We start from the raw sequence: 129,659 nt of genomic DNA, 5'->3' as shown, positions 1-129,659 counted from the left end.
TGACTTAAGACATAGAACTGAACAGTTACCAGTATTTCCCCAGAACCCTCTTCTTTCTGACCATTTTTTAAATAACATTTCAATTTACAACAATGGATTGTACAGCAGTTGAGAAAAAACATCACTACAGTAGATGTCTGTCTGACAATGCTGTAACTAAATTTAAGAAAGTGATACCATCACTATTTACCGGGCTTTGCAAAAGTTCTGTTACACGGTTTCATGATCTTTAGAGACGTTTACATGTCGGAGTGAAAAATTCCATTAAATAAACTGAAAGTTCTACCTTATAGGCAGGTGTCCATAATACAAATTTGTTCTCAGGTGAAGTTGTATCAAGATGGAAGTCAAAAGAGTTGAGATATCTGCTCTCCTTCATGCTGGCCACAACAAGTCTGACAGAGCTAAGCAGCTGAACATCAGCCGGATGACCGTCCACAGAGTCGCAGAGAGGCTCAAGAATGGTGAAGATCTTTCAGTGATCTTTCAAGAATGGTGAAGACCTGAAAGATCTTCACCATTCTTTAGCCTCTCCGCGACTCTGTGGACGGTCATCCGGCTGATGTTCAGCACAAAGGAGAGCAGATATCTCAACTCTTTTGACTTCCATCTTGATACAACTTCACCGGAGAAAAACATTTGTATTAAGGACACCTGCCTATAAGGTGGAACTTTCAGTTTATTTAATGGAATTTTTCACTCAGACATGTAAACGTCTCTAAAGATCACGAAACCAAGTGTAACAGAACTTTTGCAAAGCCCGGTAGTTCAGCGCCATTTACGGAAAAAAATAGAGGGCAGATATAATTTTACCCTCACAGAAGTAAATTATTTTGTTAATAATGCTGCAGCATCATTGCGTACAACACTTGGTAGTGTTGCACCTTCGAAAACAAAAGTTTTGTCTCAGAGAGGACCTATTCCTTGGTATAATTTCCAGCTGCGGACTTTGAAGCAGGCATCGCAAAAGCTGGGAAGGAAGTGACGTTCCAGAGGAAGTTTACGTAGCTTGGAAAAATAATCTAGTTATTTATTTTTTAGTGACTGAATACATCATTAATAGAGGAGAACAAGAACAACCCCAGGTTTCAGAGCGCTGTTAAGCCTTGTATTCCTTTAGCTCTGAGCAGTAATGACTTCAAAAGCTTCTTTACAAATAAAATTGTTACGTTCAGAGAAAAGATTAATCTCACCCTTCCTACAACTGTTACAAATGTATTGTGGAGGTTGAAGAAAAGGAGACAAAAATTGCAGGAGTCTCAGCTATTTTTATTTAGCTCCACTTTTTACAACATGTCAACTCACAGCACCACATAACACTTCCTGCCGCCCAAAACCTCAGAGGCAAAAACAGCTGTTTCTGTCCCCTCGAAATAAAACTGTCCTTTGTGAGTGAGACTTAAATATAATTTGCACCACACAGCTGCCGCCCCAAACACACAACAGAAAAGTCAAAAACAGAACATGCAAGCAGCAAATCTTCAAAAATACTGTGTAGGCAAATGGACTACTCTTCCCTTGCGGGTGCGTGTAACGACACCATGCAGCAGGATGGCATCTGGTAAAGGGCCACTGTCCTGGGCGGGATTAGGTGGATGGCCATGGTGAGCAGGATGAGCCAGCTCCACATTGTCCTCCTAGAGCACATGGGCAGGTTTCAGACGATCCACGGGAACACGGTCCTGTCCCGTCCCCATCTCTTCTGTCCCGCTTCTAATACGCGAAAGGGACCCTCATAAGGGGCCTGCAGGAGAGAGCGGTCTGCATCATGCTGGATAAAAACTGCAGCACCCCTTTGGCCACCAAACTTCCCAACAACCCCAGGGCCCAAACCTCGAACATTAGTCAGAAACTCTCCCGGGACTCTCAGAGACTGACCCAGAACCAACTGAGCAGAGGAAGCATGCAGGTCCTCTTTGGGGGCGGAACACAGACCCAGCAATTTAGTACATTTAGTAAATAATAAAGGAATTACGTTAGAATGCTGTATTGAGTCTAACTTGTCCTAATACCAAAATAACATGAATCTGCTAGGACGAACGAGTAAAGTTTCAATATGTCATTACACTCGTGTATCCCTCTCGATGACGTTGTTTATCAAACTTAGTGCATTTACGCGTGTATACACACGTGGACAAAATTGTTGGTACCCCTCAGTTAAAGAAGGAAAAACCCACAATTCTCACTGAAATCACTTGGAACTCACAAAAGTAACAATAAATAAAAATTTATTGAAAATTAAATCATCAAAATCAGCCATCACTTTTGAATTGTTGATTAACATAATTATTTAAAAAAACAAACTAATGAAATAGGGCTGGACAAAAATGATGGTACCCATAACTTAATATTTTGTTGCACAACCTTTTGAGACAATCACTGCAATTAAACGATTTCTGTATTTGTCAATGAGCGTTCTGCAGCTGTCAACAGGTATTTTGGCCCACTCCTCATGAGCAAACAGCTCCAGTTGTTTCAGGTTTGATGGGTGTCTTCTCCAAATGGCATGTTTCAGCTCCTTCCACATATGTTCAATGGGATTCAGATCTGGGCTCATAGAAGGCCACTTTAGAATAGTCCAACGCTTTTCTCTCAGCCATTCTTGGGTGTTTTTGGCTGTGTGTTTTGGATCGTTGTCCTGTTGGAAGACCCATGACCTGCGACTGAGACCAAGCTTTCTGACACTAGGCAGCACATTTCTCTCCAGAATGCCTTGATAGTCTTCAGATTTCATCGTACCTTGCACACTTTCAAGACACCCTGTGCCAGATGCAGCAAAGCAGCCCCAAAACATTACGGAGCCTCCTCCATGTTTCACCGTAGGGACAGTGTTCTTTTCTTCGTATGCTTGGTTTTTGAGTCTATGAACATAGAGTTGATGTGCCTTACCAAAAAGCTCCAGTTTGGTCTCATCTGTCCAAAGGACATTCTCCCAGAAGCTTTGTGGCTTGTCAACATGCATTTTTGCAAATTCCAGTCTCGCTTTTTTATGAGTTTTTTTCAGCAGTGGTGTCCTCCTTGGTCGTCTCCCATGAAGTCCACTTTGGCTCAAACAACGACGAATGGTGCGATCTGACACTGATGTACCTTGGCCTTGGAGTTCACCTTTAATTTCTTTGGAGGTTGCTCTGGGCTCTTTGGATACAATTCCAACGATCCGTCTCTTCAATTTGTCATCAATTTTCCTCTTGCGGCCACGTCCAGGGAGGTTGGCTACTGTCCCGTGGGTCTTGAACTTCTGAATAATATGAGCCACTGTTGTCACAGGAACTTCAAGCTGTTTAGAGATGGTCTTATAGCCTTTACCTTTAAGATGTTTGTCTATAATTTTTTTTCAGATGTCCTGGGACAATTCTCTCCTTCGCTTTCTGTTGTCCATGTTCAGTGTGGTACACACCTTTTCACCAAACAGCAGGGTGACTACTTGTCTCCCTTTAAATAGGCAGACTGACTGATTATGAGTTTGGAAACACCTGTGATGTCAATTAAATGACACACCTGAGTTAATCATGTCACTCTGGTCAAATAGTTTTCAATCTTTTATAGAGGTACCATCATTTTTGTCCAGGCCTGTTTCATTAGTTTGTTTTTTTAAATAATTATGTTAATCAACAATTCAAAAGTAATGGCTGTTTTTGATTATTTAATTTTCAATAAAATTTTATTTATTGTTACTTTTGTGAGTTTCAAGTGATTTCAGTGAGAATTGTGGGTTTTTCCTTCTTTAACTGAGGGGTACCAACAATTTTGTCCACGTGTGTATGTGTTACATTGTTTATTTATTTCTATCTAGAGTTCAGAATTGCATGACTCCTCTGACGAAGAGTATGTCCCAGACGCTCCAACATCTTCCTCCAGAGGTCGGGCATCTAAATGAAGCCGTCAGGCGGGCTATGGAGGCCGTGGTCGGGGAGCGACGCGAGCACCCCGAGCCAAAAAACGTCCTGCAGTCTCTTGGCCTGACAAGCCATGGGATTGGTAACTTTTCTGGAAGTTGCTGAGCCCTGATGCTCTCTCCTCCACAAGCAAAACAAATGTGCTCGCGGTTGCGTAGTGCGTAGCTCGCACACCTCTGCATGGGCTTGCTTGCTGTGCGCGTAACCGTTGATTGACAGCATGACAAAGCTGAAGCTCGAACTTGATTGGTCGGCAGCAACCGGCGCTTTTTGGAATAACATGGGGGTCTATGAGAGGAAGGTGGAGCTCAAGAAATAAATTTTCATATCGCGTTATACTAACATTATATTATAGTATCGAACTAGACTAACACATTTGAGCTTTGTTAAAAAATGATACATAAATTGAAAACAAACGGAAACTCCGGACAGCAGCTTTAATGGGACACATCGGAGGTCAGGTCAATGGGTGCGGCTGCGTCGGGGTGGGCCAACAGGGCAGCATTGGCAAGCACCGCTTTAGCTTCATCAAAAGCCAGTAATCTCTCTGGGGTCCACTCAATGTCCTGGTTACCCTTTTTCCCCTTTAATGCGTCGTATAAGGGGTGCATAACGTGGGCAGCTCGAAGGATGAAACGGTTGTAAAATTAACCATGCCTAAAATCTCCAGAAGGGGCTCCACAGAGCCAGGACGTGAAAACGCTGAAACTGCTTCGACTTTAGCAGGGAGTGGCATAGCGGCCGTGGCAACACGCAGCGTCCCAGGAACTCAGTCTCTGAAAGTCCAAACTGACACTTGGCAGGGTTCACAATTAATCTGTGTTCACTGAGATGCTCAAAAAGCTTGCGAAGGTGTAACATGTGTTCCTCCATGGAAGCACTTCCCACCAGTATGTCGTCCAGATACACAAACAGGAAAGGCATATCTCGCAACACAGAGTCCATAAACCACTGAAATGTCTGAGCTGCACCCTTCAGGCCAAAAAGCATCCTCAGAAACTCAAACAGTCCAAAAAGAGTAATGACAGCAGTTTTGGGGACGTCCTCCAAACGGGCAGGCACTTGGTAATAACCTCTCACCAAGTCAACTTTGGAGAAGAAGACTGCTCATGCCAGGTGCACAGAAAAGTCTTGAATATGGGGGACTGGGTACCTGTCATCGGTGTTAGCATTGTTGACACGCCGGAAATCGCCACAAGGCCGCCAGCCTCCATCGGACTTTGGAACCATGTGCAGGGGTGAAGCCCATGGGCTGTCAGAACGGCGCACAATGCCCAGTCGCTCCATGTTGGCAAATTAAAGGCCCTGCGAACCCAAGAGTACACGGGTAAGAGTCAAAAGATACAGCATTAATCAAACATCTGTTAGCTACATCTACTAACAGTCTGCATGCACACAGAAAATCTGCACCCAGGATAGGGACCGAAACCGAAGCTACCACAAACTCCCAGCTAAACTCACGGCCATTAAAAAACACAGTCATACATATGTGTCATAGGTGCGGATAGGTGTGCCATTAGCTGCGTCCAACGGAGGCCCTTGTCCATGTCCCAAAGTGTCAGCCGAGGAGAGGGACATGATGCTCCGCTGCGCCCCCGAATCCACGAGAAAACAAAGTCCAGAAGCGCTGTTCTCAATGAAGAGCAGCTTGTTGTTGTCGCCGGTACATGTACCTGCCTGCCTTTCCTGGCCGCTGAAAGGAACACGGTTGGACACATCGTCGAACCTTCACCCCAAAGCGGTTGTGAAAGAAACACAGGCCGCTTTCCTTTCTCCAGTGCACTGTGACAGCAGCCACCTCCACACCTCGTCACCATCAAGCCTGCTTGGCAACAGGGCATGCACTGAAAACTGATGAAAGTCTGTTGGCTGCGTCAGCCAAACCGCTATAATCTCTAGTGCAGATGAGGGGAGAGGTGGCCAGGGCAGTGCATACCTGAGGCAGAAGCTGGCGGAGGAACAAGTGAGTGAAAAGAAATTGAGTGTCACCAGAGCCCAGCAGTGTAAGCATATTCCCCATCAGCTCAGGTTTGCTGTCTCCTAACCTACTCAGGGAAAACAGACAATCGGCCCTCTCCATATCTGAGAGGTGGTATATCTGTAATAATTGAGTCTTTAGCACTGCATACTTATCGGCACTAGGCGGGTCCCAGAGCAGTACCATTAACCTTTCGAGTAGTGGCTGAATCCAAAGCCGCCACGACGTGTAAATATTTTGTGTCATCCATGGTGATGCCACGCAGGTGAAACTGGGCTTCAACATGCTGGAACCACAGTTCTGGGTCGTGCATCCAGAAATCTGGCAGTTTTATAGTGGTCACGAAAATAGTTGGTGAAACCACAGCAGCAGCACGAGGTCGCTTCAGTTGACATTGTTCCTATTTGTCTGGCGAAGTTCAAACGTCGGGGTCACCAATGTTTGGGACGCAGTGGATATTAGGATCGGTTCATATCGTAATGTCTGACGGGAGGGAGCTGACGAGACGTATGCCAGTCGCGCGACATCGTCCAACAGGGGTGAGAACAAATATTCGGATACCACCGTCATGACCGAATAATCGGGTCCAGCCTTAATACACACACACACACACACACACACACACACACACACACACACACACATATATATATATATATATATACACCCCCTGTCAAAAGTTTTGAGATGGATTGTAATATATTTGAATGAGAAGGTGTCTCAAAACTTTTGACAGGGGGTGTATATACACTGCTCAAAAAAATTAAAGGAACACTTTGAAAATACATCATATTTCAATACGGGGAAAAAAACAAACTGGATATTAGCATTGATATGGACTGGATAATGTGTTAGGAATGAAAAGTGCCACATTGTTTGATGGGAATGAAAATTATCAATCCCCCAGGAGGGCTAAATTCAAGACACCCCAAAATCAAAGTGAAAAAATAGTCCATCTTGCTGAAATTCCTTGGCAGCAATTCAAAATGGTATTCAGTAGTTTGTATGGCCTCCATGTGCTTGTATGCATGACTGACGATGCCGGGACAAGCTCTGAATGAGACGATAGATGGTGTCCTGGGGTATCTCCTCCCAGAACTGGACCAGGGCATCGTTGAGCTCCTGGACAGTCTGAGGAGCAACCTGATGGTGTCGGATGGAACAAAACATAATGTTCCAAAGGTGTTCTATTGGACTCAGGTCAGGTGAGTGTGGCGTGATAGGGAGCTATTGGAGGGGAAGGGGAATGAATGGCTAGGATTTAGATAGATGTTGCGACAACGCCACCCAGGGGAATTTCACCCCTGGGACATTCTACTCACATGATCAACCAAGGACCATTTAAACACTCAAGGCACACAGGTTCGAAATCACTCGGGCAAGAGAAGTGTTTCCAAAAATATAACAATTTCTTTATTTACTTATAATATCAATTTTTAAATATGAGTCAAGGCCACAGTTTAAAATAAGAAATCAGGAGCACTCAACTTAAACAATTAGGAGTGGGCTGGCTTACCATGGCGACAGGCAAAAATAAATAATCAGAAAATCAAAAGAGAAAAAGGGGTCCAAATAATCACACCTGTGACACAACACACCAACGAAAAAGGGGATCTGTGAACCACCACCGGGGATTAAACTGCCGCCGAGGCTCACCAAACCTGCACAAAAGAAACAGATAATTAGCACTCCTAATTTAACAACCTGGTGACCAGACCAATATACACTATTAAAAATACGCACATACGCACTCACTCACTCCACAAAACAGTATTTAAAACATGTACAATATGAGGCCACAATAATCTTTGTAGCCTAGGGCTTTAAAGCCGAAAGCGCAGTACAATAAATCCGATACACTGAGGCCATAAGCCGTAGAAAGTACACGCCGACACAACGAGCCCACAGGAAAGGCAGTACAAGCCATAGAGGAAACAAAAGAGCTGAAAAACACAGAGCCGAAACAGCAGCCAGTCCAGGGAAGCGGTGGCGTCCAACAGACCACACGCTTAGCTGCAGCCTAGTAAAGGTAAACAATTAAGCATAATTATCATTAAATGACATCACTTGTGCTTCATTGATCACTTCCCCATTAGAGCGATACATTCCAGATTAGCCGTGGTGCAGCGTAACAGCGAGCAATACAAGGAGGAGATCCACCAACCACCGCGGCAGGGACCAGTTAACACACAGCAGACAACATTAGCTTACCCTGCCGACAAAGACGCACCCACGGCCCAGGAGTAGGGGAAGGGGAGGAGGGAGAGGAGTTTGGAGCGGATTGTTCGATTTGTTGCAGGAAGAGAAATTATTTTGGTTACCGGCGAGTTTTGATCTTGGTTGGTTGAACGTTGGAGGAGATGGCGGCGTCATCAGCTGGGATTGGAAGGAGTAAAAGTAATCGGCAGAGTGTGGGAAATCCCAGTCGAATTGAAGACAGTTTCCTGGCGGTTGAGCACAACTGTTCCGTGAATGGATCAGAAGTGGGCAGTTGGGCAGATATGGATGAGGAGGGAGGGGGAGACTATGATTTTGAAAGGGGTAGTATTGGAAGGAATAAAAGGAAGAAGAACGGCAATGATGACAGTTGTAACAGTGAGGAGGAAGGAGATGAGCATACTGGAAAGGAAACACCTGAGAACTGGTTTGTTATCATAAGGTTCAATGAGAAGTCTCAGGAAAGCATGAAGAAGCTTAACCCTTTTGTGCTGACAACAATTCTGGCAAATAAAATAGGCGATATACAGTTTGCAAAGGTCTTGAGTGATGGCAATTTATTGGTGAAGTGTACTAATAATGAGCAAGTTGATGAGGCACTTAAACTGAAAGAGTTGGGGAAAAACAAGGTGGTGAGCACAGGGAGGGTGGGAGCAGGAAAGGGTAGTGGTGGTGGTAAAGGAGTAATCACAGGGATATCACTCACTGTAAGTATGGAGGAGCTTAAGAAGAATATTAAAGGGGGGAAAATAATGAATGTGCAAAGAATGAAAACTACAAAAGGAGGAGTGAGAGTGGATAGCGAGACAGTATTGATTGAGTTTGAAGGAGAAAGTGTACCTAAAAAAGTTTTTCTGGGTTTTATGAGCTACCCAGTGAGAACGTATGTTCCAAAACCTTTGAGATGCTTTAATTGTCAAAGATTTGGACACATAGCCAAAAACTGCAAGGGCAAGAGGAGGTGTGCTAGGTGTGGGGAAGATCATGAGTATGGAGAGTGTGGGACAGGGGTGCAGCCAAAATGCTGTAATTGTGGAGGTGCACATAACGTGGCATATGGAGGATGTGAGGCTATGAAATGGGAAAATAATATTCAAAGAGTGAGAGTGGAGAAGAAGATTTCGTATGCTGAAGCTGTGAAAGTGGCTAGGGGGCAGAGTAGCCAAACTATCGTTCAAGGAGATTTAGGGAGTCACGTAGGGTGGCAAAGAATGAGTGACAGAATGTATGTGGACAAAAGAGACCTGGTAACATTTATTGCAGGGGTGGTCAACAGCACAGCAGAGGTAAAGTCAAAAAGTGAAAAAATTCAACTGATTGTTAAAGCGGCAGTGCATCACTTGGGTTTAGTGGGACTGACATGGGAAGAAGTGAGGGACAATCTCACTAATCAGTCAAGTCAGGAAACACCATGGGTTGGCTAATTCTAGTTATGGTATTAATCCTTCAATGGAATGCTAGGAGTTTGCTGGGTAATGGTCAAGAATTCAAACATTTCATTAAAGAGATGAATAGAAAACCAGATGTAATGTGTGTGCAGGAAACATGGTTAAAACCAAATTTGGACTTCGTGGTACATGGGTACACAGCAATAAGAAGTGACAGAAGTCAAGGGGGAGGTGGGGGTTGTGCAACATTTATTAAGCAAGACATTCCTTATAGGTTACTGGAAAAGGGAGTGGATCAGGAGTTTGTTGTGATGGAAATATGGGAAAGGGGGGAGAAAGTAGTCATAATTAATTACTACAACCCATGTAAGAGGCTTAGTTTGGAAAAGCTATTAGGGATTAAAGGGCAAGACAGTAACAAGGTCATATGGTGTGCAGACTTCAATGCTCACAATACATTGTGGGGAGGGGCGCAGACAGATGTGAATGGTCAGGTAATTGAAGATTTGATGGATGAAAGGGATTTGGTGTGTGTAAATGATGGAAGAGGGACAAGAGTAAACATAACAGCAGGTACTGAATCAGCATTGGATATAACTTTAGTATCTAACACAATGGCAGGGGTCAGTAACTGGGGGATGTGGACAGCTTCAACAATAGGAAGTGATCATTACCCAATCCTGTGCTCCGTAGGGGAGAGATTAGAAGTGAGAGCAAAGGTGGGAATCAGAAAGTGGGTGTTTCAAAAAGCAGACTGGGACCGGTTTCAAAGGTTGTGTGAGGAATCAATGAGCAAGACAGAAATATTTGGAGACATTGATGAAATAAATAAACGGGTGACATCAGCGATTGTAAGGGCAGCAGAGGGCGCTATACCCAAAAGTAAGGGCAAAAGGAGTAGGAAGTTGGTATTATGGTGGACAGAAGAGTGTCATCTGGCTGTAAGAAACAGGAATAAAGCATTCAGACAAGTTAAAAGGACTCATAACTTACAGGACTTAGTTCGGTACAAAAAGGCTCAGGCAGTGGTGAGAAAAACAATACGGCAAGCTAAGAGGGCATCATGGAGAAACTTTTGTGATAGAATAGGGAGAACAACACCAGTGGGGGAAGTGTGGGGAATGATTAAGAAGATGGGAGGTGAAAGAAGGGAATGGGATTATCCTGTCATAACGTCTGGAGAGGAGTCAGCAGTGTCCAACAGAGAAAAGGCAGAAGTCATGGCTAAGGCATTTGTAAAGGTACATAGCTCAGATAATTTGTCAGAGGAGGGGAGACAGGGGAGGGAGAGAACTATGGCTCAGTATCCAGGGTTATTAAACAAGAGGGCAAGGACAGACGATATGATCGATGAGCCATTTACATTGGCTGAAATGGTGAGGGCCATCAGAAAGTCACGACCAACTTCTCCAGGGAAGGATCAGGTGTGTTACAGCATGTTAAAACATTTGGGGCAAGGAGGATTAGTGAAGTTGCTGCAGCTGTATAACAGAGTGTGGGAGGAGGGGAGGTTACCAGAAGCCTGGAAAGAAGCAGTAGTGGTTCCAATAAGAAAACCTGGCAAGGATCCATCCAGACCTACTAGTTACAGACCAGTATCACTGACATCAACTGTTTGCAAGGTAATGGAAAGGATGATAATGGAAAGGTTGTCATATCAACTTGAAAAGAGGGAACATTTGGCAGGGTGTCAGAGTGATTTCAGGAAAGGCAGGAGCACTATGGACGCAGTGGTTAGATTAGAGTCGGAAATAAGGATGGCCCAGGTAAATAAAGAATCAGTAATAGCAGTGTTTTTTGACATTGAGAAAGCTTATGACATGATGTGGAAGGAGGGGTTGCTGATAAAAATACACAACATGGGGATTGGTGGGAGAGTTTTCAATTGGGTGAAGGATTTTCTGTTTGGACGAAAAATACAGGTACGCATAGGGTCAGATCTGTCAAACCAGTACGCAGTGGGAAACGGTACACCACAAGGGAGTGTGATAAGTCCACTGCTCTTTATTATCATGATAAATGATGTATTTTTAAAAGTTCCAGTAGATATAGGGAGATCGCTCTTTGCAGATGATGGGGCATTATGGAAAAGAGGAAAGAACATGGAGCATGCAATAAAGAAAGTCCAAGGTGCAATTGACAAAGTGGTAGAGTGGGGGAATGAATGGGGGTGCAGGTTCTCAGTAGAGAAAACACAGACACTATTTTTCACTAGGAAAAGGACTGAGGAAGGGATGAAGTTGAGGATGTATGGGCACATGTTAGAAAGGGTTAAATCATTTAAATTTCTGGGTGTTTTGTTTGATGCACGGCTGACATGGGCAGAGCACATCGGGAGAATTGAAGGAAAGTGTAAGCAAGTAATTAATGTAATGAGGTGTTTGACTGGTAGAGAATGGGGAGCAAGCTGCTCAGCATTGAAGCGGTTATATGTAGCGCTGATAAGACCAGTGATTGATTATGGCACTGTGGCATATGGTTCTGCATCCAAGTCCTTATTATGTAAACTGGATGTGATTCAAGCGCAGGCTCTGAGGGTTTGTAGTGGGGCAGTCAAAACATCACCGGTTCCTGCTCTACAGGTGGAAGTGGGAGAGATGCCTCTAGAAATTAGGAGAAGGCAGATAATAGCTAACTACTGGGCTAACTTGCAAGGACACAATCAGTCTCATCTGACAAAGGGAGTTTTGCAGGGGTTCTGGGAGGGTGGAAGGAGCCGGAGGCAAAACTTTGCAAAAGAAGCAAATAACATTGCAAAAGAATTTGGAATACTTAACCTCAAAGTTAGTCCTACGGTAGTCTATCCAGGTGTGGCCCCATGGATGCTAGTGTGGCCTGAGGTTGATTGGGGTTTATTAGAGGCTAAGAGGAGGGGGAAAGGCATGGTTGATTTGGTTGGTGAGTTTAAGTGTCACATATTAACAAAGTACAGCAATTTTACTTGCATATACACAGATGGGGCAAAGCAACCTGAGACAGGGGTGACAGGATTCGGGGTAACAGTACCGGAAAGAGGAATTGGGATCAACAGAAGAACATCTAATAATCTTTCAGTATACACAGTGGAAATGGTGGCGGTTTTGGTTGCACTACAGTGGGTGGAGAAGACTGGTCTAGGAAAGGCATTAGTGTGTTCAGACTCATCATCAGTGCTAGCAAGCCTCAGGTCTTTTCATTCAAACAGCCGTCAGGACATCCTATATTCAGCCCTTGAGTCACTAACAAGAATTGTTCACCAGGGGGGTCAGGTAAAGTTTCTGTGGGTACCAGCACATGTAGGGGTGAGGGGGAATGAGAGGGCTGATGATCTGGCCAAGAGAGCTTTACTGAAAAGGAAAATAGAAATGCATCTGAGGATCAGCAAGAAAGAAATCAAAAGTATTATCTGGGAAAAAAGCAACTCAGTGTGGCAAGAAAGGTGGGATGGAGAGAAGAAAGGGAGGCACCTGTATCAGGTACAAAAGAGTGTCAGAGATGGGAGGGTGAGTAGTGGACACAGGAGGGAGGAGAGTGTGATGACCAGGTTAAGGTTGGGGCATAGTGCACTAAATAAAACACTGAAACTGATTGGGAAGCACCAGACTGGTTTATGTGAGGGTTGTCAGGAGGAGGAAGAGTCAGTGGAACATGTAGTTCTGAGGTGTAGAAGATATGAGGTGCAGAGAGGGGAGCTGATGGATAGGATAAAGGAGTTAGGGGTGCAGGAATTTACACTGAAAGAGATGCTAAGTATGGAAGAGAGGGCACAGGTTAGGGCACTGATGGATTTTTTAAAGGGGACCGGGGTTTATAATAGAATATGATGGTTAGGTAGGGATAATGATAGGAATAAGGGGTGGTAGTTGGCTTGGGTGTGGAGAGTGCAAGTTAGAGTTGTTTTTTTTGTTTGTTTGTTTGTTTGGGTTTTTTGTTTGGTCTCTGTCGTGTGTGTTTGTAGATTTGATAGTTTGAACTAGGTCGGGTAAAGTCTGTAAGTCTACTGTCTGGTCCACACTCCGGAACAGAAGGTGGCGGTAATGCACCAAGAAGCTGGATGCCAACCGCCGTAAAACAAGAAGAAGAAGAAGAAGAAGAAGAAGAAGATTTGATTTGATTTTTACAACAAACTTTAATTAATCAATAATCAAACTCCAAAAAGGAACATCCACACAACACATAACCAAGTGACGATAAAACACAGGCCCACAAAAACCACACATGTACTTCAAACCAAAAGAAAAAACAAAGAGTAAAACCCATTAAAAACAAACAAAGTAAGCACACGTGTAGCTGCATCACACAAACATCTGACAATATACAACATTCAGTCCCTAAGCACGTCACTTAAGGCGAGGTCCCCACCACTGACAGTACACAGTATACTTTTATAACACCAAATGTCTGTGAAACTGGCCAGGTCTCCCATCATCGCATAAAATGCATATTCCAGCCTCAGCCGGCTGCGGACATTGCAACGCCACACTGAGGCTGCATCTGTTCCAGACTGCGCTTCCAGTTTGTTTCTTCGGGAGATGTAAATTGCCATCTTCGCTTCCCCAACAATAAAATTCAGCAGCTGCCACATGTTCTTGCTTTCCTTCTTATAACCCGCCCCATAAATAAAAGCAGTAATTGTAAAAACCTGGTTAAAAAGTTTAAAAACATGAGTCAACAGAGCAAAGAAACCCACCAACCTTCCACATTCACTAAAAATGTGGAAGGTGGTCTCCCTGCCGCTGCAGAAGGGGCACTGGCTGGACACAGCAGGATCAATCACTGACATAAAAGCATTTGATGCAATGGCCCCATGGAGGATTCGCCATTGCAAATCCCCAGTCCTCTTTTCCTCTTATACAGCACCCTCCAGTTAGGCTGTGTCTCTCCCAGCCTCTCGGTCCATACACACGGGGCCCTGCCCTCCAACGTCTTTCCGTTTAGCACTCTCACGCTGGTCTTGTAAAGGTCTTTCCTGTGGGCCGAGTGCAGTCTGAAAGCAGTCCCTCTCTCCACAGGGGGCCTGAGCTCTATCCCAGGGGCAGGGTCAGTCGGGTCCGGCTCTCTCCCCCTGCTAAACTCCCCGAGGAGCCTCTGTTCTGTCGGGGTCAACCTCTTCCTCCACAGCAGCAGCAGCTTGGTTGCTGTCCTTTGGGACTGGAGGCCCAGCAGACGTCCCACAGCTTCAGAGTCCGTCAGCGCTGGTCCTGCAGCCTGGACCAGGTGCTGCAGGACAACAGTTCCGGTGCGCAGCAGAGCCGCCGTCAGCCCAGGCGTGGCTGCACAGGAAATGTCCAGTCTGGCCCCATGGACCAGAGGCTCTTTCAACAGCCAAAACAGAGAGGAAGAGACAACTTTTTCCCGGTTACTTGTAAACAACGCCCACACTTTTAAAACGCTCTGATAAAAAGGAGGAACCCCAGTTAACTTTAAAAATTTAAAATCAGTAAAAAACAGAGCAACATCCAGTCCCAAATTACTCACCTCTCTGAGGATACAGCTGGCCACGCCTCTCCACACCAGGTCTGCTGGACCAGCTAAGTATCTTTGGAGGAACAACAGCCTGAAAGCTGCTGTCCTGCTGGCCAGGTGGATGAGGCCCTGACCCCCCTCCTCTCGCGGTAAAAACAACAGCCCCTGTGGCACCCAGTGTCGACCCCCCCAGAAGAAATTCACTATTTTTTTCTGAAGTTTCATTAGGAGCTGACTGGGGGGGTCCAAACACGCCAACCGATGCCACAGGAGCGACACACACAAGTTATTTAAAACCAGGACCCTGCCTCTATAGGACATTTGGGGCAGCAGCCACCTCCACTTCTCTATTTTTCCTGTGACCTTCTCCTCCACCCCCTCCCAGTTTTTCTGTTCAGTTGCCTTGCTTCCAATATGCACCCCCAGATATTTTAACCCTCCTCTCTTCCATGCAAGGTTCTGAGGGAGGGTTGGGAGGCCGCCCGCCCACCTCCCTACGGCGACTGCCTCACTTTTCCCCCAGTTCACTTTGGCAGCAGACAGGGCCCTGTATCTTTCAGTTAAAACCGTTAAAATACTGACTTCATTTTGATTCTTTACAATAACAACAACGTCGTCAGCATAAGCAGATAAAACAATCTTGCTGCTAAAACCAGGTAAAACCAAGCCATTAATACTATTTCGTATCTTTAAGAGGAGGGGTTCCAGGGAGAGTGCATAGAGCATCCCAGACAACGAGCAGCCCTGCCGGACGCCCCTATGCACCCTGAATGGAGCACACAGACTGCCGTTTATCTTAAGTAGACTCTCAATGTCTCTGTACAGCACACGGATCATGGCGATGAAACCAGAGCTGAACCCAAACCTCTCCATCACCCTCCAGAGGAAGTTGTGTTCAACTCGGTCAAACGCCTTTTCCTGGTCTAACGAAATGAGTCCAGTATCTAACTCCAATGAGCTAGAGAGCTCCAAAACATCCCGAATTAGGTAGATATTATCTACCATAGACCTGCCGGGCACACAGTAGGTCTGGTCCCGGTGGATGACCTGCTCCATGGCCGACCTCAGTCTGGAGGCCAAAGCTTTGGACAGGATCTTATAATCCACACACAACAACGACACAGGGCGCCAGTTTTTAATCTCCTGCAAATTTCCCTTTTTTGGCAAAAGGGTCACCACTGCCCTGCGGCAGGAGAGAGGAAGGGAACCACAGGCCAGACTCTCGTTCAGCACTTGGAGAAGGTCACACCCCAGGATGTCCCAGTACTCTTTGTAAAACTCTGGTGTCAACCCATCCACCCCAGGAGCTCTGCCTCTCTGCATGCCCCGCAGGGCAGCTGCCAGCTCTTCCAGCCGCAGTGCTTGGCCCAGCTGGGCATTAGTCTCCTCTGACACCTGGGGCAGCTGAGCACAAAAATCCCTCTCCAGCTCCTGGTCCTCCTCATACTCGGATGAGTAGAGAGACGAGTAAAAGCTAACTGCTCTGTTCCTGATCTGGCCTGGGTCCGTCAGTTCCTGCCCTGTGTCAGAAAGAAGTGTGTGGATTATTTTCCCCCGTCCCCGCTTCTTCTCCAGACCGAAGAAGAAGCCAGAGGGAGCATCCATCTCCGTGATGTTCTGGACCCGGGACCGAACCAACGCACCCTGTACTTTGGACTCCAGCAGGTTGGCCAACGCCATCTTTTTGGTGTTGAGGACCTCAATATGGCCTCGATTTCCTGTGGAATAGCTAAGTGCTTCCAATTCCACTATCTCACTCTCCAGGTCTTTGGCTGATCTACTCATGTGCTGAGTGACATTGAGAGTGTACTGCTGACACAGAAGCTTTATTTGCACTTTACCGTAATCCCACCACTGCCTAAGACTACTAAAATCACCTTTTGTTTCTTTAAAACCAGACCAAAAAAACCTTAAAACCTCCTTAAAACCTTTATCTAAAACCAAAGCTGAATTGAAATGCCAGTAGGCGCTCTTCGGACACACATCTTTAAAAAAAACATCACATAAAGCCAAAGCATGATCTGTGTAACCCACTGGCACAATTCTACAGTCTTTAACCATATTAAAAAGATGTTTAAAACAATAAAACCTATCGAGCCTAGCTAAAGTGATGCCGCCATCTCTAAGGTGGGACCAGGTGTACTGACGGCAGTCTGTGTGCATCCTCCTCCACACATCCACCAGGCCGTGGGAGTGGACCAGCCGCCTCAGAGTGTGCTGGGAAACTGGATGCGGCTCTGCATGATTGCGATCTAAAAGCTCATTATCAGTACAATTAAAATCTCCTCCCAGAATTAAAAACTCCTCCCCGCTGCAGCTATTGAGCGTCGAGCTCACCTGAGTGAAGAAGCTCTTCCTCTCTGTTCCACCGTTAGGGGCATAAATATTAATAAAAACCAGGGTAAAACGATCAAATTTTGCTCGGACCAGTAGGCACCTCCCTCTCACCACCTCCTCCACCTCCACAGAGGAGGGAGTGAAGCCCCTAGAGAAGAGGAGCCCCACCCCCCCACTCAGTGTGGTGTTGTGGCTTAAAAACACCTGACCCTCCCATTCCCTTTCCCAGTCCCCCTTGTTCCCCTGGTCGCTGTGAACCTCCTGTAAAAACATCACATCAATGCGTTTGGATCGTGCTGTGTCCATCACCAGTGCTCTCTTTCTTGCCTCCCTTGCTCCGTTAACATTCAGTGTTCCCACTTTAAAACTGCCCATGTTGGATAATGTGGGATAAAAACAAAACCAAAGGATAAAAAAATACTGGATAAAAAGTGAGTCATCATGTTCATATGTGGAGTTGTTTGCGGACTTTTAACATATGTTTCTTCAATCTGAAGATCTCACGATCTGTCAACTCAGATGACTCACGGTGTTTAACCAGATGCTTCGCTGACAGTAAAAAGGTCATAAGGTCAGGAAAGTGGTTTTCAATTTTTAGATTCTTAAATCCTTTTGTCTTCTGGAGGAAAGCCCTCACCATTTGACCCGAGTACAACTGATGCCGTGGTGTCTGGCCCTGTGAGAGAGAGAGCTCGCTGCTATCAGACAGATGGGACTCACAGTCACTACTGTCTGCCTCAGCAGCCGCATCTCCCTCCTCTAGCCGCACCGCCTTTGCCATTCCCTCCCCCGAGCTAAGCTTTTACGTTTTATAGTCCTCAGGAGGGCCCCAGACGACCAACCTGAGGGTCCAGCACACACACCGTCAGCTTGCACATTAATACTAGCAGGCTGCACACACACACCCTCAGCCTGCACTCTCTCACCCTCAGCCTGCACACTCTCACCCTCAGCCGGCACACTCTCACCCTCAGCCGGCACACTCTCACCCTCAGCCGGCACACTCTCACCCTCAGCCGGCACACTCTCACCCTCAGCCGGCACACTCTCACCCTCAGCCGGCACACTCTCACCCTCAGCCTGCACTCTCTCACCCTCAGCCTGCACACTCTCACCCTCAGCCTGCACTCTCTCACCCTCAGCCTGCACACTCTCACCCTCAGCCTGCACTCTCTCACCCTCAGCCGGCGCACTCTCACCCTCAGCCGGCGCACTCTCACCCTCAGCCGGCGCACTCTCACCCTCAGCCGGCGCACTCTCACCCTCAGCCGGTGCACTCTCACCCTCATCCTGCACACACATACCACCAGGCTGCATGCGCACAGGCTCACACACACAGGTAGTCCCATCACCAGTCCTCTCACACAGCTCACCCAGTGCTTCACCTTCACCCCCTGCCTCCAGCTGCTCTACCCCCTCTTCATCCCCTACCAACTCAGCTACCTCCTTCTCACCAACTGTATCCACAACCTCACCTGTGTCTCTCAACTCACCTTCCTCCATCTCCTCACCTCTACCCACCTCTGCATCTCCTCTCTGCCCCTGTTGCCCAACTACCGCCCTCCCACTCACCTCCCCGTCCGAGCCGGCGGAGCGCCCCGCACCACCGACACTCCATCGGCGCGGAGCGGGGACAGGCCTTTCTCCCCCTGCGGCTGCTCCCGCTTTCGGGCCTGAGGCCGCGTCCGCCGGCGGCGGCGGCTCGGCTCGGTTCGGACAGGCCCGAATCAGATGGCCTTCCTCCCCGCAACCGAAACATTTGGCCTGGGAAGATGTTGCAAACAACATATAGTCAAAATCGTCTATCCTCACGGTGAATCTGATATCAAAATCCTCACCGCGGTTGTTGAGCACCATATAGAGCTGCCTCCGGTGCGACACCACGTGCCGCAGCAGCGGGGATTTACAGCCGGAGAGCAGCTTTTTTATCGGGGACACAACCTTCCCATGACGTGACAGCTCGCGGACCAAAAACTCATCGCTGATGAAGGGAGGCACGTTGGACAGAGTGATCCGGGCGGCAGGCTGCGTCAGCGGCATCACCTGCTCAAACAGCCCGTTCACCGTCAGCCCCTTCTCCACCAGCTCATTCACCTGTTCCACCTTCTCCAAAAAAAGCACCACAGACCGACTCACCCGTGCAGCAGATTTTACCGACGCGTGGCCGATCCGTTCTCCCACAGCCAAGGCGACGTCCTCCACACTACACGGGGAGCCGGCTGCCAGCTTTATCCCGTGCTTTCTTGATAGAGAGGAGAGCCCTGTGGCTGCCATAATGGCTTCACCTGGCGTCTCCTCCCCTCGACCAGACCAAGTCTGGCCGCAAAACCAAAAAAAAAAAGAACACCCCCCCCCCAACCAACTACCTACAAACTAAACCTATAATCTAACAAAAACCCAAAAAAGTGAAATCACCACTGTGAAAAGGATAATTAAGAAAAGTTAAACAGACAAACTTTCCCACTCTCTCCGCTCTCCCTCCACTCACACCGGAAGAAGAAGAAGAAGAAGAAGAAGAAGAAGAAGAAGAAGAAGAAGAAGAAGAAGAAGAAGAAAGACGCACCCACGACATGCTGAACGGAGCAACCCGTCTCCCAGCGTCACTACACAGAGCAAAACAAGCTGTCACTGAGTGCGCCTGCACATTACATTAAGACAAATGGGAAAAGCCCATTACCTGTATCAGTGTTATTATGTGCGTCTCGATCTGCCACGCCAGATCCAGCACGCCCGGCTGCAGTCACCGCCACGAGGAGAGCGCAGAAGAAAGCATGAGACTGAGGTAAAGCCACCTACCTATATATATATATATATATATATATACATATATATATATATATATATATATACACACAGCGGCGCCGGATGCCGCCCCGCTGTCACAGCGGCGATTGAACTGGCACAGTGCCCCACAGTGGCCAGGAGGGAGAAACCATCCTGCCACATGAGCATGGGGGGGCAGCTAATGGTATCAGTTCCTTCATCCTCCAGGAACTGCATGAGTTCTCTTACCACATAAGACTGGGCATTGTCGTGCACCAGAAGGAATCCAGGACCACTGCACCAATGTAGGGTCTGACAATGGGTCAAAGGATTTCATCCTGATACCTAATGGCAGTCAGAATGCCATTGTCCAGCCTGTAGAGGTCTGTGCGTCCCTCCATGGATATGCCTTCCCACACCATCACTGACCCACCACCAAACCGGTCATGCTGAACAATGTTACAGGCAGCAGAACGTTCTCCACAGCTTCTCCAGACCCTTTCATGTCTGTCACGTGCTCAGGGTGAACTGCTCTCATCTGTGAAAAGCACAGGGCACCAGTGGTGGACTTGGAAATTCCTGTGTTGCCAGGGGAGCTCCATGGTGCCAGTCAGCGAGCACAGCAGGCACTAGTGGACGCTGGGCCCTCAGACCACTCTCAATTAAATCTCTTTCTGATTGTTTGATCGGAGACATTCACACCAGTGGTCTGCTGGAGGTCATTTTGTAGAGATATTGCAGTGCTCATTCTGTTCCTCCTTGCACAAACGAGCAGATAACTGTCCTGCTGATCGGTTGAGGACATTCGACAGTCCTGTCAAGCTCTCCCAGACTAACTGCCTGTCTCCTGGAATCTCCTCCATGTGCTTGAGAATGTGCTGGGAGACACAGCAAACCTTCTGGCAATGGCACGCATTGATGCGCCATCCTGGAGGAGTTGGACTGTCTGTGGAACCTCTGTAGGGTCCAGGTATCGCCTCATGCTACCAGAAGTGACACTTACCCTAGCCAAATGCAAAACTAGTGAAAAACAGTCAGAGAATATTAGGAAGGAAAAAAAATGTCAGTGGCCTTCACCTGTAAACTCATTCCTGTTTTGGGGGTTGTCTCATTGTTACCCCTCTAGTGCATCTGTTGTTAATTTTATGAACACCAAAGCAGCTGAAACTGACTAAAAAGCCCCTCAGTTACTTACTTGACCAGATCAGTATCCCACATGTTTCACTGATTTGATGCAATACTTAGATTAAAAAGTGTTCCTTTAATTTTTTTTGAGCAGTGTATATATATATATGTCAGGGTAGAGACTGCGATTTGGTAGAATTGGAGTTTCTATCAGTAGAGTTTGCGATTGTAATCTCTACCAGTAGAGATGGAACTTTAAATCTGACTCCTGCCCTGACCCCTGACCCTAACCTTAACTGACCCTTTAATCTAACCCCCGCCCTGACCCCTGACCCTAACCTTAAAAGTCTAACCTTAGCCCTGACAAATCTCTACTGGTAGGATTGGAGTTTCTACTGGCTGGCCTCCAGGGGAAGGCCCCGGTCTCCCTAAAACGGGCGAGGTAGCGGCTTCACCATTTTCTATTCTCATCAGGGTTTTCTGAATCGCTCTTAGTCTGGTCGCTCACCCACGACCAGTTTGCCTTGGGAGACCCTACCAGGAGCTTATGCCCCGGACAACATAGCTCCCAGGATCACTGAGACACTCAAACCCCTCCACCGCGATAAGGTGGCAATTCGACGGGGGTCTAGGTGTCAATGAAGGTGTGAATGTGTTTTCCTACCTGTGTGAGTCTCTGATGGAAGATGCAGACATCAGCAGCATCTCTCTCCTCTCTGCATACATCCAGCAGCTGGTTGAAGCTCTCCTCCTCCTGCTCTGATGGTGTATCTCCCTCCAGGCGGAACGTGGAAGTCCAGCCTCTAGTTTCTGTGTCAGGGTGTTAATTAGGTTCAGCTACAACTCAATGTTCAGCAAAAGAGTGTTTATGAGCCGGCTGGTCTGACTGACGGATTTGATCGTCACTTAGCTCAGAGCGAAGTTTAACTGAGCCGCTGATTGAGGACAGAGCGCCACCTGGTGGCTCAGCTGATGACTGACATTTTTCTTTGGAACTTTACATAATAATAAGGAAAGACGGAGTTATGTGATGATCGGCGTACGTTTGTCTGTGAATCTGTCTGCCTGTCTGTCTGCGTGAAACATGACTTAAAAACGGTCCAACAGATTTGAATGAAATTTTCCGGGAAGGTCAGAAATGACACAAGGACTAACTGATTAGATTTTGGCAGCGATGCAGTTAGTAGACTGGATCCAAGGCTTTGTTAAAGATTTCCCATTGCAAGATATAGCTGCCGGCACAGCGTCACTGTAACCATGACGTGAACACTGTGTCAGTTACATGCTGAGGATCACATGATTGTGCTCCTTCTACAAATTGACTGTGATATATCAGTTGTAAATCAAACAAGGAACAAATGATTAAACTGTGGGGTGTTTCTCAGTCCCTTCAATTCCTGCTGCCCACTACATATTTAGGTGACACAATGTAGCAAACCCCAACCAGACAAAGGTGAAGCTCCTGACGTTTCACAAAGCTATTATTTACATTTAGCCGTCTGCCTTATTTTGAACACAAATTCACCTTTCTGCCCTTCACTCCTTTCTTCAGGAAACATCCTTTGCTAGACAGCAACAGCAAAACCGTTTTCTTTCATCTTTACGTGAATTATGGGACTTTTTGGCAGCGCCTTCGTCATGTCAAGAACCCGCTTCTTAGATAAACACTTCATGTGCCGCTGGAATGGTGACATTTTACGTCCCACTCATCAAATTTCAAATAATCCATGTACAAAATACTGAAACATGCAGTTGTTGTGGAAATAGACTTGTCCTGAGACAACATCTTTAAAAACCTAGGAGAAAAGAATGTTTGAAAATATTTTTTAAAATACCAAATAAGTCTGGAGTTGACCCATAAAATGATTTGTAATTATTAACCACAATATAGTGCAGGCAGCTGTGGCATTTGTGAGGTCATTTGGGTCCCTTTGCTCCTAAACAACCTCAATTTACTCAGTTTGATGTTAAAATAATTGACTTATTGAAAAATTGCACAAATAAAAACATGTGCAGGTGTTTCTAATTAAGTGTATTGATGTGTTTATTATATTTGACATCACAGAACACCAGTCTATAGTTTTTGTATAGCTCAGTCTGTTCTGCCTCCTCCAGTGTGGAGTCGATTCACTGCAGAGCAATAAAACAAACCAGAACCTGATTATTCTCAGCAGCATGTTTCACTTTCAGTTTAATATTCTTCATTAAAAATGTGTAAGTGAGGAGACCAACAGGAGAAAGAATAGTGTCTCTCCTGTTGGTCTCTGCACTTACACATTTCTGCTATTGCTGCTAGGCTGTAACTAGGATTCATCAGCAAATAACTTTTTTCATTATCCACTGTGAATTGCCGGCGTATCTCAGCTCACTCCAAGTATTTGGCCTTGTTTCCACTCTTGAGAAGTGTTTATTAGAGATGCTGCTTGTCATCAGAGACACTACAAGTAGATTTATTTTGACAGGATTTCTATTGATGGGAGTCTTTACTAAGAAAATTCTGCGTCATTGCAGAGGTTGCTTTTCTATCTCTCAGTTAACAAAACTTGATGTATTAATCTTCTGATAAAATACTCGCTTTGTGCTTTGGATGCAACTGATCCAGTTTCACAAAGTGTTTTAGACCTGCATGCACTGCCGCATTAGAAACCCTCAGTCCTACCATGATTTAACATTAAGAAAGCTCTCTGCTTAGACTAACAGTCTTACCTGTGACACTTTCACTCAGTTCAGATGTCATGCTTTCCACTATCATGGTGCTAGTTAGTCAGGAATGTTCTACTGGAAACTGAAGCCACAGTCAGATTTGTAACAGGCAAACAACAGCTGCTGCAGGCTGATTTAGTTGCAGGAACTGCTGATGAGTCAATTTTTGAACATTTATTCAATGGAAATCTGAACTTTTGCACAAAGGTGATCACAGCTGAAGTGGAAATAGAGCAAAAAATCTCAAATGTTTCTTCATTTTACCTGTCAGAAACCTTACTGTGTTTTTAAATGTTTCTAAATCCTCGTAATTATTTCCAGGTATATAGGAAAATACAGATTTTGATTGTGATTTCAGGCTTTTCAACCCCAACTTAACTTGTAGGAATATTCCTATTTCTTCTAACTTTCAAGTTTCATGTAAATGTTCAACAATGTATTGTAAATGAGAACCTTTTAAATGTCCTATACAGTCTATGCCTAAAATTCAGTTGCTATACTGTTGTTTTTAAATGTTTTGACCAAAGATGGCAGCGTTAACTAACAAACTACAGAAGGTGATTTACTCTCTATTACATAAGCTGAAATATGTGACAGAGAATCATTTCATAATCAGTTTGAGTCACATTTCATACCAAAAACACACGCTTATTCCAAGTTCTGAAAACTTAAAATGTACCACTTTTCTTTACCTGATATCATATTAAACTGAATACTGAAAACTGAAGATGTCCTTTTCTGACATTTTATACTGAGAAAAGTTGAGAAAATTCAAGGGAAATGTGTTACTAAATACCAAAAAACAAATATACAAACAGATTTGTTTTATTTAGATATAAAAACAGATGCATTTTTACAGTCTATACACTGTTCAATGACAATAATGAGAAATCTTTGGATTGCTACAAAATCAGTGTAAACATTTCTGGGTTAGTCTTCGAAGTCTCAGCGTCGAGACAGAAAAGAGTGCAGAGAAGTTCTTGTAAACGACGTCCCTCCCACTGAACACAACACTGATAGAAACTGTACAACAAACGCATAAAGGCAGCGAGAGAGAAGGTTACAGAGAAGACTATACTGCTGTTTTGATCGGTAAGAGTAACATATTTTAGTGCAGTTTTTGTGTTTTGTTTTGTCAGTTTCATCCACACTGACCGATCTGGAGAACTGTTGGTATTTAAGGAACATTTCTGTCATTCGGACACTTGAGGGCAGCTCTGCTTCAAGTTTCTGCTACAGCCGGACGTTTCTCAATGACACTTTAGTGCACTTAAGTTACAAGGTAATTTGGCTGCTGCTAAACACACACTGAGTGTGTTTTGACAGCTAAATGCTTTATAGCATAGTAGTTCTCGACCTTTTTGGATTGAGAAACTTTAAAATGAAGCCACATGCCTTGTCTGTGACAATATATGTATGTCTGAGAGTCATTTTCCTCTAATTTTCACAGATTTTCTCATTTGAATTGAACCAGAGCAAAAATATGCAACATTACACGCAAAGAACACACTCGTGAAGTGAAATGTGTATAATTTCCGATAGTGCTGTTCTTCTTTTGCATATTTATTCATCAACCTCAAGCCGAGCAGCTGTGGAGGCAGAACTATCCTCATTGGCTGAGAAAAAATAAAGTGTGCAGCTCAACCTATCCAGATCATGATTGCTGTGGTCATCTCTGAATACAAAAGTCATTGCTATTTACATCTGTTATTCCACCCGATTTTATATTTTGATCATTTAGTTTTGTCCCCAGTTTCTCAGACTGGAGTTCTTTTTGCTTTACTGTTTGTACCATTAACACTGACATTCTTTCATATCTTCCAAGCGGAAGAACGATGTTGATACATTCAGCTCGTTGTTGGTGTGACTGTTTGTCGGCCGTCACACATCATTTATGCTGCGGTTCGTCCTGTTTTTTTTTGTTTTTTTTAAGTGATTTTATCTTTGGTTCTGGGTTGCCATCATGAGTCCAGGTAGATGGAGTAGATCTGGTTGAGGCAGCGGTCGACGCCTCCAGCCTGGAAGAGGAAGTTGTCATCTGTGAACATGGTGTATCCACCGCCCGCCTGGCCCTGCAGGTCCTGCAGCAGGTCAAACCCTGAGGAAAAAAAAATCTTCTTAAAGCAGGTGTATTCTTTTCAGGTAAAGCAGAGATTATTACGTCTGTACCACCTGTTAGCACCACAGTCCTATAATCACACTTGAACTTGTTTTATGGCTCTTAATCAGATTGTTTTCTACTGACTAAATCCTTGCTTGTGTTGTATCTACTCTCAGATGTACATTGCTTTGGATAAAAGTGTCTGCTAAATGAAATTGTAGAACTGTAGAATTTTCAACAGCTGTTTCAGTGAACAAGCTCTAAAAACCCTCAGTGCACAGTTTTCACAGCATCAAGCAGCAAATGTTCCAAAGTTAGCAACTAGCTGGTGAACATCATGGAGCATTTAGCAGCTAAAGAGCAGAGAGAGAATATGGACATACGGTTACCAAGTGGCATGGAAAACAACTCAAAATGAATGTCAGCGTTCTAACAAACTGTTTCCTGACAAGCTCACTATATCTACTTAAAGCATGGAAATATTACAGAGAGTTGTTAAGGCTTGTTTCTGTTGCCCCCAAATGACTAGAATACCCAGTGATTTCAGGTTTAACCATTGTACTTTCCCTCTAAATCAGACAATTTGTTCAGTTGCATTACATTACATGCATTACAAGGGACACATTGTTAAACAGGATAGTCAAAATTTTTTGTTCTAGATATGCTCAGAACTAGTTTATAGAAAATGCAATGTGCCTGTATTGTGATAGCTAGTCTAGCTGACTGTCATAGAAAGGAAGAAATTAGTCATTTCTGCATAACAGTTTCAGACGGTTTCATTGGAAGATGTTCAGAGAGTTAAATTCGGTTATTCACGTTAAAAGTAGTGATGTCTGATATTGGCGCTTTTTTTGCCAATAACTGATATGCCGATGTCCAATTCTCAATTTCCAATTCCGATATCAACTGATGCCAATAAACGTGGGCTATTTAACTAATTTTAGATAACATCACATATCTCCTGTCATGGAATAAACACATCATGCCTAATTTTATTGTGATGTCCCATTGGATGTATTCTCAAATGCAACAAGGCTTTCCAAATGTAGACATTGTCTGTGCAAAATAAGAAAACTACTTAAACTTAAGTTATTGAAAAAATTCCATAATTATGCCATATTTATTTATGGATACTGCTGGATACTGGATACTGCTGATAAATGCCAGCAGTATCCAGGCATTATTTTGTCGGTTTTCATGACAGGCCAAAAAAACGATAACAATACTGTTCAAAAATACATTTTTCTATGCCAATATAGGGCCAATATTATCTGACATCCCCAATCAAAGTAGGCCAAACTTTTGTGGTTATTTCTCACCCCTGCTCAGTTTGTCTAGCATAGTCAGAGCATTCTCTAACCCTGACACAGCATTGTGTAGAATGATCTGACCTCACCTCATTGTCATTATACTATAGGGGTCAAAACACTGTTTTATTGGTTTCATTAAACCAATCACAATCACAACAGTGATAAGCCCAGGTGCTGCTCTAAAATAGTGTCGGGGGACTCGTTTTAGTGAAACATTTGCACTACTGGAGGCGAGCACTATTATTAAATGGTAAATTTAAAGAAAGAACCAAGAAGACCGGCTTTATTGCACAATAAAATCATCAAAAATTGACATTTCCAATGTTGTTGCTCGGAGTTTGTTGTTTTCCACAGTTAATTGTATTTTGAAAACACTAACATGCATATAGCTGTAGACTGTTGCATCAAAAAGATGTGCAGTGATGTGGTGTGGTGCAGTTGCTATTCGACCATCCAACCACTACTTTAATCAACCACCAAATCACAGCTTGTCTTAACTTTACCTGTTGAATGACAGGTAGACGGATTTGTAAAGTAACTAGCAGGTTCAAAATCTCCATCGCTGACTGGTTGGATCACCTTTTCTTCTCCGTACAGACAGCCTTGACAGAGGAAATGATGACATTACAAACAGGCGGCACATGTTTTGTTGACATTCACTCAGTAAATGCTGTTGGTACCTTGCTGCTGTGAGAACACTTGCTGCTGGTGGCTGTAGGTTTTCTGGTAGCCCTGCAGTCGGACGTCAATTCTCTCTGAGGAGGAGTTTACTGGGCTGATGTCAGCAGACACGAACAAGGATGGCAGTCTGTTCCTGGTGATACATGAGGTTTACAGTGTCCCGACGTAAACATTTATGCAGCTTGCTTAAGAAAAAGTACTCAGGTACAAGTAACAGCTCTGCAGTAAAAATGCTACTTAGCATAACGTATGTAATTATAATCTGAGAACATACTTCAAAAGTGTCAAAAGTAAAAGACTCTTACTTAGTTTACGAAAAATTACATTATTATTACTCATGCACGACTGTAAAAATAGTAGTTGCAATAGCTAATTACTCCACCAAGGGATGCAGAGGAGTTATGTGATGATCGGCTTACGTTTGTCCGTTCTCAACATTAACAGAGAAACAGATTTGGATTAAATCTTCAGGGAAGGTCAGAAATGAAAGACCAAGTGATTAGATTTTGGCAGTGATACAGCTTATAGTCTGGATCCACAGATTTGTTAAAGATTTCTGTATCATTGCGAGATAGTGGCACGGTATCACTGTAGCTATGATAAGGGAACACTATGTCAGCTGCCTGCTATGATCCTACTACAAACTGACTGTGGACTTATCGGGACTTATCAGTTGGAATGATACAACAACTGAGCAGCCTTGACTGAGTACTGCGCTCTCTGAGTGCTTTTCTTGTTTTATTGAGGATTAGTATACTTTGTGGGACCAATAAACCAACTTCATAGTTATTACAAATAAACTAAGATACTTAAAACTGTTAAAAGGGAAAAGTACATATTTGAGGAGCTGCTGTTGTTTGTTTGTTTTTTTAAATAAAAATTATAGTTTTGAATTAATTTGCTAATAATCATCTAATTATTTCAGTTAGATTTTCTTGCTGTTTAGTAACTTAATCAATATTAGAAAAGCACTCAGAGAGCGCAGTACTCCAACAAGCCTGCTCAGTTCACGTATTATTTCCAACGGATGAAATGTTTAATAAAAAATGACCTTGTGCTGAGCACAGGCATGTGTTATTATGTGCATGTTATATATGAATACCAAACTGCGTGTAAATTACACTTATAAAGGTGTGTTGATCAGTTCATCACTTTTGGCAAGCCTTTGTTTTGCTCGTGTTAAAATAACAGTTCCCTCCATGTTTTTATTTTGACAGCAGATTTTTAATGTTTCCTGCTTTTATTTTGTCACCATTCCAGCGGCACAGGAAGTGTTGTCTACGAAGCGGTTACTTGACATGACGAAGACGCTGCCAAAAAATCAAATAAAGATTACAGAAAATGGTTCCACGCTGTTGCTGTCTAGCAAAGGATGTGTTTAAACTTGTAAGCACCTAACGGGGACAAGGTGTTACGGTGAAGAAATGGGGGAAGGACAGAAAGGTAGGTGTAGGTAGGCTGGTGACTGTGACTGGGGTTTACATACGTGAACCAAATATGTAGCGGTCGGCAGGAATTGATGAGAAACACCCTACAGTTAAATCGTTTGTTCATTGCATGATTTCCAACTGATAAATCATGGTCAATTTGTAGGAGGATCACAATCGTGATCGTCAGCAGGTAGCAGTCAGTGTTGGCTGCTGTATCTGGCAATGGGAAATCTTTAACAAAGCCTTGAATCCACATTATAAGCCGCATTAATGCCAAAATTTAATCACTTGGTCCTTGTGTCCTTTCTGATTTTCCCTGAAAATTTCATCCAAATTGGCTGGTCCGTTTTTCCATAATGTTTCACACAGATAGATTCACAGATTCAGGTACGCCGACCATCACATAACTCCGCCATTTCCTTGGCAGAGTAAAAAACTTAATTTGTTTCTGAACACCTTATTAGTAAAGTAATAAAACTGTCAATAAATGAACTTTGGATGTGCTGATAGGCAGAGTTTGTTTGAATAGAAGCTGTTTTCTCCTGCTGATATCTTTAATGCTGTGCTAAGCTAAGCTAACCTCCTACTGGCTGTAGCCTCACATTTATTGTTTTTATTTACAAATATGTGCAAATAAAAACACAGTAATCATGACAGATTTAGTAGTTAAACTTTCAAAGGAACACTTTTTAAAAGTGGAAGAAAGGACATAAAAAACTGTATGCCTCAGACACAGACCAGTCATGTTTTTAGAATAATGCTTTTTTAGCTGGAGCTTTCAGTGCTGTCACACTGTTGAAGGTTTTTGTCACACACAGATGTACATCAGTGTTTCTTGAGCGTCGCTAACTTAACTGCAAGATTTTCAGGCCAGAAAATATTATTATGCCAAAGCGATGTTGATGTCATAACTCTCAGGCTCTTGGAGTTGAGGTAATTTCTTTAATAGTTGTTTTTTATAGTTAGAGAAATAGAAATAAATTTTGTATCTTTTAGGTCATTTGTGTAGCAGCTTGCAGTGTGGCGCCAGCTGTTCTAATGCACAAACATGCAAATTCCTCTACAAACAGTACAGTTTATATAAGGAAGCGTTTCCATCTTGGGGTTGGGGGAAGGGGGGTATTGTAGGCAGGTTTTCTGTATCTGTCGCTACGCTGCAAGAATGTGCTGACTGTGCACAAGCACTCTGACTCAACATGGAAACAAATGAGTCAGTGGAGCCAAGAAAGAAAGAAAGAAAGGCAGCCGAATCTCTCTCCGAGGAGATATGCAGCTGCAAACCCCCAATGCGGTATTTGAGCGGCCCCCTGTTTTCTTCTTCAAAGCGTTTGCTCTCAGCGTTTCATGTGGCCTGAGAGCTCTCCTGGATGATGTATGTACTGTACCATATTGGTCCCTAGAGAATCAAGTGGCCTTGGGTTTTTCTGTTGGAAGGCATTTAATGAGCTTCACAAACAAGCCAGGCCTTGTCAGAGATACCCAATGGCTGCAGGCCCGCGAGCCGTCTATATTCGCATCTGACCTGCTATAAAAAAAGGAATTGTTTGGAGATTCCTTTACATATCTATCATTTGTCATCCACTGGTCTCTTTATTACCCATTTCCCATGTCAAATGCTATTACATTTAATTTAACAGTCTCTGCTTTCAGTGGAGAAACACAATAAAAGCCAAAATTAATCAGAAGAACTTTTTGAAACCCCAACTGATATAACTTACAGATGGCCGTGGCTTCCGAGGTAATAAAGACCAGGCTTTGCATAGGATTATGTAAACAACGTGTGCTTTGATATAGTGCTACGAATGTGCCGCGATGACTGCGAGCCCCAAGACTCCAACACGTCTCTGAGTTCCCCCCTCAGTGGCCCCTTTAACCATCAGTGCTGACCTTGACTATAAACAACGGCGGCTGCTCCACAGCTTACATTCTTGTAGCGCTGCAACAACATAGCTGGGATGTCTGATCCGTGCTGGGCCTATATTTCGTTTTGCAGCCCCTCAGATGCTCGAGCTTCGCATGGCACCCACGCCTGAGGGATACGGCTGTCAGCACGACCTCAGGAAACCATTTCTCTGACCATATTCTAGTTTGTTTCATGCTAACTAACAACAGCCAGCTGCCCTGCTTACTGTTTATCTGGAATGAGAGGAATCCAGATCGTATATGCACTTTGCGCCAACTTGTGCTCGCAGAACTGATCTGTTTTCAATTTTGCTGGAGGAAAAGATGCCAAAGTATTTCTGTGATATGGATTTACTGGATCACAGGGGGATTATGATAAATGTGTGTATTACAGATGGAGATTTAATGTAATCTAAGTGCTACCGATGAGGTACTTAGAGAAACCAGCTCATTTCATGTCGGAGCTGCAGTAAATAGAAAAATGTGCAGACATATCAAACATTTCAGTTAAACCGGCTATTTGGGTTCGATGTCACTCGGAGCCTCTATAAAGTAAACTTCATTACTTCTCCATCCTTCAAATTGTATAATGGTATTTCTGTGTGAGAGCCCATCCTGGTTAGTGGGTCTGTATCTGATGGACAAGCTGCTCCAAAGAGCCAATCCAGCCCGGCCCAGCCTCACCCTGCCGACCACAAAATATACAAACACTGCACATCACAAATACTCGCTGATGGACGAGCCTCACTGCGGAGCCTCTGAATCCCTCAAGTATTAAAAGAAGTTGAAATGGCTCGTCCCAGCCAGAGTAAACAATCGCTTGCCTATGAGGTCAGAGCGTGATGCCGGCTGTGCTGTGAAGCAAAGATAATTTACTTTCACGTGTTTAATGTCTCGCTAAGTCATTTGGGGGAAAAACAAGTGCTTGTCTGGTATTGGCTTTGGCAGGTCGTCGTGTACTGCGGGCTCCAGCGCGATTCAATGACATCCTCCGCCGCTATAAAGAGACGTCAATGGACAGATTGTGCATTACTTCATGGAAGTCCTGGCTGAGAGATGCTGCTTTCAATGCGAGCACAGTTACAAATCCAGAAAATGCACACAGACACCCAAACATAAGATTTACTAAAATGCTGCTTTGTTTGGTGTACTTTACAACGATTTTACACCTAAACGTGAAGAAATCCAAATGAAATATTGCTACAGGTGGTGGAAGCTGGGTATTTATTGCACATTAATTTTCATGGATGACCATTATATGCACAGACCTGAAGTTCAAGGTCTGCACACATTTTTGATCTACAGTAGAGAGCAGTTTTATTACTAGTACTGCAAAAAGGTCTTACTCTGGAGAGGTAAAACTCATCTCAACAGCGCTTCTTTGGATATTTGATGCATGAACAAAAAATCTGGTTCTTCAGACAGTATATAAAGATGAACACCAAGTTACTGCTTCCTCCCACAGTGCAAAAGTGAAGTCAACATATCACCAAAAAAATGAGCAATGCCATCTTGTGCTGGTGACATCTGTTGCAAACAAGAAGCAACAACAATGGCCTTAAATGTAAATTAAAGTAGCTTAGATGCTGCCTCAAAAATCTCAATCAAAATGTGATCACTTCTCCCATAAGATGCATTTCTTTGCACAAGACATAATAATATCAGTAACATTTCAAATACTGAACTAATTATTAGACTGAAAAAAGCGGCATGTCTGGCTGTTATTTTATAGACTTTCCCTATTTCTGTTAAATTCCAAAGAAGAACTACAAAATCAAAGAAAAAAGTATTCATTTACATGTTAATTATAAAAAAAAAACAACCACACAAACAAAAAAGCAGCCCAACGCCACTTGAAAAACATCTGCAGTTTTACAAATATGAATTCTTTTACAACATTTTTATTGTATTAAAATCAACAAAAAGTATTGCTATGTTGTAGATATTTGCTGTTATTTGAAAGAAAATGATGCATAGTAAGAATTTTGGTTTTGATCAAATATCAAGTAAAATCACGGAGAAAGTATTAATTTACATGTTGCCTGTAAAGGAAACAAAAAATAGGCCCAAACTATAATGTCCATATCAAAAATCTGACTTTTCTTTACTATGAATGACTGTAAAATTACACTAACTTTACAGCAATTAAATCAGCAAAAATATTCCTATTATTGAAGATATCTGCCATTGTTTTTACAGTTTTTACTGCTTCTGCGTGTTATAGTTTATTGTTTTTAACATATTTTTTTATGGTACCTTTGCTGCCAGATTTTCACAGTTTTTTTATATGATCAAAGTATCCAGTATCCTGTTGTGTACATTTGCTGTACAGTTCTTATTTTAACATCAGGATTAAGATTTCACGTGACACCTCAGTGTCACCTCGTCACCTTTGCAGACTCTGGTTGCAAATGACATCACCAGCACAAGATGGCAGTGCCCATTTCTGAGATATTTCCAGGGTGAATAATAAACATTCAAGTTTGAATTTGTGCTCAGGAAAGAAAAATCCAACCACCTCAGCCAAGACCGAAAGCCCATTTGAAAAGAACTCGTGGCAACACTGGATAATTTCACGTGAAACAATGTGCAATATACTGTATGTGAAGATTTTATGTCATTTATTAAACCACAAAAATGTTATTTTGGCCCTTATCAACACTCTGTTATTGCACAGACGGCCTTTGTTGTTGCTGTTGCGCCAATAAAAGTTAGTTTATGGGCAAACTTTCAATGACCAATAATTTGAGACGATATTGTCTAGAAAATTCAGCCCTGGAGGCTTTGAGCTGTATCTTTTCAGTCTGACTTTTACTTTTATACAGGGCTAGACAAAATTTGTCTCAGTTTACAGTACACATAAGTTCTGTGGCCTCCAACTACCCAATTAGTGCAACCACAAAGCCACAACTCCATCTCTGGTGATAATTTTTCTGGTTTATTCAAGAATGCATAAGCTTATATCACACTGCCCGTTTCTGGGCATGTGTTTTCCAGACATGAGAGAAAGTAAAGCAAAGTGACTTTAAATTTTTTACAGTCACATCAAAAAAGGGCTTTTCATGGTGTCCGTATTTGAGGTTGAAAAATGATTTCAGTGTTTGACATATCACAGGACGGGACTACCCAGAAGTGTTGAGCAACCTAAAATACTTGAAAACATGCCAAAATTGTTTAATAATATAAGTTTCAGACATTCAGAAGTTTTGGGAAGAATCCTGGAAAACGAACTGCTTTGTAAGAACAGATACTGTGAAACTCTGGTCAGTTAGTTTTCGCCATTTTTCTTTTTTGTAGAAAATAGCTTTTGATAGAAACTGCCAAATGAAATCCCATTCAGCTCCATTGCATTGGGTTGGCAGCAGAAATCCCAGCAGCAAATAATTCCAAACCTTGCCAGACACCACTTGGGGTAAGTGGGGAGAAAATGTTTTTTCTTTATTTTTTTGATTTGGATGAACTGACCATTTTAAGTTTACCTCTGGGCACATCATTAAAGATCATTTAAGCGCACTGCTTCCCAAAGGATAAAAACAACCTCATGTTGAAATGCGTGACATGGAAGAAATGAGAAAAATATTTAATGACATTTTTTGTTTTCATGAAAAGAACATATTCATTATGGTGCAACATGGCAAAACCCTTGGACAGAAATTTGAGATGAGAACGACTAGCATAAAACCTCCCTGTAGTTTAACTGCTGTTGCTGTTGTTGCCTGTGAGCAAGGCAGTTAATATTTATTAGCCAGTTGTGAAATCTGGTCAGTGTCCAGGGGGTGATTATTTCCTGTTAATTTTCCCTGCATGAATTAATAAATACGTGTTTTTTGGGACGCAACATATTTAACTTCAACTTGTTCTGCTCTTACACTCACCCATCCATCATGCTCTCTGGGCTTGTTAACGAAGATATTGGACTGTTGGCATCAAAGTTTCCCTCCAGGCCTGGATACCTGGAGCAGCTGTCTGCTGATGGAGGCAGAAACTCTGAATTCCCCCTGTTGTGGGTGGCGCTGCTGTTTGAGTACACACCTGAAAGGCAGCCACATGTGGTGTTAGTGATTTACCATATGTAGGCTTGCAGGTAGTCCCTAAAAAATGTGTGACTGTGGAATTAGGTGCTGCAAAAGTTGACTTAGCTTAGCAACGGTTACAATGGAGCAAAAGCTTAAAAAGTATTCATATCCACAAAAACTTTGGAAAATGCTACTGTGACATATTTCACTTCCATGCCAACTACACACTGTTGCTAGCAAAGTTAGCTACAATTAGCTATAGTTAAAATTGAAAAATATCAATCCAGCTGAGAAAAACTATAAATTTTTCAACAGAAACCATAGGATGTGTTACTGGAACATATTTCACTCCTCACTGACTGTCCTCCTTCACTCTTTCAACTTCAGAAACTGCTACTGCAACACACTTGCTAACTGTCCTCATCCTCATTTTCTTCCAAACACTAATGTTTTTAACAGAAATGACAAAATATGGTTAAAGTACACTGCTAAATTTTGTAGCTAGTACAGTCAGTTTAGAATAGCTACAATTTCAATGGGGCAAGCTTTGACAAAGGCATTGGATTTTCCACAGAAGCCTCTGAAACTGGTCCTGTAACATACACTATATTGCCAAAAGTATTATAAGAAAGTGGAAGTGTGTGGGAATGACAGCAATTCTGCCACCAAGTGGTTGGCCTCGTAAACTGACGGAGTGGGATCAGCGGATGCTGAGGCGCGTAGTGCCGAGAGGTCGCCAACTTTCTGCAGAGTCAATCGCTACAGACCTTCAAACTTAATGAGGCTTTCAGATTAGCTCAAGAACAGTGCACAGAGAGCTTCATGGAATGGGTTTCCATGACCGAGCAGCTGCATGCAAGCCATACATACATACATCACCAAGTGCAATGCAAAGCGTCAGATGCAGTGGTGTAAAGCACGCCGCCACTGGACACTAGAGCAGTGGAAACGCGTTCTCTGGAGTGACCAATTGCACTTCTCCATCTGGCAATCTGATGGACGAGTCTGGGTTTGGCGGTTGCCAGGAGAACGATAGTGCATTGTGACAAGTGTAAAGTTTGGTGGAGGGGTGAATTATGGTGTGGGCTTGTTTTTCAGGAGCTGGGCTTGGCCCCTTAGTTCCAGTGAAAGGAACTCTGAATGCTTCAGCATACCAAGACATTTTGGACAATTCCATGCTCCCAACTTTGTGGGAACAGTTTGGAGCTGGCCCCTTCCTCTTCCAACATGACTGTGCATCAGTGCACAAAGCAAGGTCCAAAAAAACATGGATGACAGAGTCTGGTGTGGATGAACCTGAGTGGCCTGCACAGAGTCCTGACGTCAACCCAATAGAACACCTTTGGGATGAATTAGAGCGGAGACTGAGAGCCAGGCCTTCTCGTCCAACATCAGTGTGTGACCTCACAAATGCGCTTCTGGAAGAATGGTCAAAGATTCCCATAAAAACACAGCCTTATTGATATTGATACCGAACCCTATGGATTGGGAATGGGATGTCACGTACGTTCATAAGCGAGTCAAGGCAGGTGAGCGAATACTTTTGGCAATATAGTGTATTTGACTTGTACACTGATTGTCTACTGACTTAGTTTATCCCAAACACCAATTTTTTCACCAAAATAAGGATAAATACAAGGCTACATTTTGTTGCTAGCACAGTTAGCGTACATTAACAATCGTGAAAATGGAGCAACAGCTTGGAGAAACTGTCCAATAGTACATTAAAACTTCAGAAACTGCTGCTGCAAGATATTCCACTAATACACTGACTGTCTTTAGGTTTAATTTTTCCCAAATACTATTTTTTTCCACCAAGGTATGATTAAAGACAAAGCCACAATTTGCTGTTAGCATATTTTGCTTAAATTAGCAAGAGTTAAAATGACTAAACAATAATTCCTTTAAAAATATATAAAACTGTCAAAAGACATTTTGTAAACCCTACTGGAATATATTTAACTTCTTAACTTATTGTAATTACTCACATTTGTTTCAAGTTCCAAGGTTTTCAAGAAAAAAGGCTAAACATAAGCCACACTTTGTTGCTTGCACAGTTAGCATTGATTAGTAACAGTTACAATGAGGTTACAGCAACCAAGGTCTGAAAAAATATCAATTTGTCTTAAAAAATCTCCAGAAAAACTACTGCAGCATATTCCACTTCTACACTAGCTATCCTTATGTTCTTTTTGCTACAGTCTCTTAAGGCTTTTAACAAAACATGGCTAAATACAATGCTATGCTTTGTTGTTAGCACAATCAGCGTAACAGTGATTGATTGCATACATGCTTGCAATCAACATTAGCAAGCTAGAGATCAATAGTAGAGATAAATTATTTTCATGATAATTTTATCTAGAAAACACCTTCTCAAGTAAATAATTTATTTTTTTACTATAAAATATAATAATACAGTTACAACTGTCTTTTTCTGAACAACAATTACAAAAGATATTTATCCCCTTTGGAAAATTCAAAAATCAATGTACATTTTTAAAAAAACAGCAAATCATTAAAAAAAAAGAAATTGAGCTTTTTATTGAGAAAGAAAATATTGCAGATTATTACAATAAAATTTTCTGTTGAGCAACTAATTGTTCTAGCGCAAATGGAAATCAAGTATTGAGACTTTTGACAAAACTACCGTTAAAGAGGCTAACTGCACTAGCAAAAAACAGAAGATATAGTTAGTAGTATTTTAACACATTTTGTAGGAAATTTGAGTATTTTAGATACAGTGAACATACAATTGAACTGAGGAGAAGTAGGAAATAATGTAATAAAGATGTGAGGAATTAATACTTTTATTTCTGAAACTGTTCTGTGTCCCCAAGTGATCATTCAAACTCAACTGCTTTGTTCCTGTATAAAATCATATGGCTCGACCTTATGTTTAGATTGGCCTGAGATAAAAAACTAAATCTTTTTTCTTTATTTAGTTATGTAAATTTCTAATATTTAATTTTCATCTTTACAGGAAAGCACTTTTGGTCATCTGTTGTGCTGTGTAAATAAAGGTGTCTCCACTGAAAAAGCAGCAAGCGTCAAACTTTTCATAGTTTCTTTTGAAGTCTGCAGAGTGTTTAATACAAAAACAGTGTTTCTGTGCTGTTCATTTAAAGCTGCAACCCATGTACAAACATGCCATCAGTTTGGCTTTCAGCACTCTGAGCCAAGCACAGTTGATGGTAATAGCATATGTCACCAGATATCCAGAATACATATCATAATGCAGCTATATAACAGAAAGTAATTAAGGCTCTACCATTTCTGATAAAGAAAAAGTCCTCTTGGGATATTTTCAAAATTAAACACTGAGATGCTTGTTTCACCCTGAATAAATATAGCTCTTAGTGTGCCGTTTGAGGCTTTTCCCTTAAAGTCTTCTGGGTAAAACTGCAAGTAGTCTGAAGTAATAGACATAGACAGTTCTCCTGGACACTCTCTGCTCTCCGTTGCCAACAGAGCCTCAGTGTACCTGACAGCTTTTTGATCCCGGTTCAGCCATTGAAAGGGAAAGAAAAAGAACTTGGCTGGAAAACTGGTTTGGAGAAGCCGAAGGACGGGCGGGGTGAGGGCCAACTTGCCCACAGTCAGTACCCGGTAATTGGACAAGGTAAACATTGGCATGATGAGCTATCATCGCAGGAATGAGTGAGGAGGGAGAGGAAAAAGGAGCAAATGAGGCCATAGGAGAAAATGAAAGAGACAGCTTAATGGCCCAGGTGCTCGGGCAATTACCCTTTTCTTTGTTTTTAGCCGTTTCCAGAAAGGTGTCGGTGGTAAACTTTCTGCTACCGTTTCATTGTACATACCTGTGAAATTATCTAAGGCCGGCAAAGGTGAGCTGTTTTCTTGGTGTGAGGAGGCCGAGCTGTGGAGATGCTGCCTCGCCAGACAATCACTCAAAATGTCAGATTCCAGCAGCGTAGGGGCCTGAACCTGCCAATAAGACGAAATGCAGATGTTCATATGGATACAGCTGATAAATGGTATAGCTAATGTTCATGAAGGGATGAGAGTAATTATGTCAAAGCTGCAGCTTAGTTGTCTTGACTGTTCTATGGTGTTGGGCAACGCTACTCCCATGGAGCCTAATTTTAAAAGGATTGACTTCTCTTTTGATTACATACTGTAGATCAATTGAAAACACAGTGAGTTTTTCTGCAGGCCATTTTTCTGCTGTTCATTTCTGAAAGATCCAGATGCCTGGATCTCATTTGCAATCCAACTTCTTTAGGTACAAAATCCAGAAATCCTGTTTGGCAATCTCATTCCAAAAAAAGGTTCTAACAAAGTTAAGTCAAAACAATTTACTTTATTATCCAGCATTAACAGACCATCCCCCAGGACTTTCCACAACAATTCATGCACAGCTCCAGGACTCCAGAAGAAGCTTGTGAAGGACACCCAGAAACCACAAAAAGAGCTACAGATAATCACCGAGAAACATTCGCCTAAACCAGTGTTTATGAAGACAGCAACTTCAATGGCTGTGACATATCAGCTCGAAGAAATGCCGAGGAGCTTATAAAGTGGGTGTTTAATGTTTCAAAGTCCTATTGAGCCCCACAGGGTTTACTGCAGCTCGGGGCGTGTCAGCCATGTCACAACTGACTAGCACACGTGGTTCTGTTTAAAGCAAACAAGGCATGGGAATACACACAATGCCTCAGTGTCACTCACGGTCCATAGAAAACAAACTAGGCCCAGATAACGTAGAACAATAGACTCCCTATTCTGACTTCCAGGCAGTGTAATACTTTGTTTTGTTGTATTTCATCCTACCGAATCATAAACACGCTGCTGATGCTCTCCATCTCCGCTCAGAAACAAGACCTGCAGGACGACCATTGACCGCTTCTCTATTTGAAAACCATATAAAATACCAGTTCACTGTTAAATAAACCTTTCTGAGCCTTGAAGTTAAAAAGGAACAAATTGCACAGACATCTCACTTCACTGTAAACTGGATGGAAAACATCAAAATGCAACAGAACAGGAGAGAAATTTGCTTTTTTATATAGTTACCGTTGATTTTCTTCTCAGGACCTCATGAAAAAACCTGAGAAATCCCTCTTCAAGAAACTCAAAGTTAACAGATTTTTGCACTCTTCATATGTTGCTCATGGAGTCACATTTATGTGGTTATTGACAATTTGTTTCCGCACCTCCGTAAATAACGTTTTTTTTGTTATTCTGTTCATTTGTACATTAAATATTTGATTTTGTGAAGTTAATACTCACATTGTGATACTTTTAAGGTGCAAATATGAAGAGTTTGGTTTGGCATAAAAAATTAAGTTCCCATATCAAAACTTAAGTTAAAGAATTAGTTTTGACTGAATTTGAGGAAAAAAAGTTGAGTGAATTTAAAATATTAATCAGAATTAACAGTCATTACAGACATTTGCTTCTCTTTATAATAGTTTTTTGGTTTAAAAATCATCTTCTTGTCAGTTGACATGAAGAACTTGAAGCTTTGTACCGAAAATCGGTACAAACAATAAGATGCGAGGCTGATCCCAATGACTGTTAAATTACGAGTAGACTGAATCTGATATGAGCTTTCATCATGGTTTGTATTGTTTTCATTAGTTTAAGAAGAAACAACTGTGACTTCTTGTGTTAAAGGCAGGCAGCAGGTTTGCATCATGAATGGTGGCGAAGCCAGCCAGTTTCTACGGGAGCGTCCAGGCTGAGAGCATTACTCACTTTGGGGTGGCACAGAAACTCAGATCTCATTGGGTTTTTATTTGTTTTTTCTTATATGAAGCAAATCGCTGTGGGCCAAATAGTTGGTTTTTGATCATTTGCGTTTAACATTGGCTCATGCAGGCAATGCGATGTAGATAAACACTGTGAGGATTCATATTTAACAAGTTTTATGAGAGCGTGAATTAATTTTTATAAGAAAAATAAGAAAAGTTGTCCTTTGTTTTACCATATAAATTCTTTATATTACAATTTAAATACCTTTAGTATATAATTCCAGTTCTGTGTGTGCTTGGGTCGTCCTCTTACAAATTTCATTATTTCTTCAAAGCACTAAACATCTCTGGAAAGTTTAAGTTCTGAAATGCAGGAATATGCTGATGATGTTTCTCTCTAAATCTCTCAGTTCAGAAGTGGTCTGAAAATATTTGGTGAAATTACTGCTCACATTGCAATACTTTTTGGAGGGCAAATACACTAAAAAAAGAGAAATGTTGGACCAACTTATATAAATTCCTTCAATTGGTAGTACACAATTTCATATTTAGTTAGAAAATAATATAAATACCATTGTTTTAAGTTAGATGCAATTAAATCATTTAAAAAAATTGCAAAACAATCTTAAAAAGCGGCCTTAAACTGGTTTTAAAATGCATCTGCTATGTTTTATTTAGAAAAATGTCTTCTAATCTCTCTACAACGTAGTTCAACCACATCTTATGGTGTTTTAAAGACACAAGGATGGTTCATTGTTCGATATGTGAGAATCTAGCTGCTGTCGGTACCTTGACCTCTCTGTCCTGAAGGCCTTTGGCTGAGTGAGCTTTGACGTGTTTTCTTAATGAACTGGGATCGGTGTATCGCTTGGTGCATCCGGGGATCTGACAGGCATACGGCTTCTGTAAAACGAACCAGAAAAAAAGGAGAAGTGAGTGAAGTTGAACAGACAGAAGACAAAGCTGTGAAAAAATAGACAATGAATGCTAAAAACAAACTTCTTTGTACTTTCTCTCTTATGTAAACGAGTAAAAGTAAATTTGAGGTGTGTTGGAGATTACTTTCCACGTAATTACTCTTATTCTACTGAAAGATTGAAACTAAAAACAGGCTTTTACATAACAAATATGCAACAAAACAGCAAAATAAACCCATAGTTGTGGAAATATGGTTTATAAACTGGTACAGACTAAACCCTGCCTTGTATACACTGGAAGAAATATTCCAAAATCCTGTATATGTTTCATGTAATCTTCCTGACTAAGGATTTTGTAAAACGTTCACCACACGACATGACAATTTTACGGTCACTGTGGAGACGTCAAACATGAAAAAAAACTGTTTACAAATAAGTTTGGTTGAGTCACATTCACATCTCACACATAAACATTCAGGATACATGTTGTAAATGCGGTTACTTATTATGACAAGTGCATTAACAGAGAAAAGGAGGGACATGCAGCTATGTCAACATTTTACATAATGTGCTCCTCAGCTGAGAATCAAGTGTATTTACCTTTCATCTGCAAGCTTCAAGAGAGGAAGAGATAGAAGAGTTCAGCAATACATCAGTGAATTTATGAGATAAACTGTTAATGATCTACCTGCACTCTTTTTATAAACAAAACAGCACTAATTCTTAGAGGAAAGCTCCTTTTTCAGCAATATTTTGCACAGATGTAACAGATTACGGACAAATTATTTGCTGTTTATGAGGTAAATCAGGCCGCTGTCAATGGTGTCATTCCAAAAAATGATAAAACTAGAATAAAAATCAAAGAAGTGTGCTTTAAAATGTACAAAGTTTGACTTAAAAGAATTCATTCGTTTGACTGTATTTCACAATTTGATCTGTACTGCACAATTAAATAAGTAAATGAACTCATTTCCATGGATCTGATTCTTCACAGATGTTTTTTTTCCTCTTTTTCATTGCTGAGCATTTAGCAGTTGGAGTCAATTAGGATTTCATGAAAACACATGTATACTATTTATTTGTGGGTTTATGAACTGAGATCTGAGCACTGCGAGTCAAAAATTATGATCTACATATGTGCAGTAAAAAACAATGCAACAGGTTCAAACATAGTATTTTGTCGAAAATCTAAGAAATATACTGTAAAAAACAACTAACATGTTGTTTAGTAAATTAAAGGCATTCAAATGTGTGTTGTGTTTTCCTTGCTTCCCCACCCCTCCCTCTTCTCCCATCCCTCCCCCTTGCCCTCCTCTGTCCCTCTCAACCCACCCAGCCAGCAGGCAGATGGGCCCCCCTATATAGAGCCGGGTTCTGCTCAAGGTTTCTTCCCTGTTAAAAGGGTGTTTTCCTTGCCACTGTCGCCTTTGGGCTTGCTCTGGGGGTCAGGCATATGGGTTCTGTAAAGCGTCTTGAGACGATTTGACTGTAATTGACGCTATATAAATAAAATTGAATTGAATTGAAAAATTGAACTGAAAAAACTTGGAGAATTCAGTTTCAGTCGTGTATCAGATTTTTAAAAAGCTATAAAGTATTTTTTAATTATTATTATTATTAATAATAATAATAATAATAATTATTATTATTATAATAATATATATTATGTATATTTTGAGAGGAATATGCATGTAGAGAAATAAAAACAAACTAGTTTTGTAAATTGGGTAGAAACAAAGTTAATCAACAAATGTATTTAAATAGGTGTTATTATAGTAATGATCGTGTAAGTGTAAGTGTTATTTGTTAATTTTCTACTTGTTGTTTTTCTATTTCACTGTTCTGCAATTCTGTACAGACCAACAAAAATACATTCCAACATAAATCTGGCATTAGAGTTACAACTGCTTTACAGCGTTGGCAAAAATTGTGCAATTTCTTAGTGTTTCGAAACTATCTCAGAAAAATATTCCCTCAGAGACCAACTCAGGTCTCCCTGAGTCAAAAGAGATGCACTTAAACCGAAATGCTGTCTTTCTAATCTTAAATTCAGAGTAGAAGCATGCCATGTTTTTTGACAGGAATCGTTGCATTTTCCTGTTTTCTGTTTACCATTAGACAAATAAGAACGTCTTTTATGCTTGAGTAAATTAAACTATGATCTTTTATGTATGGCAAAATTATACAAATAGAGCACTGTCTGAGACTCAGACACACCTTCATGACTTCAAGATGTCACAGCTGAAATGTTGAAAAGCTGGATTGCAGGAACCAACTAGTGTTACTTGGATTTTTAAATGATTCAACTGGAAAGAACACACATACACTTCCTTCAGGTTTTCTTCCACAACTATAAACACATAAACTCTGAACTGACAAAGTATAGCTAGAGGACTACAAAAGGAGCACAATGCATTACAACCACCTCAGGTGTGAAAACACGCAAATCAGCTCCATCAACAAAAAAATTGCAAAACATCTCATTTACATCCAATATCCAATAACTATACTACAGACTGAGATCAAAATGGTCACATTTTTGACCATTATTTGAGAGAGTCTGAGTTCTAATTTCAAGTGGTCGCATTGTGCGAGTGCATGATGGTCAATAAAGCTGTATTAGTGTCACTGCAAGCAGCTACTGTGTCAACCACAGTTGTGGAAAGTAGTACTCCTATAACTTCGGTGTATGCACTCTTAAAAATGCACTGTTCTCATGAAACGTGCACCCACATGAGATGCTCATAGAAGAGAAGCTGTAGCATTTACCGGGTTTGATTGATTTATTTTCAGATCGATATAGATTATTTGTAATCAAGCAGAACAGTGACCAATATTTGGGACTGATATATATTCATCAAGGATCCAGACTACTTTTTTGAGAGTTGAAATTTCAACTGGAGCTGCACAGTAACTCTGAGGGTAGAACTGTCGCCTCACAGCTAGAAGATCCCCGGTGCATGTCCCGGCCTGGAATCTTTCTGCATGGAATTTTCATGTTTTCCCTGTGCATGTGTGGGTTTTCTCCGGGTACTCCAGCGTCCTCCCATAGCTACTTTAATAACTTTGGTGGCTCTGTCAGTCTGTCCCTGCCTGGTGTGTAAAACAAGCTGTCTAGTTGATCTGTGTTAAAACGATAAAGTGATCTATAGCTGATTATTTAAATAGAAAATGAAGGAAGAGGAGGTGGACAAACTGCCATCTGAGATCAGAGGCCAGGTGGAGGCAGGAAGATACTGAACCACTGAAGGAAAAAAATCAATCAGTTCACTTACACTGAAGTAGGGCTGCCAGATTAAATTAACATTAATCACAACGATTTCAGCTTTGCACCATTACAGGAACACTATCTACTGTGGTATTTGCTCCTAAAATGTGGTATTCTCATGAAATTCACTTACAAGTGCTGCTTACAGAAAAAAAAAGCATGTAGAAAAAAAAATCACTCAGTTTCATCTGCAGCAAATCTGACCTTAGAACACCCTACTTTACTTTTCAAGGTAAGTTTTGGTCACACATCTATCTGAGTACTGTAGCCACCAAGCAGCAGCTACAGCCTGCAATGTGAGGCACTTAGGGAACATTGGTAATTTGTAGCGACTATTGATAAGAAAATGTTCAGCAAGTGATGTGTCTTGCCTGAGACAAGATGGGAGGTGCGACCAAATGAGAAAGTTGGTCTGGAGCCTTGAATATAGACCAACACGACTCTTTTCAAAGAGGCTATGATGACGAACGGCTGCAAACATGTACACAAATACATGTAAACGACCTAATTAAACTTCAGGAATGTTTTCTGAAAAATAGACAATTACAAGACAATATAAGGAGAGCTTTACAAATCATTGAACAGATTAATAATAGAAAAATACCCTCAGTTATCCTCAGTCTTGATGCCGAAAAGGCCTTTGATTCGGTTCAGTGGAACTTTCTTTATCTAGTAATGAAAAGATTCGGGTTTTGTACAGAATTTATAAATTGTATCCAAATGCTTTATTCATCCCCTACTGCCAGAATAAAAGTGAACGGAGGTCTTTCCAACCCTATACAACTGCAACGTGGGTGCAGACAGGGTTGCCCTGGGAGCCCTAACTTATTTAATTTATTTATAGAACCGTTAGCTCAAGCAATAAGGCAGGAGCCTGCACTAAAAGGCATTCAAATAGCTGAAAATGAATATAAAGTATGCCTGTACGCGGATGATGTGCTAATCACAATCACAGACCCTGATGCTGGTTTACCAATACTGATGACAATGCCAGAAACGTACGGTTCATATTCTGGTTATAGTCTTAATATCCAAAAAACTCAGGTCATGACATTCAACTTTTATCCCGGACAGGAATTAGCATCTAAATACAACTTCAACTGGCAGTCTGATCAAATAAAATATTTAGGTGTCTATCTACCCAAAGACTTAACTCAAATCTATGATAAGAATTATATTCGTTTAAATAAAGAAATAATTAGTGACCTTGACCGCTGGAGCCTGCTCCCCCTTGACTTTGGCAACAGAATACAGGCAATCAAGATGAACATCCTTCCTAAATTACTATACTTTTTCTTATCATTGCCAGTGCCGATCCCTGAGAAACAGTTTAGAGAATGAAATAAACACATCTCAAGGTTCATTTGGCTGAAAAAGAGACCAAGAGTTAAATACTCTACTCTGCAGTTGCCGAAGGAGAGAGGGGGGCAGGCCCTGCCTTCTTTACAAGATTACTACATATCAGCTCAACTGAGACCCCTGGTCTGTTTATGTGACCCATCTTATTTTGCAAAACGGAAATGTATTGAAAGCTCTTTGTCTGGTGTACCAATTCAGTCTAAACTTGGTACCCTCGAATATGAAACTTTTATAACAAATAGTCAATGGACTAACCTGGCATTGAAAACCTGGAAGTCGGTGATTAGAAAATGTGATCTCCAGGAGGAAGTTAAACTTCTTAGATGGCCAGCATATGACCCTGACTTCTTACCTGCTTCACATGATGCCAGATTCAAACAGTGGTCATTATATGGCCTCAGTGCAGTCTATACAATGTTTGAGAAGTCAAATCTAATGTCATTCAGCACCTTATGTAAGAGATATAACTTGGAGAACCAAGACTTTTTTAGATACTTACAGCTCCGCGATTTTATTACTAAAAAGATCCAAAGCAGTAAAATTCAAAAACTTTCCCTATTGGTTAATACCTTTGCTAATGCATACAAATCAGTAAGTCTTAAAGGTCTCATTAGTAAACTTTATCGTAGTCTAATGACACTTAAAGCAGACTCAACAATTTATATAAAACAAAAATGGGAAAAAGAATTGAATATGACAATAACTGAAGAAATGTGGTTAAAAGCTTGGGAAGTTCAATTTTCATCTACCAACTCCGGCACCTGGAGGGACTTCTGCTGGAAATCAGTTATTCGCTTTTTCATTACACCAAGACAAAAATCTAAATTTAGCGAGGTCCCCCCACACTGTTGGAGAGAATGCGGGGAAACAACGGCAGACTATGGACACATACACACGTGGACAAAATTGTTGGTACCCCTCAGTTAAAGAAGGAAAAACCCACAATTCTCACTGAAATCACTTGAAACTCACAAAAGTAACAATAAATAAAAATTTATTGAAAATTAAATAATCAAAAACAGCCATCACTTTTGAATTGTTGATTAACATAATTATTTAAAAAAACAAACTAATGAAACAGGCCTGGACAAAAATGATGGTACCTCTATAAAAGATTGAAAAGTATTTGACCAGAGTGACATGATTAACTCAGGTGTGTCATTTAATTGACATCACAGGTGTTTCCAAACTCATAATCAGTCAGTCTGCCTATTTAAAGGGAGACAAGTAGTCACCCTGCTGTTTGGTGAAAAGGTGTGTACCACACTGAACATGGACAACAGAAAGCGAAGGAGAGAATTGTCCCAGGACATCCGAAAAAAAATTATAGACAAACATCTTAAAGGTAAAGGCTATAAGACCATCTCTAAACAGCTTGAAGTTCCTGTGACAACAGTGGCTCATATTATTCAGAAGTTCAAGACCCACGGGACAGTAGCCAACCTCCCTGGACGTGGCCGCAAGAGGAAAATTGATGACAAATTGAAGAGACGGATCGTTGGAATTGTATCCAAAGAGCCCAGAGCAACCTCCAAAGAAATTAAAGGTGAACTCCAAGGCCAAGGTACATCAGTGTCAGATCGCACCATTCGTCGTTGTTTGAGCCAAAGTGGACTTCATGGGAGACGACCAAGGAGGACACCACTGCTGAAAAAAACTCATAAAAAAGCCAGACTGGAATTTGCAAAAATGCATGTTGACAAGCCACAAAGCTTCTGGGAGAATGTCCTTTGGACAGATGAGACCAAACTGGAGCTTTTTGGTAAGGCGCATCAACTCTGTGTTCATAGACTCAAAAACCAAGCATACGAAGAAAAGAACACTGTCCCTACGGTGAAACATGGAGGAGGCTCAGTAATGTTTTGGGGCTGCTTTGCTGCATCTGCCACAGGGTGTCTTGAAAGTGTGCAAGGTACGATGAAATCTGAAGACTATCAAGGCATTCTGGAGAGAAATGTGCTGCCTAGTGTCAGAAAGCTTGGTCTCAGTCGCAGGTCATGGGTCTTCCAACAGGACAACGATCCAAAACACACAGCCAAAAACACCCAAGAATGGCTGAGAGAAAAGCGTTGGACTATTCTAAAGTGGCCTTCTATGAGCCCAGATCTAAATCCCATTGAACATATGTGGAAGGAGCTGAAACATGCCATTTGGAGAAGACACCCATCAAACCTGAGACAACTGGAGCTGTTTGCTCATGAGGAGTGGGCCAAAATACCTGTTGACAGCTGCAGAACGCTCATTGACAAATACAGAAATCGTTTAATTGCAGTGATTGCCTCAAAAGGTTGTGCAACAAAATATTAAGTTATGGGTACCATCATTTTTGTCCAGCCCTATTTCATTAGTTTGTTTTTTTAAATAATTATGTTAATCAACAATTCAAAAGTAATGGCTGATTTTGATTATTTAATTTTCAATCAATTTTTATTTATTGTTACTTTTGTGAGTTTCAAGTGATTTCAGTGAGAATTGTGGGTTTTTCCTTCTTTAACTGAGGGGTACCAACAATTTTGTCCACGTGTGTATTTTGGTCTTGTTCACTCATCCAGCCTTTTTGGTTGGATGTAACTAACATTATTTCTAAAACACTTGGCTTTAATATAAGCTGTTCCTTCTCCACGTTATATCTCGGGTGCTTTTCAAAGGATTTAACAGCAGATGATGCCTATCTCTTGAAAATTTTTATGGTATCAGCGAAAAAGGCTATAACAAAGTGTTGGCTACAGAAGCAGCGTCCTACTGTAAACCTTTTTATATCCATTGTAGAACAGATAAAATTGATAGAACGTATGACCCACACACTTCGGCTCCAGGAGGAGCTAGGCAAAAGACGTTGGAAAAAATGGCTGGATTTTTCATATTGTGGCAGTATTATTTGATGTACATCATCTTTTGGTTTTCTTTTTCTTTTATTTGAAATGTTTTCTTAGTTGTGACCACCCCGTGACCTTTTTATTTTTTTTCATTTGACTGTTTGTTCTTCATGTTTGAAAATTTTTAATAAATAAAAAGTTAAAAAAAAACAAACTTCAAGAATATAAAGATCACAAAGGGCACTGAACTATCCACAAATACACAAATGGATGCAATCTTTTGGAAGGTTTAGCAATGCAAGATGGCAAACTGTAAAATGTGGCGACACTTTGTCCACTATTCTTGTGATATCTGCTTCTACTTCTACCAACAATTTCTACTTGGTAGGACTGAACAGACTGGGTAAATGATCTCATCACGATTTTTTATTAGAATTGTTTGAAATCGATTGACACTCTCATCCAACCAGTAGAGGTAGACAGCTGCCTTTCCTGAGCCTGGTTCTGTTGGAGCTTTTTTCCTCTTCTATATTCTAGGGATTTTTTTGTTCCTTCCCACTATCGCTCATTGGAAATCTTTGGATTGTTGAATTTTCTGTTCTCTGTAACTCGTAAGGTCTGGACCTTACTATGCTAAGTGCTTTAAGATGACGTGTTGTGAACCTGGGCAACATAAATAAAATTTAATTGAATTAAGCATTAACACATAATAATAATAACAATAATGAGTTTGTATGTACAACACATTGAGAAAATAAACTGCTCTATGATAAAACAAATCAGACAAATAATGAAAACAGCTACCTAAGATCCCAAACATGTGATATGAACAGGATAAAAGAAAAAAAAACAAGATCAAGCACCAAAACCATGTAATTAAGTTTAGGTAAAAAGCATAGTTTGGTTAAATGTAAGTGTTTACATTCTTATTTTTAGCTCTGGACCCTGCACAAGTATACAGACAAGTTTTAACGTTGACATATTAATTAAATTATATTCGTCCAATTTTTTATACTTCTACCAATATTTTGCATTTACTGTTCCTCCAGTGTTTTAAGTGTTTTTATTTTTGATGCTTTTCCATTTGAAGGGTTACTGCTCCATCTAATATGCAATTGGCTAGATAGAAATTAGTAAAAATAAAAAGATGTTTCCTTCAAAGAGTAACTGAAAAAGCAGTTTAATTGTAAAGGAACTTAATTTTTTGGGACAGGGCTGTTTACTCCTTAATTAACAGCAAATAAGCCTGCAGTGCTCCACAACAGAACTCATTCTGCATTTATTGTTCTGTTGAGTAATTTGTCAGCAACATTATTGTCATTAAATGTAAACTAGATAACTAATTTAGCCAAAACATGGTTGTTAAAACTTTAAAAAGTCCAAAAACAAGCTAAATTTTCAGGTTATTTAAGACAGAATTATTACTTTAATTCATAAAAGACATTACTGTATGAGACTGACCTCATTTTGGGGGAAAAGTCCCTTAACATGTAATATTAGTAACACAACACAAGCTGTTTAATTGTACTTGAGTAAAGTTTCTTGCTCAGCAGTTATTTACGTTCAGATAGTCATCCAATGGGCCTCTGTGATGGCGCCAGCCGTGTCCAAGTCCTGATTTGTGACGCAACTGTGAAGCCGCCATTAGCCAGCGTGAAACCACAAGAAGGAGAAAAAAACTTTCTCTTCGTGGTGTAATAACAGCGCAGAGCGACGCGCAGCTCCGTCCCATCCATGTAACAAGAGATGTGATTTGCTGGATTATGGCTAAATCCTCATCGCTTGTCAGCAGGGGTAAAAATAACTGCGGGCTGCAGAATAAATCCACAGCAGGTATGTAGTTTCACCATCCAGACGGTGTATCAGGCAGCTATGCAGCCCTTTAATCACAGCTCAGTTCATGTGTGTTTAGTGCTAAAAAAAACACACCAAATATTCTGTATCATAGAAAAAGAACTGGAGCAATAATGATAGTTCTGTATATATAAACCACAATTTTTTATCCTCTGCACCTTTTATTCCATTTAAACTTCGTATATTTATTGTAACAGTTTTACACAGACATAAACAGCTCTACATAAGAACATTTTTCTCAAGTATTACATCTTATTTTGAGATAACTACACATTTTCTGCTACTTTATACCTTTATTCTACTACACTTCAGAAGAAAATACTGCACTTTTTGCTCCTCTTAATGTATTTTACAGATGCAAATACTTGCTCTAACTTACTTTTCTGCACAAACAAACATTGTTTTAAGTTTATAAACCATCTACAACTCTAACTTTTCAAGAGATTCAAACACTTTATTGTCATATTTAGCAATAACAGATATCAGTGCAATTAGATACTTAGTTGTTATATGTCTCTAAGTACTGTTGGGGCTAATCTAGTCATTCAGACACACTCACATCTACTTATACATACTAAAGTAACAAATATTAATGTACAAGAACAGGGCAAAAAGGTTTAGACAAAAAAAATTTAAAAAAACATAGTGTGCATAATTTATGGTGCAGAAAAAGTTTAAACTGAGGTAGATGTATTAAAAATACAAATTAAAGCGCAAAAAGACGAAACTATAAAAAAAAGTATGTGTAATGTTTGTTGGTACTAAGAAAATGCTGCTTAGGTGCTAGAAATCACTGACAATAAACAATTTAAGATCAGTAATCTTTAATAGTTTGTTCTAAATGCACCAAAGTAAAGTACACACATCATGTAAATACTGTAATTATGTTCCTTTATTGAACCATGTTGCTAAATTCATGTACACTCACTTTGCACCTTTTGTACTTTGATGTCAACACAATGTTTTACTTTTATTCGCTTCTCAACATATTCTACCTTTAAAGCTGCTGTCCGGAGTTTCCGTTTGTTTTCAATTTATGTATCATTTTTAACAAAGCTTAAATGTGTTAGTCTAGTTCGATACTATAATATAAAGTTAGTATAACGCGATATGAAAATTTATTCCTGAGCTCCGCCTTCCTCTCATAGACCCCCATGTTATTCCAAAAAGCGCCGGTCGCTGCCGACCAATCAAGTTCGAGCTTCAGCTTTGTCATGCTGTCAATCAACGGTTACGCGCACAGCAAGCAAGCCCATGCAGAGGTGGGCGAGCTACGCACTACGCAACCACGCGCACATTTGTTTTGCTTGTGGAGGAGAGAGCATCAGGGCTCAGCAACTTCCAGAAAAGTTACCAATCCCACGGCTTGTCAGGCCAAGAGATTGCAGGACGTTTTTTGGCTCGGGGTGCTCGCCTCGCTCCCCGACCACGGCCTCCATAGCCCGCCTGACGGCTTCGTTTAGATGCCCGACCTCTGGAGGAAGATGTTGGGGCGTCTGGGACATACTCTTCGTCAGAGGAGTCATGCAATTCTGAACTCTAGATAGAAATAAATAAACAATGTAACACATATACACGCGTAAATGCACTAAGTTTGATAAACAACGTCATCGAGAGGGATACACGAGTGTTATCACATATTGAAACTTTACTCGTTCGTCCTAGCAGATTCATGTTATTTTGGTATTAGGACAAGTTAGACTCAATACAGCATTCTAACGTAATTCCTTTATTATTTACTAAATGTACTAAATGTAGAAGAGGGGAAAACAGCAAAACAGGCGAGATGCTGCAGCACTCCGGGCACTTCTCTCATGTACTGCGCGCATGCACAAATAAAGGGGCGAACTCAGAGGGAGGGACCAACAGTGTTTTGGGAGACGCTGCGATTCAAACTCCGGACAGCAGCTTTAATAAAATTTTGTCCTATTTAACTAACACATGGTTGCTACTGCTATTGTACAGTTGTTGCTTCCGTGCTGTGTCCAACTACTTCCAGGAGACAAATAAAGTTTTTTGAATTGAATTGAACTGAATTGAAAGTGCTCATTTAGTTTATAATTTCTATGCGCTTTTATTGAACCAATATTTTGGAGAGGTTATATGTTTTAACTACTTGCAGCAAAAGCAGAAGTGTTTTTAAAACAAATTTAAGGTCCTTATTTTGATAATAGTAGTACCACAAGAATGTAAAATCATAAGAAGTTAAGATGCAGATGCAACATGTAGCGAAGTATAAAAGTTTAAGTTCAAATTTGTCCAGGTGGAGCTTATTTTAACTCATCAGTTTATGAAAATCAATCACATTTTAGGGTATTATATGTTTTTCTTAATCTTCCAACATCTGTCTATCTAATAAATACATTTTGTGGTTTCAAAATGACAGTATCTTCCCCTGAAAAACAATGAAGCCGAAATATGAAGTAGTAAGTAAAATAAAAGCCAATAAAATGATCCTTGGATGTGTTCGTTGGACATTAAAAGCACCTAAATGGAAAAAGCAAAGATGCTGCCACAACATTTGGAACCTGTTGCAGGAAAAGAAGTCACGAGGAGTAAAAAAGTTTGGATTTCGAGGAAGAGTTCTGCTTTCTGTTCTCTCCCAGGAAGCATCAACGATGGATTTCATAACTTATTGTGCAGTTGTAACCCGAATTTATGACCGTGGAAAACACGAGGGACGCTCGACTCCACTTCTCCACAACCTCAGATGAGTTTTACCATCAGTTTTATCACTTGTTTCTGACAAAAGTTCAAAAGTGAAGAGTGACGCGATGTCAGGTTGGGACTCGTTTGGTTATTGTTTGCTGCTCATGTAAAGCTTTTTGATTTTCAGTCATTTATCAATGCAGCTGGTATAGAAATTCATGCTATTTTCATGGGTGAACGGTTTCTATGTTTTTATAAAATGATCCGACACAAAGAGAATCTGCTCAGCAATTTAACAGCAAGTATTTTAGGGTTTATTAGTTCCGTTCAATCCCAGAAGATCCCGTAGAAAAGCTCTGGGAAGCGTCTGTTCACTGCACTTTCACCCTCCGAGCTCTCAGCCCTGTTTTTACTATATAAAACATTTATTAAATTCAGGCCAGTGAAATACAAGCGAGTAACTGATTGTGTGGTATCATAAATAGGCTGTACCAGTTGATTGTTTTTGCAGTTGTTTAAGGCAGATGAGGTTAAGCATGAGGAAAAAAAAACAGTTACTGCTCAGCCTTAAACCGCTTAATTATCATCCTCTGTTTTTTTACTAAAAAAGACTGAAAGAACTTTGTTTGTTGCTCTCGCAGGGTGTCATATTCAACAAGTACTCTATCTGAAATCGCCAGATTTTCACAACATTTTCTGCTTGACCATTTTTGATGTGCCTTAAATTTTTAGAGCATAAAAATATGGATATTTTTGGGGAGTTTCAGCTTGATATTTAAAACAGATTTTTAAAAACAAGAACTATAACTGGACATCTACTAATTTTCAGCACATTTTTTTTCGCACATTAAAGTTTCCCTGCATGTTTGAAATGACAAAATCTCAGAAACTTGCAAAGACAAAAGCCTGAAATTGAAACTGTTGCTTCTCTTTATGTCATTCAATTCACAGTCTGCAATATTGGACAAATAGCTCAAATCATCTCTGATTATGGTTGAGTTGAAAGATGATGGACATTTTTTTTTTAAATCTCTGAAAGTACACTACTCACAATAAGTTAGGAATATTGTGAAATTCCCAGTGGATTTCATACATAAGGTGTTTGTTTCATTTCAGTGATTTTGGAAATAAGGAGGCAATTGTATTATGGTGCTAGACAAACCTCATGTTGTGTTTCCCGATGTACAGTGCGCCTTACATATTGAGGCCAATGCCAAAAATACAAAAAGACAACCTGTCATGGACAGCGGTGTCTGCCCCACCCATCCTCTTCGGGCTGGCTCATCGGCTTCTGTCTCTCTCCCTGGCTGTTGATCAGCACAGAGGGGGAGCACCTGCTAGGATCACCCACCTGAGACGCATCATCACCAGCTGGTTAAAAGCAGGGCCCACACAACCTTGGGGGTGAGATCGTACTGTTGACATCATCAGTTAGAGACAGCCCGATCTCACGGGGATTCGTGAAACTGTCACGTAAGTTTTAGTTTCGGTTTCGTGTGCACCAACACGATTTCGTCATGTTTTTCGTGCCGCTCACCACGAAATGCGCACCAATGTATTTTAAACGGCGGACTTTTCGTGCCACTCAGAATGTATTTCAAAAGAATGTGTATATTATATTTTTAATGTAAAACCGTGGCGAATCCAACGCTATATTTTGCATGACATCGTCCCTAAACATAACCCTAACCATAACCCTAACCATAACCTAACCATAACCTAACCATAAGCTGGTGGTACACTTACCAATTTGCATAGGAATTTCAAGAATGTCCGGCGGCCGGCGGCCGCAAACGCGATCACACAAGCAGTATACGCCGATGGACAGCTTAGATCGTCATGAATCCGCCGGTATAAACCACTTTCAGATGTGATTACCACAGCGAAAAACATTTCGTGGTGAGCGGCACGAAAAACATGACGAAATCGTGTTGGTGCGCATGAAACCGAAACTAAAACTTACGTGACAGTTTCACGAATCCCCGTGAGAACGGGTTGTTAGAGAGCACTGTTGGCGCAGAGCACAGAAACTGGGAGCTAGAGTGACTGAGAGTTGTTTAGAGTCGGCCTACAGGACTGAAGGACAGAGCTGCCGGCCCCCTCCTGTGGAACCTTCCGATAGAGGTATTGGACCCGCACAGGCCTCTACAAAGGACGTGCCCCTCCACCCACGGACAGCACCGACTAGTCCTGCCCCAGTTGCCGAATCCCGGATTGGACTCTCGCCACCAGTGCCGACGTGTGCCTCTCACACTGCCGAGCCCCTGAGCCAGCTGCCCTCTCCTCCTCCCTCTTCCCACCCGTGAGTTTTTGGCCTATGTGGCAGCCCTTCGGTTATAATATTGAAATAAAGGAGTTTTTTGATCATCTACCTGTGTTCATGTCTGTGAATTCTCACCTTGGGTTCCAAAAGTTACACCAAACTGTGACACAACCCTTTTCAATGTGGCATCAATTTCAACATTCTGGGGTATAAGAAGCTGTTATTGTCAATAAATCATTCCCAATTCATCATTCAAGCAGTCATGAACACACGACGTCTCTGAGCAGCGCCACCTGGCCATAGCGCGCCTTCAGGTCAGTAGCAGGCAGTCAGATGTTGCTCGTGAACTTGGTGTGTCTCAAAGTGTCATCAGCAGACTTGCAGCAAGACAAAGAACTACTGGCAGTGTTGGTGACAGACCCAGGAGTGGAGCCCCACGAGTGACGGACCGGAATGATGGCCAGTACCTAAGGACCTATGCACTCAGACACCATTATACAACTGCCACACAGCTGCAGGCCTGTTTACGAGAAGTGAGGGGTACTAGGGTTTCCAGACAAACCATTCGCAACCGACTCCACCGCTTTGGCTTGAATGCCAGATGACCGTTGCAGGTGACTCCACTGACACCAAGACACTGCCGTGACCGTTTGCAGTGGGCACAAGACCATGTGACCTGGACAATGCAGCAGTGGTCTACCGTCCTGTTCACTGATGAGTGTCGGGTCACCTTGCACAGAAATGATGGTCATCAGCGTTGCTGGAGAAGGCAAGGTGAGCGATACGCCGAGATCAACATGGTCCCCAGGGTTGGCTTTGGTGGAGAAGGTGCAACAGTCTGGGTAGGCATCACCAATCAGCACAAAACAAATTTGGTGATTGTAGATGGCTCAGTCACTGCATGTTCTTACCTTAGAGACATCATAGAACCCATCATCATCCCCCAATTCCACCAGCATACCCCCAACTTTCTGTTCATGGATGATTATGCTCCACCACATGGTGCCAGAATTGTCACAGCTCGACTTCAGGAAGTTGGAGTGTCTCATATGGTATGGCCAGCAATGTCCCCTCACCTGAACCCCACAGAGCACGTCTGGGACCAGCTGAAGCAGCGACTGGATGCTCGTACCCCACCCCCCATGTGACCTGGCATAACTGCGTGTAGCACTTGTGGAGGAGTGGAACGCATTGCCTCAGAACAACATCATGAGGCTCATTAGCATCAGACGCCGCTGTCAAGCTGTGATTGGCCACGTTTACATGACGTTTTTAATTCGGAATTATTAATTCAGAATTAATTCTATCAGAATTAAAGTTTTGCGCAAAGTCAACCACCATCTGTCCTTCTGTGTTCCTCTCCTGGATACCAAACCTGCCCATGACCTCCTCATCATCTCTGTTTCCTGCACCAACATGTCCATTAAAGTCTGCACCAATGACAACTCTCTCACTTCTAGGGATGCTCTGCATCACTTCATCAAGGTCCAACCACAATTTCTCCTTCTCCTCCAACTCACATCCTACCTGTGGAGCATACCCACTAACAACATTGAACATCATACCTTCAACTTCTAGCTTCAGGCTCATCACTCGATCTGACACTCTTTTTACCTCCAGGACATTCCTAACAAACTCCTCCTTCAAGATAACTCCTACTCCATTTCTCTTCTTATCTACACAGTGATAGAACAACTTGAACCCTGCTCCTAAACTTCTAGCTTTACTACCTTTCCACCTGGTCTCCTGGACACACAGTATGTCCACCTTCCTCCTCTGCATCATGTCAACCAGCTCTCTACCTTTTCCTGTCATAGTTCCAACATTCAAAGTCCCTACTCTCAGTCCTAGACTCTTGGTGTTCCTCTTCTCTCTCTTCATACAAACACACCTTCCTCCCCTCCTTCTTCAAACAACAGTCGTCCATTTTCCACCAGCACCCTGTAGGTCGACAGCACCGATGGCGGTCATTGTTAACCCGGGCCTTGACCGATCCGGTATGGAAGTCACACATTTGATTCGCATTTTTGATTTGGCCAAAGTTTTAGGTCGGATGCGCTTCCTGACACAACCCTCTGTATTTATCCGGGCTTGGGACCGGCACAATAAGACACTGGCTTGTGTCGCCTTGCGGCTACATTGGTTTTGGTATCTGAAAATGGTTAACATATTTTGAATCAGGAAGTTTTTTGCTTTCAAATGATATATAACTGAATAAGATGACATTCAAAATATGGCCACTGTAACAGAGTGGTAAAGGTAAGATTTTTTATTGTTTAAAAGTAAGAATACTGAAACTGTATACTTATTCAAAACAATTTCCTAATTGTACACTAGAGATGTCAGTCAAGTGGTAAGTTTATTACAGTGTTCTAAATAAGGCAGAAAATGATGCGTACGAACGTCTGCGAAGTAGCGACCATATTGTAACCCTTAAAAATTGAATGACTCTGTCATGGCCCCTCCCTCTCCTGCTCTGTTCGCTGCCTCATCAGAAGCAGCTGCGGAAGAGCGCAGCTGAGCGCGATCTGCAATCAGCGGCAAATAAAGCCTGGCTCTCCACGCAGCTCCGTTGATGGATCATTACATGCCCCACACCGCCACACGCTCGTCGCTACCTGGACTCCGCTTCCTTATGGATTACCTTGCCTGCTCCGTCTCCCACCTCCTCACCCCAGCATCCCTCGTCCGCTCTGCACCCCTCCTCCGTCTGCTCCTGGTCCGTCTCCTCCTCAGTCTTCGCTACACCCCCGCCACCGGCTCCCTCAGCTTTGCCCCCCACCTCGTCTCCCGAACCCCTGGACACTGTGTGAGTCACCTCTCCTCCGTTTAGTTTAATTAGTCCCCCACCACGGCCACCAGGTCCGTCGCCTTTAGTTTGGTTTAGTCCCCCGTTCTGTTTATCCCTGTCCCTTCCATATGGAGTGTTTATGTTGAGTTTGTGTTATTAAAACCCTTGTAATCCACCTGCCTGCCTGTTTGCCTGCTGCTTGGGCTCTAACCGCCACAGATCCGTGACAGACTGATCTGTCCCCAGGGCTGTGGGTCAGGCAGGCTACAATTATCTTGCATTTTTATTCTCATATCCAGGGCTCCAGACTGCGACTAAATGGTTGCATTTTGCGACTAAAATTTGAGACAGTACAAGTAAATTTTTCATCTACTCGCGCATATGCGACCAGTAAACTTGCAGATTTTTAAAATTATTTTTAATGAATATGTTTTTGTTCCTGACAAACGTCTGCTCCACACTTCATCCCAGTAGTTGACAGTAAAGCTCAAACGAGCTGGTTTGTCAATCTACATTAATTCCAAAAGAAGAAGAAAGGAGACGAAGAAGAAGGCAGGCCATGTGTGTGAGAGCGGGGGGGGGCAAATGACCACTGAGTCCAGTCTACTTTATGCAAATGAACTGCGACCCGCTCCAGGTAAACACACCGAATCGCAGCTGGAAACGCACCACATGTTGCATGCTGGTCCGGTTGCGGTGTGTTTCCAGCTGTGATTCGGTGTGTTTACCCGGAGCTCATTTGCATAAAGTGGATTTTATGCAAATTCGATGCGGCGTGTGGAGATCTCACGCATTGTGAAACTGTCCTCAAACGTCTAAATGACCCATCAGTGACCTAAATCAAGGACAGATTCAGCTACTGCACAGCTTATTTCTCGCCTCAAATGCTTTCGGAAATACTTTTTGTTGAAGTGCTTTCAAAATAAAAGAGAAAGTTTGCGGCTGAGCCACTATGATGCATCTGCCAGACCGTCATGCTGAAAGCTTGGTCACGTGACCATGTAGTGGCCCACTGTTGCTCGGGCGCTGTCACGTGATAATGTTGTGGCTAGGGCTGGCCCGAATAGAGGTTTCTGGGCTCCAGATATTCAGCCTCAATTAATGACAAATACTCGAGTATTCGTTTCGTTTCGCAAAGTCCAACGGGGGGATGGGCCGAGCTTAACCAAGCTGAGACAAATATTAGGATCAATGCATATCATACCGTCCAACGTCATGAAACGATTGACGAGACGAATTCCAATCGCACGACATTGTCCCAGTGGTGGGGCGGGGTGCAAATATTCGGATCTCAAAATATATATTTGGATACCACAGTCACGACCGAATATTGGGATATTCAGATATTCAGGTCCAGCCCTAGTTGTGGCCCACTAGTGACTGCCTGCCATCCATGTGATTTTCAGATGCAGCGTTGCCGTGCGGGAAGATCGTATGGTGTGCCAACTGCTGCGCAATAGAATGTGAATTGAAAACATTATATTTTTGCATTCATTGTTGAAGTATGTATCAGTAATACAGTGAAAATAAGAGGAAATGTGAATATTTACATTGCAAGTCGATTTCAGTGTGTGCCCCTAAATTTTCTGCTTGCGCTCCTAAAATATTAAGTTGGGGCCACTGTGTTCATCAAAATTTGGGATGCCAAGCTTCTTCTTCTTCTTCATGTTCCATCCTTTACAGGGTTGGAGGACATGGTAGTTCTCCACGTACTTCTATCTTCGGCTGTTCTTACTGCCTCACTGTACTGCATTTCTGTCCACTTCTTTATATTGTCTGTCCACATTGCTCCTGGTCGTCCTCTTTGCCTTCTTCCATCTATTCATCCCTCTAATAATATTCTTGATATGTTATTTTTTCTTATGAGATGACCAAAGTACCTGAGTTTTCTGAGTCTTAATATATGCTCTAATTGTGTACTCTTATTTTTTTATGTTGTTTAAAGCTCGTGTCCGGAGTTTCCGTTTGTTTTCAATTATGTATCATTGTTTAACAAAGCTTAAATGTGTTAGTCTAGTTCGATACTATAATATAATGTTAGTATCACGCGATATAAAAATTTATTCATGAGCTCCGCCTTCCTCTCATAGACCCCCATGTTATTCCAAAAAGCGCCGGTCGCTGCCGACCAATCAAGTTCGAGCTTCAGCTTTGTCATGCTGTCAATCAACGGTTACGCGCACAGCAAGCAAGCCCATGCAGAGGTGGGCGAGCTACGCACTACGCAACCACGCGCACATTTGTTTTGCTTGTGGAGGAGAGAGCATCAGGGCTCAGCAACTTCCAGAAAAGTTACCAATCCCACGGCTTGTCAGGCCAAGAGATTGCAGGACGTTTTTTGGCTCGGGGTGCTCGCGTCGCTCCCCGACCACGGCCTCCATAGCCCGCCTGACGGCTTCGTTTAGATGCCCGACCTCTGGAGGAAGATGTTGGGGCGTCTGGGACATACTCTTCGTCAGAGGAGTCATGCAATTCTGAACTCTAGATAGAAATAAATAAACAATGTAACACATATACACGCGTAAATGCACTAAGTTTGATAAACAACGTCATCGAGAGGGATACACGAGTGTAATGACATATTGAAACTTTACTCGTTCGTCCTAGCAGATTCATGTTATTTTGGTATTAGGAAAAGTTAGACTCAATACAGAATTCTAAAGTAATTCCTTTATTATTTACTAAATGTACTAAATGTAGAGGAGTGGAAAACAGCAAAACAGGCAAGATGCTGCAGCACTCCGGGCACTCCTGTCAGGTACTGCGCGCGTGCACAAATAAAGGGGCGAAATCAGAGGGAGGGACCAACAGTGTTTTGGGAGACGCTGCGATTCAAACGCCGGACACGAGCTTTAAGACTTCTTCATTTGTGATTTTATCTGTCCAGGATATTTTCAGCATTCTTCTATATGTCCACATCTCAAAGGCAATAATTCTTTTCATGATGTTATTTGTAATGGTCCAGGTTTCACATCCATATAACATGGTTGACCATACATAGCACTTCAAAATTCTCTTTCTGGTTGTTAGTCCTAGATATTTATTTGTCACAGTGATTCTCATTTTGTTAAACACACCCCTTGCTATTGAGATCCTCCTTATATTTTCATGATCATTCTTTCCATCTTCAGTTATCTGTTGTCCTAGGTATATGAATGTATCCACTTGATCTATAGGTTCTCCATCAATAGACATATGAATTCTTGGTGATGGGCAGGTCTTTGATATTACCATTGATTTTGTCTTTTTGGCATTCATTTTCATACCAAACTGTTTCCCTGCTTCATTTACTTTTGTCAGAATCTCTTTCAGTTGTTCTTCATTCTCTGCCAGCAGGACTGTAGCGTCAGCGTACCTCAAGTTATTGATGTTATGACCTCCAATGCTGATCCCATCAATATATTCTATACTTCTGAAAATAACTTCTGTGTATAAGTTAAAGAGACAGGGAGACAATACTCACCCCTCTTTTGATGTTTATTTCATTTGAGTAACCATTCTCCATCCCGATGAAAGCTCTTTGATTCCAATATAGACTCTTGATGAATGCTATAGCTCTTCCTCTCATTCCGATGTTGACCAGACATTCAATTAGCTTTTCATGATTGACTCTGTCAAATGCCTTTTGATAGTCTATGAAACAGGCATAGACATCTTTGTTTACATCATTGCATCTTTCAATGATAGTTCTTAAGTTGAAGATGCCTTCTCTTGTTCCCTTGCCATTTATAAAACCACTTTGAGTTTCATTTATTTCACTTTCTATGATATTCTTGTTCCTGTTTAGTATTATGCGCAATATGATTTTCAGTATATGGCTCATAAGACTTATTGTTCAATATTCAGAAAATTCTGTGGCCTTTGGTTTCTTAGGAAGTCTTATGAATATGGAGTCATTTATGTCACCTGGAAAAGTACCAGTTTTGTATACTATATTGCAAAATTGAGTGACATGGTTAATGTTTTCTTCATCCAATGATTTTAAAATCTTGGTGTTAATGTTGTCCAATCCTGCTGCCTTGCCTGATTTTAGGTCATTTATTGCCTTCTTTACCTCATCCACCAGCAGATCTTCACCATCTTCATTTGAAGGCAATTCTAGGTTGTCATTTCTTGCATCACCATACAGTTCAGTCACATATTCTTCCCACCTATTTTTGATTTCATTTTCATTAAATAGCATATTGCGATTTTTATCTTTGATACACTCACTTCCTTTGTCTGTCTTTTGTTTTCCAGTCACTTCTTTGATTTTGTCATGCATTTCTTTATGTTGATTCCTGGCCTCTAGTAGCTCTATATCTTCACATTTCTTATTCCACCAAGTCTCTTTTGCATTCTTGCATTCTGTGTCAGTTCTCAAGACTTCATATTTCTTGGGATCTCTGTGTTTGACTGATTTTCTTTCTTCCATGAGATTTAAAATTTCATCTGTCATCCAACTTTGTTTTGCTTTTTTCTCTTTCTTTGGGAGAACATTCTTTGTGGCATTCATAAAACTGTCTTTCATATTCTGCCAACTTTCTTCCAGGGTGTCAGTTTGTATACAGTCATCAGTTGCAAGTATGGAGAACATATTTTTTATTTCTAAGTTGAATTGATTTCTGATGTTTTCTTCTCTCAGCATGTTCATATTGTACTGCTCATGGACTCTTGGTTTTTGCCTTGTTTTCAATTTTAACTTCAGAGTCATAACAACTGGGTTATGATCTGAGTCAATGTCAGCACCTGGGTGTGTTTTCAATTTTTTTACACTATTCCTGAATGTCATTAATCATGATGTAATCTATCTGATTACGGCACACATCTCCTGGACTTTTCCGTGTGTATATGTTCTTTGGATGATGTTTGAACATTGTGTTCATGATTACTAGGTTGTTTCCTTTGCAGAATTCAATTAGCTTTGAACCTCTATCATTTCTTGTGCCAAGGACATAGTTTCCTACCACTGGGTGTTCTGCACCTTTTCCTACTTTGGCATTTAGGTCACTCATTATAATATTAACTTCTCCTGATTTTGTATATTTCATAAGTTTTTGTAAGTTGTCATAGAACTCTTTAATTTCATTTTCTGTATGGTCTTGTGTTGGTGCATAGATCTGAATGTTTACATCGAACGGTTTCCCATTCAATTGTACCATTATCAGTCTTTCTGATACAGGCCAGAATCCTATCATGGCATTTGCAATTTCTTTCTTCATGAGTATACGTACTCCATACTGATGTTTCTGTCCACCTGAATATACCATGATTTTATCTTTATCTGTGATCTTTCCTGTCAGTCCATCTGTTTTCACATACTCCAAGAATATCTAATTTCATTGAATCCATTTCTTTAGTAAGGTTGTCCATTTTGCCTGATTTGAATAAGGTTCTTACATTCCATGTTCCTATTTTAAACACTTTTTTCCTCATTTTCAAACTTCTGTTGTCAGAGTCGAACCTTCCTGTTGGATTTAAGCTAGAATCATCATTATCAGAAGTTCTATTCATAAGGGTAGGTGTTTCTTCCCTGTCACTTGAAGAAGAGATCACCGCAGGGGGCCCAGTGATATCTCCTATACCATCACCATTCCTATTATGAAGCATCAATCATATCTAACTATGGGATCATACTCAGTAGGGCCCCAATCCTTTCTGAGGTAACTGGCCACTAGTCCATTACTGTCAGGAGTGTGCCCTGGATGTGTTACCCATCTTGCTGTTGTGCCATCCAAACCGTTGACCATCTAACTCTTTGGTTCGTCCGCTTCTTCAGCCACTCCAGTCTTCATGCACTTAAAGGGTGACATCTTCTTATTACAAACATCTCAGTCCAGAGATGTCCGTTACCCTCACTTAGTTTGGCACGCCAGCCGAGGCGAGGTCCCGTGGTGTGGCCGCTGGTGTGCATTACCAGCTTCTTGGAGCCATAAGTGAGAGTTGTGTAGCGGTGGGAGACCAAAGTACCATGTCCACATTTTGTTAGACATTATGTGCGGCTGACAAAAATACAGAGGTGCTACTCCTACACACACTACACCCAACAACACGGACGCCAAGCAGGGCAACAAAAAAACACAAAACAATAAAATATATGACCAAATAATCAACTAAATAAGGCACAACATAAATAAACACCAAAATAATAAACAAAATAAAGTAAAAGCAAATTAACACAATCATACACAAATCTAATGTTCCAATACTTTACTATTACTCCTCCAAGGAGTTATCTGGTGGAGTTGTGTGACGATCAGTGTAGCCTACATTTGTCTGCGAATCCAGCTGTCCATGTGCAACATTGCTCAAAAACGGACCAACGGATTTGGATTAAATTTTCAGGGAAGGTCAGAAATAATGCAAGGACCAACTGATTAGATTTTGTTAGTGACATGGCTTATTGTCTGGATTCACAGATTTCTTGAGGATTTCCCATTGCAGGATATAGCGGCCAGGCACAGTACCACTGTAACTATGACAACAAGTGAATGTTGTGTCAGTTGCCTGCTGATCACGATTGCGGTCCTACTGCACATCCACTGTTGCCGACTTATCAGAAATGATGCAAGGAACAATTGATTAAATTGTGGGGGTGTTTCCAAGTTCCATCAATTCCCGCCGCCACATATTTAGTTCAGGCGATTCGGTATCCGTACACAACATGCACAGGCATAACACATGCCTGTGTTCAGCACAAGATGAGGGAATGAACAGTCTTGGTAGAGTACTGCACTCTCTGAGTGTTTTTGTTGTTGATATATGTTTTAAGGCTTCATAAACCCTCCCCACACATCATACATCACTGCAGAGCAATGCTATGTTCTGTCATCACGTTCTTCTTAAATATGGCTGACTTTTAATTAATTTAACTAGATAAGCACTCAGACAGTGCAGTACTATGCCAAGGCTGCTGTTATATCATTTCTGACAGCTGAAACTTTAAAAAAAAATTTAATATAACAAAATGACCTCATGCTGAGCACAGGCGAGTATTATGCATGTGTATTTTATGTACGGATACCGAATTGCGTGACCTAAATATGTAGCAGGCGGCGGTAATTGATGGGACTTGGAAACACCCCCGTAATTTAATCAGTTGATGCTTGTATCATTTCCAACAGATAACTCCTGATAAGTCCGCAGCAGTGGATTTGTAATAGGATCGGAATCATGTGATTGCCATCAGGCAGCTGACACAGCGTTCACTTGTTGTCATAGTCACAGTGATGCCATCTCCTAATGATACATAAATCTTTAACAAATTCATGGATCCAGACGATAAGCCACATCACTGCCAAAATCTAATCAGTTGGTCCTTGCATCATTTCTGACCTTCCCTAAAAATTTTATCCAAAGCCATTAGTCCGTTTTTGAGCAATGTTGCACATAGACAGCCAGATTCACACACAAACGTAGGCTACGCTGATCGTCACACAACTCTGCCACGTTCCTTGGTGGAATAATAATATAGTTGATAATTAGGGTCCGAGCACCGAGGGTGCGAAGGACAGGCGGTGCAAGGGCACCGACTGTCCAAGGCACCAGCGGTGCCTAGGACCCTATTGAAACCCTAGAGTTTATTATTAGGGTCCGAGCACCGAGGGTGCGAAGGACAGGCGGTGCAAGGGCACCGACTGTCCAAGGCACCAGCGGTGCCAAGGACCCTATTGAAACCCTAGGGTTTATTATTATTATTTTTAGGGTCCGAGCACCGAGGGTGCGAAGGACAGGCGGTGCAAGGGCACCGACTGTCCAAGGCACCAGCGGTGCCAAGGACCCTATTGAAACCCTAGGGTTTATTATTAGGGTCCGAGCACCGAGGGTGCGAAGGACAGGCGGTGCAAGGGCACCGACTGTCCAAGGCACCAGCGGTGCCAAGGACCCTAGCACCGAGGGTGCGAAGGACAGGCGGTGCAAGGGCCATCTTGAATTTGCTGTAAATTGTCAAAATTAATTTCTCCCAGCAAATGAATTGCCTTTTTGGGGGCCTTATCATATCCCAAAACACGTGAAATTTGGCGTGCACATCAGGACTGGCGAAAAATTTGATATTTTATGGGAGTTGCGCATGTGTGTGGCAAAATGGCTCTATAGCGCCACCTGCAAAATTGAAAAAGTGGTCATTAGGCCAACTGCCACAAAGTTTCATTTACAGCTACAATATTTGGTGGGCATATGCACCACATCAGGACACACCAAAAAGTCAATCACAGCCACACCCTAAACTCAACAGGAAGTCGGTCATCTTGAATTTGCTGTACATTTGTCAAAATTAATAGCTCCTAGGGGGTAAGTCTGAGAGAACTGAAATTTGGCCAGTACATGCACCAGACCTTTCTGATGAAAAGTTATCAAAAACTCAACCAGAAGCCAAAAGGTGTGGCCATGGCGGAGCCTCAAAAAACTGATCCTTCGCCATGAAACAGGAAGTGGTGTCTAATTCTTCTCAACATGTTCCAATCTGCCTGAAACTTTACATGTATGATGACAGTCCTGTCCTGATGTCATCCACATAGGGATATTCATTGACAGTCATAGCGCCACCTTGTGGTTTCAGGAAATAGACATCTTTTACACTTTCATGCCCTATTATTACCCGGTTGATCATATTCACTTCAAATGCGGTGACAACAGGCTGAACACATTGATGATGCATCCCAGTGAAAATGGTGACTTGTCATCAAAGGGCGTGTCTGTGGCGGCCAAACCAATTTCGATGATTCGCCATGACAATTTAACGATTCATATCTCAGCTGAACAAGATCCTATCTGGCCCAAACTTCACATGATGGACACCAGGTCTAGTCTGAACACATCCACACTCATAAATTCTGAAAAAGTCATAGCGCCACCTGTTGGTAATAGTAAGTTTAAGGCCTTATATTTTCAGGTACAATGGCCCCAAACGTGGTGATATCATGCTGGAAATTGGTCAGTCGAGTCTTCACCTCTTGACAATCCCACACTGTCAAGGGTGTGACATTTCATGCAACGCTGTTGCCGTAGCAACCAAATATCGCCATGCAAAACAAAGTGCTGTTTGACAGGTTAGGAATACTCCAATGCTCACTAAAATTACCACACACATCACCATCGACCCAAGGAACAACACCGTATGCATCTCGGCACTGCACATGCTATAGCGCCCCCTACAGTATTTTTAACAAACAGCCCCCCCAGCACGTTTCACCTACATCCATGAAATTTGGGAGGCTTATAGAGCACATCAGGACGCACAAAAAAGCCTCTTGGAGCCATTTCCTAAACCCAACAGGAAGTCGGCCATCTTGGATTAATTGTGAGAATTTTTATGATTTTTCTCATTTTTGAGAGTTAATACCTCCTAGGGGATAATTCCAGGAGACCTGAAATTTTGTCAGTCCACACAGCAGGACTTGGTGATGAAAAGTTATCAAAAGTTTAACCAGAAGCCAAATGGCGTGGCCATGGCGACCATTAGAGTTTTGATGCTTCGCCAAGAAACATCAACTGCTGTATAACTCTCCTCTGCATGCTCCAATCTGCCTCAAACTTTCCATGTGTGATCACAATCCAATCCTGATCACAGCTACAGGCCAACAGACACTCTCAGTTGCAGCGACACCTGTTGGATGGACAGTAAATGCTGTATAACTGGACTCTACATGGTCAAATCAGCCTGAAACTTTACATGAGTGATCAGAGTCCAACCCTCATCACATCCACTGTTTGAAATACACTCTGAGTTGCAGCGCCACCTGGTGGTGGATGGGCAGGAAATGCTGTATAACTAGTCTGAACATGCTCCAATCTGGCTGAAATTTTACGTGTGATTAAATTCTGGTCCAGATGTGATTCAGAGGCCGGCACACACTCTCAGTCACAGTGCCACCTGGTGGACGTGCATGGATTCGCCGACCAGCGTGGATGCAAGGACCCGTCCATCGCTGCTCGCAGCTTTAATTAATTATAATAATTTCTTATATATGACTTTACTTTTTTAAAAGGGGTTTTAAAATTAGCTTTTGTGTGGAGTTTCACTTCACATAAAGCCAGAATAATCCTTTGTGTTTAATATACACTGCTGTTCTAAGTAGGGATGGGAATTTCGACTAATTTCCGAACCAACTAGTCGCTAATTTTATTGGCGACTAGTTGGTTTGGAAAACTTGCAATTTAACCCTTTAAGTGCCAAAGTCACAATATTGCGACAAGCAACATTGGTGAACATAACAAGCCATAGCTTCAAATATACTGCCTCGTGTGCCTCATGTACTGTACACCAGCAGATGGCGGACATCTGGAACTTCAATCTGAGCATCAGTTGTAGGGGTGTTTTCATTCAAAGTTTTGGAATTTACAGAGTTTGAAAACCAAGGAGATGAGACTCGCCGTCGGAGCGTATCAGAGCGCAAGATGGCACATTTTAGAGTGAGAAAACTCACCATACCGAGAGGTCTGGTCAACGCTGACAAAGTACTTTGTCAAGTAATGGCTTACTCATATTCTGAAGAGGAATATTCACCCTCTGATGAAGATGTTCAGTCGTCCACTGAGACAGAAAGTGCCGCTGTGTCTGTGCGTAACGGCAGCGGGTCGGTGCGCCATGACAGTCCACGAGCAGCACATACTGGAGCCGATGCTTTGCTTCGGGGTGGCAGGAAGGGACGTGGTGGATGTAGCTGGAGTGGTCAAAACACCGCTAATAATGAGGGGGATAGCGGGGGTTGAAAAAAGAGACAAGCATATGCTACTGGCAGGATCAACCAGGTAGCCCAGACGGGACGAGTGTGCAGCGCACGGCCGAGCGTAGAGCTGCATGGCGGCACCCGGTCGGAGTGGGGTGGGCACACTAGCGTTTAACCGACTAGTAAAATACTAAACGTTTAATAAATGAGTCGGCGGTTAAACGATTAAACGACTAGTCCGCACATCCCTAGTTCTAAGCTTTGGGGTCACCCACACAATTTCATGTTTTCCATGAAAATTCACATTTTTATTCATGTGCTAACATAATTGTGCAAGGGTTTTCTAATCATCAATTAGCCTTTCAACGCAATTAGCTAACTCAATGCAGCATTAAAACACAGGAGTGATGGTCGCTGGAAATGTTCCTCTGTACCCCATGTAGATATTCCATTAAAAATCAGCTGTTTACAGTAATCATTTACCACATTAGCAATGTCTAGACTGTATTTCTGATTAATTTAATGCTATCCTCATTGAAAAAAATGCTTTTCTTTCAAAAATAAGGACATTTCTAAATGACCCCAAACTTTTGAGTGGTAGTGTTGGTGAGTGAATGCTGCAGTTTCTGTTTACATTCACTTACATTCACCGGCCACTTTGTTTCCTGTGAAATCAAAGGCAATCTACTACAAGAGGTTAATTTTTATGAAGCTTCTACTTTTTTTTGTTTTTGTTTTTGTGGACTGCATCAGTGTTGCAAGTGTTCTACATATTTGAATATTCCATTTTTTTTATGAATCTGCAATGAATAATATTAATCACTGCCCACTTTGACCCTAATACTTCCCATTTTTGTCACTTTAGTTTTTATGAGAGAAAAAACTAAAAATGCAGAAGCTCTAAGTAATATTCATGGCAAAGTTGTTGGCAAACGTCACAGGTGTTTCTAATAAGTTGAGTTTAGATGTTGTATGTTCACATTTGTTCTCATCTCTGTTTCAAACACATCTGAGTAGAGTTTAGTTAGCTTTCTGAACACAAAAATCCACACAAAATTAGTTGAAATTCATCAGGTGTATACATCAGTTACTCATTGGCCTCCAGTTATGGAAAAGCAAAGGTGTTTATTTTGTAGAGGCATAAATCTAGGTGCTGGTGTGTGTAATAATACTACCTGATAAAGACGTAAATAAAATTAAATCAGAGGTTTGTACATGTGTGAATCTGCCCTACATTTAGATGTTTTCTACATGACGATGCATTCACTGACCGTGTCCACATGTGTTCGCTGGTGTTTTGCACGGTCGCTGGAGTTGCTGAAGGCCTTGAGGCAGCCAGAATGCTGACAGATGTAGGGTTTCTCTCCTGTATGGCTCCTCAGGTGGATCTTCAGGTTCTCCAGACGGGAAAATGCCTTAGAGCAGCCCTCAAACTGACAAAGAAAGGAATAGGATTTTACATGAGGGAGTCATTATTTCATTTTTGTAATTCAATATTTCCCTCAATAAAGAGAATTTAAAATGGTAAAACTCTTTTATGGTTTCTTATGGAAATATTAGTTCAGGACTGGACACTACATTGTGTGCAGATTCTGTTTTTAAAAGCATAAAATTGCTATTTATGCACATCAATCTCCACTCATAATGACAAAGTGGAAATGCATTTTTAGAAGCTTTGGAAAATTATTAAAGCCCACATTTAGAAAATCACCACTTGAACTTAAGAGCAACTCTTTCCCCTCTGGAGGTTCCTGTACTCGGACCAGGCTGCATCTGTTAATAAAACACAATTAACTGCATTTTTATATGTTTTTTAAGTGTGGCACACTCACTGAAGATCATATTGTTAAAATATCTTCAGCGTTGGTGTCATTTATATCTGTTGTGTCACATTTGGTCGATTTTTATATCAGTTTAATAACGTCAATGTCACTGAGCTCATTATTAAAAGGCTGATATTTACTCTCTAAAGTCTTTATTAGGCAGAAGTAAAATTATCAATTTTTGATGGAGTTCTTCCAGTCAAGCTCTCATCTGGTGAAAAGATAATAAAATCTTATTTTATTACAAAGTTCTCCAAAGTGTCTCTTACCCAATAAAACCAAGTTGTTCATTTTGGCCTCACAGTTGCACAGCTCGGGACTAAATTATGCCAAAAAATCAGTTTCCTTTACAAGAATAAATAACATTAACCACTGAACTGTAGAAAACCATTTACTGGGGCTACTTTTTATCAATATTGGATTATTGCCATAGTTTGTACATGACACTATTCATCATTCTGCATTATGATTTACTACAACAGATACTTATCACTTTGAGCTGTATGCTGCAATAGGATGGTGTTTACTCTCTGAGGTGTGACAGACACCAGGTTTATTTATTTTTAAGGATTTTGATGGTTTTTAACCCCTTAAATCACCGCATTACTGTCTTTTAATGTATGTTTTGTCAAATATGCTGAAATAACTGAATTAAACTGCATTTCACAGCTGTTTACTAAACTTGAGAGATCTATTTGTACATACTATGCTTCTGCAACCTGGAATAACATGCAGAAAAATCTAAAGCTAGACTCATTTCGATCATTTGATTTTCAATTTCATCTCTTTTTATTTCCGCCTGTTCTTGTTGTAGTTCATAAATCTGTTTTTTAAACCCTTTGTAACTATTCTAATGAATGTTTTTTTTAAATCTTAGATTTTATTAGTATTTTTTCATAAGAAGGAACAACAGCTAAAGAAACAACAAACATAAGAAAAATATAAAAACACTCCCGAAGAAATCCTAAAAGAAATTAAAATGACTTATCCTAGTCTGAGGTTGCAGCACAATGCCATCAACAGAATATGATTTAAAAATAATTGAAGAGATCTCTGCATCATTCACTTGCAATCCTGTGGAACTCCTCCTTGGTGGCTCTGACAGGTTTATGTCCAGGGAAAACAACAAAGATGGGTAAAAGCCGTTTCAGAGTCAGGTACACTTTTCTGACCACCCTACCTACATACAGTTGCCTTACTTAAGTGCTCTGCATCTCCGTCACTATACAAAAAACTTCCATTTGCAAAGAACCACAGCACAACACACAATATCTGATGGGATGCGAGAGCATGACTGCGGTTGGTAATGTTGCAAATGTAAGGATGGATTAGGTTGTGTATGTAAATTATGGACTGTGACGTGAAACGGTACCGCTCAAGAAGATAACTGTCCGGAAATGTGAGAACATCTATGTGCAGTCTGATAACAATCTCTCGATGAGTATTTAATTCTCTGCACAGTAATGCTGCTCCTTCATCCACTGAATCGTTAATGAAAGGACATGCCATTTGGACACACGGTAGAGCTAGGATACTCCAAAACTCACCTGCTGACTGACTGAATGAATGAGGAATTCAAATAGCGTGGGTGGCTGAAAGGGGGCGGAGAAAGAGAGAAACTTGAGGTTTACTGACAGAAACCTGGTCCCAATCAGGTTAGGTTCATAGACTCTCTTACTATGGTAACTGACCGAGAGCTAAAGTTACCTCTCCTTGTGAAACAGGCTAGAGTTACCCCTCTTTCTCTGGTTTGAGTTACCTCCCTTTTTGAAACAGAAAACTCAGTTTCCCTCATTTCAGGGTTAAGGGACTCAGAGTTTTCCCAAACCAGTTTGTGAAACAGACCCCTGATTTAGGGTCTAAAATTTTGTATACTGATTGTGAGATCTGTTTTTTTATTTTAGTTTTTTTCGTAGGTAAAAGTTTTGTAGCTTTAGGGCCCATGATTGTTTTAGAAATTTGGATTTTTTTCTCTGATTCTTCCTAATAAATGTCCAAAATCTGATTCCTAATTGCTTTCATTTTAATCAGTATTTGGGAGTCCAAATTCTCACTGTGTTGTTTTTCCAATTCTTTTAGGTTGATTTCAAGCTGTTTAAGCCTACTTTCTTTTGCTGTCTTGAATGCTTTACGAGGAGATATTAATTTACCCCTGATCACAGCTTTTAAAGTATCCCATAATGTACTTGGATTCACTTCCCCATTGTCATTAAGATCAAGAAAGGTCCTTAATTTCACATTTTTTTTCATTTCTAACTGTTTTATTGTTGAGCTAGCTTGTATTGAATCTCCAGATCATGTTCTTTGGTCTACTGTCTAATGTACTTTTACAGTGGTGAATGATCTGAAATGTCTCTAGTTTCTATATCACATTCTAAAGCCCTGTACCTATCATATTGAAACATAAAAATCTATTCTTGAGGATACTCGATGTAGAGCAGAATAAAAAGTATAGTGTTTGTCAGAGGGATGTAATTTTGTCCAAATGTCAAGCAAGCCCATTTCATTCAAACCCCTTCTATGCTATTTAGTTAGAGGAACATATTTCTCTTACGATTAGATGTATCCCATTTACCATTGTATTAAAATCTCCTGCACATATTAATGTGCCTTGTGATTCTGTGGAAATCAGTTCAAGTACTCTTTTCATAATTTTTTGATCACTTTGTGGAGGTAGATATACACAAAAAGGGTAGTCAGATTGTTTTCTATCTTGCCTTGCACCAGTACATATCTGCCCTCACTATCCCTGATCTCCTTAAGTAGTTCAAAATTAACAGAATTATCAAATAATTACCCCCTGTCGAAACGCCACCTTATTGTGGTGAAGGGATTTGAGTGTCTCTGCGATCCTGTGAGCTATGTTGTCTAGGGCAGGGGTCGGCAACCCGCGGCTCCGGAGCCGCATGCGGCTCTTTCAGCCCTCTGTTGTGGCTCCCTGTAACTTTGGAAAATAAATTGTTCTGCCTTTCAGTCGTGTTTCAATGCATTTTAATATAGTTTTATTGTGAAATTACCGCTCTTATTTTGCCGTGTCACTCCACCGGATGTGTTGCTGGGGTTTTCCCCTGTGACATCAATTTGCGCTCTCGCAAATTGATGCAGAGAAACAACACGGAGCTTCCGATTCCCACATGTTTCGTGCCTTTTTTTGTTTTACTCCTGGAGAAGCAACGCCTGTAGTTTCACATCGTTTTGTACTCAAGAATGGCAAGCCTGTGTATTAAAGCTCAACTCCAAGAAAGACACGTCTTTTCTTTGAGTCAGAAATACTCATGATAGGGTAATACACGTTACTCGCAAGAACACCGCTGGATGTCCAGGCAGCAGGTCAGAGAGTCAGAGGAGTGTCGTCTTGGAAAATAGGGCAGCGACTTACCGGAGAAAAGTTATTAGCTTAAGATAAATACATTTTACAAGTTAAATAGACATTCGCAAAATATTGATTTCCAGCTAACATTATGTAACATATGAGGTCCAGGAGCAAAAATGACATTAACCAAGTAAGATAAATATTAGTGGAAGGACACAAAAAAATGAATCTATCTAATTAGAGGCTTTGTAATTAATTAATCACGACTGATTAACAAGGGCATAGGGGTAAAAAAGTGATATATGCAGTGTTGTCTTCATTTTAAATGTCAAAAGGATTTTGCGGCTCCCAGTGTTTTCTTTTCGTTGGGAAACGGGTCAAAATGGCTCTTTGAGTGTTAAAGGTTGCCGACCCCTGGTCTAGGGCATTAGGCCTGGTAGGGTCTCCCAAGGCAAATTAGTCCTGGGAGAGAGGCCAGACTAAGATGGATTCAGAAGACCCCTATGAAAGCACAGCAAGGTGAAGCTGCTACCTCGTCTGAGTTAGGGGTACTGGGGCCTTCGCCTGGAACCAGGCCTTGGAGGGGAACTCATCAGAGCGTCTGGTGGCCGAGTCTTTTGATCCCGAGGGGCTCGGTCGGGCACAGCCCAAAGAAGATGCACTGGGTCACCACCCAACAGGCCCACCACCTGCAGGGCAGGAAACTGGGGTCGGGTGCTATGCTCATCGGGCAGTAGGCAAGAGCGGGTGCTTGCATGCACCACCACCTGATAACGTAGACTATCTCTGGGGATGTAGAACGTCACTTCACTGGCAGGGAAGGAACCTGAACTGGTGCGGGAGGTGGAGTGATACCGGCTAGATATAGTTGGGCTCACCTCCACGCATTGCAAGGATTCAAGAACCAATATCCTGGAGAAGGGTTGGACTCTCTCCTTTTCCGGAGTTGCCCAGGGTGAGAGGTGCCGGGCAGTGTGGGATACTCACGAGTCCCCAGCTTTGTTGAAGTTCTCCCTGGAGAACGAGAGGGTCGCCTCTCTGCGACTTTCTGTTGCCGAGGGGGAAATTCTGACTTTTGTCTGTGCTTATGCAATGAACAGCAGTTCAGAGTATTCGACTTTCTTGGAGTCTCTGGGTGGTGTCCTGGAAGGGGTACTGCCCGGGGACTCCATTGTTCTCCTGGGGGATTTCAACGCTCATGTGGGCAACGATAGAGAAACCTGGAGGGGGGTGACTGAAAGAAACAGCCTGCCTGATCTGAACTCGAGTGGTGTTTTGTTATCAGACTTCTGTGCTAGTCATAGATTGTCCATAACAAGACCCAGAACCCACTGGAGGGACTACATATCTCATGTGACCTGGGAACACCGAGGTATCCCCCAGGAAGAGCTGGAGAGAATTGCTCAGGGGAGGGACATCTGGAACAATGTGCTTCACCTGCTGTCTCCGCGACCTGGCCATGGATAAGCGGAAGAGAGGGGATGGATGGATGGATGGATGGATGGATGGATGGATGGATGGATGGAATAAAATTTCAACTCCTCTTTGATTTTTTTCTCATTTTTGACATTGCTCTGCTTCTATTAATGGGGAAATTGAAGCCATTCATGTTCCAAAGGGGTACTTTAAAGTTACTGAACCTCATCATAACAGACAAATCTGCATGTGCAGGCATGTGCACCCTGAGGACTTCCAACCTCAGGGTCTTACACTGACCTGTCAACTTCACAATACCTTTTAATATACTGGTGGAGAGTCAGTCCTACATAAAATAGGGGCTCCCTTGTTGCAATGCAAAGTCTCTTTTCCTTAAGCCCAACAGTCCCTTAGACTCTTCCTGGTCAAATGGGTCATTGTCCTTACATTGTAGATTCTGGGAAAAGGTGGGAGTGAAAAAATTCAAAAATAAATGGAAAGTGGTGAGTTCGATGGTTTGTATGCACACATGTAAACCTGCATTTACTTATGTGGGTATGTTAGCAGTTGTAGCATCTTTTTTTGTAGTATGTGAAATTTGACCAATAATATATACTTGATAATTCCCGTTAATGATGCTCATACTTCATTGGAAAGCCTCTCTCGGACTTGGTTGGTGCGGTCCCGATCCTTCCTACTCCAGTGTGTACCTTGCGTTAGCTTCTGCTCCCATCTGGAGTCATACGTTTGCAGCAGGTCCAGGGTGTGTCCTCTCTTCCTCATGTCTTCAACTGCTTCTGTAGCACAGTTGTCGAGGTTTGGACCATTTTCCCAGTGAATTGTCATCATGGCAGGGTATGGTGCCTGGAAACGTATCCATTTCTCCTTAAGGATTTTCTTTGTCTTTGTATTCTCTGAATTTTTTGTTCACTTCAGTAGGAAAGTTGTGTGCAAATGCCACCAATTTTCCCTCACAGGTGATTTTCTTTGCCCAAGCCATTTTCAGTATTTTGTCTTGAATGTCATATGTCATATCAAGTTCACCCGAATAGATCGCGATTCGGTGTCATCCTGAGGTTTAGGGTCGATTGACCAGTGTGCCCACTGAATTTGTAAGTCAGCGTTTCTGTTGAGCCCCAGCCCTGTCTTCAGGAAGTTATAACTGAATGTTAGCATTGAGTTTCCCTCTGTGCCTTACATAATGCCATATATGCAAATGTTATTATGGCGTGTGTGATTTTCCTTCGAGGACCATTACCTTGGCCTGGAGGAGTCTTTGCTGTTTGAGTGAATGACGCAGGGTGTCCTTTAGCTCGGTATTAGCAGACTCTATTTCCTCCACATGCTGCTCTGTTTCAGTTAGCCACACACCATGGTTACGAACATCGCCAATAACATTTTGTAGTTTTTGGTTTATCTCCGTCTTGAAACTGTTGAATTATTGTTTAATATCATTTCTGATGTCATTTTTAAAGTCAGTTAGGTCCCGCTCAAGATCCCTTTTCAGGCTTTGTATATCTCTGCCTTGGTTTTGAATGGATTTAGCTGTGGTAATGCCCCCCCTCCTCTGCTTCACACTCTATGTTCCTCACACTGGTTTGTTCTCGGTTTTTTCTTTGGCCTCACTGTCTTTGCTTTTTTCTGAAACAGATTTCTTGTTTCTAACCACTCATTCCAAGTAATTTTGGTATCTTGTAAGTACAACACTCATGTTTTGGTGGAGTTGTCTAAATAAGTTGACCAGGAGAGTTTTGATTTAGGTCGCCATCTTGAAATGCTCGCCCAGAGGTCTTCTAATAAATGTTTTTATCATTTTACTAACTTTGCCTTGTATTTTATTTATGTGCATACAGTACTTTTTTTTTTACTTCCTCAGTTACATTGTAAATGAGATTTCCACATCTCAATGCACTCCAAGTGTCAATAAAGATTGAATGAATGAATGAATGAATGAATGAATGAATGAATGAATGAAGTTGTGAAGCTGTTACTGACTGAATTTGGGGATGTTTTCAGGTGAGATTTTTTTTTAAAAAGCCTTGAGGTTAACGGATGACTTTATATTTTTCAAAGGCCCATATGTTGCATTTTGTTGCATGGATGGTGCCACAAATAGTCATTTTAACAACTTAAGAAAGAGAGCTAAAGAGAGAAGTTAAAATCCAGGATACTCTCTCACCTTCCTGAGGTAAAGTGGTTATCAAATTGCCGCTCTGGACATTTACAGAAGCAGTCGAACACAGCTCTACCCAGTCAGACGTCAGGTACTTTAAACTGAGTAAACTGGCCTCATACTGGCTGCTTCTGTACATACTGGGCACTAACACTGGTCCATTACTAATGTGCCTTTAATAAAGGTGATGGGTTTCAGCATCTACAATCCTGGTTCTGTCTAAAAACGTCTTCTACTGAGCCAACATGAAGGTTCAGCAGTTGGACAAATAAAGTGTTTATTCTGAAGTTCCAAAGTTTCAAACAAATAGAGACACTGTCCAGGGGAAAAAAATCTTAAGATGACTTGATGACCTCAAACAGGTTTTAGCCAGGGCAAAAGGAAAGTTACTACCACCAAAATGCTAAAAAAAAAAACAACCACACAATATATGCACATATATATTTTTGACCAGTTATGTTAGTTGGGGTTTATTACCCAAGAATAATAGACATTTTTCACTATTAAATGGCTATAAATTGTACAAAAATGCATAGATTTCTGTAAGTTAAGGTAATACAGACTTCCAAACTCACAGAAACACTGTCCAGGGAAACTGAAAAAGTCCTAAGATAGTTTCTGGTGATCTGCGATCGGGTTTTCACAAGGGCAAAGGGAATATTATTAGTACTAAAATGATAAAAAAATAGAGAACATGTGTATTTTGACCAATTATGTTCATTGGGATTTCATTTAACCAAGAATAACAGATATTTTTGACTACCGAATGGTCAGAAATGACAGCAAATTCCAAACAAACACAAACACTTTCCAGGGAACCCGTAAAAATCCTGAGATGGTTATTGGTGCCTTAAAACCTTGAACCTTGGTTAAATCCTTGAACAGTAAAACTTGTAAAGGTCAACAGTAAAGGCTGTTCAGGGCAAAAGGCAAAGTCATTAACACCAAAATGAAAAAAAAGAATATATGTACATATGTATTTGGGTTCATTTACCTAAGAAGAAAAGATATTTTTCGATCATTGAATGGTCAGAAATAGCAGCAAAATGTATCGATTTCTGTCAAATAAGGTAGCACTGACTCCATTTCTCATGAATTTGAACTGCTTACTGAAGTTTTTGCCAGGAGAAGAGTGTAACTTTAAAATATATTGCATCAGTTTAACTGGTGAACCTTCACAGTAGTTGTAGCTGAACTTGGATTACTGCAGATGTTGTTGTCCATCACCTACATTATGATCACACTAAATCAAAAACAGATGTAGTTCACATATGGGAACAGAATTGAGAAAATGGACACAATGTTGCATATAACACACAGCAGAACAGTTCAAACAGGGACAGCATTTACTCTTTAAGGCCATAATAAACTCAAACTGAATATATTTCTGATGCTGACAAGAAAAAATGAAACCATCAGATTATTTAACCTTCTTTGCAAATCACATCCAACCCCCTCTTCTGCACCTTTAAACTGCACTGGCGCGGAGCTAACATGTAATAAAGTCACATTTTTCACATTAGAACTGAGTGATGTTGCAGACAGAAATATCGAGGAGGCAATACATCATCATTAAAATCATAAACTTCAGGTAACAGCCTTTTCCCCAAACAGCCAACTGAAAGAAAACCACACAAACATACACACACGAGGCTGTGGTAGGTTCAGTTAAGAGTGTTTCTGTTGGACCGAAGCCAGACAAGAAGCAAATATCAGCGTCAGCAGGCCATAAACCGACGCTTTATAACTTTACAGACACTCTGTCACATTCAATCTCAGATCTCATGATTTTCCAATTAGCCGTGTGGTGGTATCTAACCTGAAACTTGCATGGAAATGTTTAAAGGCAGTAAGAGAGAGGTTTTCCGCATATAAAGTGGCTTGAATTCACCCTATGTATTAAATTCAACTGATTTCAGCTATATCTAATATCTTGAAACAGGCAGACATTTTCATGAATGAATTTAAGCATCTTCTACTCACAAAGTAAATGATAAAGACTAGTGGTGCAACGGATCACTAAACTCACGGATCGGATCGGTCCTCGGATCAAGAGTCACGGATCGGATCATTTTTCGTCATATACACATATGTCGAAAATATTCGGAGCTCGTCTCTTCCCTCCTTAAAAAATTCATACTTAAACCTAGCTCCTCCTAATTGTTTTGTTTCTTTGAGTGTCATTTAATTTTTCACTTTATCTCCCCCTCTTGTGTGACGTAAAGTAGAATATCCCTGGCATTTTCCTCTTTGTTGTATTTTTGTGTAAAATTGCAAATAAAATTGATTTAAAAAAAAAAAAAAAAGCTCGTCTCTTCCCTTCGCCTTCGGCCCACTTCTTGGGGTCTCTGGGTGGTGTCCCCCCCCCCCAGATATTCGTCTTTAATAGGGCCCGAATATTCGGAGGCCAGAAACCACTATTCGGGCCAGCCCTACTCGCCATGTCTGCTCTCTTCCTTTCTCCGCTCGCCACAAGCGGCGTGCGGACGGAGTACAACTTTTTTTTCTTTCTTTTTTTTCCAGAAATCGATCCGTGGGTCATGTGTGCCGAACCGACGACGTCGATCCAAACGGATCACGGATCAATGATGACCCGTTGCACCACTAATAAAGACACCAAATGAAGGCAAATAACAACAACAGGCAAGTAACAAGACATTTATCAGAAAATAATCCCTCCAGATGTCTTACAAATATCCAAACAACAATTTCAGGTATTTTTATTTTGAACTACTACTAGCAATGTCCTGGAAATTAGTCTTCTCTGATCTGATCCTAAAAAGCCTTTTTACCTAATTTTCATTCCGGGGTTTATTAGGTTTCAGTAATGAGTCTGTAAATGTCAGTCACCTCATTTAGTTGAATATGTCTGTCCATAAAAACACACTACATCATGGCAATTAATTAGTACAAGCCTTGAAGCCGCCCAGGATATTTCCTGTATCCTGGAATGTTTTTCGCGTCATCCAAAGAAAAATTAAGCAGCTCCAAAATGATAGGAATTGAAGAAAAAAAAGTAGAAATTTAACTTTTAACTCAGTTTTGTTGATTAGATTTTCATTTACTCATGTTTTTTGGACATTTTTGTATATAAAATGATCAGAAATAGCAGGAAAATGCAAAGATTTCAGTCAAATACAAACTCACTGCCCAGTATGTGAGCTGACAATGCTTTATGTCAGGCAGTCACCAACTAAAGGCCTCTACTGAACAAAAAAACCTCTTTACAAAAACACATACTGGCAATTGAAACATTGAAACACTCAGTTACATATGAATACATATGAAATCTTGATAAACTTTTCATTTCAGAATGATTCAACAACTTGCAGCTTTTTGTCAGTTGAACAGCAAAGACAAACTTCAACACATCAGTCTGAGGTATTTGAAAAGAAATACATCTATTCAGTAATTTAATTCCACACATGGCTACTAGGGCTGGCCCGAATAGTGGTTTCTGGCCTCCAAATATTCGGGCCCTATTAAAGACGGATGTAGACTATGGTAAGAGGAAGAGCTGATTTCATTTTGGTGGCAATCCGGAAAGGATCCTGGATTCTGGATCACTTTGAATTTTTTAGTATGCTTTAGTATGTGGTCCAAAATATGACAAAAACATCATAGGTTAGTATGTCATCCAACAAATTGGAGCAAGCTGTCCAGATAGCTCAACTGGTTAAGAAGGTCATTCTTAAACAGAACTGTGTCAAAGATGCAGGTTCGATTCCAGCTTGTGATCCTTTACTGCATGGGTTTCCTGATTTCCTCTCTATCCTTGGCGGAGGTCTGCACTCTCTGAGTGCTTTTCTAGTTTACACTGTTGTACTGAGAAGCCAAGCTAATTAATGTTTCCTTCTTTCTGGCACAGTCCCTACACATTGTACCGCAAAAGTTCAAATTTTTACCTCGAGGCAAATTCCGGACAGAAAAAAATCGCTAGGAGGAGTTTCGTGAACATATTGTAGAACATGGAAATTTTATTAAGAATCATTGGAGTTCCAGCGCTTTCCTATACAAGCACAGGGCTATGTGGAAACAGGCCGTAAGCGCGGTGTTTTGTTGACCATCCATCTACCCATGGCCTTCGCCCTATACAGACTCTTTGTTTTCAAAGTTACATCACCTGACTTCCTGCTTGCTCTTCGCAAGAGTCATAATTTCTATTTTTAAATTTCTAATTTTAAACATTTTTCATTTTTGGGATAGTTGCTGACTGTTTGATGTTTTCCTAAAAGGGCTCAAAATAAACCAAAATGACCAGGTTCAGACAGAGTGATGGTGCAACTCAATGATGAGTGTTCAACAGTTTTCAAACAATGATGGAGCTCTACAAGAAAAAAAATGGAGGAAGTTTTGCTAACACTTTGAAGATCATGGAGTCTCTCTGAGGAATGAATAGCATTCCAACTAATTTGTATACAGTCATAGAAGTGTGTAAAAGTCCAGTATTTTGTTGAAACCCCCCCCCCATCTGCCCTTACCTCTTCTCTATAGAGACTCACTGTCTTCACTGTTACGTCACCTGACTTCTGGAGTTATAAAATCTGCAGCAATTGGAAGGTTTTAGCACCCAAGTCCAGTGTTTTGTGGACCCTACATCCACCTCAACCTTCTCCGTCTAGATACTTTTGTTACATCACCCGACTTTTTACTTTGCAAAAGTCATAATTTCTCCAGCTATAAGAAGGTTTTCACACTTTAAACATTTGTCATTTTGGGACAGTAGCTGATGGGTGTGATGTTTTTCTGAGGTGACTCAAAATAAACCAAAACGGCCATGTTCAGACAGAGTCACATTTTTTAAACAATGACGGAGCTGTACGGGATAAAAAAAATGGAAGGAAGAGTTTTGCAAACACATCAGAATTCACAAAGGTTCCTATACGAATGAATAAAGTTCTGATTGATTTGTATGGAAACGCAAAGCTGTGTGGAAACAAGGTGTAAGTCCAGTGTTTTGTTGACCCTCCCTCCACCCCTACCTCCTCCCTGCAGAGACTCTTTGTTTTCACAGTTATGCCACCCAAATTCCTGCTTTACAAAAGTCATCATTTCTACAGGAATTGGAAGGTTTTCGCACTTTAAACATTTGTCATTTTGAGACAGTTGCTGACAGGTTTGATATTTTTCTGAGAGGAGTCAAAATAAACCAGAGCGGCCATGTTCAGACAAAGTAATGGTTGGACTCAATGTATTTTCAACAGTTTTTAAACAATGATGGAGCTGTACAGGATTGGAAAAAAATGGAAGGAAGAATTTTGCAAACACTTTGAAAATCATGGAGGTTCCCATAGAAAAAAGCAGACCTCCAACTGACTTGTATATGAGCACAGAAGTTTGTAGAAACAAGGCATGACTCTTTGTTTTTATAGTCACCTCATCTGGCTTGTTGCTTGTCTCTTTGCAAGAGTCAGAATTTCTGTAGCAATTGAAGAATTTTCGCACTTTAAACATTTGTCATTTTGGGACAGTTGCTGCTGGGTGAGATGTTTTTCTGAGAGAACTCAAAATAAACCAGAGTAGCCATGTTCAGACAGAGTGATGGTGTGACTCGATGAGTTTTCAACAGGGGATGGTGCAAAATAATCAAATATATCTTTAAATTAAACTAAATGTATCTTTTGTTTTGGCTACACAGACATTTTCACTGGGATCACATTTGGTTTGGGGTGTTTTCATGGATATAAACAATAAAATATCACCACACTTATCCTCTAAATGCACCCAAATACGTATGTCATTGAAATTATGTGCGATGACTTTGCCACATGGATTTAAAAGCACTTTGGGAACCCGTGTTTACAGCCCCAATAACACCTGTCAAATCTGGTGCTCGACATTACGAGCTGGTAAATAAAGCTGAATTCATTAACAAACACTGACCGCATTCATGTGAGATATATTCATTTTTCCACTGCAGCACCGGGGATGACTTAATTTACATGTTTTGGCCTGAGCGCTTAATGAAAATGAAATGACGTTATTCGCGTAGTTCAAGTGTGACCAATGAGTAATTTTTTTGTGTTGATTTAATCTTATTAATCTGTACACAGGCGGCTCCCAGCAGTAATATATTTATAAGCTGGCGGCAGATCAGGTCGCTGTAATGAACTAATTCACTTAAGTAGGAAGCGTGTCTCCTGAGTGAGAACTTCTGAATGAATTATTAATCGGAGCTCCAGGTTGTTGACAGCAGGGAATAACGGAGAGAGTTACTCACTCTCAGGGAACACAAGGTCATCATGGACGAGTTCGAGTTGCGCTTCAGAAAATGACTCATGACAGAAATGATGGAGGGCAACGGAGGCTGTTGTGATGGTTAACGCAGAAACATCATTCTTCTCAGGCCTGACAGGTCTGGTTTAGTCTTCATCTTGCATGAGGGTCTTGAAATATTTCAAATTCATGTGCTTCTTTTGTTGTTGTTTTGAGTTTACAGTGAAGTCAATCAATCTTGATAGAAAAATCTGTCAACAAGCACATTTTAAGCAGAGGTGTTTGGGTCAATTAATGTTTCAGTGTGGATGTTATTCAGTCAAAAAGGCCCTTGTCTGAAACTTATTCTGATCCTGGCTTTGTGAAAAATTGTAATAGTTTCTTATTTAAATAATCAAACTCAATGATTTCTTGCAGCTTTCAATAAAAATCTGAGAAGTCCAACTTTGTAAGAAGGAATTTGGGCCAGTAAATACTGTGCCAAGATATAACGTGGGGAAACGGTTTAGTCTGTCTTTAGCGATTTCTGGTTCATTTAAAGCTGAGAAACCCATCAAGATGCGAAGATTTATGGCAGATTTACTATATATTCCCATAAATTTCACTCAGCAAAAATGTGTGTTTTTTACTTTCTATTTGAAGAAACACAGCACAGAACTTGTATTATGATAAAATAGCACAACTGTTCTTGTTAAAAGTGTGAGCTCTTTAGTGCTAAGTGAATGGCAGATGATGATAACTTTTAGCAAATATCCACTTTTACTTGATCTCTGCGACAGATTTCTTTGTAAAAATGTCCAAATAATTAGATCCTTATACCAGCTTTAGTGTTATATACAGATTTACTCTTGCCCTGCCACCATTTCATCCTCTGGCCTGTATGAGTAAAGGAAACCATTTGATCGTCTCTCATTGATCAGTGTGTCAGATATCCAGACGACTGTAAGCAGGATACTGATTTTCAAACCCAGTTAAACTCCTAAATGTCTCATTTAAAGCTGTAAGAGATGACATATGTTTGGACATGATGGTTCTCAAGGTTGTCAGTTTGATTCCTGGATGTTCTTGACAACCTCCACTAGTGAAGTAAATGAAAAATCCTTCTTTCATTACCACCAAGTTGTCCAAGAGATAAAGCAAAAATGCTTCTTTTGACAGGCAAACTTTTAACTTGGACTCAAATCATTTATTTGCTGACTTTTGGTTCAATTTGCAGCTCAACTCGTGACTCCACTTGGACTTCAGCCCATTAGTTTTTGACTTCATAACTGCAGCCAATCCACTGACAATGAATATGAGCCAACAGCAGCCAATCAGGTTGCACAAGCAATGAGGGAAAAGATGCATCTGGCAGCACACACCAGCAGTTTTATCACATCCAGACATTAAAACGTCCATGTAAACACAGCTCTGATGTTTATTTTTCAATGTTTAAATTACGAATTTCCCTGCTAGCAGATCAGCTGTAAATAGTACATGAACAGAGACCCCTGCCGTCAATCTTAATCTTGATTAATCTCAACCCTGAGGCTGTCCTTTCAAATCTCCACCTGAAAAAACATCCCTGAATTGAGTCCCTAACTGCTCCACAACCGTGAGGCCAAGATGAACAATTTTGTGCTCTATATATGAAAGACACTTGGGAGAATTTTGAAATACAATAAGTTTTATTATTCGTATCAAAAGGCCAGAGTGAGATCTGAAAAACTCCAACAAAAATGGTGCAAATGACAGCCTTATATAACGGACTCTGTGACTCTGATGATTCTATAAATTGTCAAATCTATCAAATTTGATGCAAAAAATAAATAAAAGACAGCAAATGTTATATGCATTATGGGGGATTAGCTCAAATGGCTGATCGCTCGCTTAGCATGCGAGAGGTAGCGGGATCGATGCCCGCATCCTCCAAACTACCTTTCTGTCTTAGTGGGGCAGTGGTGGTACAACGGTTAAGTTTTTGGACTACTGATCAGAGGTTCAAATCCCAATGCAGGCACTGTTGGGCCCTTGAGCAAGGGCCTTAACCCCTCCTGCTCCAGGGGTGCTGTACCATGGCTGACTCTGTGTTCTGACACCCCCCCCCCAATAAAAATTAAATTTGGGGATATGTGAAAACTGCAAATTTCCCCGCATGGGACTAATAAGGGATAACGAAATAGTAAAAAAAAATACATTTATATCACAGTAGCACCACGCTTGGTAGCCTCCTAAAAATGACAGATACAGTCTAGTTCTGGTACAGGGAACTTCATGATATAAAGGGTTAAATAAGCATCACTCAAGGGGAACACAATTATGGATATTTTCTGAGTGGATATCTTCACTCTCCCTGCAATAAAAATAGTCATCTAGTTACAAACATGAAGTGCCAGCTAGAAGAGAACGTCAGTAAATGATCTCTGCACACTATAAACTACAGATGCTGTCTGAAGTGAAGCAGCAATGCTCGGTTTAAACTTGTAGCTGCCAGTGCTAACCAAAGCTAAAGAAACCAGTATAGATTTACTATTGGTGCGCTTTTAGGTACATGCTTAAAGCAACAATTGGCATGTGTGAATTCAGGTGTGATATCAGCTTCTTCCAAACTCTATTTCACATGTCAACATTGAATCTAAAATGCATTAAATGACATAACTCTTGGTACAGATGTTGAAATCTGAAAACAAATGGATTTAATAAGGGATTTAAAACAAGATTCGTATTTTCTAAAACACTGTGTTGCCACACTTTCACTCAGAGGACTAATATCTAAAAGCTTACCATAAACATTTTTTTCATAATTGTTTTTGAACAATTTTAAAAAGCATTCTGTAACTGTAGTTCTGAGATTTACCACTTTTGATTTCCAACATGCTTATTTTCAGGATGAAAACTCTACAAAAACACGTGGATTTAGTAGTTTGAAGAGTAGTTAATCTTAAGATGCAAGATGGCAACATTTTGAGTGGCAGCAAGTTTGTGTTGCTCCAAAGGTATGTGTTTTTGGGAGTGTTTTTAAAGTGTTTTCAGTGTGTTCTTTATTTGCAACGATGTGCATAGCTGTGAGAAGAAAAGCTTGTGCAGCTGGATGTCAAAAAGCACATAAGACTTTGCTTGATGAACCAGAAATTCTGACAAAAGCTGTTGAAAAATGAAGCATTTTGGCTGCAACAAAAACAAAAAGGAAAAGTCTCTTGTTCTTTTGAATTTACCCAAGGGGGATGAAAAATCTATCTATCTATCTATCTATCTATCTATCTATCTATCAAAGTTCAATAAACTCATATCTTTAAGGCCTGTGCAGGTTTTGTTTGTCTTCTCTAACTGTCCAATAATCAATAAATCTGTTTGTCACAGTCGACTCAGACCAAAAACCAGTCGGACTCACCATGCATTTGTTAGGTTTTTCTCCGGAGTGGACCCTCATGTGGATGAGCAGCTTGTACCGAGCGTTGAAGGGTTTGTGGCGTCTGATGCACCCAGCCCAGAAACATGCAAACTCCTCCCCTTTCCTCTGGTCAATGTGCACCTTCTCGATATGCCTCACCAGCTCCTCCTGGCTGCTGTAGGTGGCACTGCAGTCAATCCAGTGACATGGCTGCTCCTGCTGGTCCAGTGCCGGGTCCGGTCCTCCAGGTCCATTAAGCCTCGGGGACTGAAGAGGCGATGGCGTGCTTTCCTGACCCTCATAACCCTGAAGTGGCAAATGGAACAGCTCCCTCTGCTGGGTGTTCATGAGCGGTTCCCTTTTACACGGTAAGAAATCATCTGCAGGCTCTTGTTTTATGGGTCGATACTTGTCCTGCAGCTTCTGTTGCTCCTGAGATGTCTTGTTGTCAGTATCGGAATGAGACAAACAAGTGGTGAAAAGCAAAGATGAGGAGGACGAGGACACGGAGGATGGCGGAGAGCCAAAAGACGGAGACGTGGCACAGCTGGTGAGCATGTAGGAGATGGGAAGTGACGGTTGATGGTAGCAGCCGAACCTATGACTGCTGGTTTTGGGGTCTTTGAAAGTCAAGTCCTCCACAGTCTTTTCTACGTGGGATCCAGCTGCTTTACAACTGAGCAGGGAGCTGAGATCTCGTCCCAGCGAGGACAAGGACAGTGACGTCCTCGGAAGCAGGCAAAAGCCTCCTGAGTGGATCGACGGCTGGCAGAAGCCACCAGAGGACAGTGGCGCCTGGAGCTCCTCGGCATCCTCAAATGCATTTCCAAACCCAGGAAGAGTCAGCTGCACATCTGGAGGCCCGAGGTCGGGGGGCCACATGGCGGCCCCCGTTGGATGACTCCCACCAAGAGATCCCTTCAGTCAAATTGTCAATCTTTTGGAGCGACTTTAAGAATCCATCGGGGATAAAATCATCCACAGCATCTTTCAGTACTTAGCAATAATCGAGTTAGATGAATGGGCTGTTGCTGGCATGTTCTGAAATCCGTTGCTTGTTCCAAATTGCTGCCTGGTCAATCATCACTCGAGTGCTGTGGGAGGCCGAAATAAAAACCAAATGAGTCATTGTGAAAGACGAAAAAAATCACAAACACAAAACACTTTCTGAAACATCTCAACAAAAAATAAATGAAACAGCTATAAAGCAACTAAAACTTTGAAACAACAGCCTTCATACACCTGTAGTGGAAAGAACTCAGATCCTGTGCTGATTATGGAGAAAGTGTGCCCCTGATTGTTATTTTTGATGGATTAGCAGGATTTTACAGTTACAGGTAGTTGTGACAACTTTATAGGCAGTTCAGTAGTTTGGTCTGGGTGTTCAACATGGGGGTTGGGCCCCTCCAGAGGGCCACAAACTAAATTTGAAATTTGAGGTCGTATTAAATGATTATTCATCATTCAGGCAGGAGACAAGAAAAAGCAAAGTTCTGCTACATGAAGGGAAAGTGTCTCCTGGTAAAACTTCTAATAACTCACAAATGTAAAATGGAATGGCATCCAAACTTTGTGTTTTTTCATTATTAAACAAAATTCCAATTAAATTGGAACTTAAGGTTTTTACTTAATTTTGCACTTAAAAATTTCAATAGAATGCTGTGGAGTAAAAAGTACAGCATATTTGCTTGAAAACTAAACAGTATTTTCTGGGTGCTTATTTAATCTTGTTACATTTGTACTCACTGCGGGCTCATTTTTTACTGCAACATAAAGTCCTGTACCTCTATGGAAACAGCACAACCATGACTAAAATTGGAGAGAAGTCAAAAATGTCACTTGTGCAGTAAAATATAGTTAGCATGCTATAAATTACTTTAAAAATAGTTTAAGGTCTTTGATTATTTAATAAAACTAAAATAACCTGAAATTAACAGGCACAATGTTTTTTAGTGTTCAGGGGTATTAATACTGGAAGAAATTGTGCATCTACATACTGTTGATATTTTATTAGTTACATTTTAAATTTGTTTGCATACTTGTCTACTATCTGCTCTGTATCAATGCATCATGCAGTTCAATCGAGAAGTTCCTGAATTTTTGTCATGTCACTCTTGGTCACAGCTGAGTCAGTCATAGTTTGTCATTTGTGCTGAGGAGGGCAAAATTTTTAGTTTTTTTACAAAATCTGGCTATGGCAAATAATAATAATAATTTCTGGTAAATTTTAAAATGAGATATGTAGAATAAAGTAATTTTAATAAATTTCCTGATTTGAACTGTCGTCATATATTATCAGATCAAGCACCAATGAAATGTTGAAAATCTGATGATTCTTTCTGTGTTTACATTTCCTTGCATATAGGTGGTGAAAACTGGGCAATTTTTTTTTTCAAAAAAGAAAACATGTCTTTTAAACTTTTCAGCAGGTTTTTGGGTTTAGAAAATTAACAGATTTAAAGTACAATGTAGAAGAAAATGGAAATTGCAATAAAAGCACCATATTTTAGACGTTTACTGCACTGATTTGTTTTTTATTACTTTAACAATGAAAAAGGATCAAAATTGAGGCAGCAGAACCAGAAAGATTGGCGGTTTGACATTTAAACAGACTAACTCAAGTCAAAGATTTCACTCAACTGCCTGAAAAGGCTTTATACCAAACTGACTTCAGTGTGTGTATAATTGACAGATATTTCCTTTACTGACAACACTTAGCACATCGGACCCTCGTGTGGATTTATTGTGATGTTGCAACTCCATGTCATAACTCACCATGACATCTAACAATTCGAACAATTAAAACCTCCAAAATGTGTCACTCTGGGTTCGATCACTAACAACAAATGGACCGAGGTGAGCAGCAAAGGAGTTTACAGATGGAATAAAACCCAAACAAATACGGAGTCTGAGCCCCTAAAACAAAAGTTTTTACGTTAAAGACTGCTGCATTGATTTGAATTTTATCACCTCCGACACTGAAAAAGGATCAAAAATCGATGCAGCACAACCAAAAAGATTTCAAGTACAAAGTAGATTAAAATGGAATTGTGTCAAGAAAAGCACTTTACTTTAGAAGTTTACTGCCCTGATTTGTAATTTATCACATCTAACAATGAAAAAGGATCAAAATTGATGCAGCAGAACCATAAAGATTGTCTGTCTTGGCATTTAAACTTGTGGTTTTCAGACTTAACAGACTCATGTCAAAGATTTCACTCAGCTACCTCAAAAGGCCGTATACAAAACAGATTTCAGTGTCTGGAACTGATGGATTAGTCCTCTACTGACAACACTTAGCAAACTGACTAAACTGAGTCAGGATTTATTGTGATGTTGCAACGGCATGACTCAGCTCACCATGACATCTAACTATTTGAACCACTAAAACCCCCAAAATCTGCCACTCTGAGTTCAATCATTGACAACAAATGGACCGAGGTGAGCAGTAGAAGAGTTTACGGACGGAATAAAACCCAAACAAACATGGAGTCCGATCCTTGTGAAAGCAGGCTTCAGTCAAATATGTCATAGTGTATATTTGGTTTCCTCCAAGCTGCTATGACAGTTGGATCTCATTTGTCACTGAAGCCACCATGCAGCAAACAGCCGAGCGCTGTGTGGCAGTCGATCGCCTGGAACCTGGTCCAGATGCTTGTTAAAAGAGGGAGAGTAATGGACCACATCGCCCGGCTCGCTACTGATGCAACACAGAGAGGCTGGAAAATGGAGGACGCTCCCCCAACACCCCTGTCACATACACAGTAGCTCCACTGTGCAAAAAGACTGTTTATTGGACTTGATTTCCACAGACATCTGCCAGATATTGATGACCTAATCTACAGCAGGACCTTCGCCACGTGTAGTTAGTCACAGGAAAGATTCAATGCTGATGGTTATTTTACGAGCCAGAAACCGACGCAGCTCAGAAGATGAGTAAGTTTACTTCTGTAGTTATATTAGCTGATGAAGGAGTCACTAAGTGTAGGTTCATGCCCATAGTTTCCTGGTATAGTCTGGTTTACAGTTTTATGGTTCTTCCCGTAAATCGCTGGAAGTTCCCCCCACCAGAGTCATGTAGCGGACCAGTCATGGGAACTGTGGTCGAGTCTTAATTAGAGAGGCTGCGATGTGTCTGTGTGTCGACGAGTCGAGCTGGATTAATGACACCAGAGTAGCTGAAGTGGTTTGGTGTGTTTGAAATATGATAATTGCAATGTAGTACCTGTTGGCTTTGAGAGCGAAAACCAATATTAGACTTTCGAGGGCAAACAAAACATAGCAACAATCAAAGACAAGAAAAACTCATAATCTAGGACATCGTGTGAACACCTTCTGCTGTAAATAAAGCAGAAATCCAGCAGCAAATATAGAAAAACAGGCTATTTTTCACAGTTCCTGTTCACAAACCACTTTGGTCCAAATCCAGAAAGACGAGTCAGACAGTAAAACTAAGAAAAGTGTTCCCACAAAAGCCTCAACTGAGCCAGAGGACTTTATAAAATAGCAGCCTCATCTCATGTGGTGTCTTTTAAAGACTCACTTGCTGAGGTTAGCTAAACACAGCTGTGGCATTTCAGGACAAGCAAATGTGTACTTGTCTCAACAATAAGCACTTTGGTTCTTGAATTACAAACTCTTTTTGTACTTTTTCCTTCAGCTGAAATGTGGGAAAATGGACTTATTGAAAAGAGAAATGTTGTTTTTCTTAATCTTATTCTTCCCAAATTATACTTGATGCAATTTTGGAAGCATCATAGATTAACATGAACACAATCAGATATTTAATCTTGTCATTGTACAGTATACAAATGTACAGGTTCTCATTGTTTTGTGTCATGAAATAATGCAACAGACAGTTCAAGGCATCAGTTCAGGTGCATGTGAAGCTCATTTATCTACAAAAATCAGCATATTTTTTACCTTTTATGATGAGGATCGAATGAAAATTAACTATCTTGCCTGTTTTCTTTGTTTTAAAGCTACAATATTACATATTTTACAGAAAATAAAGTTGTTGTCACCCAAATCTGCATTGTTTTAGTGTCTTTCAGTTCATTGTTTTTTGAAAAAATGTAAGCTCAGCACACTAATCAATCAGGCAGCTGTTTCAGTCCAAAGCTTTGTGTGAAAACCCACACAAGCCCACTGAGAACTAAACCGCAGACGAAGCATTAGCAACCAGCTGTTGAACATCGCAAAGCAATTAGTCAGTCTCTCAGGAATTTTCTTTTCTGTGACTGTTGCAGCCAAAAATGCTTCATTTTTCAGGCAGCATTTGTCAAAATTTTAGTTTCATGTTATGAAGTTTGATGGGATTTTTGTGGCATCAAATTGCATAAACTGTGACAACTTCAATGGCAGCAGCATTAAAAAAAAACACACAACCTTGCAATGATGAAAGACAGAAAGTAAATACTAGCTTTTGGTTCCAGTTGTAAGGCTTTGGTATACCTAAAAATAAACCTTTGATTAAAAATAGCAGCCAAAGAAGTTGACTACATTAAATGTAGAACTTTACACAGAATGCATTGATTGCTAAAATTTATATTTCTTCATGCTTTTTTAGTAATTTTTGTTGGCAAATGACAAATGTTCACTGTCATGGTCCAGGTATATACAAAAGCTTTGTTGATTAAGCCACTTCTTGTGGAAAAGATGTTTTCATTTTTAAAAAGTTGAAAGTTACAGCAAATTTTGAACAGTTTTCTTTGATTTCCATTCAACTTACTGTCCAGCATTTTGGTTAGTGGCTGAAAAGACAGATATTTGGTGTTGGTGGAGACCAAAACTGAGGTAAAAAGAGAGCTAATACTGAATATAAATTCATCAGGTAGATATAAACACAACTCCAAATAAATACTAACATTAATGTTATGTTTAACGGCTGCTTTATGTAGACTACATTTTTAAAAAAGCAGTTTTTTACAGAACATATGTGAATTGTTTGCAAACATTTGCAACATTTGGTGTTAAAGCAAATCAAACTTTGATTCTTTGCTCATCTCTGCCATTTAATGTGCACTGCGACATCACTGGATGTGTCATACTACAAATATACACTTCATCTGGACACTTCTTGTAGAAAAGGTATTGTTTTTTGTTTTTTTTTTTAAATGAAAGCTCTTGGAAATATTTCACAATTTTTCTTGATTTTACTTTAACTTTTATGATCGCACAGCTACTGATTAGTAGCCATACAGCCAGATATTTGGAGCAGGTGGAGACCAAAAAAATAGCTAAAAGGAGCAGAAATAATGTACTTCACATCATCAGATGAACAACAACATAACTCCAGATGAATGCTAGCATTGCTTTGTGTCTGTTGTACAAGTTGTAGGTCAAGTTTTTGCTAAGTCAGTGAGCTACAGTTGCGTTATACATTAGCTATGCTGCTCAAAATCAGGCAGCTTTTAATTCTAGGTGCCTTCAGGTTTGGCAAATAAACTGATTAACTGAGATAATCCTTTATTATGGCCCAAATGGATGACTGTTTTAGAAATAAAACTAAAGTTTCTTTAGAAATATTTCAGTGAAGAATGTCGAATAGCGTTGAACAACATTTAGCATGCTATACAGTTCAATTTGAGTATTTTAAAGGACCACATCGAAAAGTAAACAATTATTTTTAAAAAACAGTAGTTTTACATTCCTCTATATATCTGAATTAGTGCATATTTGCTTTACGGTTACAATCATATCAAGCCAAAGTAACATCACTGAGCCATATGGAATTAGCATCAAGCATTTCAAGCTTCATCTGAGATCTGACTTGCAGCCCTGACATTGATTTTTATTGCATTTATACATAAATTATGTGAGATTTTTATTAGTCTTAGAGGGAAAATAAGTGCTGTAAAACAGTTTTCTGGGTAGAAATCCCCATAGGTGCAGCATATTTCAGGTTAGGAGAACATATTTGCATGAGAACAAAATCTCATAAATGCGACTGGCCCTGCATGAAAGAAAATATCAGAACTACGTCACTGGTTTGACAACTGTCGCTTGTGTTTATATAGGACACATGAGAGTCCAGTATCCCAGTAACACAGAAAGTTGGCTGGAAGGTGAAAGTTTACACTTCTCTGAATAATTTGTATCTCAGGTCCTTCGTTTTCAAAACACTTTAATCCTGTGAAACCAATTTTGCGGGCTTGTAGTACGCCAATAAATCATCATTTACTCTATTTTCAGGTCATTAACCTTTGTTTGTCTAGAGCAAACTGAATGAGGACTCTTGTGCTGCTCTACCAGCCACCTGCTTCACATTCTCACACATTCACACCCTCGAAACTCACCACATACTTGTACCAGTGGCTGCTCTGAAACTTCACATCAGCTTTCTTACCTGTTTAAGCTGTATGTTATTTTTCTGGAAAAACAAACCATCAACCATATTTAGGCATCTGCTCACCTCTGAGTAATGTCTACACAGAGTTTCTCAAAAACATCACATCTATCAAACTTTCTCAGTAAACTGATGAAGATGTTAATCCCCAACCATCTCTTGACTCGGATTCAACAAAATCCACAAATAAAAATCCATTCCTCGTTAATATCCAGCTGGTGTTTTAGCACATATATACATTTGTGAACAAAAAGAACAGAAGATCTATAATAAATCTATGAAAGAACATGAATGCATGATTGTTCTTTTGTGACTAAGATATATGTGTTTAAAGGATTCCATCACAGAAACTTAAGAGTTATAAAAGTCATTGAAAACTCATGACATACATGGTCTTTTCGAGTGTATACTTCTTTACACAGCAAGCACGCTTAATTAATTGGATATCTCACAAATGAATGCAGCGTAAACATCCACAACAGCTGCCATACAATGACTGGCAGATCTACACACATTATCGTCACTGCCACAGAAATTCTTACTACTTTTCAGGAGTTGTGCAGCCCTCCAAAATCTCTGACAACTCCTTCTGTAAAGACAATTTCTATGTTGTCTTCGCTGATCTGATCACTTGTCCAGCACTAAAAGAACAACTGAGATCTGAAGTTGCATAACCTTTACCTTCCAGAAAATTATTTGAAGCACTATAAATTGAATGATTTGTCTTTTAGCCCAGCAATAATAATATGGAAAATCTTCCACTTGGAACGCCATTAAGGTGGTTTTACCTGTAATACCTGCTCAATGCATGTTCAGATACTGGCCTTAAATGCAAAACATTTAGTTTTATTTATTTTTTCCCATGTTTGCCTCGGACTGGCACTAAACTCTACATTCTTAAAGGTCCTATTGGTGCTAATCATAGAAAAAAAATCAGCCACAACAAAAAATAAAGGTTTTATAGTTGGTGGAATATCAGAATAGCACTTATTAAAACAAATTTGCAACAGCATGTAAGTGGTTTGTATTGTTCTATCAAAGCAAAGTTGTACCACAAGTACATATCAATGAGTCAGCAACATTTCAGGACTTTGACTACATTACTTCTCAAGTTATGACTCTTCAAACATTAATCCACAGAAAAAACGGCACAAAAATCAGCATGACCCCATCTTCTTTAAGATAGGTAATTAACATTATCTATGACTCTAAATTGAACACAAGATCAACTCAATCAGTATTCACCACTTCAAAGAAATCTGTCATTCTGAATTAGGTCAGACATGGAGCATTCGGTAAATTAAGGCAGAATGATCCTTTTGTCAAGACAATTTCTCGACTATATTTGCTGATATGTTCACTTGTCCAGCTGAGAACTTTTGTTTCCTAAACCTTGATTGTGATAACTGCTGGAAAACCATCAGAAGAGACAGGAGCAAATACATACATCACATACAAGGAAATTTGCTTCACAGAAGAGCATATTCTTGCCCTTTGGGTACTAAATTTTCTCTCTGGGAGGTGAATCTAACTGAAGACCTGCATATGTAGTAATGAATATATGGATAATAACCGAGCCAAATGTTCCGATTCTGCTTCAGCGGAGAAACCAAAACAGGAGCTGCCAGAAACATTTATTTATACTGAGGGAAGCTGTTGGCCTGAAGCTGCAGATGAGCACAAAAAGCCATGCTGTTGTTCTTACAGGTGAATGATACTGCTTATTTCTCACAAATCGATTTGTAATTTTCTAAACTCGGATCTTTTAGACAGATCTTCGTACTGTTGGTCACTATGTAGCATAAACTTGAACAGACTGATCCAAGTCACATCCTCTTCTTTGAAGATGAGCTTCTACTGTACCTTTTAGAACACCGTGCTGCAAAACTAAACTGTCACAAAAATTCATTTGTTGAAGATTTATCAAGATTTTTATCAAACAGTAACTTACTCACAAACTTCAACATACTTCTATTGACTGATGCAAAAATATAAACTAGCACGGACAATACTCTAGTTTTTAAAGATTCTTAGTAATTCCATTGCACTTTTTTTCACCTTGACTGTACACAGTTCAAAAGATTTACACTAATTACAGCTTCGGCTTATATCAATGTCAGCTTTATTGTCAATTTTCAATATCTAGCATCGAAATCACATTATTCTTTCTTGGTGCAACAGCAGATATTAAATAAACACTTAAAAGGTTCTGAGATTTAAAAAAATGAAATCAATGAAATATGAAATAAAAAATATGTTTAAAAAGGCAAAAACTAAGTAAATTCAGAACCAGAAAGCAAAAATCAAGAAAACTAAGAACAAAGGAAGCAAAACTAGAAGTAAGCAACAATTAAGAAAAGCAGAAGTGAGGGAAATGTAAACATGACCATGAGATAAAGTCGCAGATATAGTTTTTACACTTGCTATTTTTATTCATGTACTGTAAGATCTTCTGCACTGTGTGAACTTTGTTCACCTAACCTTACAATAACTGCTGGATGGATGCTGCTCTGTTAGTCTAGAGATGAAAAACTGCTTCTCAGCTCCTTCTGGTGCATCTACAGCTACGGACATTATTATTAAAATGATTATCATTTATTAATGTTGTCTGAGTCTGTTTTTTAAATTAGTTAATAAATAAAATGCTACACGTAATATAGATTCTCCTGTAACAGATTTTTTTTTAGATTTATAAGTAGTGCATGTGACAATAAAGAGGAATATTACGAGGATATACATTGTTAAAATGTTAGCATTTGGTTAACTTTCATCTGCATTCACAATTAAAACAAACACAACTAACAAAACATCACTAAAAACACACAATGCAGACTCACACAGAAGAACATCCCACACAAACACACACTTGATGTGAATGTATCAAACAAATCCATAGACATCCTCAAATCCATAAACTGGCACAGATTTTAGCAGTCGCTGCAGAATACTACTTATTTGACTAAGTTCACGTCAGGTTCAGACTTCACAACTTTTGAGTTGGATTCGGAGTTCACTGTGTTTGATTTGAGGATTACTGAGTCACTAATTAAGCAACAAATCAGAGCTTTAGAGGTGGCAGAGACAGACCACCAGAAACAAGAATGGAAACGTCAGTGTGAATGATGTAATGTTATGGGCTGTTCTGGCAGAGTTGTCTTTTTGTCGGTACATTGTGAGATGTTCAAAAGTGTGGTTTTGGATGTTGTCAATTACTTGGGATAAAATCAGCAGTTGTCTTGCCCAGAGCGCATTACATCTCTCTGGTTGGGCTGTTTTCATACCAAAAATCACGTCATTTGAACCAATTATAACAGTTTTTCTTTCCCAACAGCGTCACTTTTTCAGCTATTGCTTCAAAACGCAACTTTTGTTAATATAATCTGTACTCGACTCTATTGCTTCACATTTGCAGCTGAAAAACGGTTTTAGGAGTTCATCATTTCTCAGTTTAAGGCTGCACAATATTGTTTCGGTGCGATGAGCACATTTGCAATAGTCACATGACAAGAAGTGTTTTATGGCTCTTATCAAAGTTGTTTTATCCTGACTAGATCCTTGCTTGTGTTGTATCTGCTCTCAGATGTACGTCGCTTTGGATAAAAGCGTCTGCAAAACAAAACTGTAGAACTGTAGAAGCACAAATTACCTCAAAAACATCACGTTACAGCTTTTTCTGCCTTTTTTGCAAAAATACAACACACATAATTCTTGATTACTGTGACTAATCTGCAAGAAAAAACTGTCGATAACATTTATTTCATTTTAAGGTTTCTTAACTATGTCAAGTTTGCTGTTTTTAAACTTTATTTACAAAACAATATGTTTGTTGACATGCAGGCTTCAAACATGCATGGTGAAATGAGCAAAGAATAGAAGAAAAATACTATAAAGGAAGGTTTGGTTGTAAAATCTAGAGCAAAGTCAATTACATTTAAGTATTTTGCCTACAGAAAGCATGATGTTGACGAAGCCAGGTGGTCGTCTGCTGCAGCATCTTGCAGTCGATGCCACCATACAACAGACACACAACTGACTTGTTCTACCTTTGAAATCAGGACTATATATATATATATATACACTGCTCAAAAAAATTAAAGGAACACTTTGAAAACACATCATATTTCAATGCGGGGTGAAAAACAAACTGGATATTTACATTGATATGGACTGGTTAATGTGTTAGGAATGAAAAGATGCCACATTGTTTGATGGAAATAAAAATTATCAACCCCCAGGAGGACTAAATTCAAGACACCCCAAAATCAAAGTGAAAAACTGATGTGGCAGACTGGTCCATTTTCTGAAATTCGTTGGCAGCAACTCAAAACGGTTTTCAGTAGTTTGTATGACCTCCATATGCTTGTAAGCAGCCTGACAATATCGGGACAAGCTCCGAATGAGATGATGGATGGTGTCCTGGGGTATCTCCTCCCAGATCTGAACCAGGGCATCACTGAGCTCCTGGAAAGTCTGAGGAGCAACCTGATGGTGTTGGATGGAACAAAACATAATGTTCCAAAGGCATTCTATTGGATTTAGGTCAGGTGAGTATTGGGGCCAGTCAATGCTGTCAATTCCTTATCCTCCAGGCAGTGCCTGCATCCTCTTGCCACATGAGCCCAGGCATTATCGTGCACCACAAGGAACCCAGGACCATTGCACCAGTGTAAGGTCTGACAATGGATCCAAGGATTTCATCCTGATACCTAATGGCAGTCAGAATGCCATTGTCCAGCCTGTAGAGGTCTGTGCGTCCCTCCATGGATATGCCTCCTCAGACCATCACTGACTCACCACCAAACCGGTCATGCTGAACAATGTTAGAGGCAGCATAACATTCTCCATGGCTTCTCCAGACCTTTCCATGTCTGTGACATGTGCTCACGATGAACCTGCTCTCATCTGTGAAAAGCACAGGGCACCATTGGCAGACCTGCCAATTCCTGTGTTCTATGGCAAATGCTAATCAAGCTCCACAGTGTCAGGCAGTGAGCACAGGACCCACTAGAGGATGTCAGGCCCTCAGACCACTCTCATTACATCTCTTTCTGATTGTTTGGTCAGAGACATTCACACCAGTGGCCTGCTAGAGGTCATTTTGTAGGGCTCTGGCAGTGCTCATCCTGGTCCTCCTAGCACAAAGGAGCAGATAGATGTCCTGCTGATGGGTTGAGGACCTTCTGCAGCCCTGTCCAGCTCTCCTCGAGTAACTGCCTGTCTCCTGGAACCTCCTCCATGCTCTTGAGACTGTGCTGGGCAACACAGCAAACCTTCTGGTAATAGCACGTATTGATGTGCCATTGTGGAGGAGTTGGACTGCCTCTTCAACCTCTGTAGGGTCCAGGTATCGCCTTATGCTACCAGTAGTGACACTTACCCTAGCCAAATGCAAAACTAGTGAAAAACAGTCAGAAAACACAAGAAGGCAATAAAATGCCAGTGGCCTTCATGTGTAAAACCAAACCTGTTTTGGGGGTTGTTTCATTGTTACCCCTCTACTGCACCTGTTGTTAATTTCATGAACACCAAAGCAGCTGAAGCTGACTAAAAACCCCTTCTTTTACTCACTTGACCAGATCAGTATTCCAAATGTTTGACTGATTTGATGCAATACTTAGATTAAAAAGTGTTCCTTTAATTTTTTTGAGCAGTGTATACATATACAGTGCCTTGTGAAAGTATTCGGCCCCCTTGAACTTTTCAACCTTTCGCCACATTTCAGGCTTCAAACATAAAGATATAAAATTTTAATTTTTTTGTTAAGAATCAACAACAAGTGGGACACAATCGTGAAGTGGAACGAAATTTATTGGATATTTTAAACTTTTTTAACAAATAAAAACCTGAAAAGTGGGGCGTGCAATATTATTCGGCCCCCTTGCATTAATACTTTGTAACGCCACCTTTTGCTGCAATTACAGCTGCAAGTCGCTTGGGGTATGTCTCTATCAGTTTTGCACATTGAGAGACTGAAATTCTTGCCCATTCTTCCTTGCAAAACAGCTCGAGCTCAGTGAGGTTGGATGGAGAGCGTTTGTGAACAGCAGTCTTCAGCTCTGCCCACAGATTCTCGATTGGATTCAGGTCTGGACTTTGACTTGGCCATTCTAACACCTGGATACGTTTATTTGTGAACCATTCCATTGTAGATTTGGCTTTGTGTTTTGGATCATTGTCCTGTTGGAAGATAAATCTCTGTCCCAGTCTCAGGTCTTTTGCAGACTCCAACAGGTTTTCTTCCAGAATGGTCCTGTATTTGGCTCCATTCATCTTCCCATCAATTTTAACCATCTTCCCTGTCCCTGCTGAAGAAAAGCAGGCCCAAACCATGAGGCTGCCACCACCATGTTTGACAGTGGGGATGGTGTGTTCAGGGTGATGAGCTGTGTTGCTTTTACGCCAAACATATCGTTTTGCATTGCGGCCAAAAAGTTTGATTTTGGTTTCATCTGACCAGAGCACCTTCTTCCACATGTTTGGTGTGTCTCCCAGGTGGCTTGTGGCAAACTTCAAACGAGACTTTTTATGGATATCTTTGAGAAATGGCTTTCTTCTTGCCACTCTTCCATAAGGGCCAGATTTGTGCAGTGTACGACTGATTGTTGTCCTATGGACAGACTCTCCCACCTCAGCTGTAGATCTCTGCAGTTCATCCAGAGTGATCATGGGCCTCTTGGCTGCATCTCTGATCAGTCTTCTCCTTGTTGGAGGTGAAAGTTTAGAGGGACGGCCGGGTCTTGGTAGATTTGCAGTGGTCTGATACTCCTTCCATTTCAATATGATTGCTTGCACAGTGCTCCTTGAGATGTTTAAAGCTTGGGAAATCTTGTTGTATCCAAATCCGGCTTTAAACTTCTCCACAACAGTATCTGGGACCTCCCTGGTGTGTTCCTTGGTCTTCATGATGCTCTCTGCAAAATTTTATATCTTTATGTTTGAAGCCTGAAATGTGGCGAAAAGGTTGAAAAGTTCAAGGGGGCCGAATACTTTCACAAGGCACTGTATATACACCCCGTCAGAAGTTTTAGGACACTTTCTCATTCAAATAAAGTAGAACCTGTCCTACAACTTTTGACAGGGGGTGTATCGACCAAATTTGGTACACATATGCAGCACATCAGGCTGAACAACAAAGTCAGTGACAGCCACATTCCAAACCCAACAGGAAGTGAGCTATTTTGCATTGAATGTCAGATTTTGGCCATTTTTCATTTTTTTCTAGAGTGAACTCCTCCTAGGGGGAAACTCCAATTTACCTCAAATTCGACCAGTACATACAGGAGGCCTTAATGATCCAAAGTTATTAAAATCTTTTTCCAAAGTCAAAGGGCGTGTCTGTGGTGGCCTCTGGAATTTTGACCCTTCACCATGAAATGTCAAATGCTGTGTAAATGCACTGAACATGCTCCAATCTGCCTGAAACTTTACATGTATGACCAGAGTCCTGCCCTGATCACATCCATATGATGAAATACACCTCCTGTTAAAAGTTGTAGGACAGGTTCTACTTTATTTAAATGAGAAAGTGTCCTAAAACTTTTGACAGGGGGTGTATGTATTGAATATATTGAGAAATAAAGAAAGACCCATCTTTTCAACAATGCTTACGACTCAGAAATCTCCTTTACTGTATGCTGCTTTCTCCACTTCATTCTATTTATTTATATATAATTTTTTGTGTTATCACCTACACAGTCAAGTGTCTTTGAGTGTCTTGAAAAGTGCTTTATAAGTAGCATTATTATTATTATGAAATAAGTCGTCATTGATAGTCATGAATGGTGACACTTCTGTGCTGGCTTTAGGTTTTGATGTATTTGTTCGAGAAAATCCCCCCAACTGTCCTACAATGAGTAATTCTTTCTCAACAGAGTTATTCAAGTCATCTGATAAACTTACTGTAGTTTTCATATTGTAATATATCTTGCAGAAAAATCAGAAATAACAGAATGCCATTTTTTCTAGTGTTGTGCAGTCCTACCAAAGCTGTATCCCATTCCCAACATTCCTTGTTTTTCTACTTGAATCTTTAGATAACAGCTAAATCTGGACAGATAGTAAAAGGAAAACACAGAACGCACAGAACAATAAATATATGACATAAAACACTGCAAAACCTCAATAATAATCATTAATGGTGACGATTTTGTGCTGATTTTAGATTTTAATGAAAATGTTCTCCCCTACAGAATCATCCAAATCATTCTAGAGTGTTTTTTTCTTTCTGAATAGCTATTCCAGTCATCTGGTTAATTATTTCCATATTTTTTTATATCATAGTATATATTACTATAAAACTAAATATCACAACACCAGTTTTTTTTCCAATGGCATGCACCCCTATAACAGCTGTTCCTAAACCTTTGTTGTTTTTCTACCTAAATCTAAACAAACCTTTAGCTTGCAGCTAAATCTGGGCGACAAACAACCCCAGAACAATAAACATACAACATCAAACACTGCAAAACTAAAACAAAATTAGATAAATAAAGGAAACAATAAAAAAATCATCATTGGTGACAATTTAATGCTGACTTTAGGTTTCAATGCAGATGTTCTCTCTAACAGAATCATTCAAATCATTCTAGAGCAGTTGTTTCTTTTTAAGTAAAGTTTTTCAAGTCATCTGACAAAAAATCCTGTATTGTTTACTTTATAATATATCTTACATAAAACCTGAAAATCAGAATGCCAGTTTTTTCCAATGTTGTGCAGCCCATTCTCAAACCTTCATCGTTTTTGTAGCTAAACTAAACTGAACTGCGTCGTCATGGTATAAAACAGATTTTGCAACTGTGTTTTTAAAGTTTTGTAAGACACAAAAGGCTGATATTTCCTGTCAAATAAGTGCAGCACACAGGAAAATGTTTTGCTCTGACGGGCAGTGGCAAACAAACCATTAGGTCATTTATTTCAAGGACTTCTTTTTATCTAACTGTGGCAAATCTCACTGTTTTTTACATTTCAGGAAATTGGACTTCAGCATGACAACTGAACGAACTGTGACTGATAAAAAAAAGTAGGTTCAAAAACTGGACAAACTCCATGTTGAGCTCAAACAGGAAGTCAAAGCTAAACAAAAGGACAATGAAGGTGCAGAAACACCTGAGGATGGTCCGATAACATCCAGTGTGGAGGTTTCAATGCAGCTGATGAAGACCACATGGCTGAAAGCTGTCACCTCATTTCTAAACCTGTCAACTCGATGTGTCGGTCAGATACCTGCAGCCAAGTCTGAGAGAAAAAAAGCTGCTTGGATACAGTTTTTCCAGACCAGCAGAAAATCCCTCCAAGTGCTTGATCAGCGTAACGAAGCAGGCAACGCAAAGCAGCAGCAACAGTGCCGTGAGACAGAATCACTAAGTCGTGTCTGAATTTGGAGACTTTGGTCAAGGCAGAGGTCCGTTCAGGTGACGAAACCTCCTACAGTTGCGGAAACACAGCGTGAAACTGAAGCAAGGAATGCGAAGCTGCACCCCAACAGAGGAGGTGATGACTCCTCCATCCCTGCTTGTATCGAAACTCCAGCTGGATGAGAAAAAAAACAACTGAAAATGAGCCGAACGATCAGTAACAGAAAACGATCCGGGGATCCAGTGGTATTTACATTACAGATAACCTGCAGGCCAGGTGGTGGACCGGAGACCCAAAACACAAAATATAATCAATTACAAAAGTAAGCTGCAAATAGAAACAGATTCTATCAACTGAAGCACACTAGTGGTTAATATGGCAGCTCATTGTCACTGTAAATAGCACTGCAAACATCTCCTGTCAATGTAATGTTAGTTTTAGATAATTATTAGTCGACCAATTCAACAATCTGATGAAATGACCATGGACAATCTCTGAACTCACTGGGTTTTTGTGTATAATGTTGTAGGGTAGGGCTGCACAGTGGGCGTAGTGGTTAGCACTTTCGCCTAGCAGCAAGAAGATCCAAGGTTCACGTCCCTGCCTGGGCCTTTGATCTTTCTGCATGGAGTTTGCATGTTCTCTCTGTGCGTGGGTTTTCACCGTGCACTCAGGCTTCCTCCCACAGTCCAAAAATATGCTGAGGTTAATTGATTACGCTAAATTGCCCGTAGGTGTGAATGTGAGTGTGATTGTTTGTCTGTATATGTAGCCCTGCGACAGACTGGCGACCTGTCCAGGTTGTCCCCTGCCTTCGCCCAAGTCAGCTGGGATAGGCTCCAGCACCCCCGCGACCCTAGTGAGGATAAAACGGTGTATAGAGAATGGATGGAAGGATGGATATTCTTGTAGGGCCTTAATATTTAGATTAAGCAAATTTGTACTGTATATAATACCGCAGAGCCATAACCCCACTATTGAAATTAGTCAGGTAAATTAGCATTATATACAACATTGTGAGTCACTAATATTGAAATAGCGAATTTATATTATGTCTAAAATTGTGGGGTTTCAATTTTTAATTAGTGCACGTATATTGCATATAATATTTCAGGGCCTTAATATTTAAATTAAGTACATTTGTATTATATATAATATTGTAGGGCATTAATATTTAAAATACGCAAACTTATATAATATATAATATTGTACGGCCTGAACCCTGATGTTGAAATTACTCTGATATAGCCCCTTTGTTGAAGTTGTTTTTAGACATTTTTTCTAGATTAGATATTGAGGGCCTGGTGTGTTTCTGTAATTTTTTGACATATTTTGATTAATTATGGACATTTTTTGCTTATTTAGACAGGTTCTATGTCACTTCAGACAAACTGTCATTTTGGACAAGTTTCAAGTGATTTTTGAACAATGTTGTTGAGTCATCTTGGACCCTTTTGCAGCTCGACACATTTTAAGTCGGTTTGGAAAATGTTTCAGTCATTTTTGACAAATTTAGAGGCATTTTTTTGTTTTTGCTTTAACAGCTTTTGAGTTTTTCAGAACATGTTTTTATTATTTTAGACCAAGTTTGACATTTTGGATGTATTTTAAGCCAGTGTGTAAAAAGTCTGAGTGATTTTTGAGAACTTTGGAATTTTTATTTATCATATATTGACTTGTTCTGATCACATTTTTGTCATTATGGACCAAGTTTGAGTTATTTAACAATTAAATCATTTGGATATTTTTTTGCCAATTAGGACAGATTTAAAGTCAATGTGTACAAATTTGATATAATTGTGGACTTTTTTAGCCTAGCCGCGCTAGACAACCCACGGCAACGAATTTAATTCTCTGCCAGGGTGGGTCTAGTTACCCTCCATAAGGCTCGAGGCTGGATTCTCCTAAAACTGGCCGGACCAATCACCATGAAGTGTAGAGTCAGAAGGCGGGCGTAACGAAGTGACGACAGAGGCGTGACAATTCTGACAGAAACAACCAGCGCACAATAAACAGTTATCTTTCGACTCAGCTTTGGCCACTGCCCTTAAAGATTTGAAGCTAAAATTCAACTTGAAAGATAAACAAAGGACGGCACTTAAGTGTTTCATTGAGAAGAAAGACGTATTTGGACTTATGCCGACGGGATATGGCAAATCCTTAATATACCAGTTGGCTCCGCTGGTTGAGAAGCTAATGGGACTTAGCCACAATCCGCCGGTGCTCTCGGAGCTACGTTAGCCTATTCGTTGCGTTGATTGGTTGTATACCTACCCAACTGCTGCAGAGGGATTTGATAGACAACCTTTTAGCCCGCCTCCCTCCCTGTCGAGCTTCCCTAGACCCTTGTGCCGTCAGAAACATGGGTATAGCGTGGCTAGGCTAGGACTTTTTGCCATTTTGGAGAAATTTGAAGTCAGTGTGGAAAATGTCTGAGTAAATTTTGAGAACTTTGTTTTTGTTTTGTTTTTAATTATATAATGATTTGAACCAAGTTTGAGTCATTATGGACATATTTGAAATAATTTTGGATATTTTTGCCATTTATTTCAGGTTTAAAGTCACTGTCGACAAATTTTATCTCATCTTGATATTTTTGCCATTTTGGATAAATTTTAAGCCAGTGTGGAAAATGTCTGAGTAATTTAAAAGAACTTCTCTGTTTGTTTTTTCCCCCCTATACAGTCATGGAAAAAAAATATAAGACCACCCTTGTTTTCTTCAGCTTTTTGTTCATTTTAATGCCTGGTACCACTGAAGGTGTATTACCTGAAGAATACAATGAACTTGACAAAAAAATGTAGCTGATTACATAATGCTTCATATATTTGATATGCTTAAGCTTAATTGTATTCCCTGGGGTATATATGTGGTCATTTCATGTCATAAGCATTACTGCACGTGCTAAGGTCTAGAGTGGTTTCCTGCTTACATTCAAGCCATAGCACAACTCAGAAGTTGTCAGCTCTCACATAATGCCTAAAACAAAAGAATTATGTGAAGCCACAAAGGCAGCCATCTTGGCACTGCTGGAAATTGACATGAGTGAGAGACAAGTAGCGAAAAAACTGAAGATCTCTAAGACAGCCATTCATTACACCAAGAAAAAACAAGCCGAACATGGTACTACCAAATTGCTAGCTGGAAATGTTTTCCTACCCCACAAGATGACCATGCACTCATCCGTTCCTGTGTCAGGAATCGTCGTCAGACCTCCAGAGACATTAAAAATGAGTGGGCACTGTGGAACAATGTACAGTTGGAATCCGACTTCTTGAAGCTAGTCTGAAGTCGGGCTGGACCCGAATATCCGAATATTCGTTTGCTCCGGCGGTATCCGGATATTAATTTTGGTATCCGAATATTCGCGCCCCCCCTGGTCAGACGTTACCAGGCGGAACGAATATTTGGCGTTACTGTCTTCCCTCCGCCTTCGGCTCACATCGGCTCATCCCGTCGTGTGATCACATAAACATGTACACATATGACTATGACATATACAGATATGACTATGTGATCACCCCCTCCTCCCCGCAGATGACAACACGAATATTCGAAGCTCATTTCTTCCCTGCGACTTCGGCCCACTTCAGCTCATCCCACCGTGTTCGGCTCATTCGTGCTTGTTACCACCACCGAAATGGCCAGGTGGCTGCCGACTCTGACGTCACGCTTCACTTCGTTGCTTAAACACAAGACAAGATGCCGAAGACCTTCGCTGTTTGGCAATTCTTCAGTTTAACTGAAGACAACACGAAGGCAGTGTGCAAAATTTGCGTCCGGGAGACCAGAAGAATGGATCCGAATATTCAGGCCGTCAACGCCACCTACCCCCCATCCCACCCCACCCACACAGACACACACACACACACAGACACACACACACACACACACACACACACACACACACACACACACACACACACCCATCCATCCCCCACCTGCGGATGCTAAGGGGCGGAACGAATATTCGGATATTCGTCTTTAATAGGGCCCGAATATCCAGAGACCAGAAACTACTATTCGGGCCAGCCCTAGTCTGAAGTCACACATGACATGGAAGAAGCCTGTCATCAACGAAAGACATAAGAAAGCCTGGTTACTCCTTGGTGGGGATCACAAGGCTTGGACTGTTGATGACTGGGTAAGGTTCTCTTCGGTGATGAATTCAATTTTCAGTTGATGCCCACTCCACCCACCTTACTGGTTAGGAGGAAGTCTGGAGAAGCCTACAAACTAGAGTGTCTTGCCCCTACAGTAAAACATAGGGACGGATCAGTGATGATCTGGGGTTGTTTCAGTATGGGTGAAACAGGTCAAATGTAACTGTGTGAAGAGCGAATGGACTCAGTCATGTACAGGGCTACCCTTGAAAACAGTCTTCTTCCATCAGCTAGAAAACTCTTTCCCGCCTCGAATGACTGGATTTTCCAACAATACAATGCCCCTTGCTACATGGCAAGGTCAGTTAAAGCCTGGATGGAGAACCAGAACTTTGGAACCATACCTCAATCACCAGATCTAAATCCAACTGAAAAGCTGTGGAAAATCATCAATCACAAAATGGAAAACCACAAGCTCAAAAACAAAGCAAATATGTTTGAATTTGTGCAACAGGAATGGGCTGCTGTGACAGCAGAACAATGTCAGAAGCTGGTGGAGAGCATGCCAAGACACATGGCTGCAGTCATCAAAAACAATGGTTATGCAATCATCCTGAGTGTACCATGTAACTAAAACAGACAGAAAAGAAAACACAGAATGCCTAAAGCACTATTTTTGGCAGTACAGTGCCATAGCTATTGATGTAAGAACTTAAGTGATTTTGGTTATTATCAAGAAAACCATGGAAAATGGCTAGATATCAGCTCTTAAACTCTTATGACCTATTTTTGTTGTTATCATTACATTTCTCCAAATGCACCTTTAGTTGTACCAGGTGTGACCAGAGTTTGTGTCCCTCTTGGCCACTGTTGGGTGCCGCACCAGTGGTACAGGTATCATGATTGCTGGGCAGTGCCATGCACACGTTTATATCCAGGTGTGCGGTGGTGGCGCTTGCTCTCTTCCACTCCTCGCTTGTTCCCATGGTGGCTGTGGCTCAGCATGGCAATGTTATTTGGTGCAGCCGTCTTTCTTTTGCTTGGTGTGTGACACCACGGCGTTTGTGATCGTCATCGAGGCACGCTATCTTCTTCTTACACGTGAGTGGTCTGCTGTCTTCTCCTTTGTTTATGTGTCAATGCGCATGTTGGTCACACGATTTCCACTCCTTTCAGCATGGTCGACTGCTGGGGCCAGGGAGATTTGGAGTGATACACTGGAGTCCTGCTGTGTATGGCTACCTGTCTGCTCTGGTATGTAGTTGGCGCGTTGTTTGTCTGCTCATTTTTCTCAGTCACCTCCTAACTGATTAATGCTAGCATAAATTCCAGGCCGGGTGTTTGAGCCGTAGCCTATTTCCGAGGCTCACATCGCTCGGTCGCCTAGGGTTTGCTGCACCTAGTATGTATTAATTTGGTTCTCCCAAAAGGTTAAGTTGGTTTTATTTAACCAATTTATTAAACTTCAAGTTTGTGGGGTTTTTTAGCAATCCAGTATAACTGTCTGACCCGCTACCTTCCACCACTCTCTGAGCTGCTCTCTTCATCTGTACAATTTTGGTTTTCTTTTGTTTTCCTTGTGTTTTGTTTCCGTTAATTGTGGTTCTGGTTCTGGTTGGTCGGCTTGGAGCAGACTGCGCCTTGGTCCAGTATGGCTGATTGCTGCCTGAGCCCGCTCTGTGCAAAGGCCTGATTGTGTCATAGGCTGTCCTGGGACCTATATGATTGCCTAGTGACACGGGCCAGTGTTTTAAGCCTTTATGAACTAATTAGTTTTCTTTGATTTTGTTACTTGAAAATTAATTTAGTAAATTCCTTTTGGTATTTTTAGGGACCGAGCCAGCGAAGCTGGCGAGTCCCTATTGTTTTTGCTCCATTTCTTCTTATTATTATTCTACGCGTACCCCAAGTTTCGCTTAATTTGACCCCTTACACGTGCATAACTTTTTATGAAATTTGGCACGCAAGTCAAGTCACGCGAAAAATTCGATATTCTGAAAAAATGTCTTCAAAAACTCTATAGCGCCACCTAGGGACACAAAATACTGCAAAAAACACAAGGCCAACACAAAAGGCGTCAGCTATTAGCACAGGAATGTCGTAGAGACATGCAACCACCGTTCACGCGTTCGTCCGCTCGAGCTCTACGAAAACCTGTCCGACCAATTTGAGCTATCTTCAATCTAGGGAGCGCTATAACCTGAAATATGCAAACCCTTTAAACATTATCTCCTCCAAAACCGAACAATATTTCGGCTTCATATTTTCACAGATTATAGTGAATATCCAGCCAAGCAAAAGTTATCAAAAGAAACACAGTAACTTGTCTAGTTTTTTTTTATAAGCTGTCAAAATTTGTCCACCATGTTTTCGTCCCTCCACCATGTTTTGCTTACATTTGGCTTACATTTCACCACTTAATCGTGCAGTCCCGCCTAATGCTTCTTGCAGCTTTAATTTTCATTTATTGTATTTGGTTTAGTTATCTTCTCTGCAAGTTCATTTATTGTCATTTATTTAATTGGCTAGTTTGTTAACTGTTTCTCTTTTTGTGTTTTTTTGATTATGTTTTTTAATTAGGTTGTTACTCCCCCTTGCCCATTTTACAAAAGGTGTTTAACTGGTATATGACATTGTTATTTATATTTTCATTTCTACAAATTTGTTAATAAAATTAGTTTAATTGGGAACCGTCTTGCCCCTGTGGTATTTGAACCTGTGTGACCTTGTTTTGTAACAAAGAAATAATAAAAGTAAACCTAAGCTATGATTTCCTGGTGTAATTTCCAGGTGACATTGTCGCAGTTAATATCTGGTATCTGCATACTTAACTCTATCTTGCCCCACAGGCATTAAAATGAACATAAAATTGAAGAAAACAAGGGTGGTCTAATATATTTTTCCATGACTGTATATTGACTTGTGAGCATGTTTTTGTAATTGTGGACCAAGTTTGAATAATTTCAGGTGTATCTTGAGTATTTTTTGCAATGTTTTTAGTAATTTCGAACAAATTTTGAGCTGCTTTGGATAAATTTTTGACATTTTTGACAAAGTCTGACTTCTTTCAGTCAAATTGTGAAGAATAATAATACAGAAATCTCCACAGTGCAACTTGACAGGATTAGATCTTGCAACAAGTTTGTCACATATGAAATCCCGGAAGTCTGGTTCTCTGTTTTTAAGACATGCTGCAGCTTCAAGGTGGAAATGACATCGAAAGGATAGCATTGACTGCCTTATTTCATTCGCTATGACTCCACCAGGATGTTAAAAAAAAAATACCACACAGACATGTTAACGGGGGAAAAACCTGAGAAGATAAAAGCAAATGTGGATCCTTCCCTCCTCCTGAATTGCCGCTCACCTTCTCCTCCTGGCAGGACTAAACATTTACAAGCAGGTGTGGATCTGTGAGAAACTTTGACTGAGCGCAGATGGCAGGAAATTCCAGTGAAATGACAGTGGCTTGGTCCAAAACCACAAGACAGAGTGAGCAGAGCCGTGGACCAGATACAGCAGCAGCAGCAGTGCCTATAGACTCGATTTACACCACCGGCCTGCCAGCATCTTGAAATAGGATCGGCTTCACAAGGCATCTGGTAAAACTCTTCTGCGATGGTCTGGTGTGGTGGGTATCTACTGACTCCAATGCGTCTTTCCAAACAATTTTTGGGTGGTATTTGGTCAGAGGAAGCTTGTAAAAGCACAATATGTTTCAGATCTTGTGGTTTATTAGTGCTGATATTTGGTGAAACATCAGTATTTCAGCAGAGAGATCAATCTGGACTCTTCTGTGAAGCTGATGTCATGGGAGAGTCCCTCAAAAACCCCTTTAAAAAGTATAATTTTTGTTTGAATCTAGAAATATTCCAAAATTAATTAATTAATTAGCAACATAATTAATTTATCACTGGTGCCTAATGTCACATCCACATTAGCTCTGTCCCACTGGCTTGTTTAACCCCTTCAAGTATAATATATTCTTCCTTCTTTCTCTTAAGTAGCTGTAAAAATCACCTTATTCCTCAGAGACCGACAATCTCATCTTGTTCCAACTCTTCAGTTTGACTTATGTGATATCTTTGGAATCTGTACAATCCGTATGTAAAATTTTTTTTGTGGATTTAAAAATTAACTGGATGCACAACCGGCTTGATATGAGGTTAACTCTATGCCATTTGTCATTCAGTGTTTTATTTGTGTCTTTCTGAAAACCTGAAATCTGTTTATGAGGTTTACTTTTCCATAGTCGTAGAGAAAACGCTGTTCACTGCAGCACTTCCTATTAGAAACTGAATGTTATGATATTTAGCATCGTCAGACAACTATGTTGAATCTTGTTTACACAGGAAAAACTATAGCTCAGGTGCAAAAAAAATTTTGCATTACTGCTTGATTTAAACTATTATTGAAACCTTTTTCTGTGAAGTTCTTTACTAAAATGTTGCAAAAAACATGAATAGGAGAATAAATAAGGCCACTAACATGAGACAATGATGAGAAAAAAAAAACTCTGTTCCAAAGCTGTACTTCACTTAGTTTAGTTTAAAAATAACTGTTTTAAATGAGGTTTTTTCACTTCTTGAACAGAAATTGACTGAACAAATAATGAAAATATTGCTAATATTGCAATTTAGCCAAAGGCACTATCTAAATCATGATCCGCAATTCTTAGATAAAGGTCAAATGTGTCACAACATCCATCTTTAAAAAATAAACTTTTATTGTTATTGTAATTTTTTCTGAATCTTTTATTATTTTAACTAATATTATTTTATGACACCATGTGCATTAGTCTCCAAGTTCTTTTTCTGGTTTCACTTTTTATATTCTACGTATTTTTCAATCAGCATGTAAAGCATTTTGAATGCCACCAATTTGTTTTGAAAGGTGCTATATGAATAAAATTGGATTTGATTTAAAAATAAACCGTTGTGCTGTAATCAAGGCAGCCCATAAATCCTATTCTTTAAGGACATGTGATTGTTCGGTACAGATTGCAATAAAAACCACATCATTATTTTAAGAATTTCGTTTTGCGGTAAATAAGAAATTCTAAAATTACCGTTAATAAAAATGTGGCTTATATCACAGTATCTGTCAAAATTATTGCAATATAAGCATATCATTTAGCTTTAAAAGACAATTCAGGCTTCGATGCAGCCCTCTGTAGTTTGTAGCTATGTGACGTATGCGGCATTTGGTTCAGGATGAGACTTGATCGGTTTATTTCCTGCATCCAAACAATTGTTCATGTACATCGTCGCACTCGCCTACTTCGACACCTAGTTCCACTCTGACTGTTTAAGCCGCAGTTGCTGCAGCTGGGTCATGCACCTGACACTGGGCAGATCCTTTTTTTTTTTTTTTTTTAATTTTAACCAGCTTCAGATTCTGTAATTTCTCTGTTTAAACTGTTCAGGTCAACCAACCAGCCAACAAATGCGACTCACAAGAAATTTCTACATCTGAACCTGCTGCTCAGCTCAAATCTTTCGATGTACAAGTTTCCCTGTGCACACACTGATTTTCTCTGGATTCCTCAGATAGGAGTGGCAAACTATCACGTCTCTTGCCTGTTGTCAGTTGAAAGAAGCTTCAAATGGAAAATTAATAACGAATGTTCAATTATTTTCTTATTTCATCAGCTGTATTGAAAATCTGACTCTAAAACCAAGTTGCATCCTTTATATGCTGTCTCTAAACAGGCAGTAGCACTGATGCAAGTGAACTTTGAAGAAACAGTTCAAATGTAAGTGGAAATTAGGCTATCACAAGACAAAAAGAAAGCACAAAAACAAACTGTATTAACAACAGAAATGCATGTTTACTTGCCGGTTCTAGGTATTTGTGCAGGCATGCAACTGAATGTATTAAAAGGAAAAGGGGGCCCACTGAGGCTGAGGGGTCCAAACCGCTGCTTCCTCCAAAGGACAGTCAAAGTTTTGGAGTCATATTGCAAATACATGCAGGGGAATAAATGAAGCAGAAAGTACAGTGAGAAAGAGAAAGAAGGCGTATTAGGTTACTCACAAATGAATTAATACTTTAAACACACACTTGTTCCAATCTTTGCAACGCTTCAAAACAACATCTCTGAAAACTCACATTGTACTTCCAGCAGAGCCTCTGCAGCCTTCGACCCACTCCTGCTTCTATTTTCTCTTTACAAAATCTTTGAAATGTAAATTCATTTTCCTCTCAGAGCGGATGGAACGAGGCAAGCTGTGTATGTCTGTTTTGCAGATTCTGTGAGGCGTCATTAATCTTGAGAGATCTCTTTAATTTAACTGCTATATTTGTTATGCTTGTATGTTAGTCTTAGGTTGCTCCCAGGAATAATATTTAAACTTTACTGCAACAACTCCCTCTGTATCAAATCTGGTCCTCTCTTTAGTGTCCCAACACAAGCTAATGCAAAAACAGTACATCATGTTGCAGCTGGCTGTCACTGTATGCCCTGTAAGAGGTACACTCTTAATTTGACATAATAAATTTCTCGTTTTCACAGGACAGCTCCTCTTTGTTGTTAAGTTTATGTAGCAATCTGTTTGCAGGGATCTTGTTTATTGCTGCTACATTGATTTAGTCAAGCTCTTTGCTTCCTTTGCTGCTGCAACTCCAGTCTCCCACTGAAGGCCTCATGGGAAATAAAGGGAATAACTTTATTGTGTTATTCTTTATGAAAGTCTTGTGTCTTCATCTGCAAAATTACTTAGGAACAAAAAACAATAGCTGGCAGAGGCTGACAAACTCTCTCAACCTGAAGACAAACATATCATCCTTAAAACTGCACTGACTTCTTCTTTTTTTTTTTTTGTCGAAACAGAATCAAATGTTAATGTGGAACGTGGAAAAGGTCACTTCACAGAGGATTATCACCAACTCTCCAGCTCACCACAGCTCTCAGAGGTGTTTTGATCTATTTGATGAATCATTGTTCTGGTTTTTACAGCCTTCAATTTCACTGTTTTGGTTCACTCTCACTGCCTTGTGCTGTTGTAGTTGCAGTTTTTTTTTAAGTGCTTTAAAAATACACCAAACACTACCTGCTAAGCAACAAACAGTAGAAAGTTGAAAACAAGTTTTCTGAAAGGGAAGCATTTAGCAGATAAAGAGATATACAGATATTTCTCTCAGGAGTTAGTCGAGACTAAAAACAGCAAATAAATTGGATGTTAGATTTATATTTGTTAGTGGATGAAAAAAAATTCCACATTTATGCTGATGTTGTTCTGTGTCTGTTAGATGTTTACAATAACAGTTTTTAAAGAAATATTACATGTTGTTTTTTTATTTGCTGTCACCAAGTGGCAAAAAAGTAATTTGGATATGGTGTTTTAGTTTTTTTTCACTTGTTTTCTGGTGTAGCTGTGACAGTATTCCATTAATTATTTGGACCCTGAACCCTGACAGCAACAGTTTTAAGATAGTTTTAATCTATTGTCCTCAATTTGTTGAGTTCCTTGATTATAGATACTTAATTTCCATATTGTGTTTTATAATAAGCTGGATATATGCAACTAAATACAGCAATTGCATCCACTTTTTGCACAGAAAACATGCTCCAATATGTCCCATCCACCTCTCTAATGCACTTTTTCAATACAAAATCAATGCTTCAAAAGTGACATGAAACATTTCAGCTCGAACTACCTTTACTTTTCATTCAATTTGCTGCTATAATACTTTTAAACACATGTCCATTGTAACTTTAATCAAAGGATCTGAATACAATTTCAACAAATATCCAAATCCATGACTCATTCAGCAAAGAACAAGAAGAAGAAGAAGAAGTCTTAGCCCGCAACTACATCTGCATTTAGACAAACATACACTCACTCACACACACACGTTTATTCAATAAATTGGTTTTCCATTCATGTATTGTGCGAATAACCTCAAGCAAGAATCTGGAGTTTATAACCATCCAGTAAAGATAAAATACCCTCCATGTATTAACTGGAACTCCTATAATCCCTCTGATTCATTGAACTGTGCTAAAAAGAAAAGCTCTGGAAGTTGGAATAATTTCCAGAGTAAACATGATTTTAAAAAGACTTTGGCCTGCACTTAATACACACCAGAAACAATGTTGAAACAGTTACCTCTGATACTTGCAGCGGGTCCTATTACCCAGCTGCGTCACCCCTGGGTGTTACAAAAGAGCACGCACCTCCGGCCAGGAATAATATTTCTGAACTTAACCAAACTGAGCTTTGCTTGTAGGGCAATCACTGTTAATGTCCGTGAATGGTATGCGGAGAACTGGACAGCTGAGAAAAACAAATGACGAGCCATTTCATCGGCGTCATAAAATAGCAGTTCGGACAAGCATGCGATCGGATGTGACAAATCCAGACTCTGGGCAATTTTTTTCAAAGACACACTAACAAATATTTACATACAAGAAAGCAGAATTTATTTCTTGCCTCGTGCTAATGCATCCCATATGATGAGTTCCTCAGCTGCTTTGAGCCCTTAAAGAATAACATTAGGTCATCTCACTCTACGTAATGTAAACACCAGTATTAATGGAACTTTAGCAACAACGCTTGTGACTCTAAATGACCTCTGTGGGTCACCAGAGGGAATTGCAGTAATGAGTCGTTTCCATCCAAATCTTGCTCAAATTTTAATCAAATTTACAAAAACATCAACAAAAGAAAATTTGAGTCAGCAGATTTTTCCATCAGCATCGATACGTAATCAACAGTGACTCTGGCACGACTGCTGGTACTTAGCCACCCAACTGCCTACTTGAATATTTAATTGGTGTGTTTTGCATGCAGTAATTTTCATTTTCTGACAATTGTGTTTATTATTTTGGGTGTTTTCTGGTATTTTGGGAAACATACAAAGTTAGAAAAAAAGCCTTGATGACAGCTTTGCACAGTATCTTGAATAACAGGTTTCAATTCAGTATTACCTCCAGTTAAAATTAGGTTTTTTTCTTCACATGTCCATATGGTGCTTTTTATATGCAAGAAGATGCATGGTGAGCAAAATAAGCATGGCTGAGCATTTCCATCTTAAAGGGAAATGAAGCACTCAGTCAAGTTAGCATAATTCACTACATCTGTTTCCACTCTATTCAGAAGGTATATCATAAAAAGTAAGCATATAGGCAGAAAAACAAGATTATTTTGTGACTTTTCCCCAAAGGTAGCTGCCATCTTGGAGAACAACAACAAATGACGACACCGGGTTGGTTAGCTTCGCAAGTTTAGCTACAAGATGGTAAAGGACAGACAGTGAAATACTGAGGAGCCACAGATCATCAGAGGACTAAAGGGAAGCCACGACTGCATTACTCCAGGATGTAAAAAAAATTCCTTTCCAAGATTAAAGCCATGGGTAAAACAGTCCACTATCATAATCTGCCACTGATGGGCTGCTAGCTAACTGAAGAGAAAGATCCTTCTGATGTACTCTGACTCCAGGGTTTGTAAGGAACACTTTTTGTTTTTGTTTATTGAACCAACAGACGAAAATCTAATGCTGTCCCATCGGTGTTCAGTTTCATCAGCTATAATGTTGATCTGCCAACCGTCCAACATACTCTGAAAACAGCTGTACAGTGGCATCAGTTCATTGCAGGCAAACAATGCTTAACAACAGACTGAAAAGAGCTGTATTCACTGACATCTGTAGGTGTTTGATAAAAACATTATCACTGACAGCAATAAAGTTAAACACACTAGATGTTTCTCAATGCCAAGTTGGACAGACTCACAAGTACGGACTTGGAGACATCTCAGTCAATGTGCGATTGGGACAACTTTGTCTCTTTCTGTTTTAATGTATAAACAATGAATATATAGATATTTTGAGGTTAAGACCATTACAGTCTTTAAAGTTTTCGAGGCATTGATTTGTTTGACAGCACATCAGTGGTTTGACAACTGAATACTGAAGCATTACAACAACTTGCCGAGGACACCCATGTTGAATAGGACCACATGTTTTATCTGAATATACCTGGACAAAGACTACATTGAGAAGAAGGCAGTGGAGTCCAGCAAGTTATTTGTTTACTGGATCAACAGACTAAAGCCTGACGTTGTCCCACTGGTATTCAATTTCACCAGCTATAACCTTGATCTGCTGATGGTCCAACATACTCTGAAAACAGCCGTGCAATGGCATGAGTTCACCTCAGAGAAATGGTGATTAAAAAAAACTCTAAAAAGAGTTGTTATTCACTGACATCTGTAGCTGTTTGATAAGAGTATTATCACTGACGGCAATTAAGTTCAACACAATGTCTCTGAGTGTCTCTCATAGAACATATTTCACTCTGAACAACTGTTGTCTTCCAGCCGACAGATTTCCAGCACATCTTTGCAGCATGAAAGTTACCTGATGGGAGCTTGGCTAAAAAAAAAACATCCAAAAAACTGTATTTCTAAAAGCAGTTATTCAAGACTCACTTTAGCTAATCCTAAGGTATTTCCAATTCCATTATCTTCCTCATGTTTCTTCCCTTTGCAATGTGTGCAAAAAGCCTTTCAGCTTGTGTTTCAACCGTCAAGCAGCAAACTGAAGTTACCATTCCATGGTTTCCACATCATTGTGGTTCAAATGCTTGCACCAGTGGGTTTACGTCTACTCTGGTCCGTAAACTTAATCGTGCTCCATTTTAATAGAAACACTTTCAACACGGTTCAGAAATGCTTCAGTGTATTGACTTGAGTTTGGAATACTCCACTGAAACGGTGCAATGGTAACTTTAATTTGCTGCTTGACAATAGTTCTTCATGCTTTTTTTTTTTTAAGCAAGCCACTCATAGTGGGCTGTTTTGTTTACCAACCCTGTAACGGTTGGAGAAAAGACATTAAATAATTTCCTTTTTTTGTAATATGCTTACATTTTTCAGGTTTTTCACATACACACATGGACAAAATTGATAGTACCACTCAGTTAATGAAAGAAAAATCCACAATGGTCACAGAAATAATTTGAATCTGACTAAAGTAATAATAAATAAAAATTCTATGAAAATGACCAATGAAAATCAGATATTGCTTTTCAACTGTGGTTTAACAGAATTATTTTAAAAAATAAACTCATGAAACAGGCCTGGGTAAAAATGATGGTACCCTTAACTTAATATTTTGTTGCACAACCTTTTGAGGCAATCACTGCAATCAAACGATTTCTGTAACTGTCAATGAGACTTCTGCACCTCTTAACAGGTATTTTGGCCCATTCCTCATTAGCAGACTGCTCCAGTTGTCTCAGGTTTGAAGAGTGCCTTCTCCAGATGTCATGTTTCAGCTCTTTCCACAGATGTTCAATAGGATTTCGATCAGCGCTCATGGAAGGCCACTTCAGAATAGTCCAGTGTTTTCCTCTTAGCTACTCTTGGGTGTTTTAGCTGTATGTTTTGGGTCACTATCCTGTTGCAAGACCCATGACCTGCGACTGAGACCAAGCTTTCTAACACTGGGCAGCACATTTCTCTCTAGAATACCTTGACAGTCACGAGATTTCAGTGTATCCTGATTCAAGACACCCTCTGTCAGATGCAGCACATCAGCCCCAGAACATAATAGAGCCTCCTCCATGTCTCACAGTAGGGACAGTGTTCTTTTCTTGAAATGGTTCATTTTTGCATCGGTGAACATAGAGCTGATGTGCCTTGCCAAAAAGTTCCAATTTCGTCTCATCTGTCGATAGAACATTCCCCCAGAAGCTTTGTGGCTTGTCAACTTGGTAATTAGAGGACACACTTTGATTAAAAATGTCCCTATGGTCACATTATTTTCAATCTTTTTTAGTGGTAGCATCATTTTTGTCCAGGCCTGTTTCATGAGTGTATTTTTTAAAATAATTATGTTGAACCACGGTTAAAAAAAACAATGAGTGATTTTCATTGGTTAATTTTCAAAGAATTTTTATTTATTATTACTTTTGTCAGATTCAAATTATTTCTGTGACTATTGTGGGTTTTTCTTTCATTAACCGAGGGGTACCAACAATTTTGTCATATTCTGTTTTTATTCTCTTTTTAGTTATTTATGTATCATTATTGTGCAAGATGATTTGTTTGTTTCGTGGAAATAAATCTTCTACATATAACTTTGATACACAGAGGAGAGTTTACATGGGTTAAATCAATGACCAGAGAGGGATTCTGACAGAAATCAAAAGTTAATTGTTAAATTCCCTCTTCTTCATTTCTACCATTTCTTCTTTCTAATTTGTTTGGGACCATCAGTTGGGCGGTGTTTAGGTGTAGTTGTTGGTATACCACAAATAGCCCCATTAAACTACGACTACAGTAATCCATTTACGGCAAGAATCCCTTAACTAACAACAGCCCATCATTTCTTGAAGAAAAGAAGAACAGTGAGCTTGGAGAATTTCAAAAAAATGTAAAGTTTCCTCCAATTACCGCTGTGACAAACACAGTCTCGTAAAGTAAAACCAAGAGTTCCCTCCACTGCTAAAGTTAATCAGAGCCTCAAAAACCAACAATTAACAGTAGCTCAGATGAGAGCACCATCTGGTTTGAGCTTACTGGGACCATCATTAGTTTTTCAGCAATACAAAGAGCCAGAACTTCCTCCAGACTCTGTGAGGGCTGTCTGACCAAGAGGCAGAGTGATGAGTGCTGCATCAGATGATTTCCACAGTCATCCAACCTAAACCCAGCTGAGATGTTCAGGATGAGTTGGAGAGCAGAGTAAAGGAAAAGCAGCTAGCAAAGTGCTCAGCATATGTGGGAACTCCTTCAGGACTGCTGGAAAAGCTTTAGGTGTCAACCTCATGAAGCTGCTTGAGAAAATGAAGACTCTTTATACTTTTTTGGCTCCCTAAATGTGTTATTTCTTAGTTCTGATGTCTTCAGTTCTGTTCTACAATGCACAATATTAAAACAAACAAAAACAATCCTTGACTAAGTAAAGGTCTGGACACTATGTTTTCTAGTGTTAAAAATTTACTAAAAATGGCATCAGTGTTCATTGGAGCTCAAATTAACATATTCTAATAACTTTTATTATTGGAGTATCTGTCGGCAACCACAAAATTAATGTCATAGAAAACTAGCAAATATTCACATGAGATTAGTTTTTTTTTAGATTGTATGCCTAAAATAACACTTGAATGACGATATTGTGCAAGTTTTTGATTAATGAGGTTGTCTAATTTTAAAACATAACTACACTGCAAAAATAAATAAAAATAAATCAGTAAAAATTGCTGGAAAGTATATTCGTAATGCATTTTTTCTGGCATCATTGCTTCCAGAAAAAATACATTAAACATAGTCAAATAATGTGTAGAAACTGTAAAAATGGTAAGAAGAGAGAAAAATACCAGAGAAATACTGACATTTTATAGCTGATTTAATTAAGTAAAACAGTGTAATTCCATGGTCATTCACTAAGAAGACAAAAGTACTCATGGTAAAAAATACACATTTTTGATGTGGTCATTATGTAGGCTACAGCTTTGACCTGTTTTTTTTTTCTTGTTGTTGGTTTCTTTGTTTTTGTGACATTCAAGTCATAAATTACAACTTTTTTACATCCAATATAAAAGATATATCTGTAATTTAACAAAATAGGTAATACTGTAAAATTACAGTTTAATTAATTTCTCACTTATTATTTTTTCTTTCAAACAACAGCAACTTCTGAAAAACAACAACAGTGTAGTTTTGCAGTTCAACGGTGGAAAAGAACATATTACCATTTCTAAAAATACAGATTTGTGTTTGTTACAGTTTTGGTCTGTTTTTTTATGGAAAACATTTCAATTAATATTTTCTTGTATTTTACTCGGTATTATATGCAATTTAACAAAACAGGTACAAAAAATTTAATGGTAAACAAATAGTAAAAGCAGTAAATTCTACAATGTATAGGTTGCTGTCAAAGTCTAATTTATTCCTGAAGCACATTCAGGTCTGAAAACTGAAGCTAATGCAGACAAAACTTAGACCTTCATTCTTTCTAACAGCCACCAGGTGGTGGACTCCTCTGGGTGCACAAAGAAGTCCGATTGTATAGAAGTCTATGATAAAATTACTCCACTTCTGTCTTGATGTGTTCTCTCAGTAAGTACACACGTGGACAAAATTGTTGGTACCCCTCAGTTAAAGAAGGAAAAACCCACAATTCTCACTGAAATCACTTGAAACTCACAAAAGTAACAATAAATAAAAATTTATTGAAAATTAAATAATCAAAAACAGCCATTACTTTTGAATTGTTGATTAACATAATTTAAAAAAAAAACAAACTAATGAAACAGGCCTGGACAAAAATGATGGTACCTCTATAAAAGATTGAAAACTATTTGACCAGAGTGACATGATTAACTCAGGTGTGTCATTTAATCGACATCACAGGTGTTTCCAAACTCATAATCAGTCAGTCTGCCTATTTAAAGGGAGACAAGTAGTCACCCTGCTGTTTGGTGAAAAGGTGTGTACCACACTGAACATGGACAACAGAAAGCGAAGGAGAGAATTGTCCCAGGACATCCGAAAAAAATTATAGACAAACATCTTAAAGGTAAAGGCTATAAGACCATCTCTAAACAGCTTGAAGTTCCTGTGACAACAGTGGCTCATATTATTCAGAAGTTCAAGACCCACGGGACAGTAGCCAACCTCCCTGGACGTGGCCGCAAGAGGAAAATTGATGACAAATTGAAGAGACGGATCGTTGGAATTGTATCCAAAGAGCCCAGAGCAACCTCCAAAGAAATTAAAGGTGAACTCCAAGGCCAAGGTACATCAGTGTCAGATCGCACCATTCGTCGTTGTTTGAGCCAAAGTGGACTTCATGGGAGACGACCAAGGAGGACACCACTGCTGAAAAAAACTCATAAAAAAGCCAGACTGGAATTTGCAAAAATGCATGTTGACAAGCCACAAAGCTTCTGGGAGAATGTCCTTTGGACAGATGAGACCAAACTGGAGCTTTTTGGTAAGGCACATCAACTCTATGTTCATAGACTCAAAAACCAAGCATACGAAGAAAAGAACACTGTCCCTACGGTGAAACATGGAGGAGGCTCAGTAATGTTTTGGGGCTGCTTTGCTGCATCTGGCACAGGGTGTCTTGAAAGTGTGCAAGGTACGATGAAATCTGAAGACTATCAAGGCATTCTGGAGAGAAATGTGCTGCCTAGTGTCAGAAAGCTTGGTCTCAGTCGCAGGTCATGGGTCTTCCAACAGGACAACGATCTAAAACACACAGCCAAAAACACCCAAGAATGGCTGAGAGAAAAGCGTTGGACTATTCTAAAGTGGCCTTCTATGAGCCCAGATCTGAATCCCATTGAACATATGTGGAAGGAGCTGAAACATGCCATTTGGAGAAGACACCCATCAAACCTGAGACAACTGGAGCTGTTTGCTCATGAGGAGTGGGCCAAAATACCTGTTGACAGCTGCAGAACGCTCATTGACAAATACAGAAATCGTTTAATTGCAGTGATTGCCTCAAAAGGTTGTGCAACAAAATATTAAGTTATGGGTACCATCATTTTTGTCCAGCCCTATTTCATTAGTTTGTTTTTTAAAATAATTATGTTAATCAACAATTCAAAAGTGATGGCTGATTTTGATTATTTAATTTTCAATAAATTTTTATGTATTGTTACTTTTGTGAGTTTCAAGTGATTTCAGTGAGAATTGTGGGTTTTTCCTTCTTTAACTGAGGGGTACCAACAATTTTGTCCACGTGTGTATGTTTCTGATGAGTTTATGGTCTGAATTGTTAGTTTCAAGTCTAGTTCAATACAGCATGATGTTTGTTTTGTAAGTTATGGTCCTATTTAGAGGAAAATGGACAATGACATTGGGTGTATTTTAGGGTGAGGCTACCTTGTGATTGAAAAGTTCACTGCTCACTTTTTCTATCAGGTTTTCAAAAGAACAAAATGGTGACAGAAAAATGACAAACTTGAGGGTTCAAAACGGGAACCTTACGGTGGCTGTGTCCGTCTTTTATATACTGTCACAGTAAGCTAATTGCAATCTTATCACGAGATCATTGTTCGGGAGGAGGACAACCCCTCGGGAGTTAAAACCGACCATGTTGCAACCGAATGTCACATTTTGAATCCATTGCTTACATTTTCGAAAGCCAACAATAGATAAACAGTCCACTAAAACTGAAATGCTTTTGTTATTTTCTTCCCCTGGCGTGAAACTGCGGCGAACATACAGTACAACTGCCAGGCCAAACAAATATTTTAGGTCGAAACAAACCTTGGCCCGCTGCTGCTTCCCACTTGTAGCACCATGCTCCACTTCAACAAACAATCTGAGCATCTGGCGAAATAATCAGTGAGTCATTGGTATTGATCAACAACCTTATCAACCTCCCAAAGGGTCATTAATGCAATTATACCAAACAAGTCTTGTTTATTGCCTCTTTAATAGCCTCATATATAACATTAAATGAGGTAAATAGTAAAACTTAACCGTCTCGACCTTCGTTGCACACGCCGCCGAGGCCTGAAAGTTTAAACTCGGCAGCACAAGCTCCATCCATGTTGGTGATACCAGGAGACTAATGATTAAAACAAGCCACCTCATCTGTTTGACTCTCAGCGAGCCAGATTTCCACCCCCTGCGCAGCACTTTTCATTCCAGCTACATTACATAAATCAACGGACTGCCGAGGAGTGGAAAGGAAGAGTCCCATAAAGTAATAAGAGGGAAAAATATCACAAGGCACTATTTTGCTATGAGCTCACAACAGTGTATAGCTGCCTCTCTATTAATTGCCTTCCTGAAATCCTTCTTGCACAATCAAAACAAGTTCTTGTGTAATCCAATGGTATGGAGGTAAAATTAGACCTCATAATAAAACTTCCTTGCAGCACTGTGTAGCAGTTTATCCTTGTTTGTCATCAACTCACACTGCACATTTACATCCACCAAACAAGTCATGTCCATTTACAGCAACAAACACTAGTTAATCCTCCATGACAATTAGCACAACTGTCACAAGGAAACAAGTCATATTAGAAGATTTAAAACGTTTTCTGTAAACTTTCACGTCTAACAGAGAACATAAACAGTGCAGTAGGGTGTTAAACTCGCTGACAGAGCTGTGAGAGACGCTAAAAGTCGGTTTCGGTGCAGTAAAGTGCTGTTAGGAGCTCTTTCTTACCGTTACTGCCGGTGGATCTACTCAGCGGCTCCTTACAAGCTCTGTGCTGCCTCGCGCTCTGCTGCTGCTGCCTCTGCAAGCAGAATGGACTTCCCACCGCTCACGAGCTGCATCTGCCGTGCTGCGCGCGCACACGCACGAGACCTTTTTTTAAGGTCCGAATTGATGATTTTTTTTTTGAAAAGTCTCTGCTATTAATATTAATACTACTTTTTAAGGATTTGCTCTGTAGTATTGTGCCTCAGTATTAGAATATTTCAGCAAATGTAGGCTATATATATTTTTATATCCATAAACTTGTAAAGACTACGCATATCATGGAAGTCTTAAGTTTCGAATGTTTAAAATCAGCTCTGTAGTATATTACGTTTCAGTATTGTAAGATAGTTAGGACCTTTGTATGTGCCATGGTTTAGATATGGCACAGTTTTAATAGTTATAAGAGAGAAATGCTGAGGTTTGATTATTATTCATTCATTGAATAGGTGTGTAATGAAATGCAATACTGCCATTAATGATCCAAGCCAATGTTGCTCTTATAAAATGTTTTATACACATTTGTTCACAAGTCAAAGTCATCAAACCATCTTCTGGTGTGGATCTTCAGGTATAAGATGATGTTTACTGTTAACATGTTTGCGTGTATTTCCTGCACTCCCGTGTCCTAGCGTTAAAGTGAGCAGAAGTCACATTGTGTAGAACAGATCATCTATTGATTGTTAACACCTGCTTCTCACCGGTCAAAGCAAGATGTTAGCCTACACCTAAAATAGCTCCAGATGTTGGCAAGAAAGAACATATATCACTTCAGACAAATTCATCCGCCAAACCAATCCATAATAAAGAGGTTTATGGCTCTTTCCCTGCGTGTGGTTTACCACTTTCCTATATAATAACTGACAGTGACTTAATATCGAGCATCTCTTCACTTCATGATATTTTTATTTCTAGTTGTTTCCCTGTAATTTTGTGCTCAGTATGTTCGAGGTGCTCGGTTCTGACCTTACACTGACCATATTCTAGTTTTCTGGTTTGCACAGCTTCCAGCGGCATCTTTGTCATCGCCAGCTCTGTTTAATTTAAACCAAAGTAAAAATGAATGACACACGTCTCATCACCGCCAGCTCCGAGTCGCAGGAGGTAGTCTTCTCCCCTGTTGCTCCCACATTTGTACACATCTGGGCCGTCCTCGCACCGTTAAGACTGACAGAAATACACAAAGGAGGCAAGCAAGCTGCGCAACCTTCCATCTGTGTGTGTGATTGTACGTTAAAATGCAAGTCAGAGCTCCACTTTTGATTTCCGAGATGATGCATGGAACTGTAAACAACTCCTCTGGGACGCTGCTCCAATCAGAACCAGATGGGCAAAAACAATTCACAAAAGAACATATTCTCCGTGAAAAATTGGGACATGGGGGTTTCATTGGCTAATTAGATCCTGAAAGCAGCTGGTATTAGTCTCTTCTGATTGCTGTTCTTTCTCCAAAGTCATTCAGAAATCTCGACGATTGAAGAAGTGGCTCACATAAAGCATTAATCCAGGATAAACCGGGCATCCTTTAATGATCTGCGGCTCATTTTCATCTCAGCCAATGATGATACTGAAGTTACAGTTTGTAGAATGAAATGAGAACTTAAATTTGCAAGGCTTTTTTGATGAAAGGTTTTGTATTTTGTAAAGTTATTAAAAGATTCTTCAGACATTCTGATTTATTACCTGCAGGGTGGGACCTACTGAGAGGCTGCACAATAGATGAAAGAGGTCTACATGTGATGAATAACAAAGGAAATAAGCCACAAAAAGAAAACTCTGCATTAGCAAAAAAAAGTTTTTCTCTTTAATACACAAACGAATTTTTTTCACTTTTCTCAGATTTTTCTTTACATTTAATTTGAAATGCTGATGATTTTGTATCTTTTAGCCTCTAAAAACAACTTATTACTCCTTGTTTGAGACATATAGGTAGAAAACATCATTGTTTGATGAAAGACAAAGACATGTTCAATATGTGACAAGGGTTTGGAGGCAATATGGCCTAATTTCTAAACCAAAAGTGTTTGGGAAACACTGCCATAAAATGACAAAAAAAAAAGAGAATGAACTGATGAAATAATAGCACAATTGCATTGAATTTGTAATTTGAACTTCTTTTGTAAGACACAATCCCATAGTCCTGTCATACAAAATTAAATTATCTTTTTTTTTTCAAACTTTTTGACAGATTTACTTTTATTGTGAAATGCTGATATTTTTACCTCTATTGGCCTCTAAAAGAATCCAAATTGTCCTAGTTGGAAACATTTCAGTGAAGAACACCATTGTTTGCTGAGTGACAAGACATGTAAAATGTGACCAAAGTTTAGGAGGCAGCTTCATCTATAAGACTTTAAAGCCAAAAAGGTTAGGAAACACTGCCATAAAATGAAAATAATTCAAATAAATCAGCTGTAATTAATAACACACTGGCATTGCTCTTGTAATATAAACTCCTTTATGAAGCCAAAATTACAAATTTCTGTTACACAAATTACCTCTGTTTCCCACTTTTCTTTAAATTATTTTTACTTTTATTGTGAATTACTGATAGTTTTTCCTATTTGTGCCTCTAAAAACATCTTATCAACTGTAGTTGAAAATATTTAAGTACAGAAGATCTTTGTTTGGTGAATGACAAAGGCATATGCAAGCTCTTAAAAGAGTTGATAGGGCTTCATTTTTAAAACTTACAAGCCAATAAGTGAAGTCCTGGAAGCTGGGTCAGAGCCTTGGTTCTCCGGTAGTGACAAGAATCCTGATGACCTGGGCCAGATTCTGGATGACCGACCATCTTCTTATTAGAACCAGGAACCACCTCACTTTGGCTCATATTTCTGCATAGAGTTCTTCTTCTGGAACCCCACTGAGACATCAAATACTCCATTTGTCTTATTTCTTCTGGGACGATCTCTTGAGGGAGCCCATGTGTTACCTCTTCATGTAGCAACTTTATGTCGCAACGTCTTAATGAATACCAGAGTTTCTGGGGAAATAATTCTTAAGCGGTACTTCAGACAAACTTCATTCTTGAAGTTTGCTCTTCCTTTGTTTTCAGCAAAGAGTTGACCTTTTCGATGACGGCCTGCATCAACTCTCTGCTCTAGCCAAAATGCGGAAAATTGAAGCAAACTTCCTGGCGAAAAATGTCTAAATTTTTCCGAGATCTCCGGTTAGAGGAAGCTTCTCACTAGCTACTAGTTGGAACTAGCTGACTTTTCTTCGATACTGAGAAGTTCGTCCATCACTGACTGGCCAATGTCCTTGGTTTGCTCATGTAGCAGAGTTAATGATTCCACTTGCCATCACTAATCACATATTACATATCTGCTTCCTTTGGTGGCCGGATATGACGTGGGTGCACTCTTCTGGGCCCCTGCAGACTTGGGGTGTGCACCTCCACTTTGCAGTCTGCTGTGCGCAGTCTCCGTAAGTCAACCAGTACAAGTTCTGCTAGAAAAATGCTAATTAAGTTTAACCTCCGTACTGAATAATTTCTTTTGTGTTTTTGGCATTATCTGGAGTTTGCCACGTATAGGCAACTGTGAGAGAGTAATGTCAGTGTGTTTGACCATGTACATTTTCCATTTTTCATGTTAATATGCGCAGTCTCACTTTGCTGTGTCTGGTCTCCGTGCATTGTCTGGAGTTTACCACATGTGCAACTGTGAGAGAGTAATGTCAGTGTGTTTTACCAACTCCTGCAAATAAACTATGGATTTGGAGCCAAAGGAGAAAATGCTCCGCACTTGATTGTCCACACAATGCAAGATAGAGAGAGTATACA

The 129,659-nt window shown here is 40.4% G+C and overlaps 1 protein-coding gene across 1 annotated transcript; it reads right to left on the bottom strand.

Annotated features, from left to right (window-relative positions):
- Positions 1 to 24,661: 24,661 nt before the first annotated feature.
- Positions 24,662 to 125,910, bottom strand: LOC110967259 (zinc finger protein GLIS1-like). Its single transcript, XM_022216810.2, has 9 exons — positions 125,837 to 125,910; positions 87,884 to 88,977; positions 70,844 to 71,005; positions 41,796 to 41,909; positions 39,111 to 39,237; positions 35,152 to 35,308; positions 27,944 to 28,077; positions 27,767 to 27,865; positions 24,662 to 25,950 (listed from the first exon to the last, which is right to left on the bottom strand). The coding sequence occupies exons 2-9, from the start codon at positions 88,763 to 88,765 to the stop codon at positions 25,814 to 25,816; spliced, it is 1,812 nt and encodes a 603-aa protein (XP_022072502.1). The 5' UTR covers positions 88,766 to 88,977; positions 125,837 to 125,910; the 3' UTR covers positions 24,662 to 25,813.
- Between the last annotated feature and the right edge of the window lie 3,749 nt (positions 125,911 to 129,659).

The sequence above is a fragment of the Acanthochromis polyacanthus genome, chromosome 9 (assembly GCF_021347895.1).
Source record: "Acanthochromis polyacanthus isolate Apoly-LR-REF ecotype Palm Island chromosome 9, KAUST_Apoly_ChrSc, whole genome shotgun sequence".
Taxonomy (NCBI): Eukaryota; Metazoa; Chordata; class Actinopteri; family Pomacentridae; genus Acanthochromis; species Acanthochromis polyacanthus.
The sequence above is the reverse complement of the archived record's forward strand: the minus strand, read 5'-3'. Positions and strand labels throughout refer to the sequence as shown.

Coding starts and splice junctions, on each gene's coding strand:
- LOC110967259 (XM_022216810.2), bottom strand. CDS start 88,765: ATGTGGCCCCCCGACCTCGGGCCTCCAGATGTGCAGCTGACTCTTCCT. Junction 41,910..70,843: donor AGCGAACACATGTGGACACG/GTCAGTGAATGC, acceptor TTCGTTTTACAG/AAGCCGTATGCCTGTCAGAT. Junction 25,951..27,766: donor GTCTACCTGTCATTCAACAG/GTAAAGTTAAGA, acceptor TTTTTTCCTCAG/GGTTTGACCTGCTGCAGGAC.